Consider the following 117093-nt stretch of genomic DNA (forward strand, 5'->3'; position numbering starts at 1 on the left):
TATATATATATATATATATATGTGTGTGTGTGTGTGTGTGTTTCTTAATAAAACATTTTAATTACAATCACTGCAAGTATTACAGTAGAGACAATAATATGGGCTAAAACAAAACAGATCTGGCAGCATGTGTAAAAAATGAGGACTAATACTGGGCTATTTTCGACACATTAACCCAGCAAATGGCTTTTTAAAAGAGATACTAAGCCTACCACACATGATGGAGGTATGGAAGTCCTCCAAACCTTATTTTAGTCTTATTTATTTATTTTATATTTTTTTATTATTAAAACTGCTTCTCTAAAGGTTAAAAAAAAACAACAAAAAAAAAAACAATGTAATGTAACTGAAATTGCATTTCACTTATAGCTAACAGAAATAGATGAATGTCAGACCTCCTATAGCACATGTATACACAACACCTTTCCACTTTTTATTTTATTACTTTTATTTTGAATATCTATATCTTCTTAGTCATGTGACCTAGTGATGTCAGACCACCTGTAATGCATTCACACATACCTGACACACATCTTACATGACTTGGAATTTGGAAATATGATTTTGTGTGTTTTTTATGAATTTTTGACATTTTCAAAACCATATAACTTCCTGGTCATGTGACCTATTGACATCAGACCACCTGTTATATATTTACAAACACATATAACACATCATACACAACTTTGATTTTGGAAACATTATTTTGTGTATTTTTTATGAATTTCTGACATTTTTAAATACATATAACATCCTGGTCATGTGACCTGATGATGTCACACCACCCGTTATATATTTACAAACACCTATAACACATCAGTGATATCACACCACATTTAATGCTTTCGCAAACATATCCTACCCATAATAATAACAATAAGAAGAAGAAGAAGAAAAAGAATAAAAATAAAAATAAAAATCCTTCCCATCTTTGGTTTTTGAAATATCCTCCTGAACATTTGTACTTGGCGCATAACATTTTGTACTTTTGTACATCTGCTGTCATTGTATGGAAAACATCTGCTTGCTATTCAGCTAAATAACTTGTATGTAAGTAACTTTTGTGTAACATGGAAAAAGAACAATATTAAGAACAATATTTCACGAGTATACAATGGTATTAATGACAGAAGTTTTAGTTGTGGGTAAATTGTCTTTCCAGGTCATTTGGAGTAAGTCTTATAGCTCAATGGATAGAGCAGAGTCTTGGCAACACATAGAGCATGGATTCAAATCCCATGTCAGAAATCATCCAAACTACAAGTTATAGTCACTTATTAAAATTGTTGATTGCTACCTATTAAATAGCAGCAAAGCAGGCTGAGATGTAGCCTAGTGGGTAATGCAAGTGTTTTGCCTTTATTCATTGAGGTAGGCATGCTGGTGACATGAGTAAAAGGATGGCCTGTGTCAAATAAGGTTGATTGTTTTGTTTTTTTATATATATATATATATATATGTCAGAAATTAAAATGAATAAAAAATACACATCTTAAACCAAAATCCAAGTCGTGTAAAATGTGATATAGGTGTTTGTGAGTATAGTGTTTATGAATATATTACAGGTGGTGTGACATCATCAGGAATCGTGACCAGGAAGTTATATGGATTAAAAAAGTTCCCCAAAAATCATAAAAAATACACAAAATCATATTTCCATTTTTTTTAATTTAGTAAACAGTAACATTTACAATTGTGTAAATATAACAATAAGTATTATACAATAAGATATACATTTTACAATATAAATATATAGAAAAGGAAACAATAACAAAAATAAGTAAACAGCTGAAAACAAAAAGCCAGGAATGAAAGAAAACTATACATAAAAGTGCCTTAAGAAAATTGTAATAAATATTTTGTAAAGCTCGCAAATACTCACAGTTTTTAATGCTTTCTTATTGAAAGAGTCTCTAATATTGTCAATGTACATCTTGGTTTCAACAAAACCATAAAGTTGAGTTTACGCTGATAAATCTTGATTTATGGATATGAAATTTGGCTATAATTATGATAAGATTAACTAAATGAAAAAACTGTTCATCTTCTTTTGGATTGTCAGTAAAGCCAAATAGTACATTTTCCCATAATATTGAAAATGTTCTTGAATATGGAATATTCTCAATAATAAATTTCTGCACATGTTGCCACAGTGTAACTTAATAATTGCAATGACAAAATAAATGTAATGAAGTTTCATGATAAACATTACAAAAACCACAATTTGTATTAATGTCTTTTTTGAATTTTTGTAAATAATGATTAGCTGGATAGAATCTATGTATGAGTTTAAATGAAACCTCTAATATGGTACTTCTGAGGTAGTAACCAAACCATTTTCCAGCATATTGTCTTACCATTTAAACAGGAATTCCAGTGTGAAATAACATATGGTACAGTGATAATTTCTCTTTGAAAAAGATATCGGATAACTTTATTATTGTTTTTGGTAGTCAATGATAAGCATGTTTTACCAACAAAGGTTTCAGAAACATCAGAAGAGATTAAGTCAATTGACCAGTGTTCATAAATACCTTTGAACAACATGTGTGTACCTGAGGGAATAGACCTGATAACAACTGAGTACTCTCTTTGAGTAATAGGTATTTTAAAATGTAAAAGAAATTCTTCATAAGTAAATAATAATCCCTCTGTATTATATAACTGACTAACCATTCGAATGTTGTTGTCAAACCAGTTTTAAAAAAAAGAGAGAGATTTATGTTTATACAATATATTTCGATTGTTCCAAATAAAGTGGTGGTGAGGGGAAAAATTATGCTTATAGATTAAAGACCATGACATAAACATTTGTTTATGAAAAGCTGACAATTTTACTGGAATTTTATCTATATTATAATTACACATTAAGATAAAATTAAGACCACCGAACTACGAAAAAATGTAATGGGGAATGAAGTTCCAGACAGAATTGGGATTTTTTTAGATGGTGCCTAATCCAGTTGATTTTGAATGTGTGATTCATAGTGGTAAAATCTCAAAAATTAAGACCACCGTTTTTATATGTATTCATCACTACAGATTTTCTAATATAGTGTGTATGGTTTTTCCATAAAAAATTAAAGAGCATTTGATCAATTACTTTGCTAGTTCGATTGTCCAGGTATAAAGATATTGCTACATATGTTAATCTTGCTATACCCTCTGTCTTTGCAAGGAGAACTCTCCCTTAAATACCTTTGGAGCCAGAGATTCAGTTTCCTTTTTGTTTTAGTGATTAAAGTTGAGAGAGCATCTTTTCAACTGATCTTTAACAATAATAATTCCTAAATATGTGACAGTATCTTTAATTGGGATGTTACAAATATTATTTAAGTCGCAATCTTTAACAGCCATTAGCTCAGATTTCTTAATATTGAGATACAGACTGGATGCATAAGAAAAAACTTTAATAATATTGATAGCCACTGGAATTTCACCCATATCATTTAAGAAAATCATCGGCTAATTGACTCTCTCTATTTGCCATTAAGATTCCTTTGAGATTATTGCAAGCAGGAAAAGACAGGGGGATATGGGACAACCTTGTCTAATTCCTCTTTTTAAATCAAATTGGGAGGAAGTTCCATTTTTTAGTTTAATTGAGCAATTTGCATTGTTGTATAAAGTTTGAATAACTGTACAAAAAAAAATCACCAAAACCGAAGGCTTTCAAAGAGGAAAAAAGAAAACCATGTTCAAAAGTGTCAAAGGCTTTTTGAAAGTCTAAAAATAAAATAAAGCTATTAGTATTAGTAAAGTGGGAATAATCTAATATATCTATAACTAATCTAATGTAATTTTCAAAAAGGCAGATTGAGTTTCATCAATAATGTTGTCCAAAACAATTTTAATTCTTTTAGCAAATATAGATGCAATTAATTTATAATCATTGTTTAAAAGACTAATCGGTCGCCAATTATCAATAAAGAGTAGTTATTTTTTTAGGCTTGGGAATCAGGGTAATTAAGCCTTGAGTCATAGAAGCTGGGAGGCTAGTGTTAGATATACTCTCATAGAAAAGCGGAAGGAGGAAAGGGGCTAGCTGTTCAGCAAATAATTTATAGAATTCTGATGTTTAACCATCATTTCCAGGAGATTTATTATTTTTTAAACTGTTAATTGAATTAATTATTTCTTCTAAGTTAATAGGTTGATCACACATTACTTTATCCAAATCACTTATTTTCCTAACATCTTTTAATGAGTTGAGGAAATCAAGAGAACCCTTTTTATTATACTGTGATGAATACAATTTGCTGTAAATTGTGGAACAATATTTCGAGATCTCTTTTGGGTCATTAGTAATTTTACCATTAATATTTAACTGAAGGATTGTATTTAATGTACCCTAAATTTTGTACCCTAAAATAATTTTCTTCCCCCTCCTCCAACCATCTTTTCCTTGATCTTACAAAAGCACCTTCAGCCTTTCTTTTGAAGATATTATCTAATTTATTCTGTAAATCAACCATATTTAATTTATCTAAATCTGTAAAATTATTTGGCCCTTTATTTAAAAGCGAGGTAATTCCAAGTATAACATTATTTTCTTGTTCTTTCTGAATAATAGACAGGTGACTGCCAAAGTTTCTTACAGTAAATATTTTGAAGCTTCAAATTTAAAAAGTTCCCAATTAGTACAACATAGCATGTTGTGTAAGGTGCGTTATAGATGTGTGTGAATGCGTTACAGGTTGACATCATCAGGTCACATGATCTGGAAATTATATGGATTTGAAAATTTCAAAAATTCATAATAAATACACAAAATAATATTTCTAAAATCCAAGTCATGTAAGGTGTGTTATATGTGTTTGTGAAATTTTACAGGTGGTGTGACATCATTAGGTGAAATGAACAAGAAGTTAAATGGATTTTAGTATTTTATCAAATTCCAGAAAAATACACAAAAATATATTTCCACAATCAAAGCTGTGTAAGAAATGTAGCAGGTGTGTATAAATACATTGCAGGTGATGTGAGATCTTAAGGTAAAAAGCCAGAAAGTTAAATAGATTTATTTCATTAAAGCATTCAGTTTACATTAAATAGTTATAACCAGTGTTGGGGGTAATGCAATAAAAGTAACGTGTGTTACGTAATCAGATTACTTTTTTAGAGTAACAAGTAAAGTAATGCCATATTTTTTTATTTTTTAGACCATAATATCTGAGTTACTTTTTAAATAAAGTAACGCGTTGCTTTTGTACACCTCCACTGTCCCTGTATTGCGAGAAATCAGGAGTAAAAGTATGCAAAGTTCAGGGAGGGGACGTAGTGCATGATTGGCATTGTAATTCTATAAAGTGTGAGGCCAGAGACTATTTAGCAGTAGAGATGAGTCACTTCTATTTAAATGAATGGGAGAAATAGGAACGCCCACCCAAGAAGCTCTAGCACCCAACAGTCAAATGATGTAGAAAGTAAGTCCTGCCTTGCAGGTAAAAGAGCCAATCAGCTTTTAGATACAGACATCGCCTGTCAATCAACTCGCTAACGTGCATGCGCATTTCATGTTTTAGCGTAATATGAGGTCAACATTCGGTTGAGTGAAACACGATTGATTCATGTGTTAATACACACTGCATAAAAAAATTAGTAAACGCATTTAGGCAGAGGGATTCTAAGACTAGTCTTCCACTGGCCACGACATGATACACAGGGTGAAATACTCACTCAATTCACTGACTTATGCAGCCAAACTGCTCCGTGTTACAGCTCCCTGTAACTAGGAGAATGGGATGAGAATAGACTCTGGATCAGTGACTCCAAGCAATGTTTTACATCGATTGTGTACGCAGAGAAGATGTCTTAGTTTCTAAAAATATTCTACGTTTTTGTTTTATAATAAAGAATTAGTATGATTCATGAAACAAACCATTTTTATGACATTTTGGTAGCATTAAAAATGATTCCATCACATTGCACCTTTGAAGTTGTGGCGTCTGTATGCACCATGAATCAACTCAAAACAAGCATGCACTGAGATGACTTAAGTGAAAAACAGACTTATTCCTTGAACATGCTAGACTGGCATTCCCCTCTGAATTTTATCCTGACTTCTGAAGAACATCTTAAGTTGACTCTGACATTGTCAATGGGTACAGCAAATGATGACATATATAATACAGGTTCAAGTGCTGGACTTTGCTGCTTTAGGTAAGACAGTGGTTATTCTTCAATATTCATGCTGGCTGCCATGTTGATGGAAAAACAAATCATGCATATTCATGTTATTGATTCTTTATTATAAATGTGACATGAAGACCTACTTTCTAAATATCTGTTTGTTTACTATGTTGTTTTGGAGTGTTGTACAATAGCTAACATGACCTGTATGGCTTACTTGTATGGAATGCATAGCATAGCAGAACAGAAAGTTGTTGTGAGGAAAAATAATGCAAAAGCAAAGTAACGCTTTACTTTCCATAATTCTTTTTTTTTTTTTTTTTTTTAAGTTGCTTTTTTAAGGAGTAACGCAATATTCTAACGAGTTACTTTTAAAAGTAACGTTACCCAACACTGGTTATAACAGGGATATAAATCATAATAAAATTAAAAATGATATAAATTTAACTTAATTTGTTTACCAACATAAACATTACACATGTAAAAAGAACCACCTTTATAATGTAGTCATGCAATAATGCATCTCTTAACTAATATTTGTGCGTTTTGCACTTTTGAGACACTCCCTAACTTGGATTGCCCTTGATGGGATCGCTGTTTTGCGTTTTTCACTTCTGATGCTTAAAACAATTGCATTTATCCAATAACATCATAATTACTTTTGCTATTATGATTTACAGTGTTATCTGAATGAGACACAGCATGAACCGCCACTATTTTGCAATTACATACCAATTAACGATAAAGGAAGGATCGAATGCCTAATGAATATCCAATATAAAAACAACTTTACCGCAGTAGTAAATACTCGTTCCGAGTTGTTCACAAGCCTCATATGCAAACGTTTCTTCTTCGCTGGCATTGCAAATGATAGGATGCATTTGCAGGTTTTGTTTCAATGGTTTGTAGATAAATACACATTTCATCCAGAGCTGTTTGTTCCCTGTGTGTTCTACAGTATCCGTATACGACTCCAGTGGTTAAATCCATATCTTTAGAAGCGATATAATAGGTGTGGGCAGTGAGAAACAGAACAATATTTAAGTCCTTTTTTAACACTAAATCTCCACTTTAACTTTTACTTTTATATGTAAAAGTGAAAGTGGAGATTTAGAGTAAAACAAAGACTTTTTTTCTCACACACACCTATTATATTGCTTCTGAAGAAGGATTACTTCTCTGTTTCCTTTATGTGATTTTTGGAGCTACAAAGGTCTGATCACCATTCACTTGCATTGTATGGACCTACAGGATTGAGATATTCTTCTAAAAATCTTTATTTGTGTTCTGCAGAAGAAAGTCACACACATCTGGAATGACATACATTTTTGGGTGTACTATCCCTTTAACATGAACTTACAATGAGCAATGCTTTTACAGCATTTATTTATCATTGTAAATGTTGATTTCAACATATTCTAATATATTTTAATTAAAAGGTGTATAATTTAAAATTAATGCAATATGAACTAACATGAACAAGGAACAATAGAATTATTTTGATAAATTAACATTAACAAAGATTAATAAATGCTGTAAAAAAAAAAAAACATTGTTCAGATATACCTAATGCATTAATTAAAGTTAATAAATAGAACCTTATTGTAAAGTTTTACCATTAAATTAAAGAAAATGGTTTAGCTCTTATGTATCATTTTATCTCCCTGCAAATCACATAGTTGTGATGTCTTGAGAGAGCCTTATTAATTTTTTACACCCTGAGTATAGCCTCAAATTGTGGGAGCATTTTTGCAAAAGAGCAATGTAACAGTATAACGGATGGGCAAGTAGGCGGCGGGAACCGGCTGCACAGCAAACATAAAGTTTAATGTTAAAACTCAATATTAAACCAACATAAACAAACACAGACACACATGCAACATGGCCGCGTGCGTCTCTCTCTCTCTTGAACCGGCGTCTCCGGCTGCCCCTTATTCCACTCTCCCACTGATCAGCTGATTCAGCGCCAGCCGTGCTCCATCACGGCCTGGCCACGCCCTCCTCCTTGTCCTCCTTCCTCCGGATCTCGCCGGCCGGCAGCGACCCCTCCGTCCCCAGGCAGACGGCCGCGGCTGCTCCTCTGTGACTGCGTATCCCTCCTCCCTCCCGGGTTTCAGCACCAGTGTAACAGAACTTTGGGTTTGGGTATGGAAAATGAGGAGACGGGGAGCAGTGACACGCTGCAGGTAAGGCTTTTATTTTTCTGCCTCCAGCACCGTATGCAGTCTTTTCTTAATTCACTAAATTCAGTATGCAACACTCTCAATGAACATAAACTTCTTAAAATAATAAAGTTCTCAAAACTCAGAGACACACATAAGACGAAGGCGATCGTATCATGAAGGCGATAGGGGCGGCTACGAACCATCACCCCCGGGTTGGTCTCGATGTGGTGCTCAATGAGGTTCGTGTGGCCGGTGAGAGGCGAGAACACGTCTGCGAATTCCGCTTGCAACTTGGCTATCTCTGTGAGCTTCAACGGTGAGAGGTGGTCTCCACACGGGACCGGGGTGAACTGATTTGGTTTGAGCGTCACCTCTGGCCTGAGCTCCGCCCTCTCGGGAACTACCGTCGCCAAGGCCACAGGGACTGCCTCCCTCCATGATTTTAGGAGGTTGAGATGGTAAACTTGACATGCTCTGCCCCTATCCGTTCGCTTAACCTCAAAATCGAGATCTCCAAATTGCCGTGTTTCCTCAAAGGGCCCTTGCCACTTGGTGAGTAATTTAAAGCTTGAGGTGGGCAGTAATACAAGCACTTTATCTCCTGGTTTGAATTCCTGTAGTTGAGTGCCCCATCAAACAGCCAGCTTTGACATTCCTGAGCTTGGAGCAAATTCTCCTGTGTTATAATTGACCCAAAGTGTGGAGTTTTGCTCTAAGATCAAGAATGTATTGAATTTCATTTTTACTGTTTGGAGGTCCCTCCTCCCAAGCTTCCCGCATGACATCAAACACGCCACACGGCCGATGCCCATACACGCCCGGAAACACCGCCATGTAGTCCTCGGCCAGCTGGATCACTTCCACCAGCGACACCGGACGGTGGCACTGGACCCACTCGGCCATCCCATGGGGCAGCTGGGCAACGAACTGCTCCAGTGCCACCTTGTCCATGATGTCCTAGGCTCCGCAGGGTTCCCCCACCAGCAGCCATTTACGGCAGGCATCCCAGAGCTACTATGTGAAGGTGAACAGGCGGCCATGTTTGCCCAGCTTCAGGGTGCAGAAGTGCTGTCGGCTCTGTTTGGGGGTTCAGCCAACCCATTGCAGAATGGCACCTCCTGGAATCGGTGATCCTGATCCTGGCACAGTTTAAGCAGGGCCTGATGTTAAGAATGATGCATGCTGGCGAGGGACTGGATAACTTCTGCCAACAGTGAGGACTCCATGCAGGCATACATTTCCTCCAAAATCCCGGGCCATGCCGCCACAGTGGACTATCTGAGCCCTAAAGGGTGTGGCAAGCACCTTAGGCATGTAGCCTTTTTTGGGTTTGATGGTGGCTTTCGAAAGTCCCGGACCGAATTCCAGAAATGAACTGTCAACTGACAGTGCCTGTATATCACCAACCCATTTAACTGAGTGGGTTCGAACGGGGGGCTCATGGGTGCCCTCAGCACCAGATTCAAGTCCCATGTTGGAACCGTAGTAGGGCAAGGGGGGTTTAAGCACCTCGCTCCCCTAAGGATATTTATGATCAAATCATGTCTGCCTATAGAGGAGCCAGCCTCTGGGGCATGAAGTGCCGAGATGGTCGCTACATAAACCTTAAGTGTTGATGGAGTAAGACCTGCATCTAAACGCACTTGAAGGAATGTAAGGATCTCCGTTATGGATCAATTCACTGGGTTTTTGCTGCATGAAGAGCACAAATCCGCAAACACATGGCATTTAGTGCATAGAGGCATCTCGTGGATGGTGCTCTAGCCTGCAAAATGGTGTTCATTACAGACTGAGCCAATTCCAGCTCGTTCGCTGTGCTCCGTTCAGGGGCCATACGTGAAGGTTCCACAGTTCTGGCTGGGGCCACTTAACATCTTCATAATTTCCGGAAAACATGGCTGGTTTGGCCATTTTGGCACAACCAACAGAACCGTTTCCTTGTCCTCTTGGACTTTGGGCATGGAGTACCAAAGAGAGCAGTGGGCTGCGGAGGCAAATAGGTCGACTTCCGCTTTGTTGAACATTTCCCAAATCCTCAGAACCATCTGAGGATGAAGTCTTCATTCCCCCGCCATCGGTCCCTGGCGCAACAGCATGTCCGCTCCGCAGTTCAGACAGCCCGGAACATATGTCGCGTGCAGGGAGAGAAGGCGCGCGCTCCACATGTGGAGGTGTTGCACCAGGCTCATCATTGATAGCGATCGAGTGCCACCCTGGCGATTTATATACGCTATCACTGACACTGACGTGATGATTCATTATGTCGGAATGGAAAGCCTTCACAGCCAACAAGTCGGCTAGCATTTCCAAGCAGTTGATGTGCCAGGCCCGTTTCGCACCCGTCCAAGTGCCAAAAGCAGGGCGTCCATCGCACAGCGTGCCCCAACCCGTGTTGGATGCATCCATGGTCACCACTTTCCATCTGAAAACTTGACCCAGCATAACACCCTGCTGATAAAGGTTTGGAGCTGTCCATGGTGCTAGAGCAGCCAGACAGCGGTGAGTCACGGTGACGTGCACATGCCCCCGGTGCCAGGTGTGACATGGTACATGGTGTTTGAGCCAGCACTGGAGAGGTCTGGCGGTATGACAGCGGATGCTGCCTCCATAAAGCCCAGCATTTTCTGAAAAGACAAGTGGAAATACTTTCCCCAGTTTGAACTAAGACAGACACTGATGAATGGTCCGGATGCGCTCTCTCGTACACATGCATGCTCACAGAGTCGAGTCGAACTCCCAAAAAGGAGATTCAGTAGTTTGAATGTTAATGTAATCTTGTGTAGAAGCAGTAAACGTATTTGCCTTGCTGTCCGTATACTGGAGGGCTCGGAACTCGAGACTCGACTCGAGTCCTGATTACCTCCACCGGACTTTACTTATTTAGATAATGGATCTAGAGAATAGGTGGAGATGGGGTGGAGGTGGGATGTCAGGAGAGTCGCCACAGGAAGCAGGTAAGTATACTCCTGCACGTGGACTGTGATTTATCAGATTAAAATTAACATGCTCCTCCTGAACCTCTGTTAATTAACTCCATTTCAGTAGTTTGTATGTTAATGTAATTTTGTGTTGAAGCAGTAAATGTATTTGGCTTGCTGTCCGTATACTGGAGGGCTCGGAGCTTGAGACTCGACTCGAGTCCTGATTACCCCCAAAAAGGCATTAAGATGAAAGAACAGTATAATGACTATGGCAGGAAGTATTTAGCACAGCAAGCCAGCAACAATTCTATTTGGCATATTGGCTTGGTGGATGCGTCTGAATTGTTTTTCCCCAAAACAAATTTGTACAGAGGGAGTGCTTTAAGCATATGTTTGAAGGTGCATTCTTGTACGATTGCTGTTCGAGAGGGCTACGCTGCAATTCAAACGAGAGACCACCACTCGTCATAGAAGTGGGTGGGCTCACAGTATGCGAACAGGGAAGGTGAAAATAAGAGTTGGCTCATGCTACGTTCGAAAGGGAGGGCTCAAACTGTGATTCAAATGAGAGACTGTTCTAAGAGAGTGAGGTTTAGCTCACGGCATTTGAGCGCGTAAGCCCAGCAAGCAGTCGAACGGGGAAGGTGAGAATGAGAGTTGGCTCGCACTGTGTTCGAAAGGGAGGGCTCACATTGCAATTCGAATGGAAGACTGCTCTATAAAGAGAGAGCTCTCACGGCATTCGAAAGGGTAAGCCCAGCAAGCAGTCGAACAGGGAAAGTGAGCATTAGTTGGTCATTCTGCGTTCAAAAAGGGAGGGCTTACACTGTGATTTGAACGGGAGACTGCTCTATAGAGAGAGAGCGCTCACGGCATTCGAATGGGTAAAGCCCAGTAAGCAGTCAAACAGGGAAAGTGAGCACTTGATGGTCATGCTGCGTTCGAAAGGGAGGGCTCACACTGCGATTCGAATGAGAGACTGCTCTATATGGAGAGAGCACTCACAGCATTCGAACAGGTAAGCCCAGCAAGTAGTCGAACGGGAAGAATGAGAACAAGAGTTGGCTCGTGTTGTGTTCAAAAGGGAGGGCTCATACTGCAATTCGAACGGGAGACTGCTCCATAGAGAGAGAGCACTCACGGCATTCGAACGGGTAAGCCCAGCAAGCAGTCGAACGGGGAAGGTGAGAATGAGAGTTGGCTCGCATTGTGTTCGAAAGAGAGGGCTCACACTGCGATTAGAATGGAAGACTGCTCTATAAAGAGAGAGCGCTCACGGCATTCGAAAGGGTAAGCCCAGCAAGCAGTCGAACAGGAAAAGTGAGCATTAGTTGGTCATTCTGCATTCAAAAAGGGAGGGCTCACACTGCGATTCGAACGGGAGACTGCTCTATAGAGAGTGAGCGCTCACGGCATTCGAATGGGTAAGCCCAGCAAGCAGTCGAACGGGAAGAATGAGAACAAGAGTTGGCTCATATTGTGTTCAAAAGGGAGGGCTCACACTGCAATTCGAATGGGAGACTGCTCCATAGAGAGAGAGCACTCATGGCATTTGAACGGGTAAGCCCAGTAAGCAATCGAACGGGGAAAGTGAGAACAAGAGGAATGGGGCTTGTTTGCGGGGGTAGCCTCTCTCAATAGACTACCCATTGATAGGGAAATATGGTGCTTTGAGAAGAGGAGGTGGTGACCGCTATCTCCTGTAATGCTAGCTGCAGCTGCTGAGAAGCGAAGAAAAAAAGGCTTCAGCAGAAGCATGGTAAAAAAGCTGCTGCGGCAGTAGAGTAAAGTGGGCCTTCTGTGGGAGCGGAGTTTAAAGCGCTGTGGCGGCAGTGGATTGAGTATTTTGGGGCATAGTGAAGGAGCTCCTGTGGGAGCACTGCTGTGTTTCCATTGCTGTAGATACACTTCTATGAAAGTATGGAACTTAGACATTGAAAGCGCCTGTGGAGAAAATATTAACAACTGTGTACACACAATTGGTATGGGTGGGGGACTGTTGCTGTGGTATCGAGTAGGGCACAAAAGACTTAATTAGATTTATTAACACCTGTAATGGAAGCAAAGGTTAGTTTGTACTTACCTGAAGGGGAGCAAATGGTTAGTTAGGAACACGTAAATGTATTACCTTTATATATGTCTGTAAGGGAAGCAAAAGGTTAGTTATGGAAAACGTGTCAACTGCGTTCATATGCAGCTTTGAGGAAAGCAAAAATTTAGTTAAGAATACAACTTTATTATATTTGTCATGGCGGGGCACTGTTGCTGCGGTATTAAGTAGGGCACAAAAAACTTCATTAGAATCATCAACACCTGTAAGGGAAGCAAAGGTTAGTTTGTACTTACCTGTAGGGGCAGCAAATATTAGTTAGGAATATGTACCTTTATATACGTCTGTAAGGGGAGCAGAAGGTTAGTTATGGAAAATGTGTCAATTACGTTTATATGCAGCTTTGAGGGAAGCGAAAGGTTAGTTAAGAATACAACTTTATTATGTTTGTCACGGCAGGGCACTGCTGTGGCAAAAACAAAATGCGAAAGGGGAGATGATGTGGCATAATTGAGAGTATGCGGGCAATGCTGCGGCAGTATCGAGCGTGGGCAGGTGCTGCAGCACATTATCTGGAAGAAAACTCTTTTAACGCAACTAATTTTTTTAACACCATTAATGCACATCCTAAAACGACCCTTTGAATCACCCGTAGTGCATGAGAAGTTAGTTGATTCACGCCAACGCCTCTAATTTTAGATTACCGATGAAAAAATGTAGAAAAGTCTTTTGGATGGAAAATTCCACTACAAATCTTTGCCATCTGCAGTTACTGCCAAGCAGAATTTATTTACCACTGGAGTACATCCAGTCTGAAATACCATTTGCAAGCAAAGCATACAACTAATGCAGTCAATGTCATGCCTTAATCATGCCTTGCATAGAGGTATACATTATTAAACTACTAAAGATTGTGAATAGTCTGTGGGCATGATAAATGGGTACTATTTGTATTTGAGAAAAAAAATTGGGAAAAGTATGTCTGTGTGTGCGGAGGGGGTTGGGGGGAGACATGTTAGTATAAGAAGTTTCTCACAATTTAAGTGATTTTGAATTTTCTCCTATTGCAGGTACTGAACTGAACTTCTCAGAGGAGAAAAGTTTGTTTCATGCTCAGTGGTGCTGCCTGCTTTGTGCCATCTGTCTCAAGTGATGGACACCACTGAAGATGACCAAGCTTACATGGTCAAATTTAAGCAGACTTTCACAGCAGACATGGAGAAACGTAAAGAAAAACAAACATCACATGGCTGAAGATTGCCACAGCAATTGATTGACCTCAAATGCCTGCACAGAGCTGATAGGGCTGAGGTGTGGAATTTGATCAGTAACTTGCTTAAGGAAGAGAGATTTGGACAGCAACTGGTGCAAGCAACAACTTCAGATCCACCAAAGAAAAAAGCAGCTCTCTTGGTTGCTTTGGAGTCTGACTCTGAGGAGGAGGAGGACTTCATTGAGAAATGTTTGGAGCGCTACAGAGCAGAGCAGAGCCTGTCATCAGCATGGAAGACTGTCCCCTACAGAGGTGATCTGATCATGCAGGGGCTCACAACAGGCTTGCCTGCCTAGCAAGCAAATATTTGGCAACGCCTGCCTCATTAACACCCTGTGAGAGGTTTTCCATCTCCGGGCATATTGTGCAGAAAAAGCGAGCTGCCTAATCGTCCGAAAATGTAACCAGGCTTGTGTGTCTAAGCAGCTGGCTTAGTGCAAAGAAATAGTAAAACTATAGTTGTGATATCAAAGAGCAGTATTCAGAAGATTGTTACCTGTTGAAATACTTAAAAAGCCCAAAACAGGGGGCCTGGGTAGCTCAGAAAGTAAAGACGCTGACTACCATACCTGGAGTCGCAAGTTCGAATCCAGGGCGTGCTGAGTGACTCCAGTCAGGCTTCCTAAGCAACCAATTGGCCTGGTTGCTAGCGTGGGTAGAGTCACATTGGATAACCTCCTCATGGTTGCTATAATGTGGTTCTTGCTCTCGGTGGGGCACGTGGTGAGATGTGTGTGGATGCCGCGGAGAATAGCGCAAGCCTCCACATGCGCTAGGTCTCCGCGGTAACACGCTCAACAAGCCATGTGATAAGATGCACGGATTGACTGTCTCAGACATGGAGGCAATTGAGATTTGTCCTCCGCCACCCGGATTGAGGCAAGTCACACACCACCACGAGGACTTAGAGCACATTGGGAATTGGGTATGCCAAATTGGGGAGAAAAGGGGAGAAAATCCAAAAAAACCCATTCCAAAACAGCCAACCTGGGGTTTATCAGCTGGGAGCCACCTATCTTCAATGTTTTGCCCCATTAACCCAACCCAACACCGGATCCCCTCCAACGCCTCTCGTCCTTGCCTTCCCATCCAGACATCCTTCCTTCATGAATTACTTGCAACCAGGGTTCTCAAATGATTTCAAGTGATCAAGCTCTTTGAGGGTTATAGATGATAAACTTAGTTCCTACTTTTGCATTTAAATAAAAGGGATGCAGATCTGAATGTAACTGTTTGAATTACTGACTTACTCAAAGCATGAGTAAAATGTGAACGATATCATATTTCTCTGGTGTATAGTGCAAAAGCTCTCTACCAGCTCTCAGACTGCAGCTTAATTTAATGTGCAGTGTGAAAATGTTGCTGTGAGCAGTCTTTTAGAAACATCACAATACAAGCTTGCATTGTGTGAACATACTCCTCTAGACATACAATGGGATCCATAAGTCTGAGACAATGCTTCCATTAAAAAAAAAAAAAAACATTTAATTTTCTTTTCATTACAAATTAGCCTACATATCAGCACAAAAATTTGAGTGAAAAACAATAATTTCAGAATTTCTCAGTATTTAGGAATTTCCACATTTTTAATTTAGTGACATTTACCATTTACTCAGACATATATTACCAGTCAAATCATTCTTGAAGCTTATGAGAAAATATAAATTTTATTTGAATTTCATTATATGAAAATTTCAAGAACTCATTGAATGTGGCATAAAAATTAGGCTTTGTGTCTATGAGGACTGAGATGTTTATGCTCTCTTCAATATGCCTACAATACCCACATCCTCTGGAGACATGATCAATACATTTCTCCATTATGTTTGTAGTTCTTCTAGTGCAGTTTTTAATGTTACTCAGGTGGTGGAGTGTGAGAGCAGCCAAGGCTGTTGGGATTGGTGGATTTCAGGGTGGTTTGGCAATGATATAACCCCCCGATCTTTGATTCACCGGTGGAGTCATAGGTGGAGTCTGAAAGCACCAGACCATATATCCAACCAGATGATTTGGAAGAAAGCATCAGAGACTTGATCTTACAGAAGTAATATACATAATGAAAATTAAGACACTGCTGTTGAAATTTATAGATGTTCTTTTGAATTCAGCAAGGTACATACAGCATGTAGCTCATAATGCAAATTATTGCAGTCCCTTCAAAAACAGACCGAAAGAGAGACATTTTGTTTAATTTTAGGTATGTTAGATCTAGCTGTGTAGGAATTAGGCAAAGACTGTAAGCTTCCAAGCACATACCAGACATTCCTTGCTCTGAAGCACATTCATTATTTGAACCAGTGAACCATTAAAAGCAAAAAGCTCATTCCAGCTTTGATCAGGCAGGAGACATGTTGTTTCTATTCAGACACAATCAGTGCAGGCAGCGGGCCAAACTGGGAGTGGGCTGCTGACTCAGCCGCCAATGGTGTGTTCATTTATCTGCACTGCAGTGATCTGCCCCCCCCCCCCCCCCCCCCCCCCCTCTCTCTCTCTCTCTCTCTCTCTCAGACACACAATTGTTTTCAATTTTAAAGTACTTTATTAGCATGATTGTGTTTACATACAACATTGCCAAAGCATTAATACACAAAACAGATAAGGTCAAGACAAAAAATAACAGTAACAAATAACAATAAAAATATAATTAAAATAAGGTGCCAGGTAAATAATAAAATAAAATAAAACTATAACAATATACACTATACAATATAAAATAAAATAAGCATTTAACAAGACATTATGAACATAAAAAAAAAAAAACTGTGAACGAGGGTGTGCACTTCAAAAATGAATTTTGCTGCAACTGATGCATGATTGTCCTCCTCCAGTAGCACCTGCATTTGATTTGTTTCTGCTGAACTGGAAAACTGTGACATGAGGTTTGAGAGTTTGTCAAAGTATTTCTCTCTCACCTCTATAAATTTCTCACAGTGAAGGAGAAAGTGTGTCTCTGTCTCGACCTCACCAGTGTCAGTGAGCACAGACTCGTTCTTCCTTTGGAAGCCGTGTTTGTCTGTGTCTCCCCTTTTCAGTGGCCAGACTGTGATCACTGAGCCTGTATTTGGTGAGGATCCATCTCTGTTTTGGATCTCTTACAGTGTAGAGATATTCTGCCAGATTATACTTTCTGTTTAGGGCCCGATAACATTCCAATTTGCTTTGGTTTTTACTTTCATTTTCCCAATGTTCCAAATATGAATTTTTGCTTTCTTTTATGATTTGGTTTATTCTGATTTGGTTTTGTTCAGCAGTGCTGGTCTGAAACTGGTGTTTGTTAGTGGGTTTGTGAATTTCAGAGCCAGCAGACAAAGGGGACTGATTTTAGGCTTCAACTCTTGGGTTTTAAGGGCTTCATGTTGCATTGTGTTAGGGGAACTTGGATTTAGGTGTGTCAGAATTTGAAGGATTGTTATCTATGGGGTGTTTGTCCCTTCTAGAGTAATCTGCCAGACAGAGTGGACCCCAAACCTCACATCCATACAGAGCAATAGGCATAATAATACTATCAAAGATTTTACACTAAATTGTTACAGGAATGTCTATTTGGGTAAATTCGCCGCACAGTCTTCTAGCTTTCTCTTTTAGTGCATTCACTGCCAGACCAAAACCCCCTGAAGCACTGATTTTTAGACAGAGGTAGTCATAGTGTAGGGTGTGTTCTATTGCATTGTTTCCCAGAGTGAATGTGTATCTGGTTTCCTGTAATCTGGCTTTTTTCTGGAAGTTTTTCTAGTTCTCCGGCAGGTCCAGGTGCTGCTGCAGCCCTTGTGCAGTAGCTGACAGCAGCACCAGATCATCTGCATAGAGAAGAAATTTACCTTCAGAATTATTTAGAGTAAGACCGGGTGTTACAGAATTTTCCAGTAGCACTGCTAACACATTAATGTAAAAGTTGAACAGAGCTGGACTCAAACTGCAGCCCTGTCTCACTACACACCCTTGAGTGAAGAATTCTGTTCTTTTTATTGCCATTTTTAACTCTGCACCTGTTGTCCAAATACATAGATTTGATAGTGTCGTACATTTTACCTCCAATGCCGGATTGTAGAATTTTATAATATAGACCATCATGCCAAATGGAAACAAATGTTTTTTTGTTTTGTTTTGTTTTAAATCAACAAAACATGCATAAAATTTGTCTTTGCTTTTTTGATGAACGTGCTGGTTGATTATCGTGTGTAGAGTGTGAATGTGGTCATTGGTGCGGAGGTTTGGTAGGAATCCAATCTGACTCTGACTCAAGACATTGTGCTTGGTTAGGAAGGCCTGTATCCGGGCTTTCAGGATACAACTGAAAGTCTTCACCAGATTACTATTCACCCAAATGCCTCGGTAGTTACTGGGGTCGAATTTGTCTCCACTCTTATAATATGGGTGTATTAAGCCCATACTCCAGGTATCAGGAAAGTAGCTAGTTTGCAGAACCAGATTGAACAGTTTTAACAAGGCCTTGTGCATTACTGCAGGGCTGTGCTTCAGATTTTCTGTTCTAATATTGTTTAAACCACATGCCTTTCTGGGTTTTAGTTTCTTAAATGCTTCTGTCAATTCTTCACTGCTAATCTGATGGTTTGGTTATTTTTTATTGTAGATTCCAATTGACAGCTTATTTTGCATGTTTTTCTGGTCAGGTGTGAGATTATCTGGATAAATGTCTTTGAATAATTTTTTTAAATAGCCTTTCCATAATTCTCCATTTTGTATGGCTATGTCCTGGCTGTGTTGTTTATTCAGACTGTTCCATTTCCCCCAGAACTGATTATCATTCATTGAGTCTTCAATTGCATTAAAAGTGTGGCATATTGTATTTTTATAATCACAATAATTTTGTCTGGTTTCTGCTTTGTGTGGCTCTTTGTGTGGTTGGAGAGCTGCCTGAGTAGTTTTCTTTTAATTTTACATTCTTTATCACACCAAATTTCATCCCCAGTTTTTAGTTTAGTTTTCTTGTTTGTACGGAGTAGGTTTGCTTTGACTGAGCACCATTGATAAATATCATTTATTTGTTGTACTACGGAATTTACGTCAATCTTGTTAGCCATAAACTGTGTTATTTGAAATCTATTGATTAGGTTGGACATTTCTTTGGAGCTAATTGCACTAAGGAATTCGGACACACATTTTGGGGACCAGTTGTATGTTGGGTTTAGTTTGAACAGGTTGCTGGGCTCTTGGTCTGTTCTATGGTGTTGAATTTTTTTATGAACACATTAATTTGACAGTGGTCTGATAAGGAAGACTGTAGTCTGACAGTGAATGCACGTATGTAGGAGGGGTTCATGTCTGTAATGGCATAGTCGACTACAGTAGCACCAAGAGCTGAACAGAATGTGAATCGACTTAATGGTAGGATCCAATGGGACTTTTTAAGCATATACAGACCCAGGCCTCGACAGAGAAACACTAACTCCTTACCGTTTTTGTTGACTGCACTGTCCAGATTGTTCCTTGTTGTAGTGGTGGGGGTTAGATGTGTGTTTGTGTGGCTTTCAGAATGTGGTTATTCCCATGGGTATTTATAATGTCCGATTCTGAACCTGTCCTTGCATTTAGGTCCCCACACAACATCACATTCCCCTGGGCCTGAAATTGGCTGGTTTCCATCTGAAGCTGATTAAAATGATTGTCCTTGTTGTACGGAGACTCTGATGGAGGTATGTAGGCTGCACAGATGTAAAGGTCCTTATTACAGTCTATGATGCCTTTTTTGAGTTTAAGCCAAACATGTGTTGAGTCTTTTTTTGTGATTGATAGGTTGTTTTTTAAAGACTCTTTGTACCAAATGATGACTCCACCAGAGTCCCTTCCCTTCTTGAATATTCCAAGAGCTTATAGTGAAAGAAGGCATTGTGAAATAAAGTGAGGTGTTTTGGTGGTCCAGATGGCTTACCCTAGTATTCAACAGATGAGATGTAGAAGATGTCTCACCTCTGTAATGTCTGAAGAGTCAGTGTATATTTTGCCCTTCACTACATCAGCATAAGTGAGCTACTGTGAATGCGGGAAGGGCTGTGCTGTCAAATGCCTCCTGCTGTTGTGTGTGAGGGTCAGTGTTTGTAGGTTGCCTGGAGCTGGGCTGAGAGGTGTTTGGTTGGGCTTCAGTGTGTTGTGGTCTGGTTGGTTGCTCTCTTCTTACTGGAGTGTGTCTTGTTTGTGGGCACCTTTGTGTAATGCCACTCTCCCTCTCTCTCAGTCCCCCCCCCATCTCCACCTAGCTGTGAACATATGGAAAGGGGAGGGGGGGCTAGGGGTTGGGGGGTGAGAGAGACAGACATTTTAAGATGAAGACCATGTCCGTACCATGCGTGGCTGGGACAGGGGGAACATATTGTGTCATAAGGTTTGACGATAGGACCAAAGGAGGGGAGAATAGGAGATAAAAGAACTAGCCATGTGACTAGAAAGGGGAGCAAGAACAGAATTCTGCTCAGCTGTGAAATGGAGGAGAGGGAGATGGGGGAGAGAGAGGAGGAAAAGGAATGGGAAAAGGAAGGCTGTCATGTGTGCATATGAGCTTTCTGTGCTGAAAAACAAAACAGAAATGTTTGAAACCTGTCTAAAATGGTCAGGCTGGTCTGGTTTCCAGGTTTTAGAGGGGTTTAGACTTTGATTTTCTGGTTTTGAACTTGTCGGCTGGTCCGACTTGGAGACCAGTTGGCCGACCAGTAGAACCAGTGTTTCACCAGGTTGGGCAGGCTGGGAAACAATCTAAGACAGGCAAACCACCTCAGGCTGGATAAAGATGTTTCTTTTAGCCAGATTACTGATTTTTCCATACTTCCTTCTACTTTCTACCATCCTCATCCTTTAACAAATGCTTTACTGGTAAAAGTGCAAATAAAGTTGATGGCCAAGATGCATTTCCCCTAAGGTTATGGGGTGAAGCAGATTGGTGTCACTTTATACTTAAGCTCATAGCTAATAGCTTTCTACTGATCTTTCCACTAAACCATGACTTAGTAGATAAACAAATGTGTATTTCCTGTGATGATCTGCAGTGCGATGCAGTGATGCTAGTTTAGAAGTCCATGTTATTAATGCATCTCAACCAAAGCTTATTTGAAAGCTAATCACACTGTGAAACTCTAAATGGCAAAACCAAATTTTTTTCCCCACAAAAGGGTCTGACAATTTCAGTGTCTTTTATTAGCACAAATTAGAAGTATTCCAATCTGTTAAAGACTTGATTGCATCATTCACAGTGTGTCATGGAAGTGGGCGGTCCCTGCAGAGATTGTTTGGTGAGCTTTGTTCACTGCGATTCTGATTGGTGGATCGGTTCCCTGCAGTTATTCACCAGAAATTCTTTTATTAAAAATGAAGATGAAATACCACCGACTGATGGCTTCAACAGAAACATTGATTAACAACCTCAGAGCTCACGGTAAGTCTTTAAAGGTTAAGTTATTGTTACAAATCAATTCCCCTATGGAGAAAGTGAATGGTATTTTTAAGCCCGGAACCAGACTGATGCCCTCTATACCACCTGCAACTGATTAGCAAATTGTAAATCACATTGGCTCTTTAGGACATGCCCTTCTATATCTCCTACCTAAACTTTCTGTTTCAATAGGAAATACATCAACACAGGAAAGATAACTGTGCTCATTAAGTAATTTCATGGGGTCTTTAAGAGCAGAGTATTATTTCAAAGTATTTGTAAAACATGCATAAATGGTCTTATGAGTCATGAGTGTTGCTGATCAAGAATGGTCTGATTCCTTGATATGATAAATTCCATGAGTGGATTCAATTTAAGTGAGAGTGACTCATCAGGCTGGTAGGAATGACATGATGTCCATGGCTTCCCATTGAAGTTCAATAAAATAACTGAACACTGTGTGCAACTGGAAGGCTGCTTTATTGTTAATAAAAAGTTTCGTGCTCAAATGAAGACAATCTCTTATATGTTCTTACTAAGAGTTCCAGTGGTTGTGCCATACACACCATTATATGTCCTCCTACAACACGTTTAAACAAAACAACAGTTTGAAAAGCACTTTTGAAATCTTTTCAGCAAAACGGAAAAGCATTTTAGTCATGCTAAAAATGGAAGTCCAGTAACTGAATATAGACACAAAAGTGAGTTTCAAAGATGGAAAGAACACAAACGTCTGAAGGAGAGCTATTCTTTTTACAAGCCAAGTGGTTGATACACAAAGTACAGAAAACAGAACATCAGAAGATTTTGTAACATCAAATCTAGAAGAAGTGGGCTTGTTTCTTGGTTTGTTTTCAGTATTCCTCTGGCAATAAACCAGATGCCCTGTTCAGACTATAGTCCCTGATTTGCATTGTGCTCCATTTTGTTTTCTCCTCTCTTTCCCCTCCATAAACGAAATGTTAAATATGGCACCATCCTCCAAAACTGCCATAAAATACAATTTAGAAAATGTAGGAACATGGAGAAAATGCAGAAAAAGGCACACAACAATTAGTGAAGTAGCACTAGTAGAAACAGACCACTGAAACACATAAAATCCGGATAAGAAATGGATATAAAACTGTTGTTCAGGCCGACGAGTTTCGGCACTGAAGTGTTTGGAGAGGCGTTTAGAGTAGAATACATGACCAACTCTGTGACTGTTTTTTGAATTTCAGGCTAGGGTGGGTGACTACAAAATGTCCATAGGCAGGACTGAGCATTCATGTGCATTTTTGTGTAAATGTGATTGTATGTGTGTCAATAAAGCAAGGAATACAGAGGTGTGCTGGTAGCATAACCCTCTCATCATACAGTATCAGGTTAAAATATCAAAGCAGCGCTGATAACATACATTTTTTGACATCCACTGGACATGTTGCATATAAATTAAACGTTACAGTGCTCATTTGTATATCCTTTCATATATACACTACCAGTCAAAAGTTTTGAAACACTTATTCTTTATTATAATTTTTTATCACATTTTAGAATAAAAGTCATCAAAACTATGGAATAACATAAATGGAACTATGGGAATTATGTTGTGACTAAACACATTTCCAAAATAAATCAAAACTGTGTTATATTTTAGCATCTTCAAAGTAGTCACCCTTTGCCTAGAATTTGCAGACATGTACTCGATATTTTCTCAACCAACTTCTTGAGGTATCACCCTGGGTTGCTTTTTAAACAGTATTGAAGGAGTTCCCATCTATGTTGGGCACTTATTGGCTGCTTTTCTTTATTATTTTGTCCAAGTCATCAATTTCAAAAACTTTTTTTTTATTATTACATTTTAGTTTTGTAATGAAATAAATTAATATGGTGGCACAATTATATTTTTGTCTACAAAACTAATTTCAAACATTTAAGCATACGCCTTCAGATCAAAAGATTTTTAAGATCATGAGAAACATTTCAGTCAAGTGTTTCAAAACTTTTGACCGGTAGTATATATATATATATATATATATATATATATATATATATATATATATATATATATATATATATATATACACACACTGGCAGCCAAAAGTTTGGAATAATGTACAGATTTTTCTGTTTCGGAAGGAAATTGGTATTTTAAATCACCAAAGTGGCATTCAACTGATCACAAAGTATAGTCAGGACATTACTGATGTAAAAAACAGCACCATCACTATTTGAAAAAAGTAATTTTTGATCAAATCTAGACAGACCCCATTTCCAGCAGCCATCACTCCTTAACCTTATCCTTGAGTAATCATGCTAAATTGCTAATTTGTACTAGAAAATCATTTGCTATTATATCAAACACAGTTGAAAGCTATTTGGTTCGTTAAATGAAGCTTAACGTTGTCTTTGTTTTTGTTTCTGAGTTGCCACAGTATGCAATAGACTGGCATGTCTTAAGGTCAATATTAGGTCAAAAATGGCAAAAAAGAAACAGCTTTCTCTAGAAACTCATCAGTCAATCATTGTTTTGAGAAATGAAGGCTATACAATGCTTGAAATTGCCAAAAAACTGAAGATTTCATACAAAGGTGTACACTACAGTCTTCAAAGGCAAAGGACAACTGGCTCTAACAAGGACAGAAAGAGATGTGGCAGGCCAGATGTACAACTAAACAAGAGGATAAGTACATCAGAGTATCTAGTTTGAGAAATAGATGCCTCACATGTGCTCAGCTGACAGCTTCATTGAATTCTACCCGCTCAACACCAGTTTCATGTACAACAGTAAAGAGAAGACTCAGGGGTGCAGGCCTTATGGGAAGAATTGCAAAGAAGAAGTCACTTTTGAAACAGAAAAACAAAAAGAAAATGTTAGAGTGGGTAAAGAAACACAGATACTGGACAACAGATAATTGGAAAAGAGTGTTATGGATCTTAACCCCATTGAGCTTTTGTGGGATCAGCTAGACTGTAAGGTGCATGAGAATTGCCCGACAAGACAGCCACATCTATGGCAAGTGCTACAGGAAGAGTGGGGCAAAATGTCACCTGAGTATCTGGACAAACTGACAGATAGAATGCCAAGGATCTACAAAGCTGTTATTGCTGCACGTGGAGGATTTTTTGATGAGAACACTGAAATTTTCTTTTCAAATTGTAATAGTAATTTTTCATGTTATTAATGTCCTGACTATACATTGTGACCAGTTGAATGCCACTTTGGTGAATAAAAGTACCAATTTATTTCCATATGAGCAAAATCTGAACATTATTCCAAACTTGGCGGCCAGTTTATGTATATGTATAATATATATATGCTGTCTAATAGAGTATCCTTGATACAGTATATCATTCAATCCCCTTTAAGAAAAGTGAAAATTTTTAGAAAAAAAACTTAAAATATGTGACAAGGGCATCAGCTGGAAGCCATTCTATATCACTGTTATAATTTATTATTAGATTAATAGCAGTAATTCTTTAAAATTCTGTATTTACAAAACCCACAACAAAGCATGCCAAAAGAAATAATATATTACAATGCTTATAGTTTTACTCAAAAAGTTCATTCTTAACTTTTCATCAATTGTGCCATGTACATCATAGCCCCCATCTGTACATTAAATTATACATTAACTTGTCGTACAGTGTGTGAGAGATCTTTCAATTTTTTCTCCTTCACATCTAAACTATAATGGGATTTGGGGGAAAACTACATGGTAGTCTAAGTGTTTCACTGGGTTTCATATGGTTCACAGCACACACACTTGTTGACCCTAGGCAGTAAGCAGACCTACAGATAGGTCTGAGAAGTACAGTGAGTGGGTTTGTAAACTGGTCATGTGCTCGCTCCTGTACACTCAGAAAACACTCAGAGCATGGTATCATGTTGTCTGTGGTCCACTTTAACCCCCTATGCACAGATACTGGGCTATCCCACACCTGAATAAGTATTCATCCTTACAGAATGAGAAAGTAAACAATACTGGAAATGCTGTCAAGAAAAGAAATACTGTAAATCTAATCAATTTATTTTGCACCCAGAGCAAGAAGTGATGGCAGTTTGCTCAAGAGGTTGCAATTTAGTGTTGCCCTGTGTAGCACAAAAAAAAAAAAAAAATGTCAAATTCCAGTATAGGTGAAAATCATAATTTCTCACTGAGATAAACTGCATGCTACCGGACCACACAAGTACCCATCATTTCATTCCAAAACTGCTGCCTTCCTTATTTTTCTGCTGTGTAAGGCCAGAGTGTATGATGTATCCAAGCTATTTTCTGGTCTTTACCAAGTACTCTAAACCACTTGATCATTCAAAAGGGAGACAAACAAAACAAGATGCTAACAAAACTGGCAAACCGTTTATGGTAAACATGAGTATGTATGAACATGAAGACAACTATTTCCAGAAAGATTGCATTGCCTATCATTGAGGCCTGGTCCCGACAGACTGACAAAGCATTATAAGGATTAAATGGCATTGTGGCTGTACCTTCTGAAGACATATTTAAGAACTTACTGGAACCTCAGCTGCGTATTGAGGGGCAGTTGAATCATTTTGTATTGCTGGTGCACAGTAACAAATCAAGGTTTATGATCCCAAGATTTGATTTCAGTGTAATCTTTCTCCAAATTAGCTCATCGTTCCAAACATTACAACCCTTCCTCCTTCCACTGGCAGTGAAACACCTCAATTGGTGTACAAATGTGTTTCGGCTTTTGCATTTGCCACATTGTACCACCTTAAAATACTCCATGTGAGTATGGTGTGAGAATCGGTTAATCAGGAAGCAAGCATTATGAGGGGTAAGTACAAATATACTTGTCATAGCCAGTAGTAAAATATGTTACAATTGACCAATCATTTCCCAGCTATATCTATTTAATTTAATTACTAGTGGACAGTATCCAATGTATGGCCAAGCCATTGATGTGGTTTGAGTAGCAGTGCCAAATGGACTATGATTATACATGCATGATTCATGATCAAAACATGCCACCATGCAAGTCATCTCTATGCATTGAACGAGCACTTTATTATTTATTTATCTGGAACTCTGTCTAAGTCCCTTTCAGCCCAAGTCAAAACCCTGACAATCCCCCAACCCAATATCAATGTGAAAGCCCATGTATAAAATGTATTTTTTCTGCAAGTATAACAAAGATATGATGACAAGATGAATGGCATGGGCTGAAATTTGTTTTGCTTACTCTTTTGTGGGTCAAATAAGGTGAAGATATATTCACCACAAACAACTGAAAACCCTTGCATAATGTTTTGTGTTTTTTTTTTTTTTCCTGCAGACACGCCAAATAATTGAGTTAACATTGTTATTACTGGTTCTCCTATGGTTAAAACACAACATCCCAGAATCCTCCTTGGATGAGAAAGATTTCTCATGAGGTTTCCATTGGATTTCGGCAGTGTAGTGTTTAAAAGGGATGTCCGTAGAGGAGGAATGCTGAACTCCACACATGGTGGTGCAAAGGAATCCTTATGAGCTTTAACATCTCTTTGTACACATTTGTAGGTGTCTGCCATAGGTCACAATTTTGTGTCTCATTGTATATGCCTTGTCGGCTGCAGTTAGAACAGTAAAATCTTGGTCACTGAACACAGATGTTGCACAGTAAGCTCATAGGTTGGTTTGGTCATCATTACATTGGTAAAAACCAAGTTGCTTCTGGTGCATCTTTGAACAATGGTTTTGTTGCCTGTAAACAACCTTTTTTTGTTGCAAATAATTTTTTTCTATACACTTGTTGGAATAGATAGTTTCAGTCCAGACTCTCATTTATCTCATTTCACCATCATTCCTAACACTTGGATTCCTTGACATCTTTTTGGTTTTTGCCCTTTTTGCCCTTGCCTTCACTCTCCTCTAACTTCTCATTCTCAGGTTTGGTCACGCTATCATAGGATGGCAACGAGGCAGTAGAAGGCGTGTCCTCCTCCTTGTCCTGATTGGTCCCACCATTCTCCAGCCTGCTGCTGCTGAGCAACCGCTTGCAAATGAAGCCTTGTCGAATAAGATGGGCACGGTAAGCACGTTGGATGACCGCGGCAGACATATGCTCCTGCTTACGACGCAGAGTAGTGGTAATTGGCTCAAAAGACACTTTGGAAGGATTGGCAGCAATGAAGCGCTCCTCCATCTGTAGCCGCATCATGTCCAGGTCGCCACTATCACCCAGCACACGTTTGGTGAAGGCAAACAAGATGTCTAGGCAGTGAATGCGGTCGCCGCTCACCATGGGCAGGTCCATGGCGATTAGCTCTTTAGTGTTGGGCTTGGGAACGCGCAGCGGGTGCTCCAGAGTGTCAGCAAAGTCACCCAGCTTGGCGAAAGTGATAAACTGGGAGGCGGTGGGATCAAACTTCTCCCAAATCTCATAGAAGGACTCAAAGTCATCCTCACATAGTGGGTCAGAGCTCTCCTCCGTGGCAACGCTGAAGTTCTCCAGAATGATGGCAATGTACATGTTTACCACAATGAGGAAAGACACAATGATGTACATGACAAAGAAGAAGATGCCCACCGAAGGGTTTCCGCAGTCACCTTTCACTGTTGTACCTGGATTCTCCTTATTTGGGTCGCAGTCTGGATCGTAGTTAAGAATGGGAGCCAGAAGACCATCCCACCCCGCCGAGGTGGTTATCATGAACAGGCAGATCATACTATTTCCAAATGTTTCAAAATTGTACATGTCATCTATGCCAGCCTCCCGCTTAACATAGGCAAAGTTTGACATGCCAAAGATAGAAAATATGAACATGACCAAGAAAAGTAGAAGGCCGATATTAAAAAGAGCAGGCAACGACATCATCAGGGCAAACAATAAAGTACGAATGCCCTTTGCCCCTTTGATCAGACGCAAGATACGTCCAATTCGAGCTAGACGGATTACCCTGAACAATGTTGGTGACACAAAGTACTTCTCAATCAAGTCTGCCAGGAACATACCTGTGGTGTAGGTGATAAGAAACAGGGAGAAGAAGGGAGAAAATGAGTACAGGGAGAAAATTAGTTATAAATGATCTAAAAATCATCTTTAATAATAAAAAAACAAACATGGTGAATAAAGCCAAAAACATAACCTTGCATTTCAAAACCTAAATGAGACCATATTCAAAACCTTATTTGTGTCCAATGAAACACTGATCACTTACCCACGATAGAAAGAATAACCACAACACAGTCAAAGATGTTCCAGCCATTGGTAAAGTAATAATGACGCAGTGCGAAGAGCTTAAGGACAAACTCAGAAGTGAAGGCCACAATGAAGATGAAGTTGATCCAGTAGAGGATGTTTTCAGTCTCCGGTGACTGATCGTCTGTCTCAACCATCATGGTGACCATGTTCAAACAGATGAGGATCATGATAGAAATATCAAAGACCTGCTGTGTAACAAAGTCAAACACCATCCCCTGGAGCTTGTTCTACAGAAGAGAAATTTAGAACAGATTTGTCTCTGACTCTTTCAGGAAGTCAAAATTACTATTTTTCAAACAGCACAATAAAGGCTAGCCAAGAGGTGATTTACCATACCTGGGGTCTAGGTATGGGTTTCTGAGGTTTCTTGGAGCCAAGCTTCTTCATAGCATTATAGTACTTCTTCTGTTCCTCTGTCATAAAGATGTCCTGACCTCCAAAGTATAGCCATATACAGTATTTGGTTAAAATCTACTCAAACATTACAAAAAAAACTTAAATTTATGGTGAAAATTACTCACAAAAATGTAAAGGAAGTAGAAATAAGAGGCAATATTTGCCAAAGTTAACAAAGTGCAGATAAAGAGAGGAGCCTTATCTTTTTCTTCTGCTGGTTGAAGTTATCAATGATGACACCAATGAAAAGATTGAGGGTGAAGAAGGAGCCAAATATAATGAATATGACAAAGTAGATGTACATGTAGATGTTGTCCTCATATTTGGGTTGGTCTTCCACCTGAGGAGAGAATGAGATTAGAAACAGAAACTTTGACAAAGCTGGCAGATGACTAATCAGATACTTTGACAAAGCTGGCAGATGACTAATTTTTGGTCTGTCTGCGCTGTATTTCTATGTAAACACGCAACTTCTTTGACCATTGTGTTGCATCTCGCTGTTTTTTCAGTGTCTCTTGCAGGAGCGCTGCATTTTTTTGACACTGTGTCAGATTAATAAGAACGTCAACTTTTAAAAATGTTTGTCGAGACACCTATCTTCTGTTTTATTCATTGCATTCCATCTCACTTTTTTAGCTCAAGAACATGTTTGATCTGAACAGCCCCTAAGCTTGCCCAAATATCTCACCTTTCGCGAGTCAACTGCTGCATACATTATGTCCATCCATCCCTTGAAGGTTGCCTTTGAGGGAGGAAGGGAAACAGAATCAGTTCGTCAAAATCTGTAACAGTTTAATTTAAAATATTTTTAGACAGTGCATCTTAAACTACCAAATGTGAAGTATATATTACTATTAAAAAGTAAAAAATAAAAATAAAAAACATTAATATTTGCTGAAATGTATGTAATTTTCAATAAAATAAAAGTGGGGTGGTAGCTTACGAACAGAGAGGTAGTCTCACCACTTGAAGTAGAGCCAAGTAACCAGCGCCAACATTGTCAAAGTTGATTTTGACGTTCTTCCAGCGCACCTCAGTGAAGTTCTGTTGTCTCAGTTCATCGCATTGTGATTTGTTGTTGACCTCTTCGGGTAGGAAGTATTCTTCAGAGGTCGCGTTGAAGCAATAGTAATACTTGCCCGCAAACAGGTTGACACCCATGATACTGAAAATCAGCCAAAAGATGAGGCAAACCAGCAACACATTCATAATGGAAGGGATGGCACCCACCAAGGCGTTGACTACCACCTAGAGAAGAGTAGGATAGACAAGGCAATGCAGCATAAGAGACAGAAAAACCCCAGTAAGTACTCACAGAACACGCACATTCAAGTACACTGACAGTTGTGGCTGCATATTTGCATGGCACAAGAAGGAGATCATTAGTACTGTTAAGAGCCATTACTTAATTTCCTACTATAATTTTTCTCTGCACACTACTGTCCTGCATGCAAATGTTTCAGTCACATGGCCATTCAAGAATACTGTTTAATGCTAATGGTAAATTCTTTGCCATAACCTTTTGACTTTGACTGCTATTCCGTTTTCTTTCCCTGTCCGAGTGATTCCACACAGGCAGCTTTGACTATGTTGAGGTTAGTTAGGAAAACGTCCTGGTTACTTTCATAACCTCCGTTCCCTGATGGAGGGAACGAGACATTGTGTCGATGTAGTGACACTAGGGGTCACTCTTGGGAGCCCGAACACCTCTGGTCTTTGATAAAAGGCCAATGAAAATTGGCGAATGGTATTTGCATACCACTCCCCCTAACATACGGGTATAAAAGGAGCTGGTATGCAACCACTCATTCAGGTTTTGTGCTGAGGAGCCGAGACAAGGTCCCGGCCATTTCAGCGGGAAGTCCAGCGTTGTGGCAGGAGGGACACAACGTCTCGTTCCCTCCATCAGGGAACGGAGGTTACGAAAGTAACCAGGACGTTCCCTATCTGTTACTCACTCGTCACATGATTTTGCCGAGCCTTGTCGGAAGTATGCCATGTGGAGAAGTCCCATTGTAGGTCCTACCCTATGGGGGAGGAGTTTCTACAAACATGGTGACTGGGGCAGATGGGCCTGTGCTCAAGGAAGATGCAGTTTACCAACAGGGAAACGAATTAGCAGAAGATATACGTCACATGGGGTTACCTATGGGGAACCAACACATGCGGAGCACCTACCCCAGTACAGGGCTTAGTTAGCACATGTACTGAGACGGAAGCGAGTTTCTCCACAAACTCGTCTGCCACAGGGCTCGGAGGAAGTCATCCAGGGAACACAGTTTGTGAACACTACTGGGAGTCAACAGCACACGTCTTCAGCTCAGGGGAGGTGAAAGGCGCTATGCGCAAGCGATACACCCGGCCAGCCTTCCCAGACTTACCTGCTTGTGCCTGCCACTACATGGGACGAAACCGGCTCCACCCGGAGATTGTAGAACCTCGCAAAGGTGTTGGGTGTTGCCCAGCCCACTGCTCTGCAAAGAGAGGCGCCACTGGTCAAGGCCCAGGAGGCCGCCACACTCCTGGTAGAATGGGCTCGTAGCCCTGCTGGGGGCGGCACGTCCTGAGCTATTGCTATGGCGTCAATGACCCAGTGGGCGATCCTCTGCTTGGAGACAGCGCTTCCTTTCCGCTGTCCACCAAAACAGACAAAAAGCTGCTCAGAGACTCTAAAGCTCTGCGTGCGATCCAAATAGGTGCGTAAAGCGTGCATTGGATACAGCAACATCAGGGCTGGGTCTGCCTCCTCCTGGGGCAGCGCTTGCAGGTTCACCACCTGATCCCTAAATGGGGTCGTGGGAACCTTGGGCACATAGCCCGGTCGGGGTCTCAGGATCACATAAGGATAGCCCGGATCGAACTCCAGGCACGTTTCGCTGACAGAGAATGCTTGCAGGTCTCCTACCCTCTTGATGGAAGTGAGCACAGTCAGGAGGGCAGTCTTTAAAGAGAGTGCCTTAAGCTCAGCTGACTTCAGGGGCTCAAAGGGGGCTCCTCGTAGACCCTGAAGAACTACAGAGAGGTTCCATGAGGGAATGAGGCACGGTCTGGAGGGATTCAACCTCCTGGGCCTCTCAGGAACCTGATGATCAGGTCGTGCTTCCCTAAGGACTTACCGTCCACTGTGTCGTGGTGTGCCGCTATAGTGGCTACATACACCTTCAAGGTGGAGGGGGACAGCCGCCCTTCTAACCTCTCCTGCAGGAAGGAAAGCACCAACCCGACTGCGCATCTCTGGGGGTCTTCGCGTCGGGACGAACACCACTTAGTGAACAGACGCCACTTCAAGGCATACAGGCACCTCATAGAGGGGGCCCTAGCCTGAGTGATCGTGTCTACCACCGCAGGATGAGACGGCGGGCGAGTTGCGACATACAACGGGAGCATAAACTGCCTTGTCGGTTGATGTATGCCACCGTTGCCGTGTTGTCTGTCCGAACTAACACATACTTGCCCTGGATCAACGGCCGAAACCTCCGCAGGGCAAGCAGAATTGCCAACAACTCGAGGCAGTTGATGTGCCAACGCAGCCGTGGGCCCGTCCAGGAGCCGGCGGCTGCGTGCCCATTGCATACAGTGCCCCAGTCCGTTTTGGAGGCATCTGTCATAACCACGACGCGCCTGGAGACCTGCTATAGGGGAACGCCTGCCCATAGAAATGTGAGGTCGGTCCAAGGGCTGAAGAGGCGGCGACAGACCAGCGTGATGTTCACGCGATGTGTCCCGCAGCGCAATGCCCATCTCGGGACTCGAGTCTGGAGCCAGTGCTGAAGCAGTCTCATATGCATCAACCCGAGCGAAGTGGCCACCGTTGAGGATGCCATATGCCCCAGGAGCCTCTGAAACAGTTTCAGTGGAACCGCTGTCTTCTGTCTGAACGCCTTCAAACAGGCCAGCACCGACTGTGCGCATTCGTTCGTGAGGCGCAGCGTCATCGAGACTGAGTCCAACTCCAAGCCGAGAAAAGAGATGCGCTGAACCGGGAGGAGCTTGCTCTTTTCCCAGTTGACCCAAAGCCCTAGTCGGCTGAGGTGCGAGAGCACCAGGTCCCTGTGCGCACACAACACATCCCGAGAGTGAGCTAGGATTAGCCAGTCATCGAGATAGTTGAAGATGCAAATGCCCACTTCCCTTAACGGGGCAAGGGCTGCCTCTGCGACCTTCGTGAAGATGCGAGGGGACAAGGACAGGCTGAAAGGGAGGACCTTGTACTGATATGCCCGACCCTCGAATGCAAACCGCAGGAAGGGTCTGTGTCGAGGTAGAATTGAGACATGAAAGTACGCGTCCTTCAGGTCTACCGCCGCGAACCAATCTTGATGCCGGACGCTCGCTAGAATGCGTCTTTGCATCAGCATCTTGAACAGGAGTCTGTGTAAAGCCCGGTTCAGTACTCGCAGGTACAAGATTGGCCGCAACCCACCGCCTTTCTTCGGTACAATGAAGTAAGGGCTGTAAAACCCGTTCTTCATCTCTGCCAGAGGGACAGGCTCTATCGCACCCTTCCGTAGGAGGGTAGCGATTTCCGCACGCAAGGTAGCGGTGTTCTCGTCCTTCACCGAGATGAAGTGGATGCCACTGAACCTGGGCGGATGCCTGGTGAACTGAATCACGTAGCCGAGTCGGACGGTCCGGACCAGCCATCGTGACGGGTTGGAAAGCGCAAGCCACGCGTCCAAGCTCCGGGTGAGGGGGACCAAGGGGTCAATCTCATCGGACGTAGCGGCGGGTGGGGCCTCGCGGCAGGGCGGAGCCTGAGGTGCCACGTCGTGCCGTGGCCGTGCTGAGTTCAGGGACATTGAAGCACTTACCTGGCTCCTTGTGACCACCCCCGGAACAGCCTGGGATGAGGGAGGAAGAGGCTTGTCCTCGTGACCCGTGGAGACCGTCATATCAGGGGCGGATTTGTGCCACAGCTGGGCGTGCAGGGGCGGGGAGAAAACCTGGTGGACGGTGGTCATGATGACAGCTATGTGCACCGGGTATGTGACCCAGGGAACAAGGAAACCACTCTTTTGCAGCGCAGCCACTTGGGCATGCAGTGAAATTAAATGAAAAGGTAACAAAAGATTCTCCTCCCGGCCCTCCACCGGGAGATGGAGTGGTCTGTTTACCAGCTCCAGAGCAGTGGGTTTCCTAGTCCCTGGGTCACCCATCTCAGGGGCGCTTCGAAGCCTTTCTCGGGTTCTTGGCGGCCGGCTGTGAGACGGGTGGTGTCTTCTTCCTGCGGTGTGCTCCATGCCGGGGCCGGGCCGCGGGGGCTTTGCAGTCACCGCAGGAGGACGCCTTTGGCGACGAGCAGATGGGGTGCAGGATCTTGAGCCGCACTTGGATAGCTTCCGTCTGCTGCTTCACCGGCGAGAACTGCTGGGCAACGTCCTCGATGGTGTCGCCGAACAGGCCAACCTGGGAAATGTGGGCGCCAAGGAACCGTCCCTTGTCGGCCTCTCCCATCTCAACCAGGTTGAGCCAAAGGTGGTGCTCCTGGACCACCAAGGTGGACTTTGTCGCCTGGAGGGCGAGGTCGGTCGCCGAGCGCAGTTCCTGCATCAATCCGGGGCAGAACTACCCTCGTACAGTTCCTTTAGCGCCTTGGCTTAGTGGACTTGCAGGAGAGCCATGGCGTGCAGGGAGGAGGCGGCTTGTCCAGCGGCACCATAGGCCTTGGCCATCAGGGACGACGTAAACCTACAGGCCTTGGACGGGAGCTTCGGGCGCCCGCGCCAGGTGGAGGCGTTCTGCGGGCATAGGTGCACCTATGCCCAGGCGCATTATCCACCGGGGGGATCGCCGAATACCCCTTGGCCACCCCACCATCGAGGGTAGTGAGGGTGGGGGAGCTGAAAGATCGGGACCGGGCAGTAAAAGGTGCCTCCCACAACCTTGTCAGCTCCTCGTGCACTTCCGGGAAGAAAGGAACTGGGGCAGGGCATGGCTGTGAGCGGCGCAGAGAGCCCAGGAACCAATCATCGAGCTGCGAGGGTTCAGGGGAGAGTGGAGGGTTCCACTCTAGCCCGACGCTCGTGGCTGCCCGGGATAGCATGTCCGTCATCTCCGCGTCAGCCTGTGACTGGTCGACCGTACCTCCGATGCTGCGCTCGAGAGCTCATCACCTTCGTGGGCGCCGAACAAGAGGTCGAACTCGCCGTGAGACAAGCCGGTGGACTCATCCGGAAGCCCGATCGGGGCTGACGAGTGTGCTGGGGAATGAGAGGTCCGTGGGGGGATACCCAGCGGAGGTGGTCCCATTGAGGTCCCCAAATCGCCCCCAGTGCTAGCCGCGCTTGCCTCATACCCGTAGGTAGAAGGACAGAGGCGGGGAGCCACTGAGGTGGCTTGCTTTCTTACGAAGGCAAGCCACGACCGCAACATTGCCATGGTCATGTTCTCGCAATGAGTACATGACCCATCCATGAACGCTGTTCCGCGTGGGTAGCGCCCAGACACGAAAAACAGCGATCGTGACCGTCAGAAGGCGAGAGATAACGACCGCAACCAGGAATAACACACAAATGGAAAGGCATCTTTAAAAAGACGTTCCGTGTGTGCCGCTCTTTTTTTTTTTCAGAATATACTCTTTTATTTCTGATGAAGCGCCCAGGGGCATTCTCTGCAGTGCACCAGTGCAGAGGGGGAGAAGCTCAGTGAGCATCGACCGTTCAGCTCCGAAGAGAAAATCTGAATGAGTGGTTGCATACCAGCTCCTTTTATACCCGTATGTTCGGGGGAGTGGTATACAAATACCACTCGCCAAATTTCATTGGCCTTTTATCAAAGACCAGAGGTGTTTCAGGCTCCCAAGAGTGACCCCTAGTGTCACTACATACACAACGTCGAGTGAGTGACAGATAGGGAACCCTTAGTAACAATACACTTACAATCCTCATAACTAAGGGTTTAACTTGCATCTTGCAACTGGGCCCAGGGCTCTGAGGAGTCTAACACTGAGAGTGTTCAATTAGCAGACCTTCTTACATTTGGTCATTTTCCAAACAGTATGACAGTTGCCATCATCTTGGATTACAAAAGGACTTAATGCTACGCTTAACCCTAGGTTAATGTCATTTTAAACCCTGGGTAATGAAACCCTGCTCCGCTTTTTTGGTGCAATAAGGATGCAGTCAAGCATCAATGTACTTCTCTCTTTTTACAATTAAAATATCTAAGCATCCTTACAACAAGAAAAAAATTACTCAAGATATTTTAGAATTTGTTATATAGTTGTTTTGTTATCAGAGAAATCTAACAAAATTTTGTGGGGTTTATGCTTAAAACAAGAAAAATATTAAGTTTTTTTTTCCTTACCCTATTGGCAAATACTTTTCTCTTGTTGAAAGCATAAATGTTGCTAAAGTTTGTTAGAATTCTCTAAAAACAAGACATACCAGTAAGAAAAATAATCAGTAAGAATTTTTTTTTTTTTTTTTTTTTTTTTTTGCTGTGAAGTGAGCCAATTTCATTACTAGTACAACTAGTTTCAATAACCAACATCTTGTTTAGCTGAATGGAGTGTGGTAGGCAGTGGCACCAATTTTTTTTACATTACCAACAGCACAGTGTTATTTTTCTTTATTACGCAGCTCTCTGGAATACTCAATTCTGTTTGGTCAATGGTGCCATCAAGCGGTCTGATATTTCTCAGTAACAACCGCACATCCACATATCAGACTGCTCATCTCATATTGCAAATTTGCAAGCCATCTTTCCTGCTTCTCGGATCACTGTGAGAAAATAATTTCAACTCAAATCAATGTTTCATGTGCATTTATTTATTTGGCAAGAAGTCTTGTAATAAGATGCAGAATGATCGGTCAGACGTTCATTAATTACAAAATAAACACCAACAGAATTCTGATGCAAACCAGAGGTGGATTTCAGCTGTTCAGCAATTTATTTCTTCTCACATAATTACACAATTTCAATGCAAATTAATATTTTATGCCCATGTATTTATTTATTTGGTTAGTTTAATAAGCAATTAGTTAGTTTAATTAGTTTAAATACTTTCCATTTAATAAGCGGGATAATGTACAGGTTGTTTACATATAGCAAAGTTTACTTATAAATTTAAGTCCAATCTTCGGGTGGTGAAATTTAGCAAATACATAGAATTTGGTTGACTTGAGCAGCAATCTCTATAATTTACTGGACATTTTTTAGGATGAATAGCTTTAAAAATAAACATTTGTTTTCTTGGATGGCCATCGACTTATACACAGTACATAGGCCTCCAGTTCCTATCACAAATGGCCAATAAATCAATTGAATCTTGAAAATGAGTGTCCTAAATAGTAACACTAGCCATCTATATTCCTCTCTCTGGCTCTTAGTGGTATGTTTCTAAAAATTAATGAAAGTGACATCAACGACTTCCATACAAATATGCCACACAGACTCACACAACAACTTCTACATCCCCAAAGCAAACATTTTGAACCCTCCACCCCCAAACACACTGCCTCCACCCAACTACTTTAACTTGGCCATAGCAAGATTCAGTATCATTTCACATATTACATCAACCCCTCCCACCCTTTGCCTCCACGTCCCTCCCCTCCCCTCCCCCACTGTCCAAGTCAGGACATGGTCCGTCAGTGATTAGCGATGAACAGGGCATGTCAGGAGGAGACGCTCACTAACTGTGTTAGGCAGCCGAGCCGCAGCTCTCAGGCAGGCAGCTGAGCATGCAGATCTCTCACAGACTGAAAAGTGGAGCCATATTCCCCCTCCTTAAACACACCGAGAGGCACAGTGGACAGCAGCATTCTCGCAGCAAGCGCAGGGGACCTTAGTTTGTATGAATCACAATGACCATGTGCTGCCTCACATATAGGGTTAAAGGTGCAGCACAGTTTTAAAATAAATTTGTCATATTATTTGCATTTTCAAAATGTATGCATAGTATTAGAGAAATTGAGAAATGTAAGCAATGCCGATTATGTAATGCTAAGTAATAATAATAGACTAGAAAGGAGTGCTGAAGATAGTTTTTTGTTGATAGACCACCAGGTAAGAGCACTTGTCAGGAGAATCACTGTCCATCTTTCAATAAAGACTACATGTTAAATGTCACATAGACATAAATATCTTTGTGAGGATCAACACAGATATTAAAGTGAGGGAAAATGGCTTTCAAAAGTGCATTATGTGCATTGGCAATTGAACAAGACATGCATGTTACATGACATATTTGTGCAAACTCAAGAACCGTTAAAATCAATAAATAAATGGACAGGAGAGGCAGCTGTGTGGAGAGATTTGTGCCTTTTCAAACTGGCTGATTTAATGCATATTTTGTGGTAAAGATAAATCAGAGATAGAGAATGATTGCACAAGGTAAACCTAATTCTGGTTAATAAAACAAGAATAATTTCCTCTCAGATTGCAAGAATGTGGATGAATAATTGGCTATTATAAATAGAAAACACACATAAAGGCAAATAGCAGATCTATACTGTATATGTTAATGCTGCATCTCTCCACTCTTGTGTCTCCTTATCAAGTAATTTATTCATTTTTAACTTTTTTCCATCTAAATTCAAACAAAACATCATATCAATTAATGAACATTTAAATTATTTACTAGGATAAAAAAAAAAAAAAAAAAAAAAAAAAAAAAAAGATTCTAGGTACTTTGACTTTTCTACAGATTACATAAAATGCATATTTTACACACCCTCATGGTTCCAATTATAGGTACGTTCCATTAAAACAAATCTATGAAAACACCATCTCTATTCACCCAAAAATGACAATGCAAGCAGAGTCTAAGTACAATACTCAAAGACAGAATAATCAAAATCAAACAAAATAATTACAAATACTTTAAAATAATAAAACGTAGTCTTTATAAAATAATATAATTTAGTAAGATACATGCATTCGTATACATAAGTGTAAGGTCAAACATGTGCAACAGCACAGCTCAATCAAGCACAGCTTTAACTGAGTTGTCCTTTATTGAGAAAACTTGTCTGTCATTTTTGGGTCTTCTGACTTTTTTGAAACCAGGCATACGTGAAATTCATAACAGCAGGGTGAGATCACAGAATCACTTTACTCTCTTTCATTTAAGTTTCACTCTGTTTGAAAGATAAACTAAAACAAGTCTCTCAGTGCCTAGTATCACAAGACTGTCTCACATATTTCCTAAGCTTCTGTGTCGATTAGATGTAAAACACTGACTGGCGACTACTATGCTGTAAATGTCTAGCCTAATCAAATCTCCATATCTAAAAGGACATATCACTGACTCCACACACAAATTTCTCCCTCTCACATCCAAATTCATTTGTGTATGAGGTTCTCTTTTTCAGTTCCATGTGTAGATCCTCGACAAGCAAAGAGGAGTGAGGTGAGCTCCAGCAGGTTGGCTCCTCAGCGCTGCTCTGGGCTGGGCAGCGCAGGGCCAAATGGGCTGAAGTGAACAGTGTGAAATGAAGGGAGGGAGGGAAGGGCGCTGCACAGTGCTGAATATGGGAGGGGGTGAGGAGGGGTAAAGAGGGAGGAGAAGCTCAGGGCAACCAGTCCACAGGTAAGAGAAGAGAGACTGAAAGTGACAACAACCAGGTGCAACCGTTCACAACCATCAAAGCAGGATAGGTAGCTTTGCCTTGGTATGAATTTATTAACAAGATGACTAAAGAGGCTGATGATTATAAATGACCACAACTGCAATTGCTTGCTAACAACATTCAGCACAGTGCCGGGGATTATTCTTTCTGGCGACCTACTCTTGCTCTTCAGCTGAATGAACGAGAAAACAGTACATTCCAAAAACTCGGTCCAATTTACCCGTTGCTACGCCCCACCTTAAAAACATTACTAACAAATTTTGCATTTCGCACTATTATCAGACAATTTTGCTATTTTCTAATGAAAGTCTATGGAATTCCTGTGTGGAGTCAAGTGCATCAGTTCAAGTGCATGCTGTCATTATAGCTAAAGGGGGACATAAAAATAGTTGTAATGAAAAAATTAGTGATCACTGGATAGTTTGGATAGTTTTATACAGAATTTTACCTAAATTTAGTAAAGCGTTGTTGCTTGTGGCAAAAGGTTACTTGTGGCCCAGAGAGTATACACATGGTATTTTTTGCATTTTCCAAATCTTTAAACATATGTCGAGAAGTGCACTGATTAAACTACAGTACGTGTCAGCACCTTACTCCCAAATAATCACATTTAACAGCTAATTGACATCAATATAGACACCTACATTTGCTCCCAGGTAAATTAACAGTTAATAATTTAACACTCATTAATTTACATTTTGATTCAGGTCATAATAGGGTGCTAGAGGTAAGAGTTCAAAGTAGCATAGTGAGTAGGGTAAGTGTTCAGGGGCAGGGTAATATCATTTAATTAATTTGTATAACTTTCACATTTTTCACTGTTCACAGAAATCTCCAATCCAGTCCAATGGGAAGCTTTGTAAAGCTTGTCTGAGCGAGCAACAGTTGCCAAGGAGGGCGGAGCTTAGCAATGGGTCAATTATTTCAAATGTGCTCTGTGTGTTTAAGTATCTAGTATGTTGCGGTAGAAGTTGGGTCTTCAGTGGTAAAGTGTTCTGTGCTGCTGGTTGTTCTCTGAGAGATGGGGTCAGTGGAAGAGGAGAAATGGAGGGAAGGGGGCTCTCCATCAAAAGCAGAAGTTGAGAGTCAGGCCAAATGAACAGCCAATTGCAGATCAAATGCCATGTGAAATGAGAAGGGATTTGAATGGTGTTGCGTTTTGTTTTGGAAATAGTTTTTCATGCTACTTTTCTCCAGGTTCAATTTGTAATAATATTATTTGTAATGAGGCAGCTTTGATACATTCGTCTTTCTGTGAGACAATAAGTTAACTAGTAGTCAATCATACACCCGATTTCAGTTAATTCAGGGAACACCTGCATTTCAAAGAGATGCTTTTCACATTCTGTTTTACCAATAATCTTAGCTGCATCATGACTGAATCATTAGCACATGTGGTACAAAAGATGTGTGCATGAAAAGGGTGAATCCTTTTCATTGGTGGCTATCTTTAAAAAAAAAAATCCCCCGGTATGGTTTTGGTGGTCCTTGCCGGTCTTTTTTTTCTTTTTCTCGATCAGTTCTAGCATGCTGTAACTGCTGAATGGGCATGCAGAAGATCAGCTCTATAGCTTTGTATCTTACCCTCATCCCTTCAAAACGTGACAATGCTCTGAGGGGTCTCAGGGCCCTTAGTGTCCTGAGTGATTTAATGGGCCCTAGATCGGAGTAGCCAAGCGCATTAGCTATAAGGCTGACTATAGACACCTACACAGAAAGAGAGAAGCAAAAAAGGATCCATACTGTTAGATGGAAGGAAAGCTCTTGAGGGAAGAGTTGGCCTCTAGAGCTGCAGAAACGGTGGTTTACACATACACAACAGTTTGGGTGGGTATATACATATATAACACTGCATTTATATATGTATATATTCCCAAGAAGGAGAGAGAGAAAGACTCAAGTTTAGTATTGGTTATAGGTACAGTTAGGGGCTTAGAAGCAGAGGATAAACCCAGGATTTTGCTCTGTGTTAGTTTTGGGAGGTTGTCAACGCTTGCGAGCTTCCTTAAACCTGTGGAGAAACTTGTGATTGAAAGAGAGAAACAGAAAGAGGCATAAGATTCAAACAGTGGACAGAGAAGCGCAACACATGGCAGATTTAGGGCCGAAAACATTAGGGGACCTTGGGGACATGGGGGTTGGGTAGGAGGGCCAGAGAAGACAGAGGTGACCCCCTGCAGATGCACAAAAAAAAGAACCTTACCCTTGCCCTTCTAACACTGTTTCTCCTTGTTGCTCTTGGCTGAGGCATTAAATCCCATATAATTTAAGACAAACTAATGGAACCTGTGTGAAAGAATACAGGTAAACATGTACATATATGCCAAATTGCAATTCACATTGATTTTACAGTTTAGAGTGTATCATACTGCAACAGTAACATGACAGTGGAGGGGGAGATTAGGGGATCGCAGAGAGTAATAGACACTGGACAGCACTGAAAGGACAAAATCACTCTATGGGAACTCAAGCTCTTGTCAGTCTCAAGATGCCATCCAAAACATGATGGAAAGCTAGTGTAAATACAGAGTATTTAATAAGTGCACAAAGGTCATTTAGGTCAAGTTAGTCAGTGTCAAAATAACTTTATTTGATTAGATTTGCTTTATTAGAACTTTATTGATTATACAGTACTGTAAGTGTCAAATGTGTCGATTGAAAGGAACGTGGGTGCAAACAGAATCACGTCAAAGGGAAAATGTCAACTGATAGGCAGTGGCACTGAGAGACAGGGCTTGAGTCCCCTTGTGAAGGTATACAAACAGACCTGCACACCTCCAACCAGCCACTGACGAAAACTTGGTAAAAACACACCAAAAGTCCACAACACCAAAAGCTAACCAACTCACAGGGGGGATTCTATTAAAGGTGAAAGCTTTATTTTGAACAGCACTGTAGTCAGGAAAGACTATGAGTTCATGTTCCTTCACTGAAGAAAGCATGCTTATTGACATTAGCATTTCAGAAACCACAAGCCAATATCTATTGTCTTCAATAAGTATGACCTACAAGGGCACCAGCACATCACAACAATTTCTGCTGTGATGTGTGCTTTTAAATTCTATTGGAAAAGGTACTTAGCACATTTAGCTGTGACATCAATTATTAATTAGACTACATTTGTGTTTCACATATTAACATTTAAAATAAAAGATTGCATAGCCATTTGTTTCCTCTTAAAACAGATTTCTGACACATTCTCTTGAGTTTTATAATACTGGGCCTGGCTGAGGACTACACACTGCACTCTCACAAATGAGTAATTTTCAGAGGATTATTGTATAATAAAGCTTTCTCCTTCATCTACAGATCATGTGATCTCTGAGGGTAATTGTCACCTTTAGCCTCAGTCGGAACCCACAAGCGCCCCTTTATGGAGGGCCCCGGGGCCCTCTGAGCAGCTGAGATGGCCCCTCAGTGTAAGCTTTCTTCATCTGTCAGCACTCTTGCTCTGCAAGGCAAGATCGATGAGATGTGTGGCTGTGACCAAATGAAGACATGAAAATAATAAATAAATAAATAAATAAATAAAAAACTGAAACTGAATAGATTCAAAACATAATCAAATATGGCTGATGTTTGTCATTCTTACTATTCAGAATTGTTATTAAGTGCAATACCGTGAATTTTTCCCAAATTAAATGGATGGTTGTTTAATGTCACAAAATTATAACAAAATAAGGATTGTTTTTGAATGGACCATAACTTACACACTCCCTCAACACTCAAACTCCAAAATAAATCTTCTTAATCGTCTTCATTTCTTAATCACTATTTTTGTATTGTTTTATAGTTGAAATATCTAAACATCCATATCAATTTATTTGATAAGTAAAACTGTGTAAGACAATAAGACTTGCTTTCAGAAACTATCATGAATTCAATTTATTTTTCTTATCCGACTGGTAATTTTTTTTTTTTTTTTTAATATTTTTTCTTGCTTAAGCATAATCCTCACTAAATGCTGTTTGATTTAGTCTTAAAACAAGGAAAAAGCAATTTTCCAATTTCAAGATATACTCTCTGAAAACAAGTAATTCTCTCTTAAAGGTGCAGTCTGTATTTTTTTTCCTCATTTAATTTTTTTTTAAACATATGTATAAAATCATGAGCACTCACATGAGATGAAGACTCCAGTCATATCAGTGACCTTATAAAAGTTTTATTCAACATGAAGAGGGTCTCCTCATGGGGGCTGCCATGTTAGGATGACATGACCGCTTAATCTAATTAAACGCCCTGTCATTAGACTCTTTACAAATGGATTCAATTAATGACAGGGCGTTTAATGAGATTAAGCGGTCATGTCATCCTTTGTTTAATGTTGTTAAACAAATGCCAACCGAAAATCATGTGTATGTGTTTTTGTGTTTGGTGCTCATGCACCGGTACGTCAGTACAGTATTAACAGTAAAGAGTCTAATGACATGACCGCTTAATCTCATTAAACGCCCTGTCATTAGACTCTTTACAAATGGATTCAATTAATAATGGCTGACTGTGTATACAAGTGAATTTCTATAATGGCACTGGTAACTGCAAACTAATATGTTTAAATGATGCTGAATCCAAACCCCTAGGTGTCAGTGTAAGTACAAACGACATAAACACAAAAAATACTGAGTGCACCTTTAAGCAATTTTGCTTCAAGTAAATTTATCTGGTTTTAAGGATGTTTAGCTAAAAAAAATACAAAATACAAAATAAAAGAAAAACTGATTAAGAAAATCTATTTTTTGCAGCAATTAAAAAGTAATACATAATAAAAACTAGAAATATAATGAGTCAAGAGAATAGTAATAAACTGTATGGGTGATGGAACAGATATGTAGTGGGAGACAGACTGGGAATAATGGCACATATACAGTATAGAAATACACAAACATACACATGCTGGATATGATGCTAGCCTCTTGTGAAAGCCCTTCTCAGTATCATACCCATAAACGCAAAGCAAAGAACAGTGGAGGAACAAAGTATAGACTAAATCAACAACATCAAACCAAAACCAATGACAGCAGATGTCAAGAGGACAACTCACCATCTGCTGCATGTCCTCAACATCAACACATCTCAGCACTACCTCAAGGAAGGGAAGAGCAGGTATGAGTGGGGAAAGGGAGGACTGAACCTTTGATCCATCTTGGGATATGTAGTTCTTCTCAACTACCACGAGTGTTAGTTTAACAACCTGGGAGAAGTCACACAGGACTACAGCTCCCGTCAGCCTTGATTATGACTGAGGTGGGCAAAAGGTGAGTATTGACTGTAACTCAAAGCTATTTTAGTTGTTTTTTGTTTTTTTTTTAGCTGCAGGATGACTCCAGTTTGACCATCAAGTGGTCATTGATAAGTTTAAGTTGTAACATAGCTCAGAATTAATCAAATGTGTTGATATTAGGCTGTGATTTTTTATCTGGTAAATAAAAATCTTTATATGAATAGTTTATTATAATCTATTCTTAAAAAATAAATATGCATAGCATTTTTTCTTTAAAAACATCCTAAGGAACAGAAAAAAAATCTCCAAATTGAAGAGTCACCCTTATACAGTACAGTGCTAACAACCAGAATTCCAGAATAAAGATTTAAAGGTTATTTTCTTTGTTTTTTAGAGCTTAAGGACAAATCGCAGACTGATACAATTTTTTGATAAATGCTAAGGACATCATGTATGGTGAAAGGACTTCAAAACTCAAGACTGGGCAGCTCAGAAAACAATTGTGTGTACGAGTTCTGCTAAATGCTGGTTAGTTCAGGAACAAGGTCAGAACACACATCCAAACAATTTGCTTATTGACAGGATCACTGCAACTGTAACATGTCCTCCACATATCATGAGAGAAGGACATTCACATGACGATCCTCCGAAGCCCTTAGTTTGGAGTCCAAGTGCGAGCATTTGAGCTATTCATTTAAAGTGATAAAACACTTAAGAACAGTAGATTCATAACTTAAATCTGCAATATAATCAGTAATTTGTTGTACAAAATAAACTGTGTGGTGATAAAAATTTGGGCTTATGGAACGACTAATTGCGTTCCATGACAACTTATAATAGACTCTGAAACGCATGTTACACTTGGTGAGCCTCCCACACTAAGCACAGAAGATGAAACCAATCAGAGGGCACAACTATCTTATAGTTCACACAGCATTAGACGTCATACAAATATATGTACACGTATTAGAAAAATTGTTAATTTAGGACAAAGAAGTGCTTGAATATCATATCAATAATCCTTGTTATTGATAAGACTGATTCTGGCTAGTCATTTCCATTCCAACACTTATGCCATTCAGCGTGGACTTCTGTACAAAATAATTATTTATTGCATACAAAAGGAGTACGGCATAAAAGGTAAATGATTTATTATATACTGGTGAGTTTTATAGCCAGTATATAATTCTTCAAAGTGGATATGCAAGCAACTCGGGTTCACACAGAAATATAGAATTTTTGCATGGCTATGCATGGGTGATAGACTTTAAAGAGATGATGTAATCTTAAGAAATAACATGATTTAGACACAAAGAATATATTACATAAGCATAAGTTGTATTTAAGGTAAGCACATTGTTTTTCACCCTTGTACACCACAACACAGCATCACTCTTCATTTGAAAGATCACATTTGACTGTTCTCTGCCCAACTCATTCACATCTTGTTATAAAAAGGGAACCATCCTGTTTTGGGCCTTGACTGTCATGTAATACTGTACATCTGCATGGAAACAGAACGGTGGGCATATATTTGTCTTCTCATCTTTCCTGCTACACCACTTTCCTTTTAAACTGACAGCTCAAAGAAACTGTATGCTGCTTTCCAGCTATTTTTAAGCCATCTCTTTAAACTTACCTCGCTGTGACTGGCAAACAGTATTGTAAAGTTTATGAACACCCAGTTAACAATGTCTTTGTTGTCTGAAATGCCACAGACTTTATTTATCAGTAAAAATAGTGCCAAGTCTAGGAAAATTCTACTGCTTTCATGTGCTAATTTGCTTGAATCACGCTTTTCATTAAGTCTTAAAAACTTTGAACAATTTTACAGTCTGTTTGCAAACTCATTGACAGAAACAAGTACAACAACCATACCAGTCATCAATCAGAATTTTAAATCCTTAATTTCTGCTCTATTTCTATTTCTACCAGCCACTATCACTTGGCTTCTATTTATGTTAAGTTATGCTGTTCGGCCCCACCCTCAGTGAAATCTCATTGGTGTAAAATCTGGCTTCACAAAGCTGTAAATCAAACATTAAATATGCTCTGTGTGGCTATGATTTTGTCACTTAGTGCAGCATTTTGACAGAAAAAAAGTGCATTACACCTTGTTAGGTCAATATGTAAGGCAAAGAGTAGTTGTAATCCATTTCAACGGGCCAGATTTTGCTTTTGGCAGGATGGACCCCATCAACAAGGCATGTATGTGCATGGCATGTATTAAACTGACAATAAACAAAGCATGATTGAAGAAGCAGACTTACGTCAACAATGAAGAAGTCCAGCCAGCACCAAGCATTGGTAAAGTACTTGACAAAACCATAGGCCACCCACTTTAACAACATCTCCAGTATGAAGATGTAGGTGAACACCTTGTCAGCATACTCCAGGATGATACGGATAGTCTTCCTCTGTTCAATGTACACATCCTCAAAGGCCTGAAGCAGACAGCATATGGTTGCATTAACACCGCCGGTACTTTCAGTGCTGCTGCCAATGAGAAGTAGTTCTAAACTGATTTAATTTCATCTGAAAGTCTACTGTAGGTCCAACTAATAACTATGAAAAAGGGTATATATATACAGTTGAAGTCAGAAGTTTACATACACCTTAGCCAAATACATTTAAACTCAGTTTTTCATAATTCTTGACATTTATTCGTAGAAACCATTCCCTGTTTTAGGTCAGTTAGGATCACTACTTTATTTTAAGAATGTGAAATGTCAGAATAATAGTAGAGAGAATTATTTATTTCAGCCTTTATTTCTTTCACCACATTCCCAGTGGGTCAGAAGTTTACATACACTTTGTTAGTATTTGGTAGCATTGCCTTTAAATTGTTTAAATTGGGGCAAATGTTTTGGGTAACCAAAAGCTTCTCACAATAAGTTGCTGGAATTTTGGCCCATTCCTTCAGACAGAACTGGTGTAACTGAGTCAGGTTTGTAGGCCTCCACGCTCACACACACTTTTTCAGTTCTGCCCACAAATTTTCTATCAGATTGAGCTCAGGGCTTTGTGATGGCCATTCCAAAACCTTGACTTTGTTGTCCTTAAGCCATTTTGCCACAACTTTGGAGGTATGCTTGGGATCATTGTCCATTTGGAAGACCCATTTGTGACAAGCTTTAACTTCCTGGCTGATGTCTTGAGATGTTGCTTCAATATATCCACATAATTTTCCTTCCTCATGATGCCATCTATTTTGTGAAGTGCATCAGTCCCTCATGCAGCAAAGCACCCCCACAACATGACGCTGCTAACCCCTAGCTTCACGGTTCGGATGGTGTTCTTTGGCTTGCAAGCCTCACCCTTTTTCCTCCAAACATAACGATGGTCAATTTTTGTTTCATCAGACCAGAGCACATTTCTCCAAAGAGTAAGATCTTTGTCCCCATGTGCACTTGCAAACTGTAGTCTGGCTTTTTTTATGGCGGTTTTGGAGCAGTGGCTCCCTCCTTGCTGAGCAGCCTTTCAGGTTATGTCAATATAGGACTCATTTTACTGTGGATATAGATACTTGTCTACCTGTTTCCTCCAGCATCTTCACAAGGTCCTTTGCAGTTGTTCTGGGATTGATTTGCATTTTTCGCACCAAACTATGTTCATCTCTAGGAGACAGAATGTGTCTCCTTCCTGAGCGGTATGATGGCTGCGTGGTCCCATGGTGTTCCCTATCTGTCACTCACTCGACGTTGGTGTCGATGTAGTGACACTAGGGGTCACTCTTGGGAGCCCGAGACACCTCTGGTCTTTGATAAAAGGCCAATGAAAATTGGCGAGTGGTATTTGCATGCCACTCCCCCGAACATACGGGTATAAAAGGAGCTGGTATGCAACCACTCATTCAGATTTTCTCTTCGGAGCCGAACGGTCATGCTCATTGAGCTGAATACTACTGTTCATTCACCTGCTGGATCTGACGGCGCATTTCAGCGGCTTCTCCCTCCTCTGCACTGGTGCACTGCAGAGAATGCCCCTGGGCGCTTCGGCAGAAAAACTAGAGAGTATATTTTCTGAAAGAGCATTTTTCCCCTCTAAAAGAGTATATATTTCTCTAAAAGAGCGCACACACGGAACGTCTTTTTAAAGACGCGTCTTTTTAAAGATGCTTTTCCGATTGTGTGTTATTCCTGGTTGTGCTTGTTATCTCTCGCCTTCTAACGGTCACGATCACTGTCTTTCGTGTCTGGGCACTGCTCACGCGGAGACAGCGTTCGTGGATGGTCACATTCTCATTGCAAGAATGTGTCCATGGCAACGTTGCGGTCGCGGCTCGCCTTCGTAAGGAAGCGAGCCACCCCAGAGGCTCCCGCCTCGGTCCTTTTACCCACGGGTTTGAGGCCAGCACGGCTAGCACTGGGGGCGATTTGGGGACCCCAATGGGACCGCCTCCGCCGGGTATCCCCCCGCGGAACTCCCATTCCCCAGCACGCTCGTCTGCCCCGATCGGGCTTCCGGGTGAGTCCGCCGGCTCGTCTCACGGCGAGTTCAACCTCTTATTCGGAGCCCGCGAAAGTGATGAGCTCTCGAGCGCGGCATCGGAGAGCGGGCTCGTCCAGTCGGAAGCCTCGGCTGGGCTCCTCCCTTCGGGGTCAATCGCCCAGTCACAGGCTGACGCGGAGATGACGACATGCTTTCCTGGACAGCCGCGAGCGTCGGTTAGAGTGGATTTCACCGCTCTTCCCTGAACCCTCGCGGCTCTGTGATTGGTTCCTGGGCTCGCGGCGCCGCTCAAAGCCACGCCCCGCCCCGTTCCTTTCTTCCCGGAAGTGCATGAAGAGCTGACAAGATCGCGGGAGGCACCTTTTACTGCCCGGTCCCGATCTTTTCAGCTTCCCCGCTCTCACTACCCTCGATGGTGGGGCGGCCAAGGGTTATTCGGCAATCCCCCGGTGGATAAAGGCGCTCGCGGTGCACCTATGCCCGCAGAGCGCCGCCACCTGGCGTGGGTGCCCAAAGCCCCCGTCCAAGGCCTGTAGGTTTACGTCGTCTCTGACGGTCAAAGCCTACGGCGCTGCTGGACAAGCCGCCTCCGCCCTGCACGCCATGGCTCTCCTGCAAGTCTGCCAAGGCGCTAAAGGAACTGCACGAGGGTAGTTCCGCCCCGGGATTGATGCAGGAACTGCGCTCGACGACCGACCTCGCTCTCCGAGCGACGGAGGTCACGGCACGGTCTCCCGGGCGGACGATGGCCACACTAGTGGTCCAGGAGCGCCACCTTTGGCTCAACCTGGTCGAGATGGGTGAGGCCAACAGGACACGATCCCTTGCTGCCCCCATTTTCCAGGCGGGCCTATTCGGCGACACTGTCGAGGACTTTGCCCAGCAGTTCTCGATGGTAGAGCAGTAGATGGATGCTAGCCGGCTTGTCCTGCCCCGGCGTGGCTCAAGATCCCCCCATCTACTCATCGCCGAGGGCGTCCCCCTGCGGTGACTGCACCGGCTCCGCCGCAGCCCGCCCCTCCGGCCCGGCCCCGGCGTGGAGCCCACCGCAGGAAGCCAACGCCACCCGTCTCACAGCCGGCACCGAAGAACCCACGGAGGTCTTCGAAGCGCCCCTGAGACGGGCGACCCAGGGACAACGAAACCCGCTGCTCTGGAGCTGGTAAGCAGATCTTCTTTTTGTTACCTTTTGCATTTAATTGCGCTGCATGCCCAAGTGGCTGCAGTACTCAAGAGCTCCGCAAGAGTGGTTTCCTTGTTCCCTGGGTCACATATTCGGTGTGTACGGCTGGCATCACGACCACCGTCCACCACTCCATTTGGCAGGTTGGCGCTCCAGCGGCGGTCTCCCGCCCTGAGCGCCCAGCTGTGGCACAAATCCGCCCCCAATGTGACAGTCTCCACGGGTCATGAGGACAGGCCTCTTCCTCCCCCGTCCCAGGCTGTTCCGGGGGTGGTCACAAGGAGCCAGGTAAGTGCTTCGATGTCCTCGGACTCAGCACGGCCACGATGGGGTGTGGCACCTCAAGCTCCGCCCCGCCGCGAGGCCCCACCCGCCGGTACATCCGATGACGTTGTCCCTTTGGTCCCCCTTGCGCGGAACTCGGGTGCATGGCTTGCGCTTTCCAGTCCGTCGCGAGGGCTGGTCCGGACCGTCCGACTCGGCTGCACGATTCACTTCGCTGGGCATCCGCCCAGGTCCAGCGGTGTCCACTTCACCTTGGTGAAAGATGGAAACGCTGCTACCTTGCGCGGAGATCGCTACCCTCCTACGGAAGGACGCGATAGAACCTGTCCCTCCAGCCGAGATGAAGAGGGGGTTTTACAGCCCCTACTTCATTGTACCGAAAAAAGGCGGTGGGTTGCGGCCAATCTTGGACCTGCGAGTACTGAACCGGGCCTTACACAGACTCCCGTTCAAGATGCTGATGCAAAGACGCATTCTAGCGAGCGTCCGGCATCAAGATTGGTTCGCGGCGGTAGACCCGAAGGATGCGTACTTTCACGTCTCGATCCTTCCTCGACACAGACCCTTCCTGCGGTTTGCGTTTGAGGGTCAGGCGTATCGGTACAAGTCCTCCCTTTCGGCCTGTCCCTGTCTCCTCGCGTCTTTACGAAGATCGCAGAGGCTGCCCTTGCCCCGTTAAGGGAGGTGGGCATTCGCATTCTCAACTATCTCGACGACTGGCTAATCCTAGCTCACTCTCGAGACGGGTTATGCGCAAACAGGGACCTGGTGCTCTCACACCTCAGCCGACTAGGGCTTCGGGTCAGCTGGGAAAAGAGCAAGCTCCTCCCGGTTCAGAGCATCTCTTTTCTCGGTTTGGAGTTGGACTCAGTCTCCTTGACGGCGCACCTTATGAACGAGCGCGCCCAGTCAGTGCTGGCCTGTTTGAAGGCGTTCAAACAGAAAACAGCGGTTCCACTGAAACATTTTCAGAGGCTCCTGGGGCATATGGCGTCCTCGGCGGTGGCCACCCCGCTCGGGTTGATGCATATGAGGCCGCTTCAGCACTGGCTCCAGACTCGAGTCCCGAGACGGGCATGGCGCCACGGGACACACCGCGTGGCCATTACGTCGGTCTGTCACCGTCTTTTCAGCCCTTGGACCGACCTCTCGTTTCCACGAGCAGGTGTTCCGCTAGAACTGGTCTCCAGGCACGTCGTGGTCATGACAGACGCCTCCAAAATGGGCTGGGGCGCTGTTGGCAATGGGCACGCAGCTGCCGGCCTCTAGACAGGTCCGCAGCTGCGTTGGCACATCAACTGCCTCGAGTTACTGGCAATTCTGCTCGCCCTGCGGAGGTTCCGGCCGTTGATCCAGGGCAAGCACGTGCTAGTTCGGACAGACAGCACGGCAGCGGTAGCATATGTCAACCGCCAAGGCGGTCTGCGCTCCCGCTGTATGTCATAACTCGCCCGCCGTCTCCTCCAACGGAGTTAGCAGCACCAAGTCGCTGCAAGCCACTCACATCCCGGGCAACCTCAACACTTCGGCGGACGCGCCGTAACAACAGGTTACCCTCAAGGGAGAGTGGAGACTCCACCTTCAGGTGGTCCAGCTGATTTGATTCGTATCTATCTATAGAGTCGATTCAGTCAGGCACAGGTGCACCTGTTCGCCTCCCAAGAATCCTCCCACTGCCCGCTCTGGTACGCCCTCACCGAGGCCTTCCTCGGCATAGACGCGCTGGCACAGCTGGTCCCCTGGCATTCGCAAATATGCGTTTTCCCCAGTGAGCCTGCTCGCACAGACCCTGTGCAAGGTCAGGGAGGACGAGGAGAAGGTCGTCCTGGTAAGCACCCTACTGGCCCGCCCAGACGTGGTGCTCGGACCTCACGCTCCTCGTGACAGCTCCCCCGGGCAAATTCCCCTGAGAAAGGCCCTTCTTTCTCAGGGAAGGGGCACCATCCGGCACCCGCGCCCAGACCTCTGGAATCTCCATGTCTGGCCCCTGGACGGGACGCGGAAGACCTAAGCCGTCTCCCACCTGCGGTGGTAGACACATTCACTCAGGCTAGGGCTCCCTCTACGAGGCGCCTGTATGCCTTTAAGTGGTGTCTGTTCGCTAAGTGGTGTTCTTCCCATCAGGAAGACCCCCAGAGTTGCGCAGTCAGATCAGTGCTTTCCTTCCTGCAAGAGAGGTTGGAAGGGAGGCTGTCCCCTTCCACCTTGAAGGTGTACGTTGCTGCCATAGCAGCACACCATGACGCAGTCGACGGTGAGTCCTTAGGGAAGCATGATCTGATCATCAGGTTCCTAAGAGGCGCCAGGAGGCTGAATCCCTCCAGGCCACGCCTTGTTCCCTCATCGGACCTCTGTAGTTTTTCAGGGTCTACAGAGAGCCCCCTTTGAGTTTTGCAGTCAGCCGGGCTTAAGGCACTCTCCTTGAAGACTGCCCTCCTGACTGCGCTCACTTCCATCAAGAGGGTAGGTGACCTGCAAGCGTTCTCTGTCAGCGAAATGTGCCTGGAGTTCGGTCCGGGCTATTCTCACGTGATCCTGAGACCCCCGACCGGGCTATGTGCCCAAGGTTCCCACCACTCCTTTTAGAGACCAGGTGGTGAACCTGCAAGCGCTGCCCCAGGAGGAGGCAGACCCAGCCCTGGCATTGCTGTGTCCGGTGCGCGCTTTGCGCATCTATTTGGATCGCACGCAGAGCTTTAGACTCTCTGAGCAGCTCTTTGTCTGCTTCGGTGCACAGCGGAAAGGAAGTGCTGTCTCCAAGCAGAGGATCGCCCACTGGCTCATTGACGCCATAACTATGGCATGTCTCGCCCAAAACATGCCGCCCCCGGTAGGGCTACGAGCCCATTCTACTCGTGGTGTAGCGGCTTCTTGGGCCCTGGCCAGGGGTGCCTCTCTAACAGACATTGCAGAGCAGCGGGCTGGGCAACACCCAACACCTTTGCAAGGTTCTACAACCTCCAGGTGGAACCGGTTTCGTCCCAGGTAGTGGCACGCAACACAAGCGGATAAGCCCGGGATAGCCGGCCGGGTGTATCGCTTGCACATAGCGCCTTCCACCTCCTTTTGAGCTGAAGACGTGCGCTGTTAATTCCCAGTAGTGTTCACAAAGGTTGTTCCCTGGTTGACTTCCTCCGAGCCCTGTGGCAGTCGAGTTTTCGGAGAGACTCGCTGCCGGCCCAGTACACGCGCTAACTAAGAGCCCGGTTCTGGGGTAGGTGCTCCGCATGTGGCGGTTCCCTGTAAGGCTAACCCCATGCGATCTATATCTTCCGCTAGTTCGTTTCCCTACTGGCAAACTGCGTCTTCCTTGGGCAGAGCCCCTCAGTCTCCATGTTGTAGTAACTCCTCCCCCATTGGGTAGGATCTACCTTGAAGGCTCTCCACATGGTTGGAAAGACCATGTGATGTATTCTTCCACTTAAATATCCCCCCTCTCTTGGGGCGAGGTGTGGTCTCCGCGGTGTCCTCCCCTTGGGAGGGACACCCCCCGACTAGACCTGGCGGCCCAGTCGGATAATCCCCCTTCTTTTTTAGGGAGTGGAAAAAGAGAAGGGGAAAGAGGCCATGACTGGGTTAAGCCTGTCTCTATCTCTGGGTAGTCGACTTGTCCCCAAAAAGGGCCGTTCGACACTCATAACTGTGTTGGGGGAGGTTACGTGTCGACCTGGTGTGCTGGCTATGAGGCACACAGCAAGTCTGCCCACCACACACCGCCAGTTCACGTAACACAGTTCAGCCTTGTGGCGTTTTGTATAGGGACCCCTAGTGTCACTACATCGACACCAACGTCGAGTGAGTGACAGATAGGGAACGTCATGGTTACTGGTGTAACCTCCGTTCCCTGATGGAGGGAACGAGACGTTGGTCCCTCCTGCCACAACGCTGAACTACCCGCTGAAATGGCCGGACCTTATATCGGCTCCTCAGCGTAAAACCTGAATGAGTGGTTGCATACCAGCTCCTTTTATACCCGTATGTTCGGGGGAGTGGCATGCAAATACCACTCGCCAATTTTCATTGGCCTTTTATCAAAGACCAGAGATGTCTCGGGCTCCCAAGAGTGACCCCTAGTGTCACTACATCGACACCAACGTCTCGTTCCCTCCATCAGGGAACGGAGGTTACACCAGTAACCATGACGTTTATACTTGCATACTATTATTTTTACAGATGAACGTGGAACCTTCAGGTTTATGGAAATTGCTCCCAAGGATGAACCAGACTTGTGGAGGTCCACAATTTTTTTTCTGAGGTCTTGGCTGATTTATTTTGATTTTCCCATGATGTCAAGCAAAGAGGCACTGAGTTTGAAGATAGGCCTTAAAATACATCCACAGGTACACCTCCAGTTCAGTACACCTCCTATCAGAAGCTAATTGGCTTCATTTTCTGAAATTTTCCAAGCTGCTTAAAGGCACAGTTAACCCACTGGAATTGTAATATAGTCAATTAAAAGTGAAACAATCTGTCTGTAAACAATTGTTGGAAAAATTACTCGTGTCATGCACAAAGTAGGTGTCCTAAATGACTTGCCAAAACTATAGTTTGCTAATATTTAATCTGTGGAGTGGTTAAAAAACGAGTTTTAATGACTTCAACTTAAGTGTATGTAAACTTCTGACTTGAACTGTATATATATATATATATATATATATATATATATATATATATATATATATATATTAAGGTTTTCAACAAAGTAAGAATCAAATATAATATTTCAGGTTAAAAAGTGTATTTACGCACAACAATATTCTATAGCTGATTCTAAATAAATCAACAGGAAGCAACTGAGCAGAGGCTACTTCTTTGTGCAATAACTCAGTTAAAACACAAAGTAGAATTAGCTTTAAAAATAAATTGCATAAGGCAAGTCTGTGATTCTATTACATTCCTTTTTTGGCTACATTAGCAGTGCCAAATAGAGGAACATTTCTAGCGCCAGAAATAGATCCCCAGTTTGATGATGAATGGTACAGTCCATTAATCACATCACCCAGCAGTGCAGCTCTGGCTTCAGGACATGCTACAATGTCTGTTTGAACTGTACCTTCACATAATATATGCCTCACCTGGACATTAATGTAACTTTCTACCCAGACAGAATCCAGAATTAAACCACAGAATGGGTGGTTTCTGTGCTTAATGAAAATAAGAAGTTGGCATGGGCATTTTGAGTAATTTTGCAGACAAATATATTGATTACACACAACACGATTACACACAAATGAACTTTAATGGGTCTGGCACATATAAGTGAAATTTTGCCTATATTGTGCTTTATTTCCTAAAGTTAAAGCACCATTATAATTAATGTTTCAGAATAAGCTGGCTTCCACAAAATCTCCCTTTGCAGGCATTTAGGGACCTCCTCTTTTGGAAAAAACAAATCATGAATGAATTTTTTTTTCTTGGGGTACAGAATTTATAATTAGCTTTATAGGTCCTCATTTAGAAAGCCAAGTAAATGTGTTGTGTGAGTTTTCTCACCAATGCTCCACTACTGAGGAGGATCATAAAGATGATGAGGGTTTCAAACCAGTTGTGCTCCACAATGAGATAGCAGGTCTTCCGGAGGAACCACCATTTCTTTCCCCAACCCTCAGTGATGGGCACATCACAACACTTGTAACGGGCCACACAAGCTGCAAAGTGGCACACATTATACCTATTTCACACAATCCTGTACAATTCCTGTATAAAATATTAAATGTTTGCAAGCACTGAACTTACCTTCAGTCCAGCAAGCTTCTGGGTCAACATATTCTTCTACTGCCTCCACAACCACTGCTTCCTCTACCTCTGGTTTAATATCTATGGTGCTGCCTTCCGATGAGCTGATTTCATCCAACTAAAAAAGAAGAAAAAAGGTAAAAGATAATAGCTTGGTTGCTTAAAGACCCCATGAAATTGCTTGACAAGCAGAGATTTCTTATCCGCTTGCTTATTCTTGTGTGAGATGGGCAGATGTACCAAAGAAGATAGAATAGAGCGGGACCGCTAGCTGAGGCAGCCTTGCGCTAGGGTCTGCATTGGGGGATAGGAAACTGGGAGGTGTAGGATAGGTAGAGATTGGAAAGTGAATTTAAGTTGAAACACTGAAGGGACAGTGGTGGTTACGGCCACATGGAAATGAGCTCTGCGAGAACTGTTGTGCGCTGGAGGGATTGTTACGGCCAAACGCGGGGGGCCACCCCTGCGGTAGGGTCGATCCAGATGGAGGCATGAATCCTAGCCGCCCGGACCGACCTTAAGTCTCCCTCCAGGCTTGGTTGGTTTGACAGAAGGGCCCGTGCGACATCTGCGTTAGAAAGGGAGGGGCCCTCACTGCATTCAATGGGGGAGTCATCCTGGGCCGTGAATGGGAAAGCCCACGATACAAATAAATGTGAATAGTTCACACTACCTTCGGGCGGGAGATCCCACTGCTGATCGAATGGGAAAGCCCTTGAATGGATTGTGTTGGAGGGCTCTTCAACACCCTACCATGAGGGCCTCCCCCTTGGTCTGGCAGGATCGGCCTGAGCAGAGGCGTGAATCCTAGCTGCTCCAGATGCAGTGGAGGGGCCTTCACAGCGTTCTAATGGGGGAATCCTCGCTGCACTTCCAATGGGGGGCCCACGATACAAATAAACGTGAGTTAGCTCGCACGCTTATGAACAGAAGAACCCCCTGCTACGATTCAAACAGGAGAGCCCTTGAGTGTTTGAGGCGGGCCTGTCCAGCAATTTGAGATGGGGGGGCTCCCGGACTGGCCGGAGGGCCCCCCGCAGTGTCTAAACGGTGGGGGCGGCCTGGTGGATTGACAAGAATGAAGCAAGCATCCCCCTGACCCTGATCGTGAACACATCGTGGTTAGCTGATGAGGGCTTATTGTGCTTTTCTGATATGGAGACGGTTGGTACAGATGTAGCTGAGGTAAGCATCAGATGACCAATGGCCCAGTGGCGTATTTGATGCTCGGGCAGGCCTTTTTGGGCTGCTGTGGTTGCAGCGCTGATACGGAGCTTGAGTATGGTTTTTCTGAGATGCCGGATTTAATCAGAATGGATTTGAGGTGTTTTTGGAACCAGAATTTGGAAACTGCTTGGCTTTTGTTGTCTACGAAAAGTGGATCGAGAGGGCTTCTGGATTGGGACCCTCTATAATGGAGATAGTGTGCTAGTGATTGAAAGGGCTGGATGGGAGTGGGCAGATTGAAAATGAAAATTGAAAGCCCTCTTTTGGTTTGGTCTGTTTTGCTTTGTTGAGAGTGAATTTAACTTGGGAGAGCTGGGCGGAATTCAGCAGGTTGGAAATGTAAATTAAATGTACTCTTTGTGTTGCTCTGATTCTCGTAAATGATTTAATCTGCTGCGTATTCTGCATCCTATTGACACAAGGTTTGCATGGCAATTCGAATGGGTAAGCCCAGCCTGCATTCAAATAGGGGTCTTCCCGCGTTCAAATGGAAAAGACCTCACTACAGTTCGAACGGGTGAGACCATGGCCTGGACGTGGTGACTCTCGCTGCATTCAAACAGGAGAGTCCCTACTGCGATATGAATGGTTGACGGCCTGATTGTTGTCAATCATTAGGTTGGTAATGGCTAGTTTGGTATGGCATAAGATGGGTTACGGAGCCGTGGAAGCTTAGACGCATGGCCTGAAAGACATGCCGCGGTTGTGGCACGTGAATGAAGCATTGCGCTGTTTGCAGTGTAGTGGGAGTTTGTCGCATGGCCCGAATGACGCCACAGTTGCAGCTCTTGGACAGCACGTTGTGCTGTTTGCAGTGTACTGGGAGGCTTAGTCACATGGCCTGAAAGACGCTGCAGTTGCGGCACCTGGACAGCATTTGTGCTGCTTAGGGATGTATTGAGCCAATAGTAAACATGGTAACATGGTAAATGTAGCATCTGAGGATCCCTTAAACTTAGTTGTTTGCTAGATTAAATGTCGGTAACATATGTGAAGCGATGTCAGGAATATGCTTGTGTGTGCACACGTACAACGTAATTTAAAGTTGGTTTGTCATGGAATTATAAGGCACCTGAAACGAAATACCCAGATAAATATCATAGTCTGATGTTTATTTAACTTAAGCGTATGGTTTGGAGCTTTGTAGATTGTTTTCCAACGTAATGTGAGTAATTTCATGAACTGTATTATTGGCACGGGGTGACTCGTCTCATTTTGACGAGGATGTATGAAATCATTTGGAGTTTGTGCCTGAGAGTTGGATTTAAAATATACTATATGGGCGCTGTTTGCAGTAGTGTGGTGAATAAAACGACTTGTTTATATTGATGACCTGTAATAAATTCTACAGAAAAACTGAAATATTGTGAGTATGAAGCAAAGTGAAAAGCCGAATCATTTGTCGTCAATTTAAACCCGTTACTTTAAACTTGGGTGGAGTGTAAGATTATGACAGATTGTTGAACGCTTTTAAAGTTATGCAGCAATTAGTTTCTATGGTCTAGCTTGTTAATAGTTTGTAATAAAATGATTCGGGCAAAAGTAGAGAGGACTTGTCTGTAAAAAAAATGATGGATTGATTTTACCTGCATAAAGTGTTTGTCCTGGGCGGGAGGGGAGAATGTCATGTTATGGTCTAGAGATAAGTAGAAGTTTGTAGAAGTGCTTGCTGTGGGGAGGCGAGGCACATTTGCGGAATGATTATGAATGAGTTTGACGTGGCTCACGATCTGCCTTTTGCGGAGCCGAATTCGGCTAGTGTCTATTCGGATAGAGGCTGTGTATGGCTATAGTGAGCTGTAGAAAGGTCAGAGCGGGTGCTGTTGCAGCAGCGAGCTCATGCTAAAATGTCTGTGTTGATTTGGAAAGATGTTGCAATTTGAGTAGCGGTCATTTGGAAGGAGTTCGCTTGTTGCATGATTGCCCCTGTGTTCCGAATGGAATAAATCACACTCTGAAGGACGCATTGAAGGGAGAACAATCATGATAGTCATGTTGGAAGATGACTTCCAATGGAATCGCTGAATGGAGCACGCCCTAAACAAGCTGCGCGGCAAGGTAGTGAGGCTGACAGGAATCAATTGTGCGGGAGAACCAGATTCAAAAACTGGGGAGCATTGGAATGATGATTGGATTAAATAGTTAATCTTTGTTTTCCTTGCGTTCAATTAAATCTGTAATAGAGCTCAAGTGGCATGAAGGCAGGCTCACGCAACGGACCGCTCCGGGTGGAAAGTTTAGAAGAGAGAACATATGAACAGTCGCAGGGAGCAGTTTGACATGTATAATTACCGAAGCAGCCAGTTTGCAGAAGCAGCTTCACGCAACAGACTGCTCCGGGTGGAAAGTTTAGATAAGAGAACATATGAACAGTCGTAGAGAGCTGTTTCACATGTTTCACATCACTGCCGAAGCAGCCTGTTGTGGAAGCAGCTTCACGCAATGATCTACTTTGGTGCGTTGAGATTAGGAAGTAAAAGTAGCACTTAAAGTGGTAGCAGTCACTGCTGTAAAAACAAATGAGCTGCTGTGGCATCTTCTGTTGAAAAATGAGATGATTTAGACGGAAGAACTGCTCTGATGAGGGTGAATGCTTTGCATCTGACAATCCGAGTCTCTCACACGGGTCTGTTCGTTGGCAATGGGCGGGGCCGAATGCCAGAAACACTGCCACGTAGAGGTAAGCAGCTGTTTATATATGCTTACTCTGGCAGTGTGATTGGTCGGATTAAATTAACTTGCTCCTCCCGAACCTTGTTAATGAAACTTCATTTAAATTGTCAATAGACTTATAGCCACGAATAATGATTTGCTGCTTGCTAGTCAGTTGCAGGTGGTATTAGGGGGAGGGATATTTTCATTCTAGAAAGTATTTGATTGGACAAAAAACTGTGAGTTGCTAAATGAGGCATAACTATTTTTGGTTCGTTTTCCCAGAAGAGATGCTGTATATTTTAATATCTGCTAAAAGTTAATATTGTCTACCTTTAGGAGTCCACTAGCATATAGATGATTTCAAAACTTGTAGACTAAAATCTGCAAAAATCCTATTTTGAATTATTATTTTTTTAATTAAATTGCAAGCACTGATATTCATGTTTCACAATACAGTGTTCTAAATTGCCTACATACTTCACTTTGAATCACTTCACATCACTTTGAAACAGTACCCCAGACTTTTCTGCATATCTATCAATGTGATTAAACAAAAAATAGCAAATACCTTTGCTTAGAATCTCTAAACAATTACTGCTGAGGCCAAATTAATAACCACAGGTCATTACATTTCAGCCAGTATCAACTAGGTCAAAGCCTGCAAGCCTTCAATATTAATGTGTGCCACCCAACATCACAACATAATTTCCTCTGCATACTCACTTCTTTGCTTCCCTCTGCCTCAGACTCACTGCTGAAATCTTCTGTGTTGAGATTCTCAAAGTCCGACTCGCCCACGGCAATGGGCACACATACAGTCAGGTTGGGGTTGTGTATGAAGGACATGTGGTCATCGTCAATCATGTACTTGCCCACGCTACTGCCGATACCACTGGTGGTTCCGTTGCCATTTTTCTGATAGTCCAGGTCACGGCTGATGTCTACACCCATGTGATTAGCAATGCAGTTCAGCTTACGGTCGTACATGTCGTCTAGCGGCTTTGCCTCATCTGTGACCTGCCTTCTGAGGATGATGTTTACTAGTTCCCGAACTTTGGCCTTCACCCAGGCAATTCCCTTCTTAATGCGGATCACTGAGATCTGCAGGTTGTTCATCTCACCATCGTCATCGGAAGCTGCCAGGTTGTCTGCACTGAATGAGCTCAGCAGCAAGGCAAGGAACAGATTCAAGACCTGATCAGTGAGTGAGAAAAGGAATATAAGTCTTCCAAATGACCCAGTTCAGTTATGGCTTTGTGCAGCAAAAATAATTTTTCGGCACAAATCAGATTTATTTGCAGTATGAACGAAGCCTATGTGTATACGTATCCGGAGCATCTATTTACACTAAGCGCAAATAGCGTTAGATGCTATTTGCACTCTAGTGCAAATAGTGGCAGAAAATATTACACCCCTGTTTAAATACTCACATACAGTATAGGGGCATCACTTTAAAAAAAAAAAAAAAGGGATACACTTTTATTTATTAATATAAGTAGTATTCTAGGAAATATTAAGAGTGAAAACATGCAAAAAAGTGGGACAATAGGAGGGATTCGAACACGGACCGTCAGCATTACTAAGGCTATGTTCAGACTGCCACTAAAAATCAGATTTTTTGCATATCCAGATTGTATCCAGATGAGTTTTGATAGTCTGGACAGCAAAAAAACCACATGAAGTCTGATCAGATTTTTCCGAATCTGATTCAAACCACATGGGGAGGTGGTTTCAAATGCGATTTAAATCTGATTTTTTTCAGATGCGTCTCAGTCCGGACACTCTGGCTGCTCAAATTGGATTTCAAATGGTCTTTTGCGTCACTCTTAACGCGACACACAACGATGACGTAAAAAAATCGGTGACTGCAGCACGGAACATCACAATGGCTGTGTCTCGTTTGGAAGGCTGCATGCTAGGCAGGACGTGTCCTTTGAAGGCTGCAGTATACCGAGTGTCCTCCTTTAAACAAGCCTCCTTTAAACGAGATGGCCTTCGTAGAACAAACGGAAACGGAACGTAACATGGTTGCTATGACAGCACGCCACTTTTTAACGAGTGCAAGCGCTTCGAGTGAGAAGGGAACAAAGTCCCTCTGGAAGGGAATGTATGAGGTACACTTTAGGAGAGTTATAATGAAAGACTTTTAATCTAATAATTTATTTTAATTACAGTTGTGCTCAAAAGTTTGCATACCCTTGGATAACTGGTAATATATGTACCATTTTTAAAGAAAACATGAGTGAGCAGGCAAAACACATTTCTTTTATTTCTTATGGGATTCATATTCAACTGTAGGTTATAACAGAATGGCACAATCATAAAAAAACATAGCAACAAAGAAAAAAATGAAATGACCCCTGTTCAAAAGTCTGCATACCCTTAGTTCTTAATACTGTGTATTGCCCCCTATAGCATCAATGACAACGTGCAGTCTTTTGTAATAGTTGTCGATGAGGCCCCAAATTCTTGCAGGTGGTATAGCTGCCCATTCGTCTTGGCAAAATGCCTCAAGGTCATGCAAAGTCTTTGGTCGTCTTGCATGAATTGCACGTTTGAGATCTCCCCAGAGTGACTCGATGATATTAAGGTCAGGAGACTGTGATGGCCACTCCAGAACCTTCACCTTTTTCTGCTGTAACCACTGGAGGGTCAACTTGGCCTTGTGCTTAGGGTCGCTGTCGTGCTGGAAAGTCCAAGAGCGTCCCATGCGTAGCTTTCGTGCAGAAGAATGCAAATTGTCTGCCAGTATTTTCTGATAACATGCTGCATTCATCTTGCCATCAATTTTCACAAGATTCCCCATGCGTTTAGAGCTCACACACCTCCAAAACATCAGTGAGCCACCAACATGCTTCACAGTGGGGATGGTATTCTTTTCACTATAGGCTTTGTTGACCCCTCTCCAAACATAGCGCTTATGGTTGTGACCATAAAGCTCTATTTTGGTCTCGTCACTCCAAATTACAGTGTGCCAGAAGCTGTGAGGTTTGTTAAGGTGTTGTCAGGCATATTGTAACCGGGCTTTTTTGTGGTATTGGCGCAGTAAAGGCTTCTTTCTGGCAACTCGACCATGCAGCTCAATTTTGTTCAAGTATCATCATATTGTGCTCCTTGAAACAACCACGCCGTCTTTTTCCGGAGCAGCCTGTATTTCTCCTGAGGTTACCTGGGGGTTTTTCTTTGTATCCCGAATAATTCTTCTGGCAGTTGTGGCTGAAATCTTTCTTGGTCTACCTGACCTTGGCTTGGTATCAAGAGATCCCCGAATTTTCCACTTCTTAATAAGTGATTGAACAGTACTGACTGGCATTTTTAAAGCCTTTGAATATCTTTTTATATCCTTTTCCATCTTTATATAGTTCCATTACCTTGTTACGCAGGTCTTTTGACAGTTCTTTTCTGCTCCCCATGGCTCAGTATCTAGCCTGCTCAGTGCATCCACGTGAGAGCTAACAACTCATTGACTATTTATACACAGACACGAATTGCAATTTAAAAAGCCACAGGTGTGGGAAATTAACCTTTAATTGCCATTTAAACCTGTGTGTGTCACCTTGTGTGTCTGTAACAAGGCCAAACATTCAAGGGTATGTAAACTTTTGATCAGGGCCATTTGGGTGATTTCTGTTACCATTATGATTTAAAAAGGAGCCAAACAACTATGTGATAATAAATGGCTTCATATGATCACTATCCTTAAATAAAAGACTGTGTTTTTGCATGATCAGTCATATTTTCAAAATCAATGCCAAAATTTCAAAATTTCTGCCAGGGTATGCAAACTTTTGAGCACAACTGTATATATTAATATAATTATACATATTATATACTCTGCACCCATCTACTGAGGTACTTTAACTTTGGGATTAACATTCCTTGCATTTGAACATCATATTTACGGGCAAATTGACGTCATTTTTTTTTTAGACATTTCCGTTGAAGCAAAGAATTATGGGTTCTGAGTGCCCACGAAGGATACACCTCATGCATCCTCCGAATTCCCGTGAAAGAAGGTCATATTTGGAGGCTGCATTCAAAGTGTCCTACTCGCTTTTATGAAACGAGACAGCCTCGATGATGTATGCGGCCGAAAAATGCGACCTCCGGAGGACGCATCCTTCCAAACGAGACACAGCCAGTATTTACCAATCTCCTCCGTCGCTGAGTTTTTCTTGTGCGACGGAGGAGTTCTGCACCGCGACTGGACAGGGCGCTTATTTGGAGAGCGAGATGATGCACCTCCATTTTTCCCACATCTGTTTTGAAAGCATCGTCATGTGGGTATGCCTATGTCGTTACCAAAGCAACCCATGCAGATAGGTTGGTTACGTCTGAATGCGCAAATCTGATTTGATCACTTGCAATTAATAGTGCAGACAGTCTGCCTGAGAAGATCTGATTTGAGAAAAAATAAGATTTGCCTGCAGTTTGAACATAGCCTAAGAATAGTCACACCGTCATTACACCAGACACTACAGCACCACATAAGGGCACAGTTTGTCGTAAACTCCTGTATTTCCACTAGAATATTGGAGCGCAAATAGTCACCCTGTTCTCCATTCTCTTAACCAACTAAACATTTAAACCGTTAACCAGTTCAACGTCTCTGCCCCATCGTGAAAAATTAAAATATGCCTGCCTTCATCTGACCACATCTGGCTGTCTTGAGCTTGGTCTCAGCAATGGTGGGAGGAGTTAGTGTAAACAGGTTTTGCAAACAAGATGGGCTATTTTCACTTAGCGTAAAGAAGATGCTTTTTGTTGCTTTTTATACTTAGTGTAAATAGCATCTGTCGCTGTTTGCATTTAGTGGCTTCCATGGCAGCAGCACGCTGTGTTTACCTGCCAAATTGTTTCAAATCTGGCAACCAGGGGTGTCAAAATACTATTGGGAAATGGGCAGTGGGCGGATCACACAGGCCAAAACACAAACAGAAATTCTGGCCCGGAACAGACATTTCAAAGTAGAATATACTGGCTGTAGCATTGTTTTTGGAGAAGCCAGTATTTCAACTTAACATGTTTCCTAAATCTCTGATAATATATTATGATTATTTTATGCTTTAGTACAGTAAATATATTACATATTGCACCTTTAAAATCAATATATTTATCTTACCTAAATAATAACACATCCATTTTTATGGCACAAACTTTTGAAGGTAACTCTATCGCCACCTTGAGTACTGAGGTTTTTTTCAGTAACACAAGAATGCATATTATGTAGAGTATGTCCAACTGGACCATACGTTGACAATGCCCATAGATTTAATGAAAACCTCGAGCCACAAACACACACACACACAAATATTTTTTTTCTGAACACACTTACCACCAAGTTCCCAATGACCATGACCATCATAAAGACAATGAGACACATGGCTTGTCCAGCCACCTCCATACAGTCCCACATGGTCTCAATCCACTCTCCACATAGCACCCGGAACACGATTAGGAAAGAGTGAAAGAAGTCATTCATGTGCCAGCGGGGCAGCTCACAATCCTTAGAGATCTTACACACACAGTCCTTGTAGCTCTTCCCAAACAGTTGCATGCCCACCACTGCAAAAATGAAGACGATGATGGCCAACACCAGGGTCAGGTTTCCCAGAGCTCCTACTGAATTACCAATGATCTTTATCAGCATGTTGAGGGTGGGCCATGACTTGGCCAGCTTAAACACTCTAAGCTGTTTAATGCAAAGAGAGGGAAAAAACATAGAATTTTAGGGACAGTGAACATAAAAACATATTTCAATGAACGTTTGCCATTCAAAAACAAAGTTAGAAACATAATCAAAGTTTATCTCATCTCAGCATTCTGGAGCAGTGAAAATGTTTACCAATCTGAATGATCTCAGCACAGAGAGACCTTCCACATCCGCCAATCCCAACTCCATCAAACTCAAGCTCACAATGAAGCCATCAAAGATGTTCCAGCCCTCCTGGAAGTAGTAATAAGGATCCATTGCAACCAGTTTGGCAAACATTTCAGCAGTAAAGATTCCAGTAAACACCTGGGGAAAAAAGTATAAGTAAGACAGATTGCTGACAAATACAACAACTTTGACACAAACAGGAACCACTAGTCTAATTTCATCTCATCTCTTTAAAGGTGAAATGTCTCATGTCTAGGCATCCACCATTACCAAACAGAGCTGCAAAAATAATACTGACTAAATAAAAACAAAAAACAAAAAACAGATAGTCTCGCCCCACACTCATGCCAGTGGTTGAGTTGATCAGTTCATTTACATGCGCAGTTATAATCGAGCTACCATGGATTTCTGTGTAGTCGGGCAAAAATCTTCATCTCTAACCAAGTATTCATGACAAAATGCGTAATTGAATATTTGAAGGAAGGATGTCAGCTGAGCAGGTGTTAAATACACGTTGCGGGTCACGTCTGTCTTTCACAGCAACCACACAACGCAGAGACCAATTGTGGTCCGATTAACATGTATACATGCTGGACAAGGCCTTGCTATTGAAGTCCAACCTTGCACAAATTGGATTTCAGTCAGACTAAAGGGTTTACATAACATTCTACATAGATGAATTATTGTTTTAGTCTGACTAAAATCGAACTTTTAAAGTGCATGTAAATGTAACAAATGCAGCTATGCGTTGGCTGATTTGGATCCTCCAACAAACAGAGCAATGTTTTGATAACACCACAGAATTTTCTGGGAAATCAACCTACAAATGGTTCCCTTACAGTTGTCTGTGCATATTAAGCTAGGACAGGAAAAAAGAACATCAAAACAGAGAAAAAAATTGTAAAAGCATCTGATTTTAACCAACTAATAAAGGGCAAATAAACTAAAACATCATAAGACTTACTCAAAGCCATCAGTTGTGGCCTGCATGTTATCTAGTCTATGCCATCTATTTCCTTAACAAAGTACTGATATTGCATGATGCCTAAATCAGTGTCCAATCCTGGCCTAGAGGTATCCACAGTAACTGCCTGACAAATCATCACAAGACTCTGTGATGTTCAAAGTGTCAAACAGAACATCCTGATCTGTCAAAGACGAAGGGTGCATTTAAACATCCTGCAGGTGTGAATGGATGAGGGTACAAGGTGGCATTGTCTCCAGGAGACTTGACACGTGTCTACAAAGCCAGTGAACACGACTCATGCTGACACCTGCACAGATTCAGCGAGTTACACAGTGTTCCCTCTGCAATCATGACAACAGAGTGTTCTTATGATCTGAAGCAGTTACTGCATTGTTACACTACATCAGCAGAGCTTAACTTTCTTTCAGAGAGGTCACTGAAGTGCCTCACAATTGCACACGTATGATTCACTCAATGAGGTAAGTCACGTGACTTAGAATAACATGATTTGTGGCCAGTATACAGCACCATGCAGATAGCATGGATTTTTTACCCCTAACAATCTCGGCATCACAAGGCATTGTGGTATTAAAAACCATTTGGTTCAATACGACATGATCCTCAGAGAGACAAAGATCATTTACTCTTCTCTGCCAAATACAATTGGAACTAAATGGAATCTAGATGAAGAACAGCTTTATTTACACTCATGCAAATGCAAGCAGAAAATTTCACAGGTTCGAGCTACAAAACTGTGAAAACACCACCATTTTAGAGCTGCTCATTGATTAGGCTACATGAAATATTTATACTGGCTTTGCACCACCACGCTTATACTGTCTCAGCTGGCAGCTTAGCACTGTCTCTAAACCAGGCATAAAAATGGCTTTGAGCTTTCCAACAATGTCCCTGCAGAGACTACAAGCAAATAAGCCATGGGAGAGGGAATTCTTTCATCAAGCGACAGAAGAATTCTTCATATTTTAATTAAAGAACCCATAAATTCACTAGACAATGGCAGTTTTCTTTCTGTGTTGAAGTTTTTCCTAATGCAACATGAAGTTGGATATTGAGGGAATATTGAAGGGTTCCTCCCCTTTAAAAAAAACCCCAGAAAAGACTTTAGGTACATCCCAGCCATGAAACATGATTTGCTACTTGCTAGTCAGTTGGTTGTGGTATTAGGAGGTGGGAGATTCTAGAGAACATCTGATTGGACAAAAATGTGTAGTGCAAGATGGGTGATCATTATTTTTAGTCCATTTTCACAGAAGAGAAAAAATCTAGTTAGTTCTATATGCGTACACCAGCTAAACTAGTGAGTTTTGTTCATGTTTAGGAGTACACTAGCATAGAAATGTCCTCAAAGCTAACACTCAGGGCCTAAAAGCCAAATCTCTTGATTTCCTCTGATTTTTAAAAGATTCTTTAAACAGAGAAAAAAAACTCTACAAGGGTTGTTTGGAGCTCTATGTAGAATTCTCACCAGGTTTCCAACACTCAGCACATGTTCAAATTGCTCAGTCATAGGGTAATGCTCCATGGCCATGAAGAGAGTATTGAGCACAATACAAATGGTGATAGCCAAATCCACAAAAGGATCCATCACAATCAGGTTCACAATCTCCTTAATCTTTATCCATGCAGGGCTGCACTCCCAGATAAGAAAGGTGTTGGCAAACTTGTACCAGCATGGTGGACACTTCCTTTGAGATTCTTCCAGTTCTAGAGTAAGCACAGACATACAGTAAAGGATAAAATTGTGGTAACCATGGTAACAACTAATTACCTTCCTTAAAGCTGAAGTGTGTAATTTCTGCACTACTAGCGTCAACAAACAGCCAATTTTATTGTTTTCAAACAGGATTTTAGAACACTCCCCCCATTGGTTGGACATACAGATTCCCCCATCCCAAACTCGTTGCATTGTTTGAGCCATGTTGTTATGTCAGGGTGGTCAGAAGCTCAAACAAACAGAGTAATGTTTACTGAGCCACAGTGTTCACAGGAAAATCAACATACAAAGGCTTTACTATAGTTACAGTATCTCTGCATATTAAGCTGGGATAGGATTTTATTACTTACAGTTGTGCTCAAAAGTTTGCATACCCTTGGAGAATTGGTAATATGTGAACCATTTTTAAAGAAAACATGAGTGAGCAGGCAAAACACATTTCTTTTATTTCTTATGGGATTCATATTCAACTGTAGGTTATAACAGAATGGCACAATCAAAACAAAACATGGCAACAAAGAAAAAAATGATATGACCCCTGTTTAAAAGTCTGCATACCCTTAGTTCTTAATACTGTGTATTGCCCCCTATAGCATCAATGACAGTGTGCAGTCTTTTGTAATAGTTGTCGATGAGGCCCCAAATTCTTGCAGGTGGTATAGCTGCCCATTCGTCTTGGCAAAATGCCTCAAGGTCATGCAAATTCTTTGGTCGTCTTAAATGAACAGCACGTTTGAGATCTCCCCAGAGTGGCTCGATGATATTAAGGTCAGGAGACTGTGATGGCCACTCCAGAACCTTCACCTTTTTCTGCTGTAACCACTGGAGGGTCAACTTGGCCTTGTGCTTAGGGTCATTGTCATACTGGAAAGTCCAAGAGCGTCCCATGCGTAGCTTTCGTGCAGAAGAATGCAAATTGTCTGCCAGTATTTTCTGATAACATGCTGCATTCATCTTGCCATCAATTTTCACAAGATTTCACGTGTCTTAAGAGCTCACACACCCCCAAAACATCAGTGAGCCACCAACATGCTTCACAGTGGGGATGGTATTCTGTTCACTATAGGCCGTGTTGACCCGTCTCCAAACATAGCGCTTATGGTTGTGACCAAAAAGCTCTATTTTGGTCTCGTCACTCCAAATTACAGTGTGCCAGAAGCTGTGAGGCGTGTCAAGGTGTTGTCAGGCATATTGTAACCGGGCTTTTTTGTGGTATTGGCGCAGTAAAGGCTTCTTTCTGGCAACTTGACCATGCAGCTCAATTTTGTTCAAGTATCGTTATATTGTGCTACTTCAAACAACCGCACTGTCTTTTTCCAGAGCAGCCTGTATTTCTCCTGAGGTTACCTGGGGGTTTTTCTTTGTATCCCGACCAATTCTTCTGGCAGTTGTGGCTGAAATCTTTCTTGGTCTACCTGACCTTGGCTTGGTATCAAGAGATCCCCGAATTTTCCACTTCTTAATAAGTGATTGAACAGTACTGACTGGCATTTTCAAGGCTTTGGATATCTTTTTATTTCCTTTTCCATCTTTATAAAGTTCCATTACCTTGTTACGCAGGTCTTTTGACAGTTCTTTTCTGCTCCCCATGGCTCAGTATCTAGCCTGCTCAATGCATCCACGTGAGAGCTAACAAACTCATTGACTATTTATACACAGACACTAACTGCAATTTAAAAAGCCACAGGTGTGGGAAATTAACCTTTAATTGCCATTTAAACCTGTGTGTGCCACCTTGTGTGTCTGTAACAAGGCCAAACATTCAAGGGTATGTAAACTTTTGATCAGGGCCATTTGGGTGATTTCTGTTATCATTATGATTTAAAAAGGAGCCAAACAACTATGTGATAATAAATGGCTTCATATGATCACTATCCTTAAATAAAAGACAGTTTTTTTGCATGATCAGTCATATTTTCAAAATCAATGCCAAAATTTCACAATTTCTGCCAGGGTATGCAAATTTTGAGCACAACTGTAGATGTATTTTAACATCTAAAAAATTACCCACTTCGTCTTTAAAACAAAATATCTATATGTTAGAAGATGTGAACATACCCTCAACTAATGTGTTGGTTAGAGCACTCATGACACTGTTGGCTCGCTCCTTGCGCCCAAATGATGTGTTTAGCTGCTCCACAGAAACCATTAGAGATCCTGAGAGTTTCTTCTTAATCTCAATATCAGTGGTTGGCTGTGAAAAGAAAAATAATGAGGTAAAACAGATAACATTACACAGTGCTAATAGTGGCTGGAGGAACAATCTGCATCACAGAGCTAGCTAGAAGAGGGTCAGAAGACAAAAGTCAAAATTTTGTCATTTACACATTTGATCCAAAGAAACAATTTTCAGTTGAATGCATTAAGGCAGAAACATGCTGGGCTCTCACAAGAGAAAAGGTAGGGCAGAGATAGACACTCTTCATGTGATACAAATTCATACTATGAGCATGAAATTGAACTTGCTACATGTTAATAAAGGGATAACTCACCGCAAAATGAAAATTATGTCATAATTTACTCACCCTAATGTTATTCCAGACCTGTATGACTTTCTTACTGTACTTTTGTGGAACACAAAAGGAGATGTTGAGCCAAATGTTAGTCTCAGTCTCTTTTATGTGCCATGGAATAACTAAAGTCATACAGGTTTGGACCAACATGAGGGTGAGTAAATGATGATAGAATTTTCAATTAATTTTTGGGTGAACTATCCCTTTAAATATCCATGCTGAAAACCAGGTAAGCTGTACAATTATTAATAGACCATTTTGTTTTCATTCCTAGTTCATTATATTACAAATAAGCCATTGATCTCCACTTCCTTCCTTCTCTCTTCTCATCTGAAGCCCCTGCATCTCCAGCATTTAGGAGATCCAGCCAGCATGCATCAGCATGCATTCAGTCAAAGAAGTCAAGAGAGGAAAATAATAAATACCATTATCCATTAACCTCATGATGAAGACTGCTATACCAGACCTCTATAAGATTTGTAAAGATGTAGCTGGCAGACTACCTTGCTAACTACAGTGCAACAATTATAACTATGATGCAAGAAAGCCGGTCATTCAAAATGTTTGTAGAAACTATACTGAGGAGATATTTTTATATGAAGAATTTTAGTGAACAAATGAAATTTACTATTAAAGTAAAATATATTTAATAGTTAATCCACCTATGTAACACAAATGTAAACTAAAATACAACTAAAAATCCCATGGAGATTATATGTATATTCATAGTTTCTCAAAAGTAAAAATTCTGTCTTCATTTGCTCAAAAATCATTAAAGGGATAGTTCACCCAAAAATGAAAATTCTCTCATCATTTACTCACTCTCATGCCATCCCAGATATGTATGACTTTCTTTCTTTAGAAGAGTACAAACATAGATTTTGCCAGTGAATGGTGGGAAGTGGAGATTTAGAGTAAAAAAGGACTTAAATATTGTTCTGTTTCTCACCCACACCTATTATATTGCTTCTGAAGATATGAATTTAACCACTGGAGACTTATGGATTACTTTTATGTTTCCTTTATGGGATTTTTGGAGCTAAAAAGGTCTGATCACCATTCACTTGCATTGTATGGCCTACAGAGCTGAGATATTTTTCTAAAAATATTTGTTTGTGTTCTGCAGAAAGAAAGAAAGTCATACACATCTGGGATGGCATGAAGGTGAGTAAATTATTGTAATTTTTGAGTGAACTATCCCTTTAAAGGAAGAAACATAATTTCTTTCTTCTGTGGAAAACAATAGATGTGACCTGTACTTTCATTCTATGGAAAAAGATGCAATGAAACTGAATGGTGACTAGCATACTGCCTCAAGATCTCATTTTGTGTCCCATGGAAGTGAGAAAGTCACAGGGGTTTAGAACAGATCAGGGTGAGTATATGATTACAGAATTGTTATTTTTTGGTGAACTATCCCTTTAAGAAGCACATCTGAAGACACTATTTGGCAAATAAATAGAAATAAAAGAAAAAACCAAAACCATGGGTGAAAATGAAAACAAGGACAATTTTGCTGGTGGGGTGACAAAAGCCCTGCTGCAAAGACCAGCATATGTTGTGTTTGCATACTGGTGTGCTGGGAACTCCACCAAGTTTCTTAACTAGTTTAACCAGCAAGACCTTAGTCAACCAGCTTCTCTGGGAAAAAAAATAAAAATATAAGTATTCACAGCCTTTGCTCAATACTTTGTTGAAGCACCTTTGGCACCAATTACAGCCTCAATTATTTTTGAGTATGATGCTACAAGCTTGGCACACCTATTTTTGGGCAGTTTCTCCCATTCTTCCTTGCAGGACCTCTCAAGCTCCATCAGGTTGGGTGGGGAGTGTCGGTGGACAGCCATTTTCAGATCTCTCCAGAGATGTTCAATCGGGTTCAAGTCTGGGCTCTGGCTGGGCACTCAAGGACATTCACAGAGTTGTCCCGGAGCCACTCCTTTGTTATCTTGGCTGTGTGCTTAGGGTTGTTGTCCTGTTGGAAGATGAACCTTCACCCCAGTCTGAGGTCCAGAGCGCTCTGGAGCAGGTTTTCATCAAGGATGTCTCTGTACATTGCTGCATTCATCTTTCCCTTGATCCTGACTAGTCACCCAGTTCCTGCCGCTGAAAAACATCCCCACAGCATGATGCTGCCACCACCATGCTTCACTGTAGGGATGGTATTGGCCAGGTGATGAGCGGTGCCTGGTTTCCTCCAGACATGACGCTTGCCATTCAGGCCAAAGAGTTCAATCTTTGTTTCTCATGGTCTGAGAGTCCTTCAGGTGCCTTTTGACAAACTCCAGGCGGGCTGTCATGTGCCTTTTACTGAGGAGTGGCTTCCGTCTGGCCACTCTACCATACAGGCCTGATTGGTGGAGTGCTGCAGGGATGGTTGTTCTTCTGGAAGGTTCTCCTCTCTCCACAGAGAAACGCTGGAGCTCTGTCAGAGTGACCATCGGGTTCTTGGTCACCTCCCTGTCTAAGGCCCTTCTCCCCCGATCGCTCAGTTTGGCCGGGCAGCCAGCTCTAGGAAGAGTCCTGGTGGTTCCAAACTTCTTCCATTTACGGATGATGGAGGCCACTGTGCTCATTGGGACCTTTAATGCTGCAGAAGTTTTTCTGTACCCTTCCCCAGATCTGTGCCTCAATACAATCCTGTCTCGGAGGTCTACAGACAATTCCTTGGACTTCATGACTTGGTTTGTGCTCTGACATGCACTGTTAACTGTGGGACCTTATATAGACAGGTGTGTTCCTTTCCAAATCATGTCCAATCAACAGAATTTACCACAGGTGGACTCCAATCAAGTTGTAGAAACATCTAAAGGATGATCAGTGGAAACAGGATGCACCTGAGCTCAATTTTGAGTGTCATGTCATGGCTGTGAATACTTATGTACATGTGATTTTTTTCGTTTTTTATTTTTAATAAATTTGCAAAGATTTCAAACAAACTTCTTTCACATTGTCATTATGGGGTATTGTTTGTAGAATTTTAAGGAAAATAATGAATTTAATCCATTTTGGAATAAGGCTGTAACATAACAAAATGTGGAAAAAGTGAAGCGCTGTGAATACTTTCCGGATGCACTCTAAATTACTACAAATATATATGAAAAACTAACTTTTATAAATCTTAGTAGTTTTATATATCTTTTTTTTTTTTTAGTTCTATCTATAGTCAGTTCTACCAGGATAAGAATGGTTCTCTAATTTTAAATTGGCATGGGAGGGGAGCATATCACACAGGCTTAGAGAGCAGTCTTTAAAAATGGAAAGACAGCATATTTAAGAGCAAAGTCAAAATAACAATTACACCAAAGCATCAGAAAGAGAAAGAGCCAAACAGAGAGAAAGAGCCAAGGTTCAGAGATAGATAGGTAATGCCCATGCCTAGACTGATCTACTCTTAGACTTCCTTACGCTTTCATCAGTAGCTGCCTTATCTATTATCACCTCAGGCAGTAGGCGTCCGCCAGGCCCCGGCCCGATGAGAGAAACCACTCCATTGCAATCCACAGTGCTGTTGCGCTTGCCATAGTAACCCGTGTAGCTGCTGCGACGCTGCGGGCTTAAGAACGAATCGCGCCGCTCGTCATACTCTTCTACCGTGCTGTGTTCATCATCCGCAAACTCGTTCTCTGAGCCTCCGTCCTTAAAGCGGCTGAAGATGCTGCTCTTGCTGTTACGCCTCGAAGGGAATGGTGAGCCGGGGATGCTAAGCAGAGACTGGAGCCAGGAAAGAGAGACAGAAAGAGAAGGATAAGACTCGTTTGGTTGAACACACCACTTGTACTTGAATACTGGATATCCGGCAAAGGGTTGTGCGGCATTCATAACTGAACTCAGAATGCCTTTAAAATTACATTTAAATTTAAATTAAATTTGAATGGAAGTAGCAAAGAGGATGTAACTGAAATTCAAATTTAGAATTCAAATGGAATTAAAAAATTTTAGAAATTCATAATGCTTTAAGTGTAGCTTTTATATAGTTAATCACACAATAGATGGGGTATTTTCAAAACAATTATGAATTAAGATTCAATTTTTAAAATGCCACTTATAGAAATTTGTATTTAAATTATTTATATTTAATTATATTTATTAAAACTTTCATTTTATGGACCAAGGTGGAAGAAGAGTTAATTTCCCAAATTTCAAATTTTGATGTCAATACGAATTTTATTTGAAAACAATTTGACATTTTGTGGCACTGTCGGTTGAGGAAAAAAAATTCTACATACCGTTGCGTAGTTTGTCAAAATTAATGATTTGACTAACATTAATGTTTTGTCACATACTTGTGACTGTGTTAAATTTTCTGTGTGACTGTCTAAATTTCTTAATTTTTTTTTTTTTAAGTAAATTCCTCTTCCCAGCTCAACGTCCTGTCTGTTTCATAAATTGAAACAGAGTCAGTTCTTAAATTTGCAATATTGTCCAACCCTGATCCGGCATAGACAATAGCTTCCTCCAAAATTAACAAATCTCAAAAATACAAAATAAAATGATAAACAGCTGTTGTTTTCATTCTTCACCTGGTTCATTATAGAGCCCTTACGGCCCAACCGGTTGTCAGGGAATCGGAATCTGCTCCTTCTGCTTCCATCATCTGATTCAGATTTAACAAACTTCTCGCTGTCCCCTTTCTCCTTATCCTGCTCTTTCTGCCGCCACTTCTTCTTGCGGTTGCGTCGCTCTTTAGCACTCTTGGAACTGAGTTTAGACATCTCAGATGAGCTGCAGGACAAGTTCCCTCCTTCTTCACCATCATCCTCCACCGCATCTTCAGACACTGTACCCGCCGATGTCACCATGGCGTTAGCCTGCTATCACATAATTGAAAGACACCAGTTCATTTATTCATCGGTCACTTATTCATTAGTACAAATCATATTAATGCATGGCAGCACTGTATTGATATTTCTCAAAAATTTTACTTAGGGATTGGTGTAAAACCATAAGTATTAAACTTCTGCAATTAATTCAGCTTGAAAAACTTAACATACAGATTATTATTATTTAAAAAAAAAAAAAATGTATTAACAAATTTTTATTGATTCATGCAGCAAATCACACAGACATAATAGAAAATACAACCTCAAACCACATGAAATCAAAACTTTTTTTTTTTTTTTTCTCCCCGAGCAATAATCCCTCGACCCCACCCGACAAAAACAAGCACTCTGGTGATCGGAAGTCAACTGACAAAGACACACAAATAGACAATAAAACAGGAAATATTTAGACATAGAAATAATAAAAAAAAATAAATAAAAAAAAACCTCTCCACTTCCCCTCCCCGAGAACCCTTCAAAAAGGCCAGATAACCGCCCCACTTCCTAATGAAAATATCTATATTATCCAGCCTTCTGTACACCATCTCCTCAAACGTCGCCACCCTACCCAGCTCAACGCACCACTCACGAAATGAGGGCGCATCAGACGACTTCCATCCCCTGAGAATTAACCGCCTACCAATCATCACGCCTGTCAGGAACCAACTCTCCACATATTTATCACCCACATGCAGGACTGCTCCATCCCCCAAAACACACAATCTGGGGCAAAACGAAAACCGTGTGTTGACCACTTCACATACGAAACTCTGTACTTTCAACCAAAACTCTTGTATCCTAACACATCCCAAAAAACATGGGATGTGTCCCCTTCTTCCGATTGGCATCTCCAGCAGGTGGGTGTGTCTTTAAGACCAAGCCTATACATTCTAGAGGGGGTCTAATAAAATCGATGCAAAATCTTAAATTGCATAAGGTGCACCCTTGCATCTCTAGATGCAGACTTGATGTTTTTTTAAATCCCAGCCCACACCCCATCCTTCAACACCAAATTAAAATCTTTCTCCCATAATCTCTTAATAGAAGTTAAAGCTCCATCCCCCAAACTTTGAATTAGCAAAGTGTAATACACTGATGCCTCATGTCCTTTACCAAAAGCAGCAAGTACCTCTCCCAAAGTATCTGCCGCTTTAGGGGGTGTACGCTACTCCCAAAAATAGTACAGAGCAGGTGGCACAACTGTAAATACCTAAAAAACTGAGATCTGGGAATCCCAAAATGTTGAGTCAAATTATCAAAGGATCTCAACACTCCGTTCTCATATAGATCACCGAGTGCAGCAACTCCCCTGACAATCCACTCTGACCAGCAGAAGGGGGACTTATCAATACATAATTTTGGATTCAACCATATGTTCGAAGCAGCATTCACATAAATGTCCGAATTAAACACTCTGCTCACTTTTGTCCATACCGAGTTCAAATGCGACTTAACTTCACCGGTTAATTTGATAGACAGGCCCTGCAATGTCGAAATAGGGGCAAGAACTTCTTGTTCAATACAAAACCAAGGAGGGGCCCTTTCAGGTGGAAGCGACAAATGAGCCAAATGTCTGAGACCGAAAGTATAATAATAAAACAAAATCTTGGGTAGGCCTAGTCCACCTTTGTCAATCGGCCTATGTAATTTGTTGAAGTGCAATCTGGGATGCTTACAATTCCAAATGAAGGACTTCGCTATATTTTCAAATTGCTTAAAATAAGAGAGGGGGACATCTATAGGGAGTGACTGTAGCAGGTAGTTGAATTTTGGAATACAATTCATTTTAATTACATTGACCTTCCAAATAATCGATAAATGTAGTGAAGCCCACCTGTCCACATCGCTCAAAAATCTTTTTATTAGAGGGTCAAAATTAACTCTAAGTCAGACAAATTTGGTGGAAATAAAATACCCAAATATTTAATGCCCTGTTTGGGCCACTGGAAAGCGCCCGGCTGGAAAGCCACTACTGGACAGTATGCTGTCAGAGTCAAAGCTTCGGATTTAGACCAATTGACTTTGTATCCTGAGAACTTGGAGAAGGAATTCATAATTCTGTGGAGGTAAGGCTTAAATCTAGAAGGGTCGGAGACAAATAATAAAATATCATCTGCATAAAGCAAAAGCTTATGCGCCACACCTCCCGCAATCACCCCTGGAAAATCATCCTCTTTTCTTATCACGGCTGCTAATGGTTCCAGGGCAAGACAGAACAATAATGGGGAAAGTGGGCAACCCTGCTGGATGCCCCTATTCAGAGTAAAATAATCTGAAATTAATCCGTTTGTTTGTACTGCTGCTACAGGGTGTCAATAAAGTAACTTAATCCAACCAATAAATGTACTCCCGGACCCATACATTTCCAAAATCTTAAAAAGATAATCCCATTCAACCATATCAAATGCCTTTTCGGCATCGAGTGAGATGGCAGCGACCAGGTTCTGATCATTCACCACTGATCACATGATATTGATGAAACGCCTAATATTATCAGAAGAGCTACGGCCCCGAATAAACCCCACCTGATCTATATGTATATGGTTGGGGGGAGCTTTCCATTCTTTAATGCTTCTGTATAAACTTCTAGCAAAAGTGGAGCCAATTCTGTTGCACAAGATCTAAAAAATTCAGCGGTAAATCCATCTGGCCCCGGAGCTTTGCCTGTAGGCAGGGACTTAATTACCTTGTCAAGCCTTTTTGCTCGGTCGTCAGTTTAGGGAGTCCACAAATTTTTCAATATTGTCATCAGTAGATGAAGATATGGAACTATAGAGATCAAAATAGAACTCCCTAAAAGCATTATTAATATCACTGGTCGAGGTAAATATTTCACCGGCAGAAGATTTTATTGAGGGAATGGTAGAAAAAGACTCTCTCTGTTTTATATATCTAACTAAAAGCTTCCCTGCTTTGTCCCCCGACTCAAAGTATGACTGTCTTGCCCTGAATAACCAAAACTCCACTTTCCGCAACAAAATAGCATTATATCTATACTTCAATCGGGTCAATTCTCTGAGGCCATCAGACGACATACGACATTTCAGCTCTGCCTCTGCCCTTTTAATATTCCCTTCCAATTCCACAAGTTCTTATGCTTTGGATTTTTTGAGGAATGAGGCATACTGTATGATCCCACCCCTAAGAACCGCCTTAAGTGCCACCCAAGCCACACCCACAGAGGATACTGAGGACCAATTGGTCTCCATATAAACATTAATTTCAGCCTTTAACATTTGTTGGAAATCAGGATTTTGCAAAAGGGTATATTAAAGCGCCAACTATATGACTTATTTTTCTCAGTATGTGGCAACATCTTTAAACTCACCAGGGCATGATGTTTCCAATTGAGCAATTGACTACAGATGAAGTGAGGGACTTAGATATAAAAAAATACAAATCTATTTTAGAATAGATTTTATGAACTGATGAAAAAAAATTATAGTCCCTACCAGATGGGTTCAAAAGTCACCAGATATCTGCAAGATCAAGATTTTTACACATCCTGCGAAGTGTCACTGTTGCTCTAGGGGGCTTACACACTTTCGCTTCACTATGATCAAGGACTGAGTCCATCAAAAGATTAAAGTCTCCTCCCAATATTATATCATAAGGGGTGCCAGAGGTTTGCAACATCCTTTCAAGAACTATAAAAAAGCCCTGGTCATCAGCATTAGGTGCATAAATATTAGCCAAAATCAGCCTTTGTCCATGAATTTCTGCTAAAACAATAATGACTCTTCCTAATTTATCCTTAATCTGTTTGAGATATTTGAATTGTAGATGTTTTCTTATCAATGTAATGACTCCCCAGCTCTTACTTGAGCCAGCACTAAAAAAAACATGTCCACCCCATATCTTCCCAAATTTTTCAGCTTCCTGTGGGAAAAGATGTGTTTCTTGAAGAAACACAATATCATATTTCTTACGCTTAAGAAAAGTAACAACCTTTCTTCTTTTTATGGGGTGCCTCAACCCATTCACATTCCATGTGGAGAGGGATAATCCATTCATATTAACGATTGACATCTTGATATAATAGAAAAAAATAAAAATAGCTGTGTGTCAAAAACAAGATAATACAGACCACAATCCCCATTAGTGCAACAATCAAACCCCGAACTCCCCCCCGAACCAAAAAAAAAAAGAAGAAAACTTGTGCATTAACCCTGCGCACGAGAGCACTAACCCCTCCAAACTCAAAAGGTCCATGCACGCCTGCAAGAGCGCCCGTGACAACTTTGCCATCGGATTGCTCAATTTTGCCTTACAAATTTGTAAGAAACATCAGTGCAAAAACGATATTTCTTTGATGCAAGAGTTTCTTACACTCTTTGAATCGCTTGCATTTCTCTCTTGTCGAATTCGCAAAGTCCGGGAACAAGAAAATACTGTGATTCTTCCAAGAAAGCCTTCCTTTGTTCCTCGCCTGGCGCAACACAAGATCTTTATCGGATGATCTCAGAAATTTGACCAAAATTGATCGAGGCCTGTTTCCCTCAGTAGATCTACCAGCCAGAACTCTGTGAGCTCGCTCAATTTCCAGCCCCCGGCCCGTTATATCGAGCAGACTCGGGAAGAGTTCATCCAAGAATTTCACCATATCTCTGCCCCCTTCATGCTCCGGAATTCCAACAATTCGGACGTTATTCCTGCGATTTCTATTCTCAAGATCTTCAATTTTCCAAGAACACATTCCATATCAACTTTGGTCATGGGTGGATTAGCGGATAATTCCCTCTCCGATGACTCAAGACAATCGATTCATCTCTCAACATCCGTCACTCTTGTGACTAACTCAGAGAATTTTGTTTCCATCGCCGTAATCGATCGACGTAGAGATCCTCCAAGTCAGCAAGAATTCTTGTCAGCATCACCGACATATTGGACAGTTGACGCTGGATCTCCTCTCTCGTCGCACCAACCGAATCGAGTCCCCAGTCTGTAGACCTGACGGGGCTTTCATCCTGAGCACATAAGTGTCTTTTAATGTCTCCAGATCCCGGGGATTTTGACTTCTTTGCCATATTTTACCTCAAAGAGCAAATGTGTAACTGACTGTATCGAATTTCACCAGGTTATCACATAAAAATAATAAAAAATTAAGCAAAGTGTGCAGAGCTCGTTGCTCACACGTCTGCTCCATGTATGATGTCATGTGACCTCCAACATACAGATTATTAGTATATTGAATTCTGATTGGTCTTCTTTCTTACATCTGATGCAGCATTTAATACACATAAACAAAGCCTAATCTAAGCCTAAACAAGCACTGGTATTTCCTTCATGAAATGAAAATCTAGTTGTTTTGATTCCATCATCATTTCCAAATTCCAACCAACTGTGAATAATGAAATGCAAAGTAGAAAAAAAGAGAGCAACCTTCCAATATAGCTGGTGTATAACACTATATTTGATGAACACTGCTGAAAAATAAATAAATAAAAAATACAGAAAAGTGGACCAGACTTAAAACAGCACCTGACCTGCACCTCCTCCTGATGTTTCTTCAGCTGTTCCAGCATGGCTTTAAACTCCGCCTCCTTTTGCTCTGCCTCTTCCATAGTGGCCTGGTTCTGCTCCTCATATGCCATGGCCACCACAGCCAGGATCAGATTCACAAGGTAAAACGAGCCAACAAAGATCACCAACACAAAGAAAATCATGTAGGTCTTCCCTGCTGCTCGTAGGGTCTGTGGATAAGGGACAGATCCCAAGCATCTTATATTACATACAATACTAGATAAAACAGATTAGTTCAAACACACACACATATAATATATGTTTGTTTTTCTGTCATGGTGTGAACATTCCATTAACACACTGAAATTATATTGTTTCTGTTCTAAGATATTTTCCCTTGGTTGGTCCACACAATATAAGAGATTTCAGGTTTTACTATCTTTGTGGGGACATTTGGTGGTGTCATCCATATAATTTCATCCATAAAAATGTAGCAGAATGAAACTGTGGCTTTTCTTTAGCGATTTATTACTAGAAAATCCAAATGTCAGTTCATTATACCAAGCCTCACTTGCTTCTTCAGTATTTGGCCTGCATTCACGTGTTCTATTAAACAGTGTGGTTGAAGGCAATCACTGGCACCCTGAGGTGCTGGTATAAGAAGATACTAACATATTGTTTGGAGTGAAAAATTAAAAAGAGGGGAACAGAAAGATAGGCATTAATTTCATTGTTAAAAACAGTACAGTTGTTTAACCTAACAGAATAATGAGAAAATACTAAGCCTAACCTATGAGGAGTGACATTTCCTCTCATGGACTTTAAAGAACTGCAAGTTCCTGTCTTCTGGAAACAACACAATCGACTTGTCCCTGAGGTGCAGGGGACCGTACGACGCTCGTAAAAGCATTGGGAGAGGTTACGTGACGGCCGGGTGCGCTGGCTACGAGGCACACAATGGTCTGCCCATCTCACACCGCCATTTCACGTAACACAGTTCAGCTAGTTGTGGCGTTTTGTATAGGGACCCCTAGTGTCACTACATTGGCACAACGTCAAGTGAGTGACAGATAGGGAATGTCCTGGTTACTTTCGTACCAGGTACCTCCATTCCCTGATGGAGGGAACAAGACATTGTGTCCCTCCTGCCACATCACTGAACTACCCGCTGAAATGACCGGGACCTTGTCTCGGCTCCTCAGCACAAAACCTGAATGAGTGGTTGCAAGCCAGCTCCTTTTATACCCGAATGTCCGGGGGAGTGGCATGCAAGTTCCACTCGCCAATTCCCATTGGCCTTTTCTCAAAGATGGTGGTGTTTGGGGCTCCCAAGGGCGACCCCTAGTGTCACTACATCGACACAACGTCTCGTTCCCTCCATCAGGGAATGGAGGTTACGAAAGTAACCAGGACGTTACACCAATGAAACTCATTTTTAAGGGTCAGATCATGTATAAATATTTCTTTCATGTATCAACTGCATTTTTCCACTTTATTTTTTAAGTGTATCAAGATATACATTTATAAAAGATTCCATGTGGTAACAAAAAGATTTCTGAAAAAGTAAAAAAAATAAATGGGCCTAAAAATGTATGAAAGAGGGGGAAAAAAAGACCACGCCCTTACCAGCTGGTACAAATTCTCCCAATAGTCCTGTGTCATGAGACGGAAGAGAGCCAGGAAAGCCCAGCCAAAGCTGTCAAAGCTGGTGTAGTCATAGTTTGGATTGCGACCAGCCTTCATGCATGTGTAGCCTTCAGGACAGCGACTGAGCGGGGAAAAGAGCACACGGCACAAAATTATTTGCCACTCGTCTATGAATTAACAATTCTAACTCCAACATTTGTCAGAGAAGAATCCCAGTGAACTACTTCTGCTATACTTTTTGTTATTTACAGTATATATACACAGGTGTCTGTCTGCAACAACAGCTCCAATGTGTTTTGTCCTTTTAATAAAGGACTAGTTTGTTTATTGTTTGACATTTTTTAAATATCTGTTAGATGAAATTGATATGCTTTCAAAACTATGTTTTGAGGGAGAGAGCTAGACACTCACCCTGAATCAGAGCTGTTTCCACATAAAAGAGCATCCAATGCACCAGGTAGGAAGTAGAAATTGGCTGTGGGGATGGAATAGGTTAATAAGACCATTTTGTACAAATTATTACACTGTATATGGACATTCAGTCTGATTCACTACAAATATTCTCAAAATAACAAAGGCAGATGTTTTTTTTTTTTTTTTATAAAAACAACAACAACAACAAAACACAAAACATACAGTAAAGACTATGGGATGCTTCATAGACTATCCCTTGAAAGTTTTAAACCAGCAACCTTTTGGTTACCAGCCCAGATTTTTAAACAAGATGCTTCTCCAAGCCCACAGGCATGACATAATGTAATATTTGAGTGTTTACTTTTTGGTGAGAAATTGGTACCCAGAAGTCAGTTAAATCTGACAAAACTTCCCTGTTTTTTTTTTTTTTTTTGTTGTTGTTGTTGTTGTTGTTGTTGTTGTTTTTATTTTTATTTATTTTTTAAATCAAAAGATTTTCTTTTAAGGATAGGGTTAATCTATAGTAGTTATATTTTGCTTTAAAATAAATAAATAAATAAATAAAAGCAATACAAAAAACATCTATTGTATGTCCTCATTTAGATTAATAACCACATGCACTTAAAAATCAACCCACATTGCTACCTAACATTTTTAAGCAAAATCAACGTGGTGCCAAAGTTACAACTTGTACTTTTTTGACCACTTTGAATTTAATTACTGATGAAGAGTTAAAACTCAAGCAGAAATAACCAGAAATTGTTGTGACAAGTTAAATGGATGGAAAAAAGAAGTTACTATGTATATGTGAGTGTATGCACTGCATAAATTTCCAAATAGAAGCTCACTCTCATTCATGATGTACTCATCCCATTTGAAGGCATGGCTGCCATTGCCGTGGTACATTTCTGTAATGTTGATGGGCCAGATGACACACTTGTGTCGCAGATTTCCCATGAAGAGCTGCAGACCAATGAGGGCAAAGACACTGAGGCAGAACACTGTGAGGATCATCACATCTGACAGCTTCTTCACCGACTGGATCAAAGCACCAACAATGGTCTTCAGACCTATGAAATACGAAATATGCACGCACACACAAACACACACACACACACATAAAGGCACAGATAGTTGCATGTGTTCTCAAGTCCCAGGAGTGTATGACAGGAGTCTCAAGGCATGAAGTGACAACTATCTGAGGAGCTGTGAGGCCATGTTGGTATTTAAGGTGTTTTTCAGAAAACACACTGGGTCTCATTCGCTAATTTTTGTGTATTTTTGCATAAAATCTGTGCGAATGTTTTCACATCTTCATTCAAGTTCACATTAAAGATATTGAATACTTTATATATAGGATAAAATTCACAACAAACTCAAACCACATGTACACAGGAATCACAGACATGTTAAACATGGAATGGGTAAAGCTGATATGTTTAGGCTATTTATTACTATTAGAAACTGAAATGACCTAACTAAGTGACCCTACAAGTCTTTCAGAGTGACAAAAATAGCTCCTTTCGAACATTCATTTAGAACTCCATTTATTATGTTTAAACTGGTTTTGAGAATGGCATATTTGGCTTTATGCCAAAATATATTTTATCTTTAAAGAGAGTAAGGATTTGTTTGCAGGGAGTGACAAATGGCTGTACAAGTGAGGTTTGCATGGAAAATGGAGATGGTTTGGGCGCATATTATACTAATTACTAATGATGAGTATGCACTCCCTAATTTAGTATATTATGGATTTATCAACATTAGAACAAGGGTAAGAACAAATTTATGTGTGAAAGCACCAACTGTGAATCCGGTAGAAATATTGCATGCATAAGTAAGAATACTTGTACGCAATTATTAGTGAATGAGACCCACTCCTTTATAAGCATGCATGAGCCTAATTAAGTAGTCTGATGTTGTTTCATTGTTCATAACTTTAATATTTTCTTTAGCAATGCCTTGAATCCTTATTTTAAATTGATAATGGCATAATGAATAAATAACACTACACAATAAGTACCACAAAATACAATGCAAGTTTTACATTACACAGATACTGTTTAGGAGCCATCCCTTTATTTGGTCTATTAAGATGAATAATTACCTTCCTGCTTAGCTTGGAATCAATATATTTTTGTAGTAAGCATTTATTATCTCAGGGCATGCAAAACCAATCATGAAACCTATCTGAATTCCAGTGCTCCAAAATAAATTTTTCAGGTTCCCAGGGGATACCCTGAAAGGAATTCTCTGTACAACAATAGGATGACTCCCTGTAACAGTGAGAACAACCTGACATCGATTTGTCTACATATACTGCAGCACATCCAGAGGGCCATGACATAGGGAGAATAAAGCAGGCAGGGACTAGGGGGTGAAGATCACATGCAGGACATTTCAGCTCGAAGGCTGAACAGAAAGAATTCAGTGTACTGTACGTGCCTTCCAGGGCTCCACTGGACATGGTGAGCTAAATATGGAGATGGCATTGTTGCATATTAACATACAACTGGAAAGAGATTCTCAAATAGAAACTTGGTTCACAAATAAATTGAATGAGATCCACAAATAAATGTAAGGAGTTTCACAAAAATGAAAAGAATTCACAAATAAAAAGAATGAGATTTATAAATATATGTTAGGAGTTGCCATAATGCCATAGCAGATTTTGTACACTGTGTAATATAGGGCATTCATTTATGGTTTGTGCTCCTAAGATCATCTAATATGATTTATGTTTTATATCTGTACTACTGATCTTTTGTATTGTCTAGTAGTGTGTCTGTTTGAATCTGCTATGTAACATAAAGAGTAAAGGTTTTGATGACATTTCAGTCAAGAAACTTGGTTAAAATTAAATTAGCAGACTCATACAGTCAGCCAGGTTAGCTATTAAGCTAATGATCAGGACACTCTACAAATGGGCAATTTTCAGCTGTCGACATTTAACAAGACACTATACACGTTTATAACCAAGAGAAAATTATACGAACCTTAAGTCACAGTATTCCTCTGATGACGTCTGTTTCTTTAAAAGTTTGCGACCTTGGAACTTATCTGTATGTGCTTGATTCCATGCTCATGAGCTCATCTCATTCTTTTTATTTGTGAATTCATTTCATTTTTGTGAAACTCCTAACATTTATTTGTGGATCTCATTCAATTTATTTGTGAAACAACTTTCTATTTGAGAATCTCTTTCCATTTGTATGTTAATATGCAACAATTCCATCTCCATAGCTAAGCATCATGAGAACTGCACTGACCCCTCCCACAAAACCCAACCCATTCTTCATTCTACTGAAACATAATGGAGTTGTTTTATCTTAAAGACAGCAGACCCACAGTTCTCTAAGGTTTAGTATAGATATGCTACATCCAGGCATCCTCTTGCCCACAAACCCCTCCAAAAACATCTAAAAATCTCTCAGGGCTCAATGTTTTGCTAAGTAGGCTCAGATTCATAATCTTACTGAAAATAACTCTACAAAGCAGAAATAGGAATGACGAATATGACTTGCAGTAAAACCTAGTCAGCTAAATAAATCCAGGATTTGTTGTTTCACTGAAAACTACTTACATATGATACTAATGTTTCAAGACATTAAGCTAAAGCACTAGCATTTTAGCCCAAGACCTCTGAAGGAAATTGGCATATAAATAAAATATATATATATATATTTTTACTGGTGATAAAAACCTCAAAGTTGAATTCTTCTCAAACAGACACAAAAACATTCTCACTTTGCCAATTGCATTAATTTCCATTCTAAAGATTTTTTTTTTTTTTTTTTTTATTTTACATCCAAGTGCAATTTGTGTTTCATACAAAAATAAAAATGAAAAAATGAAATAAAAATGATTAAAAAAAACCAAAACAAAAAGGCAGCCAAGCACATAGTAGGCTAATACTGTAAAAGCAAGTGACTTCCAAAGCATCATGCAGCATAAAATATGTCCACAAACTAGGCTTGGCAGTCTTTATAAATTAGTAAGAGGTATGTTCTTTGGGAACTCACTGAGAGCCATGCAATTTTCATCTTAGGGAACAAAACACAGCTTGTTAAAAATATCTACTCCAGTGCTCTGGGGGTGGGGGCTGTTTGAAAAACTATATGTTTTACATGTTTGTTTATTTAATTACACAAACATCACCTGATATCTGATATGTATTTTGGGTGATGATTTCTAAAATGATTAGGGCTTTTTTGCCACAGTTTTGAGTCTGACTTTCCATGGTGACTGCATTCCCATATGGTTCTGTGCTTTATGAGAGAACCATATGGGCTAACACAATGGTGAAACAATTAGCTTTTATGTAAAGTCCTTGCTTTTAAAGTCTGCATTGAAAATAGAGACCACTGAGGCTTATGTAACACTTATAGAGCTGCTTTAGTGTGTAGCAACATCTGAACAAGCAAATAAAAAACATACAAATAATATATGGCTTAAGTTCAAACCAGTTCAATGACATGAGTAGGTGTTTTCACCAAGGCATGGTTTGATCGCTAAAGCTTTCTTATCTCTCTCTGCTCTGAAGTTTCTAAAGGTGCAAAATCGGTGCAGACACCAGAGGACTCTGTACTACAGAGATTGATAGTAGACTGCAAAGCCTATCAAAAATGTATAAGTACCATTTTTGATCATTTTGGAGATAGGTAAAATAGCAAATTAAATGTTCCTCTCCAAATTAAGTTCTGCAAAAATAATGAGAGAAAGTCCAATGGAAATTATTTCAAATTGAATCATAATGGGGGCCATTCTGCAACGTTAACCTCAGTGTTTAAACTGCATCTCACCTGGAATGACAGAGATAGTTTTCAATGCTCGGAGAACTCTGAATGTTCTCAGCGCAGATACATTCCCCAGGTCCACAAACTCTGTTACATATCTGAAATAAGGGAGGATCACACACAGACACCAATGACAACCACAAACACACCAAGAACACCACCACGCCAACGAATCACCAAGAGGTACGCCACGCACAGAGCCTGTCCACTAAGGGGGGTAAGGAAGGAAAGAAAACAACAATACACACATACACCTAACACCGACCCAGCCCCTCCCACCCACACACTCTCTTACCTGGGATTACAGAAATTGTTTTCAATGCCCTCAGAACTCTGAACGTGCGCAGAGCTGAGACATTGCCTAGGTTTACAAACTCTGTTATATACCTGCAATGATCAGATCAAAGTTACATGGAGACATGGTCATGACTTATTTCTGGATGACTTCCATATGCAGATTAAATTGCTTTCATAAAAGTGTGAATCAATAGCTTTTAGAGGTGGGAGAAAAAAATGTATAGTATAGTATTGCACTTCCGCACAATACAAAATTGATACACGGATGTCAAAAATTTACATTTTAATGTATAATTACTAAAAATATGCATTGAGACATTTTTGCTATTCATGCTCATTTGTCAGATTCATTTATTAGTATGAAATCACTGAAGATGAAAGTAAACAGCACAGCTCTACAGATTCAAGGTGGCATACAGTATGTGGGTTAATTTGTTTATTTACAGTATTAACAAGAATAATGAGGTTGGTATGATGCTGCCTCATTGCATGGCATCATATGAAAGATTTGAAAAAGAAAAAATGTACAGCGAAATTGAAATGCATTGCAGATATTTGGCATAACAAAAACATAAAATGAGAATTGCAATTTGTATTATAACCTAAGTGTCATGATAATATTATATTGCCAGATCTCTGGTTATTCCCACCCCTAATAGCTTCCATAATCTATTGTACAAGCCATGTTTCTGTAGCCATATTTTCGTATGAGATGTACATTGTACATTAAAGCTGACATGAATGTCTGTTTTTTGCAAATAGCCAACAGGACAGATTTGTGGATAAATAACTGCAACAATAAAAACAAAGAAAGTGAAAATGGAAATGGAGAGTAAGGAAGACAGAGAGAGAAGTGAGTGAGTTTTCTGCATGGGCTGTAGGGAGATGTGATGTTGGTGAATGGCTCTTAACACTGGTCTATTGAAACATTTGAATGATGAAAATTCTTAGAAGAGAGGAAAAGAGAGAGCATTGTGGAGAGACCATGTATATTCACAACACAGCAGAGAGATGTCAAAAGAGTCAAAACAACAGTTGAAGAATGGTGAAAAACTGGACAAGACATCCACAGCCAAATTTCATATGGTTAGAAACAGAATTTATCATCTCATAATATCACTTTTATAGAGTGCACTATTAAATGAAGTGCCCCCCGCATAACAAGAGTTTAAAAAGGAAGCACACATACTGTATAATTTGTGCCCTCAAATTATGAAATTGTGAGAAGTTTCAAACTGAAAAACATTCAAAAGACATCATGTGGTATCACTTTTCAAAGAGAACTTTACAGTTTTTTTCTGTTACCAATGTTTCTTACCATAATCCATCATAAACTTAAGAAATAAGAAATCATAAAAAAAAACAGTCCTTACTAAGTTACTTAATTTATATAGTTAGATTTGCTATTAATCAAATGATACTTTACAAATCAGACAAGGTTTTGTAATTCATCATATCATTCATTATAATACTTGGCTCTGAACTTAAAATTAAAGATTTGAGATTCTGTTAAGATTTCTTGTACTGTTCTTGTTATTACATCTGTGTATATTATTTTTTAAAGTCATTAATTTAAGAATAGCCTTTTATGATACTAATTTTTCATGCAGGTTTCCAGCAATATGAATCATAAAACAGGGGACACCCAAAGTATACTCAACGTTTTTGTGGCGTGGCATGTAGGTGTCTCAAATACTTACGCCATTGAGATGACCATGAAATCCAGCCAGTTCCATGGATCTCTAAGGAATGTGAAGCCATCTATACAGAATCCACGGGCAATGATTTTTACAGCTGATTCAAACGTATAAATTCCAGTGAAGGTGTACCTGAGGGAAAAAGCCATATTTCCAATGCACTTCTCTCTATAACATTCACACAGTCTAACAAATATACCTTCAAATTAAGCAACTGGAACTAAAGAGTGTTTGACCATTATGAATTATATTTCAAATGTGTATATTTATAATAATTGTAAGGCATGCTTTCAGTAAGACAAAGGACCGCATGCTGTAATAAGTATTAATACTTACTCTACTTGTTTGGACCACTCAGGAGGGTTACTAAACGTCATGAACACACAGTTGGTCAAAATTGTACACATGATGAACATGCTGAATACTGTGGATACCAGTTAAGGAAATACTGAGATATCACAAACAATAATACATTTAAGTACATTTTAAATACATTTTACACTGTAAATTTTAATAAACATTTAATCAGGACTTCAACAATAACAGAGCACAGACAGAAAATGTCAAATTCTGACTAGTTGTAAATCACTGCTAATGCTGATATCAAAGCAAGGAGCAGTTTTTTTTCACATCATATTTTTGTGGACATTTAATATCTTTTGGGATGTTTGAACAACAACCAAATCAACCATTAAATTAGTCAAACTATGAAAGGAATTTTATGGAATTTTTGTGGTACATTTGTGATCAATTATTTTCATTGTGCACCAATGTATTCCTGTACATGTCTTAAGAATACAGGAGCTGCAGAGATAAATTTAGCATTACTATCTGAAAAAACATTGGTATTTATAACCAATATTTACATTGTGCTGTTTTGGCCACATTAACTTTACTCTTCAGCCATTTAAAGATTAATACAACTGAATAAGATAAGCCCAACATGAATATGAAGACTACTTTACTTTACAGGCAGTTATCTACAATGAAAGCATCAAATATGGAGGCTACTGCTGCATGGTGTCAAGTAGATTTTCTTAGCCCATCAAATCTTTGCTCGAATCTGCTCTGTCAATTGACTAGACACGTGCTGAAAACAGACAACGGTGCTCCCCCTTCCCATCCCACCATTTTTTATCTCTCCATTTGGCAATCTCATCTTAACTTAACCATCAAACAAAAACTGTTGCCATGCATCTAAAACTGATACCCACTGATATGCTGTTACAGTCCCACTATCATATGGACTGCATTCCTAAAATGGTCTGAAACCATTAGCATTATCGCTTCAATCCAAAATTATATTGATATTATACATTTAAGACAGAGATATACAACAGAGTGGACCACATATCCACAAATATATCATTATGCACTGAAACAGCTTGAAAAGGATATGAATGTATCAAAATTTTAATAGCTATTCGCCTAGCAAGATTAAAAGGGCTTATCATGTACAAGGCAGATGTGGCACTAAAGCGGAAGATTGTTTTCCCTCTATTTAGCACTATAAACGTCTGTGGGAAGAAAAAGCCAAAAAGATAGACAGTGAAAGAAAGTGACAGGACAGACACAGAAAGAGAAAGAGAAACATGGATTAGTTGCAAGCTGAAAGAACTGCATGCTACAGTAAATGCTGTTTCACTTATTTAACTTATTTTGACATGATGAAGAAATAACCACATAGTATACCAACGTCTTCTATTCTTAGAGGATACATAGTATAATATAAGTCATCACAATGAAGACATATCACTTGATAAACTACTTAATTAAAATCTCATTCTTTGGCAAGCAAAAAGCACATGCAAATATACAAGATTATGAAACGAGAAAAGCTAAATGTTTATAGTCTCTGGAATTGAATCCGTTGCAAGAAGAGTAAATAACAATAAATAAATACCATACAATACAATACAATACATTGACCAATAAATGCTAAGAGTAAACAACATTAAAACCAAATGTGTATGAGTTTTGGCAGAAAGAGAGACAACTGAATTGTCACTTTAACATAAACAGTATTCAGAATTTACCACCTAACACCCTGTCTACACAGGGCACTTCCGTTGATGCGACACAACGGCTTGAGGTTGTCTATACTGGACGCGTCAACCCGATCGTTCTAAACCATTTAATTTGTGTAGTAGCGCCAGCGCATGCAGAGCAAAATTGAATGCGACACCCGTTTATTGTAGGCACAATGGATGCGCCACAACAGACACGCCACAGCAGACACTTCCAGTGTTGACAGCATCATCGATTATAATGGGGTTCTATTGCTTTTGACGTAATGAGACACGCCGCTCGCATACGGTGAAGACAGGGTGTAAGGAATAAATAATTTTCCCATAGCTGTGAATAAACAACTTTGTAAAAAAAAATTAAAAAATAGAACACACAAAAGAATTGGGGAGAAATGTTAGTGACACTGCATGTTAAATGTGGGCCTCTGTGAAGGAGTTCACATGAATAAAGTCATTAGGCCATTTTGCCAAATTCCAAATGGACAAAATTTTGTACCATACATGTACACTAAAATTTCCACAATATCAACACATCAAAATAATAATTCTGACATAAAAGAGGACTTAATGAGAGTTCATGATGATATCAATACTCATAATCTGGATAATTTCATTTCTTTCTTTCTTTTTTTTTTTTTTTTTTTTTTTGCTGGGCCATAATGATGAAAGAGATTAAAGGGAAAATCTGTCAATTTACTCATCAATTTAATTTACCCGTGTTGTTCCATACCCAACAAAAAAAGATGCAAATAAAGTGAATGGTGACTGAGGCTAACATTCTAACGTCTTCTTTTGTGTTTTGGAACAATACAAGGGTGAGTCAACGATGGCAGAATTTTCATTTTGGGGTGAACAATCCCTTTAATAATAATAACATGTACCATATAAAAAATTACAGGCTTATTGAATCACATAAAGAGTAACAGCCAATATCCATCTACTGTGTTTTGGAAGAACTAACCCCTTAAGGAAGAGTACCTCAGTAAATAACACCTTGTATATGTAAATAAAGATGGAGCTAGATCTATTTGGGCCAGACTGAATCAGGCCACCAAGTAGCCAATGTACTATTACTGTACCTGCTCAGTCAAAACATATTGCCTCTTCACTAGCCACAACAGTGTGTGAGACCTCAGGGATCAACTGCAAGCTGTGGGGAAAATTTCTAAAATACTGTATTAAAACCCAGCTTTGAGTGACTGAAGATGATCCATTTTTGCCACAAACCCATAGTTCAAGCCTCAAGTATGAAATATGAGATTAAAAAATTATGCAGAAGCGATACATGTATGAACAAATATGCATTTGCCCTTGCCCATACTCTCTTTCTATAGCAGACACACACATCTATAGATGAATACAAGCACACATGCACACCCACACAAGAGAAGTGCATGTGGGTTTCCTTTTTTAATGCATGACAGGCTGCACAGCTACTGAAAATTTCATAATTCAGAGTGGAGCAGCAAAAAGACATAGAGAGATAAAGCGAGAGCGAGAGAGAGAGAGCAAGAGAGAACAACAGCCCAGAGAGGAATGAGTAAGCAGTGAAGAAGATGGAGACAGAAAATAAGCAGATTAGAAAGTCAATTAAAGGGATAATTCACCCAAAAATTAAAGGAAATTCTTCCATCATTTACTCACCCTCATGCCATCCCAGATGTGTATGATTTTTCTTCTTCTGCAGAACACAAATTAAGATTTTTAGAAGAATATCTCAGCTCTGTAGGTCCATACAATGCAAGTGAATGGTGGCCAGAAATATGAAGGTCCAAATATCACATAAAGGCATCATAAAAGTAATTCATACAACTCCAGTGGTTTAAGCAATGTTTTCTGAAGTGATCCAGTTGGTTTTGGGTGAGAACAAACCAAACTATAACTCCTTTTTCACTGTACATCTTGCCATTGCAGGCACAATCATGATTTTCAAGCTCGAATACACTTCCTAGTGCTTGATGCATGCACAGAGCGCTAGATGGCGCTATAGGAAGTGTAAATGAGCTTGAAATCATGAGACTGCTATCAAGATGTACAGTGAAAAAACAATAACATTTTGTTCTGTTCTTGCCCAAATCTGATTGGATCGCTTCAGAAGACAATGATTAAACCACTGCAGTCGTATAGATTACATTTATGATGCCTTTATGTGATATTTGGACCTACACAGTTCTGGCCACTATTTACTTGCATTGTATGGACCAACAGAGCTGAGATATTCTTCTAAAAATCCTTGTTTGTGTTCAGCAGAAAAAACAAAGTCATACACATCTGGGATGGCATGAGGGTGACTAAATGATAAGAAAATTTTCATTTTTGGGTGAACTATCCCTTTAAAGGCTTGTGGGAAACATTAAGATGGGTGAGAAGACTTTTTTGGAATTTTTTGGAAGCTTTAGATAATCTGGAAAAGCCCCATGTAATAACACTGTTCATAAAGCTTAGATTTTGCATATCAACTAAAAGAAATGAGAAAACTGTTCAGCATTTACTGTAACATTATTTATATTTTGTTCAAAATTTTATTATTTATTTATTTCAGGGCTCAAGACTAAGAAGCCATTGGCTCCTAAACTGAAACATTAAGGAGCCAAATGGCTGTTTTTAGTCACCAAATCACAGATTTTCTCAATTTAGATTGCTTTTCAGAAACAAGACAGAGAGCAGAAGAAAAGGAAGACAGCTGATAATCCATTAATCTAAGGTTTAATAAACAGTATATATAGTTGACAAGATAAGTTTGCATTCCCTTTTGTCTCATAAATGTTCACACCCCTTTCATAATTTATACAAATATAAAATATTTTTTTATTTAGTACTGCTCCTCAGAATCAACATTACAGATATTTACATATAGTATGCATATAGTAGTTTGTTGTCTTCTTGTGCATCAATTAATATTTGCACCTTGCGTAATAGTTGTGTACGAGTCCCTCAATTGTCCTAAATGTCAAAAGCTTGAATATATATATATATCAGCCACGGCCCATGCATATTAAGTCTAGGCCTTCAGTGCGATTCATGCCATTAAGATAACACAGTTTCACAATTAATAAGATGCTGTATGCCCATCATATATTACGTGGCAGTCAACTAATAATACCAATTGACATTTTAAAAACATGTCCACACACGAAAGCCAGAACCAAGGAGGTCTAATACCAAGAAAAAGCTCTCTAATAATATTTGCGATTTAAATTTTGTTTGCAATAAATTTTGTTTTGTCAGAGTACACGGTTACATTTCAAAACTTGATCCGACACTGAATGTTCAAACAGCCTAATTTACACTTAGAAAACTCCTGATGTTGCTTTAACAATGCAAAAAGCACTTACCAATTTGCTTGACGTGAAAATCATTCCTCCTTTCCTGTATAATTAAATAAATAAATCAATCAGACTGGCTTATGAATCTGACAGTCTGACTTTAGATGCCTATTCACTGCTGTGTTGGGAGATTCTGTGGAAATTCTGAAGGCCTGATGGGGTGGAGCTTAAACTCACGCGCTGCTTCGGATTCGGGCATGCGATTTGTGAAACAGTTGTCACACTTTGCTTGTAAGCATCAAGGAATAAATTCTGACTGGATAAACTTTTAGCTTTTCTCTATTTGTTTGTAGATGAATTATGAGTGGAAAGCAAATGAAAATACACAGGCAAAAAGGTCAATGAGAATGAAAGGATGAAAAAATATTTATTTATTAGGCATACGCCAGCAGAGAAGGATTTGCTGGCCCTGAGAAATCGCTACTGATGATAAATATATATATATATATATATATATATATATATATATACATACAGGGTTGGGAGGGTTACTTTCGAAATGTATTCCACTACAGATTACAGAATAAATGCTGTAAAATGTCATTTGTAATGTATTTCATTAGATTACTCAAGGTCAGTAACGTATTCTAAATACTTTGGATTACTTCTTCAGCACTGGTAGATTTTTTTCACTTGTTTTGACTATAAAAACTCTGCCAGTACAGTAAGACAAAATACACATGTTAAAAATACATTCTCTGAAAAACCGAAATATCTTATGCAGTGTTGTTTCTAAAACAAGATAAATCTAATTGATCTTGTTTTAAGGATTTTTAGATATTTTTACAGGAAAACAATACAAAAATTATGATCAAGACTATGATTTTTGCCCTAATATCAAAGGTCTTACTAGAAAAAAAGCAATTATGATCCAACGTGAATTTTCTTGATAAAAAAATATGATCGTGCCTGGTAACATGTGCATGTAAAATGGCTAGAAATAGCATTTTAGCTTAGCGTAAAGCTGACAATTTACACAAGGTTTATTTCTATTTCTTCTGCTCCAAACTTACTTCAAACTTACTTCTCTGTCTGCTCGTATGAATGTAACACATCATAAGAAAGTGTTTCACCGTTAGTCAAATGCACTTTGGATCGCATCATTTATATGTATAAATGTTTTCCATCTGAAAGGACTAAATGTTAAATTAAACAAATGACAATGAAATGCAAAGTAATCTCTTCAGTAATCAAAATACTTTTTGTATGTAACTGTATTCTAATTATCAATTATTTAAATTTTAACTGTAGTGGAATACAGTTACTCATATTTTGTATTTTAAATACGTAATCCTGTTACATGTATTCCGTTACTCCCCAACACTGTATTGTTATATATATATATATATATTTATTTATTTATATTATATATATATATATATATATATATATATATATATATATATAGTTTTAAAATATTGCCTTAGTCTTTCTTTACTGTTACCGGATGGCCCAGACACAGAGACAACAAGAGTGCAAACTGAATGAAATCCCAGATGCAGTTTATTTTGCTACTCCAATCCCAATCAGTAATTACCAGAAGAAAAAAGTGGTACACATTACGGGACTTTTAATTATCAAGAAGCCCCAAATACACATGGAACTCTTCTTTTGAAATGTCTGCACTCCCAGTTGTGAGATCACTGACGGCTGATTCACTGAGAAAGTGAATCTGATTCAAACTGCTAACCTGAGTTAGTTCACACCCTCAGTTCTTTTCGGGTGATTCATGAAAAAGATCCGGTCCAAAAGAATCATTTGTTCATGATTCTCTCGCGCTGGGTTTGTTGTTTCGTGCGGTGCAGCGAGCTCGTCAGAAACAGAACAGGTGAAAAGCGGTGGGAAATACACTGGTTGTGCGCATTCTAAAAATATGTTCAATAACTCACAAGATGATATCTAAGGAAACCGCATATCAATGCACACAACCCGACTGTCGCCAGTGGCGACTAGATTTTAAATTATTGTCGCAATCAATTATTTTTGGTCGCATTTGCGACCATTTTAGTTGCAGTCTGGAGTCCTGAATTTAATGTAATTTTATGTACTTTATTTATTATTATATATATTATTTTTAATATTTCACCTAAAGTTAAAAACATCAGGGTGAGGGAGGCAGAGAGACAGAAAGAGAGAGGGATCATGTTACAGTGTGATGCAAAGAGAGTAGGATGTAAATACAAGATATCGGTGAGGCAGTAATGTAAACAGTGTGTGGTAAGAAAAATGGAGAGGAGGAAATTGTAGAGAAACATAAATGAGCTGAGAGAAGTTGATTGATGTAAAAGAGAATGATGAGGAGAGCAGCAAATGGCCATAAAACGAGAGAGAGAGAGAAGCTTCAAAGTCAATAAATATGCAGAGTTGCAGCATGTGTGACATCAATAGAAGCGTATGCCATTTCATCAAAAGACCAAAAACCCTGTATATTCCATAAAATTTTAAGAATTTGAAAAGTTTTAAAAACATTTACAGTAGGCTTCAATGTTAACCCTTTTTATTAGCCTAAAATGTTAAAATTAGAATGTTTTAATTCAAAGCACAGAGAAAAATGTACTCTGGCTGCTGCCTGTTATCATAACGCCATTATCTCAGTCAACACAGAGCTATATCAGACCAACAGAAATAAATGAGATGCTTGCATTATCATGAGCCAGAATAGTATTTCCTAGTGCCTAAGAGATGTAGAGAGTGCAGAGGCTGCAAGCAGACGTGAGGGAGGAGTGTAACAGCCATTAACCTCAAACTCTGCCTCACCCTACAACCCCCAGCCCCTCACCCAGCCCAGCCAAGCCCATTCTGCTTCGTCATGGCAGGGAGTAGCATCTATCCTACACGGCACATTTTGAAGAGCCCATACTCTGATTTATGACCTAGTATGGAGCTCTCTCTCTGTCTCTCTATCTTCCTTTCTGCACAACTTTACCCAAGACATTTTCCCAGGTCAACAGAAAAACTATAAAACAATCATACCCCTAACCCTAGCCTACCCCTGAAATCTGTTAGAAATTAGGATTTTAAGAATGTTTACAAGAATGTTCAAGTCCATAACCACAGTCCTAAGCCTAATCCTTGCCTAACCCTAAACTCTGATTGGAAAAAGGTGTTTTATAAGATTTTTTAAAATTTATAATTATTATTATTATTATTTTAATTCGGCGGATTAAACAACACTGTTTCAAGGCTCATCAGCTTCATCAGCTGCTCCACTAGCAAAGCTTTCTCTCAGGCTACTTGCTTCTGATAGTTTCATTGGTCTGGATTTAAAAGCTGCCAGCTCCCATTTCTCAGCTGGTTTTACACTATGAAGGAAGCTGCTCTGAGCTGCACTGAGAATCTGAGAATCAGGTTTCAGTACTGCTGCAGGCTGTAAACAGAGCCCAGCATGGTGAAACAAAAGGACAATGGAAGCCTATGGAGCACAGGGAGATCTGATCACAATGCCGGCTAAGTGTATGATAAAAAACCTATTATAAAATGGATAGAAGGCATTATAAAATCACTATAAGTGTTTAACTGTAACCTTACATTCCATATAAATGCACCGTATTTCTTCATGTGAACATGTTTTTAACTGTTAAAAGCTAGGATAATGAATATTAATTGGTGAAATTTGTTTTATTTCTAATCAAATAAATCTGATAATTGTATAAATGTTACTAATTACTACACATTGGTGTACTCATAGTGCAGTGTTCAGTGTTTTAAAAACACAATAGGCCACGACAGTGCGTTACAGTGATTTTACCACAGTAAGGGGTGTTTTTAGGTGTGACGCAAAGCGTAGAGTGGCTTATTGCTTTTTTTTAAATCATGACATCCCTAAGTTCACAGAACAATATGGCAATGAGGGCTAAAACAGTGAAGACTGGTGCCAAGCTATGTCATTTCAATGAAAATCCAGAGATCTTAAAAAAAATAAATAAATAAAGGCTAATTTTAGATTTAACAAGATCTAATGGAACTGTTATAATGTCTATTCTTGGTATGCTGCATCAAAACTGAAGTCTGCTTTGTGCATCCTTCTGTTCCTTTGGACTGCGCTTCACATGCTCTCCTCCATGTGGTTTGTATCAAGAGACTGAAACCTTCTTACTGTGCATGGAGCGGGCAGTTATATAACAGTCAGCATGCACTGCATGAGAAGGAGGCAGAGGCATGAGACAGAGAGAAGGGAAGGGAAAAGCTTCAGCGCAGGCACACATTAACAGGCATTAACACACAAACAACTGTGTGCATTATTTAGTAAAGTCCGGTGTGGTGGACCTGCTGAAGTCTTACCTCTGCACTTAGCTCTGAGCCATGGCCCCAAGAGCACAGAAACACAGAGCTGAGCCTGCTGGGCTCCATTACGCCTCAGACAGAAGAGATGACCTCATCCTCCACCCTTTAGACTACATCTTTTAACAACTCACTCCAGAAAATCTATTTCTGTTGGTCTACTTACAGGAAGAATAACTGACAAAAGATCTCTTCAATATCTCACTTGTTTCTCCTAGAAAACAATAGGATTAAACGGAGAACAAATTGAGAATTTTGCTGAAGTCTCTTGCTTCTCAGATTTTTATCCTGAGAAGAAGGCCCCAATAATCTCACATGCGTCTCCTCTACAGTGCCAGAAGAGATTTCAACAGACTTGCCAAGATAAAAAAAAAAAAAAAAAAAAATCTGCACTCAAAAGTCAGAGATTGAAAATGAACAACATTTCTCATTACATTCTTTCAATATAAAAATGTGGGCTATAAAATCCACATTAATTTACTTAGAATGTCAACAATTGTCTCATTGTATTTTGTTTCTCCTCAGGACTTTTAAGAGAAACATCTGAGACCAAGTCACTACTTGAATGAAACATAACAGAACATTTGTTTGAAACTCTTGAGCTATTAAAGAGCAAGCTTTGAGCAGTAAACTTTTCCTCTGGGTACATCTGATAGAACTCATTTGCAAATGCAAAAACAAGCCACTAACATTTGAAGAACTGTTCAACCACTCACACATATGTGAATATGAAAAAGGCAATAAAGATCTGCTTGGAGGCTCCACTGAGCATCAGTTGCTACTTTCCTATCTAGACTGAAATTACAACAGCCAGTTATAAGAGGAAACTGAATTCAAATTAGTCAAAGGTTGGTATACAGTACAGAAACAGTAAATACACAGGATGATGCTACGATGCCATCCAAATGCAATAGATTTGCCATTAATTGAGATCTCCTATTGAGCACAGCAAATTCTGTTAAAAACAGATTGATCTATGTGTTTGTTTTTTAAATGGTTAAATGTGGAACATATTTCAGGAGGGAAAAGAAAAACAACAGCATAAAAATATTCAAATGGTCTAAACATCTTATTATTGTACCACAACTCCTTGGAGATCAATTCTAAAAGGGTGTGCTGTTACTTTAAAATGCACCGGGGCGTTTCTTTTTGCTTTGCTTTTCTGAAGGATTACTGCCGGAATAATTAAGCAAGTCTGTCAGCTGGAACTGTACAGTTTCAGCAGACCACTGCAGACCTCCTCCCTAAACCCTTGTTAGCAATCATCTCATACACAAATCAACAACGTACAGTATACACAAGCCACAGACAAATATTTCAGCAATGTAGTCATCGATTATCTAAAGCAGCTAAATCCTTTTTATTAGTAACTTTAAGCTTTTTTTTTTTTTAAGATTTGCATATACAATGAAGTTCTAATGCTTGGATCCAAATATCTTGAATCTGTGTTAGAAGATATCAACAAGCTCTGTATCAGATAATGCCAATGTACTTTGATAAATACTATGGAAATTAATTAATATACCATGGTATTTACAAGACACTCCAGGAAATTTTTATTTTTATGTAAGTGCAGCATGAAGACTGCTCTGAAGTCACACAACTCCACTCTAAAATTGCAGTTCTGTTCATTGTATCAAGTATCAAGACTAAAGCAAATCGTAGGGATTTGGCAGATGTTTGTTACCATGGAGGTTTCTCTCTGTAATATATAGCTGGTAATACCACAAAAACAGCCTTTTTGAAAAAGAAAAAAAAAAACATCCTCAACTTCACCTCTGGAATGATACATTGTGAGCTGCATTGAAGGTAGTACAGTATGTGCAGGCCAGATGTGAAGGGCACATGAATAAATGTGATACATGATAACAGATGGAGAGTGGCACTCACTTTCTTATTCATGTAGAAAGGATCCAAGTCCTCCAGTGGCGTTGCCACCATGCCACGAGGGATGTCTCCGTAGATGAAGGGCAGACTCTTGCCCGCCTCCAGGTCACTGTTGGGTTTGGGCTTGTTCTCATCATCATCGTCACGGTAACTGCTGTCTGGCTTAGGTGGTGGCTTGGCTTTCTCCTCAGCAATGCGCTTCTCAATTTCACACAGAGATTCCCTGGTAAAGTATTTGAAGCTGTCAGGCCCTGGCGGTGCAAAAAGGGGTGCAGCCATATTTTCATCCTGCAGCAACTTCTTCTTCTGTTATGTACCCTCCACGGCAGCCAGAACTATGTTCGAATGAGAGAAGGATATTAAAGCATGTCCAACTCTAGATCACGGCTAATAATTAATGTTCAAAATATACCATTTCTGCACTATAGATTTCTTCATCTGGATATACTGTAGGGTAAGAATGAGTATTAACAGACATCTGTCCATATAATTTTAAGCAAACCTAAATATGGTATATTATTGTAATAGCAGATATCTAATTCTACATGTTTAAAATTCTGGGGCTTGTTGCTACTCTGTAACCACATGCATGATTGGAATTAGTAACAATATGCTATTGTTAATATTTGTCTATATTTTTTGCTGTTTTTTAATGGAGGCAAGCAAATTGAGAAATTTTAAAGTGCACAGCTTAAGAAATATTTAAGACTAGTTGATAAATGGGCTTGAATTTTTATTTTCAACATCAAGATTTTAGGTTAAAATTGATATATTTGTATAAGGGAAAGTGATTTCAATGGTTCATTTCAATGGTGTGACAAATGCACTTAAAAAAAAAAAGTAAAAGGATTCCATTTAGTCTCTCAAGTACTAAGAGGTCATGAAAACTGCATGCACAATAATTATAATACAATCATGAAAAAGCTTTTACAACAGTTTTAGATGGAGCAAAGCATGTCACACCACTGGACACTGCTGTCACACTGCAGGACATTTCAAGGTATTGAGCTATTTTTGCATATTGTTTTCAACATATAGCCTCCCATATGCTAGCATCCACACAGTAAAGCTTTAACTTAATTTTATGCTTGTTAATGCTTTCTATTATGTGGAGGCATCATACCACATGATTAAATAAATGGACATGGTGGTAGTTCCACGTAAAGATGACAAACGTAATCAATAGCAGGAGGTAAATTTTCCCTCTTGCTAACTTGCTAAGCTTAACTAAGACTTAAATGTCTCTTTTTACTTTCTGTTGTGGTCCTGATTAGCATCAAATTCAGGGACCCCTTAGAGACTAGCCATTTAGAAATGGATTTTGTGAGTCTCTCCTCATTAACTTGTGACACATTCAGATTTACTTTTACATTTTTCAGTCAAAATGTAAATTCATGACCAGTCATTTCTGAAAATAGACACAATAAAACACAATTTAAATAAAGTATTTTGATTATGGACTAAATTTGTGTTCTTTGCTATCCAGCCAAATGATGAATATGTATAGAAAAAAACATTAAAGGCCTTTTTCTTTGAGGACAATAAAATTACATGGCATATCCGCTACCCTTAAACACAACAATAGTAATAAAACATCACAATAACACACGGAAATCATAAACACAACATGGACACATATGAGGACAAACAGTATATAAATGATTTAAAAGACAGAATATGTTTTTAAATTCTATTCTATTCTACCACATTAAAGTCCAATGCAATTTAACAATGCATGGGCCTATTCATTTTTAGGCATACTGCAAGATCATAAGTCATCACTTTGGTCACTATCTATACCAGCTACTACAGTTTTATGTGACCTAATTAACACTTAAAACTTACATGTTGAGCCCCAATAAGCTCCAGAAAGGCACTAAAAACTAGCAAAACAACAATATGTTTAAGATTTACTTTTTAGCTTGTGGAATGATAAAGTCTTACTGAACAATGCTATCTTGTTTCATCATCCGCTCACACAAACTGATATGTTCAGCTTTGTGCTGGAAAGTGATACATTAAGCTTTGCATCTAAAAATATTACCTTACACATCAAAACAATCTGTTGCTAAATTGGGTGCATGTTAAAGAGGAACTGGCACAAGTTCCTGGATGAGTCATCCGCTTCGTGAAAGATGAAAAGCACCCTGCATTAAGAGGAGATGAAGGTGATACTTGATGTTTGTTTGGGAACAGAATACAACTAAAATAATATCTGGAGACACTGATAAGTGATTCATTAGACATTTCAGATTTTTTTTCTTTTTTTTCTGATTTGTGCTTTTGGGTCATTATGATGGATGTTTCTATTTTAGTTGAATGAGTGCTGGGAATTGGAAGGATGTAGTCTGTATTGCAAGATACTTAATACCACACAGATTAGTCACTAGATTTCCACTGAGATGTTTGGGAAATATCTCATGTCCCTAAGGCACCAGAATAGGAAATGGGGTGGGTGAAGGAAGGTCTGGTGAACCACACTGTCTAAAAGCTTGTGTGTGCTGAATGCCCTGCTAATTCATGAATAAGACAACACGTGACCGGCACTTATGAGCCAGACACTTAAACAACCAAAGCCATATCCTGATATTACAGAGCTACTTAGTTCACTTTCAGCTGTTCCGATTCTACAATTTGGTTTCTGGTGCTGAAGTCAAGAAAGTGGCAAGAAATTATTGCTGAACTACCTTATTATCATTTGCTCACACAAACTGATATGTCCAACTTCAATAAATGCACACATTAACAATAAATATGACAAACACTGGATTTAACAGACACAGATTAGTGGCAGAATTCCAAAAGACAAGATATTATTAGCCTACTATGCATGCACACAAAATTATTATTCTAAACAAATTCAAATATCTTCTTATCTATTATTTTTCTTGTTTTATTGTGAAATAGCTGAGCATTCGTGGGCCAAACAGGACGAGCAAAGACCAACTTTACTTACGGGAGCTGTCCGTTCAGCACCACGTTACTAATGTAAAGGGTACAAGAAGACAGGGAATATACAATCTGGTTTCTCGATGATGTGAGGGAATCTGCTTCAAATGAACGAAGTGGTCTACTGATGGTTAGGCATCGCGAAATTACTGGAAACCATGCAAGAGGTGCTTGAGAAAATGTCAGGTGGGCTACGTGGTCCCCACTCCTTATATACGGATGAGAGTCCATCCATGAGTTAGTTTGGGACGTCTTAAAAATATTGAATTCCTTTACATTTATGTTTCTTCGTAACAGCACACCAGCCACATACATTAATGAAGAATTCACTCCTACATGAAATCGACATAACGAACATCATCAAACGCAAAATAGGCCTACCTAACATGTATGCTATGAACTGAGTAGCCTATATTACTGGTTGTATGGTATGCCTAATGTTAAATCGTCATATAGCCTTGAATGACTGAATGCGCAGTAGTCCTACCTTGATTTCATCAATGTTTGGTCACGAAATCGATGGCTTGGTAGTACAACGGTTAATCCAACAGTTGTTGTTGTTGTTGTTTCCCAAAAACAGAGTTTCCCCCAAAAAACTGACCAACTGAACCTTGCCAAATTTCCCACGGGGTCAGAAAGCAATTTTGGTTGAAAACTTGCGTCCGTGAACACTGACGAGCCCGACGCCTTCACGCCAACGGGCCGAAGCAAATGAGGAAAAACGGAAAATACTGCAGTGGGTTTTTTTGCTCGCTTGTCGTATTTACCCCCTTACAACCACACCGTAAATCTAACTACACCACATTTTTAGAGTAATATAACCCCATTTATGAGGGGGGGAAGGCCTATCTCCATTACGCAACTCGACGACAATGTGCAAGGTTTCTTTTCACGAGGTACATAAACAACAAGATGTAGATACCACACCCGCGAGACCTGCGTCCACCCTACAATCAATAAGCATCCAAGCATGTATTTCCATATTGGACATCTTAATTCAGAATCTGACACCACGTGCATTTTTTAAACATGCACTCCAATGCATATGTAAATGCAGGCAAGAGCACATTTATTCAGATGAGGCTATGTGGATCATATAACGAATCACGTCATTGATCATGAAAATACAGTCTAACAAATAACACAACACCTCAATGTCAGTATCTGAAAATAAAATAATGTTTGCTTAATCTTGCATTGAAAGAATGTTTTTTAAAACTGACATATCAGAGGCAGAAATGAAGGGGCCAAGCAGTTCTGCATCTCATCACATTACATTACATTTAGTTCTTTTAAATAATAAATAAATAAAACCGTAGGACCAAATATAACAACATGACAGCTATAACAGAATCTTAATCAATATAAAACGATCGAATAATGCTATGCATTTTACTAAAAGCATCCAACAGCCTGCTGAAGAGCGAGAGAGAAACCTCAGCGTGCAGTGTCTCTGCGACATTTATTGACAGTGTAATGAATTTATTTGCACAGAATAAACACATAGCAAGTGATATATACAAACAGCATACTTACTATGAACACGTTAGCGGGTATCCAAAAAACCCTCCCTGGACTGCAGATGTCGAATAAATTCGGAAGAAATTGCGGATGTCGCCATATTGTTGCTGCTACCTTCCTTCTCAATGTGTACCGTTAACCTGCATAATTGATGACTCGCAGCAAAATGCAAGGGAGTGTCGGCCAATAGGTAGCACCGATTTCACAATAAGAGGCACGTTAAATATTAGATTTCGGCGGACGATATTGTTCGAAAATTGGAGACGGCAGGAATTTTCAGGAATTATTACTTTTATGTTAATAGCCTATCTAAAGCAATCAGCCTAAATTGTGTTCAGAAAATTGACTGATACCATGAAAATATTGCTAAATAGAAAGAAATAATTCACGTTAACTAAAATAAATAAATAAATAAATAAATAAAAAAACAGGATGTTGGCTCGGTGTTTCAATTTGAGTGGGACTCATATGTACAGTTGTACGAGTGAAATACAGCATAATGGATTTGTTTCCAATAAAAAGGTATTCAGGTGGGTCACCTGTCCCAACCTTTTAAGTGTCATTTATAGTATTGAAAAAGTGCACTAAACTTATTTCAGCATGCATCAACTTAAGATTGTGTTGATCTGACATGTTTCGTCTTGTAGATAGTCCTTCATAACATTACAGTGTGAACGAGATGACGTCACATCGAGTATTTTCAGATTACCTAATAATCAGTGACAAGGCAATCGAATTCCATCTGTTTTCTTTCAATTCCATCTCCATTTTCACAAAAGTAATACATGTTTAAAATGTTTAAAACTGCTCCACAAATAATCTTTATTATTAGCTTGGTGCTCCCTGGAATTGCTGGTAAATATTTTTGTTATCAATAATTACGGAAACACTTCACAATAAGGCTGTATTTGTTAACATTAGTTAACAACATTAGATAACATGAACTAACAATGAGCAATACTTTTACAGCATTTATTAATCTTGGTTAATTTTAATTTCAATATAGAGTATATTAATATTTTATCTTTGAATTAAAAGTTATATACAATAACATTTGATGCATTATGAACTAACAATGAACAATTTTTTTTCTTCATAAATTAACTTTAACCAACATTAATAAATGCTATCCAATTATATTGTTAATTGTTAGATCATGTTACTCAATACATCTAAACTAATATTCACAATTAGAACCTTGTTAAGTGTTACCAATATTATTTATTTCAAAATGTATTTATCTAATCAACAGTGGGTGGTTATGTAACAAAAATGATTTAAAACAAAATTAATCAGAAGCGTTCATTAAAACTGACTTCAATGCTTAATAATGCTTTTAAGGTTGTGGGCAGCGACCTATGTTGGATCCCCCAAAGCAGCTTCGCATTTCAGGAGGGCATTCTGCATTAGAGGGTGCATGGCCTTGGCAGGTGAGTATACAGCAGATGTCGAGCCATATCTGTGGAGGGTCCATCATCAGCCATCAGTGGGTAGTCACTGCATCCCACTGCTTCAAGAATAGGTGAGGCCTTCTCTGACATTTATGTATAGACTATAATTAGCATTCTTTACACTTCTCAGATCTCACAATTTTAACTTAGAGCAAGGTTGTATGTTGTTTGTTGATGCAAACAGGTGATATATTTAATCTAAGCGTAACAACCATTAGGGGTTGCATATTTAGTAATCACGGAATGCTCACTGATCTAAAATTCAATTATGGTTAAGTTCATGATGTGATGCCTGTAGCTATTCTTCTTATTTCTTTTTAAATTATACTTAATTTTATTTACTACAATAAACTGTTTTACCAACTAAGAAAACAATAAAAGCAGCTCATCAAAGTTATAGTTTTCAAAATATTGTTTTTATTAGAGAAGGTGTAATTAGTAACTAAACACAGGTCAAGTTCAAGTGTAGTTGAGTGACTTACTTGCTTCTGGAGAGATGACCATTCTATCACTCTTTCCTAGAAACAACTATAAACTGAGAGTAGTGGCAGGAATGAATTATCGATTCAGCCAAGGAAAGGATGTCCAGTATCGCTCGGTTCAGCAAGTGATCCTGCATGAGAAGTTCAACCCATCAAACAATGACAACGATGTGGCACTTTTGCAACTGCATCGCCCACTGTATTTCACTAATTATGTGCAGCCTGTGTGCATAATTGAAAATGAGATGGATGAGAAACTACTCAACTTTAGCTTATGTTATATCACTGGTTGGGGCAGCTCAGTGTCAAAAGGTTTGTGTTCAAGTGTCCCAAAAAAAAAAACGTACAATTTTAAAACATCTGTGCATTATTAAAAACATTAAAAAGATTATTTAATAAAATTTGTGATATTGTCAAAGAGGAACTGTGATTATCCATTCACTTTCCGGCAGATAAATTAGTAGTAGTATACATTAGTATTCAAGGGTTTAAATAATTAGTGCTCTCATTACTCTTACATTTACATTTTGCATGACTATTCATTTATCAATGATTATTTCGTACAATCTTGTAGGCTTCCAAATTATCTTGACTGGAATTTAAAAACAGCAATAACTAAAGCAATATTTTTTTTTTTAGGAATGTTAGCTAACACTCTTCAGCAAGCTGAAGTTGAGCTCATTGATACGAGAACCTGTAATCGGAGAGGCTGGTATAATGGCCATGTTAATGACAACATGATTTGTGCAGGAGTTGACCAAGGTGGAGTTGACACATGTCAGGTAATGTTTTCTTATATCACTTGTTAAATGAAGATGGTGATGAAGACGGTAATTAACAATATCTGTTGAAATACTGTTCAATCAAGGGTGACAGCGGTGGCCCTCTACAGTGTTACAGTGAAGACCTGGAGAGATTTTACCTTTATGGTGTGACAAGTCATGGAGAGGATTGTGCATTGCCAAGGAAACCTGGCATATATACTCGAGCTAGCCGGTACACAGTCTGGCTGAGAAGAACTCAAGCAAGATCTGTATCTGGTGCCACAGTCATGGATCTGTCAGTTTTAAAATTAATCTCAGTTCTGTTTTTCTCTGCATACAGTATATGTGCATATTAGCATTAGTACACTGTCTGTTATACTGTAACGTCACTCTGGGCTGGTCTCCAGTAATTTTAATAAAGCCACTCTCAAAATACTTTATAGGCTACATTATTTTTCATATTTAGTTTTGCATACAACAAATGCAAGCAGAAAGAAAAACTTTACAATTCTAGGAGTAAGTCACTTTACAACATTTTTATCATCAGGGAAATGGTTAAAATATTTCGTTTGTCATATTTGCATTTTTCATTTTCAGCTGACATGCTTCTAGGGCCAAGGCATGCAAAGTATCACAATTAATATATAGTCAAATTTTCATGCTTAAAAAATTAACAATTTCGAAAAATGTCACGCTTTTGCTCAATATGCAGTGACAACAAGTGTTCAGCAGCCTAGCCAGTTTGTCAATGAAAGATCAACTGACATCTGTTGTCCACCTACTGTATCCAAAACAAAGCCTCTTAAACCAGTGCAACCAGTCTTATCCACCTTGTTCCTGAAGGCAGAAGTGTTCCACGATTCGCCTGTTTTCAATTTCCGGTGTTTTCACTGCCTTCGCCGTATATTCTTAGCGTGTAATTTGATGTTTAGAGTATTACATGTGCAAAAAATGGTCCAAAAATAATTTGGCTGTATAGTGCCGATACGTCACAGAGTTGAGATGACCGTGTTTTATTGATAGTGCCTCATCTGAGTGTGTAGATTGTCCGAGCTTAGTTACGGTGATATCATTAACTACTTTGAGTTGTTATGACAGCCAACAGCAGCACAAGTTGAGCCTGAAATTAATTTTTACTCAAAAATAAATAAATAAAATAAAAATAAAAATAGTGGTTGTTCTCCGTCTGAATCGCTCGTTTCGGTAGTTTTTACATTGCGTCTCGAGACCACAAACAAGAAAAACAGGCCATTATAATCAACTGAATCGATAGGGAACTGTTGGATAGTAATTTAGAAAAGTGACCGTTATCAAAGTGCTGGGTTTGCTTCACGAGCACCACGTGGCTTACGTCATCGAAATTCGAATTCAAAAGTTTTAGACCGTTATACAAACGACGCCTCTTTCATTTTTCCAGTCAGAACGTACTGATAAAAGTCACCAAATCTGCTCTTAACTAACTAAACACCAACGTACGCTGCGATGAACAATGGCGCCAAAATTCTCCTTGTTCTGGCCGTTTTGTGGTGGGGGGTGATGGTTTATTTCGCCATAGTGGAGGAGAAGAAAGAGAATCTACAGCAACAAGAGAGTGAGTTAGGCTATGTAGAAACGTCTTGACAACCTGTTGCCTTTTCAGCTCACTAAACGACTGTTATCAAGGACGTTATATAATTTTGATATCAAAGTTGAGATACAGGCCTGTAGTTGTAGTAAAGTGTGATGTGGGTGTCGTTAGTTTGGTTACTTAGAGCAGTGTTTCCCAAACTGGGGTGTGAGGTGACGAGGAATCTCAAAACAATTCTGAGATTTACAGTTGATTTAATTTCATATCAATCTAAAATAACATTCAACCCGAGTGCATGTATTTCTCAGTGGCAAAAAATAATGCTGTGCGCCCTCTAGTGTAGAAATACCAAAACGGTCGTGTCATATATATATATATATATATATATACACACACACATATATATATATATATATAATTTGAAACGTAATTTGTAAATTAAGGAGAGATGAATAGGGAGTTTTGATTCTGATGGTATAAGTTCAAAATTTTTGATGACAGGTGTTAGATGTCTCTTGCACCTGTAAAGTGCTGGTACTGTGTCCTGCTCCCGCGAAACGATGAGAGGGGAGTGTGTAAGTTATGCAGTTATGTCATATTTAACAACCCCAACTCATAAATCTGTAATTAATTTATTCAATAGGTATATGATACGTCTAACATGTACAAATATAACATGTTTCATATAAGAGAGTTGTTTTACAAGTATAATTGTGTTAAATATACATATTTTCAAAATAACCTGTGTGAATGTTATCTAGAGGGGGTACACAAAAGGATGTTGAATGTTTGTAGGGGTACAAGCAGAACAGAAATAAAGATTTATAGAAAAGTATCTGAGCTCTGTTGGTCCATACAATGCAAGTGAATCAGACCGCTGTAGCTCCAAAAATCACATAAAGGAAACATAAAAGTAATCTGTATGGCTCCAGTGTTTAAATACATATCTTTGGAAGTGATATAATAGGTGTGAGTGAGTAACAGAACAATATTTAAGTCCTTTTTTACTCTAAATCTCCACTTTAACGGTCACTTTCAGATGTGAAGGTGAAACTAAACAGGCACCACATGTGACTTTCAGATGTAAAAGTGAAAGTGCAAGTGGAGATTCAGCGTAAAAAAGCACTTACGTTTTGTTCTGTTTCTCATACACACCTATCATATTGCTTCTGAAGATATGGATTTAACCACTGGAGTCATATGGATTACTTTTGTTTGCTTTATATGATGTGTTTTTGAGATTTTTGGAGCTACAAAGGTCTGATCACCATTGTATGCATTGTATGGACCTACAGAGCTGAAATATTTTTCTAAAAATCTTCGTTTGTGTTCTGCAGAAGAAAGAAACTCATTCACATCTGGGATGGCATGTGGATGAGTAAATGATGAGAGAATTTTCATTTTTGGGTGAATTATCCCTTAAATATGTACGCAGTCACATGAAACTTTCTTTTACCAAATAAAAACTGGGTCATCTCTTATCAAAATTGATCTGAATATTATATACAGGTGCATCTCAATAAATTAGAATGTCGTGGAAAAGTTCATTTATTTCAGTAATTCAACTCAAATTGTGAAACTCGTGTATTAAATAAATTTAATGCACACAGACTGAAGTAGTTTAAGTCTTTGGTTCTTTTAATTGTGATGATTTTGGCTCACATTTAACAAAAACCCACCAATTCACTATCTCAAAAAATTAGAATATGGTGACATGCCAATCAGCTAATCAACTCAAAACACCTGCAAAGGTTTCCTGAGCCTTCAAAATGGTCTCTCAGTTTGGTTCACTAGGCTACACAATCATGGGGAAGACTGCTGATCTGACAGTTGTCCAGAAGACAATCATTGACACCCTTCACAAGGAGGGTAAGCCACAAACATTCATTGCCAAAGAAGCTGGCTGTTCACAGAGTGTTGTATCCAAGCATGTAAACAGAAAGTTGAGTGGAAGGAAAAAGATGCACAACCAACCAAGAGAACCGCAGCCTTATGAGGATTGTCAAGCAAAATCGATTCAAGAATTTGGGTGAACTTCACAAGGAATGGACTGAGGCTGGGGTCAAGGCATCAAGAGCCACCACACACAGACATGTCAAGGAATTTGGCTACAGTTGTCGTATTCCTCTTGTTAAGCCACTCCTGAACCACAGTCAACGTCAGAGGTGTCTTACCTGGGCTAAGGAGAAGAAGAACTGGACTGTTGCCCAGTGGTCCAAAGTCCTCTTTTCAGATGAGAGCAAGTTTTGTATTTCATTTGGAAACCAAGGTCCTAGAGTCTGGAGGAAGGGTGGAGAAGCTCATAGCTCAAGTTGCTTGAAGTCCAGTGTTAAGTTTCCACAGTCTGTTATGATTTGGGGTGCAATGTCATCTGCTGGTGTTGGTCCATTGTGTTTTTTGAAAAGCAAAGTCACTGCACCCGTTTACCAAGAAATTTTGGAGCACTTCATGCTTCCTTCTGCTGACCAGCTTTTTAAAGATGCTGATTTCATTTTCCAGCAGGATTTGGCACCTGCCCACACTGCCAAAAGCACCAAAAGTTGGTTAAATGACCATGGTGTTGGTGTGCTTGACTGGCCAGCAAACTCACCAGACCTGAACCCCATAGAGAATCTATGGGGTATTGTCAAGAGGAAAATGAGAAACAAGAGACCAAAAAATGCAGATGAGCTGAAGGCCACTGTCAAAGAAACCTGGGCTTCCATACCACCTCAGCAGTGCCACAAACTGATCACCTCTATGCCCCGCCGAATTGAGGCAGTAAATTAAAGCAAAAGGAGCCCCTACCAAGTATTGAGTACATATACAGTAAATGAACATACTTTCCAGAAGGCCAACAATTCACTAAAAATGTTTTTTTTATTGGTCTTATGATGTATTCTAATTTTTTGAGAGAGTGAATTGGTGGGTTTTTGTTAAATGTGAGCAAAATCATCACAATTAAAAGAACCAAAGACTTAAACTACTTCAGTCTGTGTCCATTGAATTTATTTAATACACGAGTTTCACAATTTGAGTTGAATTACTGAAATAAATGAACTTTTCCACGACATTCTAATTTATTGAGATGCACCTGTATATATATATATACATACACACACACACACACATTAACACCAAAAGTCAGTGTCTCATTTATTTCTACAGCAAATAAAAAATAATTGTTGACCAAAGTGCTGTGCAATAAAAACAATTAAAATAAAACATTAAGAGATTTAGCATGGCACACAAAGGACAAAAAGCCCTGCTAATGAGTTCCTTACTTGGCTCAACAAATGGACCTACCAGGGAAGTGTAATCAATCTTAAAGGAATAGTCCACCGAACTTCACTCATAAATGAAAATGTTATCATTTACTCACCCTCATTCCATCCCAGATGTGTATGACTTTCTTCTACTAAACACAAACAAAGGTTTTTAGAAAAATATCTCAGCTCTGTTGGTCCATACAATGCAAGTGAATGGTGACCAAAACTTTGAAGTGCCAAAAAGCACATAAAGGCAGCATAAAAGTAACCCATAAGACAGTGGTTTAATCCACGTCTTCTGATCCATTCGGTTTTGGGTGAGAACAGACCAAATATACAGTAACTCCTTTTTCACTATAAATCATGACTTCAGCAGTCTCCTTGGCGATCATGATTTCAAGCTCAATTACACTTCCTGTAGCACCAAGCACTAGGAAGTGTAATCGAGCTAAAATCATGATCGTGCTTAGAGACTACAAAGGCAAGATGTACAGTGAAAAAGGAGTTACATTTTGGTCTGTTCTCACCCATTTGGATCGCTTCAGAAGACATGAATTGGATTACTTTTATGCTGCCTTTATATGCTTTTTGGTGCTCCAAAATTTTGGTCACCTTTCACTTGCATTGTTTGGATCAATAGAGCTGAGATATTCTTCTAAAAATCTTTGTTTGTGTTCTGCAGAAGAAAGAAAGTCATACACATCTGGGATGGCATGAGGGTGAGTAAATTATGAGAAAATTTTCATTTTTGTGGAACTATTCCTTTAAAATAGTGATTTGTGTATTTATTTTTTTTCATGCAATCCTTTTTCTGTTTGTTAATCGTTTGCATGTCTGTAAATCAGGAGGGTGATAAATTAGTTTTTACCATTCTCCCATCAGTAAAGTGTGGTGAGAGGCCTGAGAGAACGGACAAAATGCGAGTGACCCGGATGATCAGAGGTGAGAATGTGAGTGTGGGTGTTTGGCCATGGCACGTGTCCATACTCTACCAGCCCAATTCATCAGTTCCGTTCAGTCAGCACTGTGGTGGAGCTATTATCAACAAATACTGGATACTGACAGCAGCTGCATGTGTAAATGAGGAACAAAGGTAACAAGAATTATTTAAATGTGCCTACTTATGGATAATGCATTGTGTTTACCCTAACTGAATGTTCCACTTTCTCCCATAGAAAACTTTTGATAAGAGCAGGAAGCCATAGTCTGCATGTTGATGATGAATCTACACAGCAGTCAGAAGTCGCCAAAGTAGTGAGACATAAACAATTCAATCCTGTAACCTTGCGGTACAACCTTGCTCTTATAAAACTGAAGACCCCCTTTGTGTTAAATGAGTTTGTCTATCCCATCTGTGTACCGGATCAAGCTGCTAGTGGGCATAAATACGAATCTTGTCACATCACAGGATACAATGCTCAACCTGGTGGTAAGGTGGAACTGCAACTCCCAAAACAGTACAACTTAAAGGGTAGTTCACCCAAAAATGAAAATTCTCTCATCATTTACTCACCTTCATGCCATCCCAGATGTGTATGACTTTCCTTCTTCTGCTGAACACAAACAAGGATTTTTAGAAGAATATCTCAGCTCTGTTGGACCATACAAGTGAATGGTGGCCAGAACTTTGAAGCTCCTAAAAGCACACAAAGGCAGTATAAAAGTAATTCATACAACTCCAGTGGTTACAGTATTCATGTCTTCAGAAGTGATATGACATGTGTGGGTAAGAAACAGATCAATATTTTAGTCCTTTTTTTACTATAAATTCTCCTACCTGCCCAGTAGGTGGCAATATGCACAAAGAATGTAGAAGTGAAAGCAGACATTTATAGTTAAAAAGGACTTAAATATCTGTTTCTCACCAACACCTATCATGTTGCTTGTATTTACATGGATTTAACCACTAGTCGTATGGATTACTTTTATTCTCCATGTTTATACTTTTTGGAGCGACAAAGTTTTGTTCACCATTCACTTGCATTTGTATGGCCCTACAGAGCTCAAATCATTTTCTAAAAATCTTCTTTTGTGTTCAGCAGAAGAAAGAAAGTCATACACATCTGGGATGGCATGAGGGTAAATAAATGATCAGAGAATTTTTATGTTTGGGTGAACTATTCCTTTAAGTGCAGAGTAAAATAATGTTTTAGGAATCCACTGACTGTAGATGTTGCAGTGCAAACAAATTATTTAGAAAACAAAATGATTTTACTTCACATTTTTCTTTATTAGAATATTCTGGCGTACTCCAAGAGGCGAGGGTGTTTGTGATGTCACAGTCATTATGTAATAAGGCAGAGTTTTGGAACTATACTGTGGCAGCAGACATGGTTTGTGCTGGAGGTTTCGGTGGAGGTGTTGACGGTTGTGAGGTATGCATCAAGTGCTCTTTTTTAACCATTAGTGTCTATGAACTTTAATGACATGAATTGTAAAATATTGCAGCTAAATGCATTCAACATCTTTAATATTAGGGGAGTTTTAAGTTATTTCTGTGTTCATCAGGTGC

General features: G+C 40.3%; 2 protein-coding genes across 8 annotated transcripts; one reads left to right on the forward strand and one right to left on the reverse strand.

The window, feature by feature from the left end:
• Positions 1-22251: 22251 nt before the first annotated feature.
• Positions 22252-102911, reverse strand: LOC127419024 (sodium channel protein type 8 subunit alpha-like). Of its 7 annotated transcripts, none has more exons than XM_051660047.1 (26): positions 102603-102911; positions 92477-92595; positions 91415-91504; positions 91082-91210; positions 89091-89182; positions 85137-85358; positions 84286-84349; positions 83854-83995; positions 82251-82457; positions 76465-76752; positions 75383-75655; positions 71487-71622; positions 69180-69418; positions 66691-66864; positions 66181-66537; positions 61569-62039; positions 56964-57081; positions 56721-56875; positions 47578-47751; positions 41671-41793; positions 30476-30760; positions 30201-30254; positions 29715-29852; positions 29453-29557; positions 29073-29343; positions 22252-28866 (listed from the first exon to the last, which is right to left on the reverse strand). In XM_051660047.1, exons 1-26 carry the CDS (start codon positions 102876-102878, stop codon positions 27719-27721), a joined length of 5850 nt encoding a protein of 1949 aa, XP_051516007.1. In that variant the 5' UTR covers positions 102879-102911; the 3' UTR covers positions 22252-27718. The 7 variants fall into 7 exon arrangements, with proteins under 7 accessions (XP_051516007.1, XP_051516010.1, XP_051516006.1 ...); XM_051660050.1 differs by having other exon boundaries at positions 76465-76755; XM_051660046.1 differs by lacking the exon at positions 89091-89182 and adding an exon at positions 89380-89471.
• A 5516-nt stretch (positions 102912-108427) lies between these two features.
• On the forward strand, positions 108428-115590 carry LOC127418512 (acrosin). The gene is made up of 5 exons (XM_051659102.1): positions 108428-108591; positions 109043-109370; positions 109665-109784; positions 109871-111357; positions 115464-115590. Exons 1-4 carry the CDS (start codon positions 108428-108430, stop codon positions 110120-110122), a joined length of 864 nt encoding a protein of 287 aa, XP_051515062.1. The 3' UTR covers positions 110123-111357; positions 115464-115590.
• Positions 115591-117093: the final 1503 nt, after the last annotated feature.

This window comes from Myxocyprinus asiaticus, chromosome 28, assembly GCF_019703515.2.
Source record: "Myxocyprinus asiaticus isolate MX2 ecotype Aquarium Trade chromosome 28, UBuf_Myxa_2, whole genome shotgun sequence".
Classification (NCBI taxonomy): domain Eukaryota; kingdom Metazoa; phylum Chordata; class Actinopteri; order Cypriniformes; family Catostomidae; genus Myxocyprinus; species Myxocyprinus asiaticus.

Bases quoted from the DNA above. Each gene is read 5' to 3' on its own strand.
- LOC127419024 (XM_051660050.1), bottom strand. From the start codon at position 102,878: ATGGCTGCACCCCTTTTTGCACCGCCAGGGCCTGACAGCTTCAAATAC. The intron at 82,458-83,853 runs GTAAGGGCGTGG...CCTTATCCACAG, and splicing joins GGGAGAATTTGTACCAGCTG to ACCCTACGAGCAGCAGGGAA. The intron at 30,255-30,475 runs GTGAGACTACCT...CCTCCCTCAAAG, and splicing joins ACTTGGCTCTACTTCAAGTG to GCAACCTTCAAGGGATGGAT.
- LOC127418512 (XM_051659102.1), top strand. From the start codon at position 108,428: ATGTTGGATCCCCCAAAGCAGCTTCGCATTTCAGGAGGGCATTCTGCA. The intron at 109,371-109,664 runs TATTAAAAACAT...AACACTCTTCAG, and splicing joins ATTTTAAAACATCTGTGCAT to CAAGCTGAAGTTGAGCTCAT. The intron at 109,785-109,870 runs GTAATGTTTTCT...TGTTCAATCAAG, and splicing joins GTGGAGTTGACACATGTCAG to GGTGACAGCGGTGGCCCTCT.